At 36.5% G+C, this 119,966-nt stretch overlaps 2 protein-coding genes across 3 annotated transcripts; one reads left to right on the forward strand and one right to left on the reverse strand.

The window, feature by feature from the left end:
• Window positions 1-1,093: 1,093 nt before the first annotated feature.
• LOC148277491 (dipeptidyl peptidase 9) lies at window positions 1,094-31,919 on the reverse strand. Of its 2 annotated transcripts, XM_088232826.1 has the most exons (18): window positions 31,478-31,919; window positions 30,269-30,431; window positions 25,337-25,506; window positions 24,635-24,732; window positions 22,606-22,708; window positions 20,392-20,531; window positions 18,189-18,300; window positions 17,265-17,424; window positions 14,835-14,997; window positions 13,476-13,570; window positions 12,903-13,055; window positions 11,005-11,176; window positions 10,366-10,541; window positions 8,304-8,447; window positions 7,480-7,558; window positions 6,517-6,709; window positions 5,772-5,990; window positions 1,094-5,736 (listed from the first exon to the last, which is right to left on the reverse strand). In XM_088232826.1, exons 1-17 carry the CDS (start codon window positions 31,720-31,722, stop codon window positions 5,786-5,788), a joined length of 2,571 nt encoding a protein of 856 aa, XP_088088952.1. In that variant the 5' UTR covers window positions 31,723-31,919; the 3' UTR covers window positions 1,094-5,736; window positions 5,772-5,785. The 2 variants fall into 2 exon arrangements, with proteins under 2 accessions (XP_088088952.1, XP_088088950.1); XM_088232824.1 differs by having other exon boundaries at window positions 1,094-5,990.
• A 4,634-nt stretch (window positions 31,920-36,553) lies between these two features.
• uex (metal transporter uex) lies at window positions 36,554-118,558 on the forward strand. The gene is made up of 10 exons (XM_088232823.1): window positions 36,554-37,235; window positions 65,643-66,807; window positions 68,276-68,953; window positions 85,513-85,684; window positions 108,926-109,117; window positions 110,871-111,017; window positions 112,940-113,080; window positions 114,589-114,731; window positions 115,586-115,712; window positions 118,366-118,558. The coding sequence occupies exons 1-10, from the start codon at window positions 36,805-36,807 to the stop codon at window positions 118,503-118,505; spliced, it is 3,336 nt and encodes a 1,111-aa protein (XP_088088949.1). The 5' UTR covers window positions 36,554-36,804; the 3' UTR covers window positions 118,506-118,558.
• The last annotated feature ends 1,408 nt before the right edge of the window (window positions 118,559-119,966 follow it).

The raw sequence follows: 119,966 nt of genomic DNA on the forward strand, positions 1-119,966 counted from the left end.
CTCTTTTATGTGAATATGGCAGAATTTAGCCACATTTTTCGTGCATCTAGGCGTACGTTTTCATAACTGACAGTATGTCAGAGTCCAATTCGTGTTCAAAATTGAACGCAATTATTATTATATTTATTATGGATAACTTGTATAGCGCCATTTTCGTAATAAAATACCTCAAGGGCGCTTTACATAGTGATTCTAGTGTTAAATTAATTTAATTGAAGCTTTTAAATTTGTAATTTAGTTAAAACAATTTATTTTGTTGTTACGTGCTACGGATTTATTCAAATGATTTAGAGAACAAGTGGGTTTTATGTTTTTTCCGAAACATCACTTCACTTTCACAGCCTCGCACCTCTGCTGAGAGAGCATTCCATGCCATAGGGCCTGCGACCGCAAATGCGCGTCCACTAAATTTAGTGCGCTGTTTGCGTAGAGGTATAAAGGCTTTTAAGAACAAAGGTGCCAAGTTCGGAACGATAATTTTTTAAAGTAAATCGTAATTAAAGAAAAAATTTCTAGGTGGTACTAATTTTTTGTCACTTTTAACGCGTATCGAAAGGTACTGGACCCGTCGGTACAAACCGATGCACTTACATCAAAGCTTGATGGTGGGGGGATCGGTAGTGTATCTTCGCAATCGCTCGGGAGAATTCATCTTCAACTATGACGTCATAATGAAGCTGTTTTCGTACACTTCCGCTTGTTACATACTGATGTACCTACCCAAAACTTGACGGTGGGGGTCGGCAGTGTATCTTTGTAATCGCTCGAGAGAATTTGCCTTCAACTATACCGTCATGGTGAGGGTATGACGTCCTTGGCTCCCATCATAATCGCGGCCCTGGTCGGCGGATCGGAAGCTCAAGCTCATTGCCATATTAAATGCGAGTATGGCGTTCTATCCTCGCTGTTGACCTCGCCAAGACACCGGCGTGACGCCGAGACAGCGAACGAGTCTCGTCTATGTCCAAAACCCGGCATCCGCTTACCGGGCCGTGAGGAGATGGCCGGTTTTGAAAAAGATGGCTCGATCTGGTCTCAATCCGAGTCGAGTAGTAAATGTGATTGTTGCGAAATAGGAAAATATAACACAGAATATTCATATAATTTTATTATGAAATTTACACAAATTGATACATCTTTTAATTCATATTATATACAAAAAATAAAGCTTAGATTAATTTTTTTTTATAAATATTGCATTTCGCCTACGTGTCGACAGTAAAATTGCTAAGTGACATTTCGCAGGAAACAAAAATTAAAAAATATTGAAGCCGTAACTTTGTGGTTACTCGTTATAGTAAAATAAACATCAAACAGCTTTGTTTCTAACTGCGAAAAAAGTGGTAGATGTAACTCAAAATTGTAAGAAAAGTTGTATATGTAACTTTAAGTTGTGAAAAAAGTGGTATATGTAACTTTAAATTGTGAAAAAAGTGGTATATGTAACTTTAAATTGTAAAAAAAGTGGTATATGTAACTTTAAATTGTGAGAACAGTGGTATGTGTAACTCAAAACTGTGAGAAAAGTGGTATTTGTTATGTAACTCAAAATTGGGATACAGGAAAGTCTATTTAAAATATTTAAGGTTCATACAGTTGACACTTTTTTTTTTTTTTAAAGAAATATTTGCGTTCTTATGATTTACCCAAATATTTAATTTTGAGGGCCATTTTCAACGAGTTGTAAATAACTCAAATAACGAAAATGGAATCAAGTTGGGGTAAAGTGGGATTCGAACCACAGACCTTTGGTCCGTGAGTCCGAGACACTAGCCACAGGACCACAACCCAATCAATCACTCTTTATAAAATAAATTCTATTTTAAAAATAAAAGAATTTGAGATGAATAAGTCACTCAGATACCAACATAATATTAAAATTTCTAAATTCCACACAAGTCATGGTCAAAATAGCTGTGTCTTCAAAGGTGTAAAAAATTATAATAATCTTCCCAATGAACTAAAAACAACTAAAAATAATATATCAATAAATAAATTTAAATTAAATCTAAAGAAATTTTCTGCACACATGTAAAAACTACATTGAATTTTAATTAGTATGAATGCATTTTTCTTTATATGTCCTATGTTTTTATTTTTTTCTCGTGTACTCGTATTTAAAATGATATAAACTCTTTTAAATAAACAACTAAAACAGTGTAAGTCTCTTTCCGAGCACAAGAGTTAGTCTCTTTTTTGGAGAGTTACAGTGATAACATTTACTGGATGTGTAAAAGTAGATATGTATATATTTTTTTAAAACATGTACCTTTTATGAAATTTATTAATAAAAAAATAAAAAATATATTATGTAACTCAAAATTGGGCGAAAAGTGGTATATGTAACTTAAAATTGTAAGGAATCTTGTATACATGCTCAAAATTGTGAAGAAGTTGTGTATATTAAGGAACTCAAAACAAAGAAAAAGGTGGTATATGTAACTTTAAATTATTAGAAATGTGGTATACGTAACTTAAAACTGTGAGAAAAGTGGTATATGTGAATTGAAATTGTGAGAAATCTTGTATACGTAACTCAAATCTGTGAGAAAAGTGGTATTTATTATGTAACTCAAAACTAAGAAAAGGGTGTTATATGTGACTTTAAATTGTGAGAAAAGTGGTATACGTAACTCAAAACTAAGAAAAGGGTGTTATATGTGACTTTAAATTGTGAGAAAAGTGGTATACGTAACTCAAAACTGAGAGAAAGGTGGTATTTATTATTTAACTCAAAATTGGGATAAAAATAGTATATATAACGCAACTTAAAATTGTGCAAAAAGTGGTATATGTAACTCAAAATTGTGAGAATAGTTGTATATATTATGTAACTCGAAATTGGGCGAAAAGTGGTACATGTAACTCAGAATTGTGAGAAAGGTTGTATATATTATGTCGTTAAAAATTGGGCAAAAAGTGGTACAAGTAACTCAAAATTGGGCGAAAAGTGGTATTTGTAACTCAAAATTGTGAGAAAGGTTGTATACTTTATGTCGTTAAGAATTGGACAAAAAGTAGAACATGTTATGTAACTCAAAATTGGGCGAAAAGTGGTACATGTAACTCAAAATTGTGAGAAAGGTTGTATATATTATGTCGTTGAAAATTGGGCAAAAGGTAGAACATGTTATGTAACTCAAAATTGGGCGAAAAGTGGTATGTGTAACTCAAAATTGTGAGACAGGTTGTATATATTATGTCGTTGAAAATTGGGCAAAAAGTAGAACATGTTATGTAACTAAAAATTGGGCGAAAAGTGGTACATGTAACCCAAAATTGTGAGAAAGGTTGTACATATTATGTTGTTGAAACTTAGGCAAAAAGTAGAACATGTTATGTAACTCAAAATTGGGCGAAAAGTGGTACATGTAACTCAAAATTGTGAGAAAGGTTGTATATATTATGTCGTTGAAAATTGGACAAAAAGTAGAACATGTTATGTAACTCAAAATTGGGCGAAAAGTGGTACATGCAACCCAAAATTGTGAGAAAGGTTGTATATATTATGTCGTTGAAAATTGGGCAAAAAGTAGAACATGTTAAGTAACTCAAAATTGGGCGAAAAGTGGTACATGTAACTCAAAATTGGGCGAAAAGTGGTATGTGTAACTCAAAATTGTGAGACAGGTTGTATATATTATGTCGTTGAAATTTGGGCAAAAAGTGGTACATGTTATGTAACTCACAATTGGGCGAAAAGTGGTATATGTAACTCAAAATTGTGCAAAAAGTGGTATATGCAAATCTAAATTGTGAAACAATTTAGGTCACTCACTTAGCATTACTACTGTCGATATTATGTCTGTAGGTTCAAAAAGATTTCCTAATTTTATCCACTAGTCTTCATTAAAATTAATCATATTTGCGCAAATAAAAAGCTCTGTTATAAAAGTGTAACAAATGTCAACTCGGAGTAATTGATTAATTTATTAGATGCCTACAAACGAAATTGCCACTTCTACAAACTGGCCGATTTGAGCCGATTTGAACATTGGCGACGGAATCTCAAATTTAATATTTTTTATCTAAATTTGTCGCAACAGAGAAGGAAAACCTTTTCGAGAAGATGATATGGAAGTCTGAGCATTTACGGCGTTTTAACATGGGAAGAATGGTGAAAGTTACACGGCGTGACAAAAGGCAATTTAAACCGGTCGATGACAGGTCATAAGCCCTGCAAATGCCTAGACTAGACTGTTCATATTACCTTCTCAAAAATGTTTACCCTCTCTGTTGCGACAAATTTAGGTCTGAATAACTCCCTAGGGAGGAAATCCAGCCTGTCTGCAAACATTTGGACACACTCGAAAAATTGTTGTAAAATACGTTGATAATGGAAAAAAATCGGACCTGACCTGTAAAATTGTGGAACGTAAAAACCAGTTTTTACTGTGTTGACTCTGAAGGCTGCCGACAGCGAATGATGACAGTCAAACAGCGTAGTGGCCAGCGGTTAAATTTTACGCGATGATTGTCCCCGTTAAAGAAACAAACCATCACGCCTTTTCCCCGGAAACGGTTCGGAAAGACAGATGCTCGGTGTATGTCTAAGAGACGGAGTGCGAAATGAAGAAAAAAGGCGCCGAGCCGAGTCCTGGGTATCGCGGATCGTGCAGCGAAATTGAAATGGCCGTGGGCGGGACGTGCGGCGAGGCGTGGACAGCCAGAATATTAAAGCGGAGTCCATGGGCAAACGGAAGAAGTGTCGGAAGGCCGCAGAAAAGATGGGTCGACGACGTCGCCTCTATTGCCGATAAAATGTGGAAGATGGCAATAAGGGCTGAAGAAGAAGAAGAAGAAGATGAACAACTAAACGCATCGCTTAAGAGTGTATATAAAATAAAAGTACTATTTATACATACCCGAGGTCATCATACATAATATGGTCCTTCGAGCCGGATATTTCTCGAGCCGATTTTCGGTATGCCGAATCGATTTCTTTGATCTCTTCCTTACGGGGATAGCCATCGTGTGAAATTGGACCGCTGGGCACAACAAACAGCCGAGATGATCAGCGAGCAAACTGTACTAATGTACAGCGCTTGTAACTACGCTTAACATGAACAAGCGTCGCCTTTTCATTTAATTAATTAAAAGCTCATTTTTCATTTTCAACAAGCATACGGTGATTATGAACATATTACAACAGAGATGAAGAACATTTAAAAGAAGGTAATATAGAAGTCTAGGCATCTACAGGGCTAATGACCTGTCAATGGCTGGTTTTGGTGGCCACTTTACACAATGTGTAACATTCACCATTCTGCCCATATTTGAACATTAATATTCCTTAAATTCTTTCATCTGTTGATGTTTGTGAAGTTAAAGAGCTGAAACCTTTATTTATGCGGTTGAGATTCATCTAATTGAATCATTTCACCTACATACTAGGCATCGCCTGAAAATCTTAAATGTTCTTCATCTCTGTTGTAATATGTTAATATAAACAGCTCCCTGGGGAGTTCAATCCAGTCCCTAACTACGAAAATTTGGACAAACTCAAAATATTGTTGATACCATGATTAATTTTTTCGGAAAAAATCCAACTATCCGAATGGGGTCTGGTCCCAATTGATTCGGATAATCGGAGTTCTATTGTAGTTTGATTTTGGTGATGTTGTCGACAGCTGCTTTGTGTGACGCTCAAAGCTCTCACAGGTGGCTGCGCAGTAGCAAAAGCAGGCTGGTCTTGGGGTCTGGTAGTGGGGATGAAACTCAGTCGGCGAATACGGGAGCGGCCGGCGAGGGCGTCGACGGCCACTCCTTACAGCGGTCGAGCCTCTCACAGGTGGCTCTGCAGGAAGGAGAGCAGGCTGGTCTCGTAGTGGGTGATGGAGCTCAGCTGGCGCAGGGAGTGGCGCTCGTCGGGGTACAGGAGCAGCTGGTAGGGCTTGTTGGCCTTGGTGAGGGCGTCGATGAGCTGCTTCGTGTGGAGGAAGTGGACGTTCTCATCCTGCGTCCCGTGCACGATGAGCAGACGGTTCTCCCTGCAAAGCGGCACAAACGATTATTCGAAAAACGACACTACGCACTCGATAATCTCCAGTGAGGTCCAATCGCTGGTTTCCGGATTAAGAGAACTGTGACATGTATTCTGCTTGAAGATAGTATCCGTCGAGAATGCGAGAACCTAGAGCTGGAAGTTCTGAAAAGAGTGAAGGAAAATGCCATAAATCGGGCATGTGTGGTCATCAATTCTGGCGACGGCCCCTTGGCCAATATCATTTACTTGACTTAATGGAAAAAAAAGTTAAGATATCAAATAAACACAATCCAAAATTATTCATTCATAAATAAATTATAGTCATCAAATTGGGTGACAACATTTGCTCTAATTTTTTACATTTTAATATCAAATTTCCCATAGAACTGAACTTCCTCATAGGGAGTCTTCGAAGACGAAAGAATGCTAAAACAGATGTGCACGACGCGGAGAGAACGAACAATAATCCGGTGAACCAAAGCCTCGAGTCCGGTCGCGCGATAGATAGAACGCCGGGGACAGCAACTCACTGGTCCGGGAAGAGGCCCGCCTTGAGCAGCACGCTGCCGCGGTCGTAGGCGAGCGGGTCGAGCGCGGGCAGCCCCATGTAGCGCTCCGTGTACGCCGTGTCGTACAGCTCCCAGGCCGTGACGGGCGCGCACGCCACGCACAGCTTGAACACGTCCGGGTGCTGCGCGAGCGCCATCAGGGACAGGTAGCCGCCTGCGGACAGAGAGCAGAAATAGAACCTGATGCTTCCATTGAAAGCGTAACCCCATGGCCCGAAAAGGCCTTCGCTCTTTTCCGAGTAAAACAAAACCTGTTATTTTTTTCAACATAGTTGAATGATTAACTAATCAAAAATGTTTTGAGTATGTCCAAATGTTTGCAGACAGGCTGGATTTCCTCCCTGGCGAGTTTTTTAGAACTAAATTTGGTGCAACAGAGGTTTCAGCTCTTTTACTTCACAAAAGTCAACAGATGGAAGAGTTGAGGTAATGTGGATGTTTAAACATAGGCAGAACAGTGAACGTTACAGTGTGAAGAGTGGCCACTTAAACCAGCCAATGACGGGTCATAAGCCCTATAAATGCCTAGACTTCCATAATCCCTTCTCAAAAATGTTTTCCCTCTGATGTAACAAATTAAGATCTGAATCCAACCGGTCTCTCCAAACATTTGGACAAAATGAGAAATTCTATGTTGGAAAAATGTAATATTCACGTCTAATTGTTTAAATTATTTATAGTTGAAGGCAAAGGTAATAATATTAGCCATTAGCTCATGCTCGCAGCACGAGCGAAAGAACCTGAAAGAATTTGAGAGTCTTAGGTAGGACAATAAGAGCGGCGCATGGGTATTGGAAGGGCGTATTAGCCCTGACATGGTAGCGTAATCAATTTATCTCCGCTCCAACTTACCCCGTGTGTCAAGTAACCCCCGCAGCCCCTATCTACGTCATTTCTCAAGATAAAAAATAGGAATCGTCTTACCGTAAGACCAGCCGTGCACGGCTACCCTCGTGAGATCGATACACCCAGTTTCCTTCGCCAGCCACTTCAGGACTTCAATCTGCGGAGAAGGGTAACATGAAACAGACAAATACATAGGGTGAGATGGGGTTAAATGGACACAATATAATAGGGAAATATGACATGCTACGAATACCGATAAAAATATATAAAATGGATTCAGAACGATTTATTGTATTTTCAAAATGAATATGGATATTATGGAGAAATATTTTTATATTTAACTTTAAAAAGAAATTGTAACAAAAATATGTCCCTGGAAAAACGCGACTTTTTTGGCATCTATAAAAATTTTAACGGTTTTAAACAAAGTTCAAAATTAACATGAATCGTGACGTATTAGGGGCGTGGCCAATGTAATAAAAAAATTTTTAAAAAAAAAAGATTTTTTATGGTATTATTAAGTAGAAAGTTCAGTCGGCCTCGTGTTGTAAAGGTCAGCGCGTTTACCTGCCATGCGAGAGGTCTCGAGTTCGATTCCCGACATGGTTGATGTGAAATATTTATTTAAAAAAACAATGTTTAACAGTAGAATATTTCACAGTCCCTGAAGTATTTGAAGCGTACGACTGATCATCTTACCTTCATGTAAAAAAAAATATCGTGATACGCCGCGATTGTTGCACCATGCAGTTCCCTATGCACCATTAGGTGCGGAAAGGGAATGAAAAATAAATAAGTTGAAAAAATTGTGAAAAAAAAAATCGCTATATTTCCCTACTATCGGCGCGTCAAGTGCGAAAAAGTCATCGCAAAATTTTAACCGATTCCCGGGCGACCCTCACCTGGTCCTGCAGTTCAACGGTCCCCATCCGGCCCCTTATGTGCGCCTCGAAGGAGACCCCCCGATGCTTGGAGCCCCTGGAATCTATGCAGACAACGCAGTAGCCGCGCGCCGCCAGCATGTGCATCCTCAGCTCGCGAGTTCCCTGGAAGACGATAGAGATCATTTCCTAGATCAAGAAAGCTGTGTCGTCGTGTGGATTTGGTTCACTTAGGAACATCTTGGACATTGGCACTCTCAGAACTGTGTATTTTGCTCTTTTCCAATCAGCGGCAATCTCTGGTGTAGTGGGCTGGGGAGGTTGCGCTGCGTCTATAATGAACCCCTTAATAAATTTACAAAAATTCATTCATTCTTAGAGTGATGCTTCGATGTCCCCCTACTTTCCCCTCTGAGACATTTTTTCAATCTATGAAGGTACTGGACATTAGACAATAGCCACTGACAGATTTATGGCCATACGGTTACAAGAGGAGATCCCAGCAAAATGCTCGTACGAGGTTTTCCTGTAATTTGAATTATTTAATGCTTTCAAACAAACCAGAGGGGATAGGACGCCACATCGCTCGATTTTTGCACACAGATCTCGCTTCCTCTACATTCATACATCTTCTCATGCACGCGCGCCGATTATTCCGACATTTGACATGCCCATCTTCGAGTATTTGTAGGATTTGTCATACCATGTCTTTCTCAGTCTTCCTCTATTTCTGCATCCGTCAACATTCGCACTGTAAATGTTTTGAGCCGTTCTTTCGCTGTCCATTCGCTCCACATGTCTAAACAGACGCAGAGCTCCTTTCTTGATTTTGTCGATAATACTAACATTTGCGCATCTATCGTACATAGTTTTACCACACATTCGCCAGAGAGATCGCATTTCGACAGCATTCGCAGGCTACTTTCACCCTGTTTTTCCGAGTCCATACTTCGCTCCCATACATCAGAGTCGGGACCGGGACTCCATTGTGAACACCTGATTTTGACTTTTGCGATAAACATTAATTTAACAACAATATTTTGAGTTTGTCCAAATTTTTGTAGACAAGGACTGGATTCAACTCCCTGGGGAGCTGTTTATATTAACATGTTACAACAGACATGAAGAACATTTAAGAGAAGGTAATATAGAAGTCTAGGCATCTACAGGGCTTATGACCTGTCAATGGCTGGTTTAAGTGGCCACTTTACACACTGTGTAACATTCACCATTCTGCCTATATTTGAACATCTATATTCCTTCAATTCTTTCATCTGTTGATGTTTAAACATAAACCAGCCATTGACAGGTCATAAGCCCTGTAGATGCCTGGACTTCTATATTACCTTCTCTTAAATGTTCTTCATCTCTGTTGTAAAACGTTAAAACATTAATTTGATTGATTTTTAAACCCATGCATGCCGAGTACCTATTTGGGCTATCTACAGTAGCCTGAAGACCCCCGACTGAATCGTCGATTATAACCACATCATCGGCATACTCTAGATCGCAGAGTTTTCGAGAGGAGGAGATGGATACTCCTCGACCTAGTTGAATCGACTTCCTTAAGCCTGAGGATTATAAACAGGAACGGTGCAAGGACGCAACCTTGAGGAACTCCGGTGGCGACCTCGAACCAATCTGTGACAACATCGTTGATTCTGATTCGGCATTCGCTATTTGAGTGAAGGGCTTTGATAAGTTCCACTAGTTTTATAGCTACTACCTTAAATATATCTTCTCTTCAAGACCGTTGAAATAAATCCGGCCTTCTAGTCCTATTTAAAATTCTCAACTCGCTCTTTGATGCGCCTGAACTACTGAGCTCGATAAAATTAAATATTCCAACTGGAAACCTCAGACAAAACTGAATCTTTCATACCGATAACCACAGAACTAACTATGGTTTCCATTCCCCTGTGCCCAGAATTCTCCGGTCTGCCAACAAACATACCAGTCTTGATTGCTTCGATAACAAGTTGTCTTCTTTCAAACGATCACTGGATCAAATTCAATTATAAACACCTCTCTCCGCTTCCACGCCCACCGAGTCTACCATTGAGTCTTGTGTCTTCTACTGTACCTTGAAGGTGTTGGTGACGGTCTGCACCACGGGCCCGCCGTACACGTACAGCAGCGTGGGCCGCGGCCCGGGGACGTGCGGCCGGAACAGCATGGCGTGCAGCTCCTCGCCGGAGCCCTCCAGCCGCGTGCTGAGCAGCTGCTGCGAGTACTGCGCCCGGCCCTTGCACAGCGACCCTGCGGAGGGGAGACGTCGCGTGAGGACGGGAGAGCATTGTCCCGTCCCGGCATCGGGCCTATTGTCCCCGTCTTAATTCAGTTTGAATTCATTTCAACAGAGAGGGAAAACATTTTTGAGAAGGGATACGGAAGTCTAGGCATTTACAGGGCTTATGACCTGTCGTTGGCTGGCTTAAGTGGCCACTTTACACACTGTGTAACATTCACCATTCTGCCTAGTGGGTGATTTGGTTCAGCCGGATGAATCTCACCCACACACACGATTAAGGTTTCAGCTCTTTTACTTCACAAAAGTCAGATGGAAGAGTTGAAGGAATGCGGTTGTTTAAACGTGGGCAGAATGGTGAATGTTGCACGGTGTATGAAGTGGCCGCTCAAATCAGCCAACGACAGTTCATAAGGCCTATAAATGCCTAAGCTTCCGTGTCCCCTTTTCCCTCTCTGGCGCGAGTGGGGATACCTGGCAGCCGGTAGAGGGGGCAGTCCGGGGGCAGCAGGGGCGCGGGGCCCGCCTCCAGCAGGGAGCCGTGCAGCACCAGGCGGGGCCCGGCGGGGCCGTGCCGCAGCAGGTACACCCGGCACGCGGGCTGCGTGCGGATGTTGGAGTACGTGGCCACCACCACCTCGCATTTCTGCAAAGATCAAGATTAACACGGATCAGAAATCAATCAATTCTGGAGTACTAATACTATAGATGTTCCGAGGCTTATGACCTGTCATTGGCTGGTTTAAGCGGCCACGTTTTCCCGCTTTTTTTGCCGAAATGTTCAGGTCTCATTTTATCCATCCATTTTCATTCAAATATTTTCCCGATCAACATTTTTTACAACAATGTTTCGAGGGTGTCCAAATGTTTGCAGACATGCTGGACTTTCTCCCTAGGGAGTTATTCAGACCAAAATTTGTCGCAGCAGAGAGGGAAAACATTTTTGAGAAGGGGATATGGACGTCTAGGCATTTGCAGGGCTTATGACCTGTCATTTGGACATACTCTACTACAAAAATACTCAAAACATACTCAAAATACTTATAACATTGGATATTGTAAAGCGCCCTTGAGGTAATTTTCACAAAAATGGCGCTATATACAAGCAACAAATTTAGATCTAAATCTAAAAAAAAGTTACGTAAAAACGAAGTTACGTAAAAACGAAGTCACAAAAAACGAAGTTACGTAAAATCGAAGTTAAGTAAAAACGGAGTTACAATAAAACAAAGTTAGGTAAAAACGAAGTTAAGTAAAAACGAAGTTACAAAAAAACAAAGTTACGTAAAAACGAAATTAAGTAAAAACGAAGTTACAATAAAACAAAGTTACATAAAAACAAAGTTAAGTAAAAACGAAGTTAAGTAAAAACGGAGTTACAAAAAAACAAAGTTAGGTAAAAATGAAGTTACGTAAAAACGAAGTTAAGTAAAAACGAAGTTACAATACAACAAAGTTACGTAAAAACGAAGTTAAGTAAAAACGAAGTTAAGTAAAAACGAAGTTACAAAAAACAAAGTTAAGTAAAAACGAAGTTACAATAAAACAAAGTTACGTAAAAACGATGTTAAGTAAAAACGAAGTTACAAAAAACAAAGTTACGTAAAAACGAAGTTACGTAAAAACGAAGTTACGTAAAATCGAAGTTAAGTAAAAACGGAGTTACAATAAAACAAAGTTAGGTAAAAACGAAGTTAAGTAAAAACGAAGTTACAAAAAAACAAAGTTACGTAAAAACGAAATTAAGTAAAAACGAAGTTACAATAAAACAAAGTTACATAAAAACAAAGTTAAGTAAAAACGAAGTTAAGTAAAAACGAAGTTACAAAAAAACAAAGTTAGGTAAAAATGAAGTTACGTAAAAACGAAGTTAAGTAAAAACGAAGTTACAATACAACAAAGTTACGTAAAAACGAAGTTAAGTAAAAACGAAGTTAAGTAAAAACGAAGTTACAAAAAACAAAGTTAAGTAAAAACGAAGTTACAATAAAACAAAGTTACGTAAAAACGATGTTAAGTAAAAACGAAGTTACAAAAAACAAAGTTACGTAAAAACGAAGTTACGTAAAAACGAAGTTACGTAAAAACGAAGTTACAAAAAAACAAAGTTACGTAAATACGAAGTTAAGTAAAAACGAAGTTACAATACAACAAAGTTACGTAAAAACGAAGTTAAGTAAAAACGAAGTTACAAAAAACGAAGTTACGTAAAAACCAAGTTAAGTAAAACGAAGTTACAATAAAACAAAGTTACGTAAAAACGTAGTTACGTAAAAACGAAGTTACGTAAAAACGAAGTTACGTAAAAACAAAGTTACGTAAAAACAAAGTTACGTAAAAACGAAGTTGCAAAGATGCAAGCGTGAGGTTACCTCGTCCATGTCGATGGTGAAGGAGTAGCCGGGCTCCGTGAGCAGCGCGGGGCTGTCGGGCTCCGGGTCCCGGTAGGAGGAGCAGTACAGGTGGCGCTCCAGGGGGCCCTCCTTCAGGCCCACGAAGTACACCAGGCCCCGCAACTCGTCCACCTGCAGATATTAATTCATTTTTTTTACACTTCATATACTTATACAATTTATTTTTTTAAATAAAGGTTTCAGCTCTTTAACTTCACAAACATCAACAGATGAAAGAATTGAAGGAATATAGGTGTTCAAGTATGGGCAGAATGGTGAATGTTACACAGTGTGTAAAGTGGCCACTTAAACCAGCCATTGACAGGTCATAAGCCCTGTAGATGCCTAGACTTCTATATAACTTTCTCTAAAATGTTCTTCATCTCTGTTATCATCTTTAAATTAAATTATGGTTAATTAAAGCCATCCCCTGTAAATATTTCATTTTTAAATCTCTTAATTTTTTAATGCGTAGTGACTACACAGCACCGTAACGCGGGGGTCTTTTTGGGACAGTGAGGGAAAGGTCAATATGGAGAAAGGTTATATTACCCAGATATTTTTTCCAATGACCTCCCACTTTCCTTTGGTCAGCGCCAGGGAGGAGATAATTTTGGGCTCGATGTGAGAAGGGCTCGCAGCCAAATCTGGAACAAACCAAACTATTTAGGCACAGAGAATATTGCGTGCACAGATCTGCTTCCGCGGCAAGCATTGGTCGAAACGTTTGTAATACTAAGACATACACGGAGTCCCACAAGGAACAGGTTTTGGCCCTCTGCTGTTTCGTATAAAGTAAAAACCCCTTTTTACGTTGTTCAAGGGAGCAACAAAAAAAGGTGTAAAACTGAGGAAAACGCTAAAGTGAGGAAATGAATAAAAATAAAAAAAAATCATTAAAATATAATTATTGTACGAGACTATATTAAATATACTGCAGAAAAATTGTAAGAAATGTCATGATTGGGGATTATTCATATTTACCAATGATAGTTGGATTGGCATGGTCTAGCTCGAAGTCTTAGGTCTTTCGTTTTTATGAATATATTGTATACAATTATTGTTTTGCCCTTGTTTGTCTTTGCTAAATAGTTTTACGTTCTTTTTGTTCAGTTTCTTGCATCTATGTTTCTTCAAGTAACTGTTGTAATTGGCTCAGGCCGTATATATAATAAATAAATAAATAAATATAATTAAAAATATTTTGTATTTTTTCAAACAAAACTGCAATGTGTTATTTTTTATTGAATTAAAAAAATACACGCGTAAATAATTTTATGTAGGCACTCCACCTTAAAAACACGAAAATGAAAATTTGAATTTGCATAAAATGCATACAACGATTTTTTCCCGAAATATTGGGATTTTTTCAAAATATGGTATCCCTCTTTTTAGTATGGCAACACTGAATTTCAACTGTCATTTACATCGCGGCAAAACTGTTTCACACTTTTATAATAACTGTTTAAACTATCTACTTTTCACATTATGTGTGTATAACATCAAATAATATTTATATTGCCAATTTTTTAAACTTTCTGCAACTTAATTTATTGATGTAAAGACTTTATTCTTCCTAAACACGCGTCGACCGCACGTCACAATTTAGTAAAATGTCAAAATTAGCCACTTAAACAAAATGGTCAATTGCACTGCACCTGCTTTGAATTTGGTTTGAGACAATGATTTACACTTTTTTTATTTACCTCGTCTTTGACAGATCAAATGAGTTGTGAAAAAATTTCGACGTAAAACCGGGGTTATGAAAAACGTAAAAAACGTTAATTTGGGAGGAAATTGAATGAGAATGTGCGGAAAAAATGGGACCTAGTAGGGCCATCGTGGAAAAATCAGATCGCCGTTGGAACTACGGAATAATTCATATGGACTCGAGTCAAACGGGGGTGGGACCTTCTCTCTTGGCGACGCTGGCGGTGATGAGGTAGAGGTGCAGGTGCCCCGACTGCTCCGACGCCCAGATGAACTGGACGCTCGAGGGGTCCGGCGCGGGGAGGAAGTGCAGGATGTCGTGCACGTTCACCCAGGCGTCGGGGGCCCGCTCCGACACCAGGACCTGTGGACAAGCATCGTCATTTCAGAACCGGGGGGACGAAATAACACACTACACCAGAGATGAAGAACATTTTAGAGAAGGTGATATAGGCTTATGACCTGTCGTCGGCTGGCTTAAGTGGCCACTTTAAACACTGTAATATTCACCATTTTACCTTTGTTTGAACATCCGTATTTCTTAGATTCTTCCATCGATTTTGGCTGGTTTAAGTGGCCACTTTACGCACTGAAAATTCATTATTTTGCCTATGTATGAATATACATATTTTTTTCGATTCTTCCATTGATTTTGGCTAGTTTAAGCAGCCACTTTACGCGGTGTGCAACATTCACGATATGGCCAATGTTTGAACATCCATATTTCTTCAATTCTTCCATCGATTTTGGCTGGTTTAAGTGGCCACTTTACACACTGTAACATTCACAATATGGCCAATGTTTGAACATCCGTATTTCTTTAATTCTTCCATCGATTTTGGCTGGTTTAAGCGGCCACTTTACGCAGTTTGTAACATTCACGATATGGTCTATGTTCGAACATCCTTATTTCTTCAATTCTTCCATCGATTCAAGTGAAGTAAAAGAGCCGAAACTTTTATTGTTGCGAAGAGATTCATCTGATCTGATCTGTAAACCATCTCTAAAATGTTTTCCATCTCTGTTTTAATTTGTTAATCTCAATGAATCCCTAGGGCACCCGCCTACAAACATTGTTTAGCATTTAACAGTCGGCAATATCCAACCGCTGCCTGTTAGTTAAATTAATACTCAGACTCCCGATACAGACATCTACTAAAGAAATATTCCACAAATCACAATTTATGACACCAAAGCAATTATACGCTAAAACAACGCTCGCCCACAGATTAAAAAACTACTCTTACTCAAACGAAAGACATAACCCCACAACACATCACATACAAATAATATAATCACTAGATCCTCAACACAAAGACAACTTAAATAAATACAAATTAATACCACCTTTGGACAAAGGGATTTTGAATATTATTCAATTAAAATCTATAACCTACTTCCACTGTCTATTAAAACAATAAGTAACGAGAAAATGTTCAAAAAGGCTATAAAAAATGGATAGTGGAGCTGGGTAGAAGTAAAATGTATTGTCTCATTCGCCCAAACCAATATTGAATCAACTGCTCCACAAGTGTTTGTCAGACTCGACAAATTTTGAGTTTATCCAAATTTTTGTAGACAATGACTGGATTCAACTCCCTGGGGAGCTTATATTAACATATTACAACAGAGATGAAGACCATTTAAGAGAAGGTAATATAGAAGTCTGGGCATCTACAGGGCTTATGACCTGTCAATGGCTGGTTTAAGTGGCCACTTTACACACTGTAATATTCACCATTCTGCCCACATTTGAACATCAACATTCCTTTGATTCTTTCATCTGTTGATGTTTGTGAAGTTAAAGAGCTGAAACCTTTATTTATGCGGGTGAGATTTGTCAAATTGAATTATTTCACCTACATACTAGACTTGGCAACGCCTGAAAATGTTATTTATATATATTAACAGCTACCCAGCATGAGTCAACCCACGGAGGCCGCCATCGACAGGTCATAAGCCCTGTAGATGCCTAGACTTCTATATTACCTTCTTTTAAATGTTCTTCATCTCTGTTGTAATATGTTAATATTAACAGCTCCCCAGGGAGTTGAATCCAGTCCTTGTCGACAAAAATTTGGACAAACTCAAAATATTCTTAACATATTACAACAGATATGAAGAACATTTAAGAGAAGGTAATATAGAAGTCTAGGCATCTACAGGGCTTGTGACCTGTCAATGGCGGCCTCCGTGGTGTAGTGGTCAAGACGCTTGACTCATGCTCGGAAGGTTCCGGGTTCGATTCCCGGTGAGAACACAAAAATTTAAATGTGATTTTTCTCAAGCCTGGGTGTTCTGTGTTGTAATTCACAACTGCAATTGGGCCTCCTGGCCTGTTGTGGTGCAAAAATAAGATAAAATGAAATGAAAAAAAATTAAAAATGGCTGGTTTAAGTGGCCACTTTACTTTTAAATGTTCTTCATCTCTGTTATAATATGTTAATATAAACAGCTCCCCGGGGAGTTGAATCCAGTCCTTGTCTGCAAAAATTTGGACAAACTCAAAATATTGTTGATAAATCCACCTGGTCCATGAAGAAGTATAGACATTGAAAAAATAACTTTTTGAGATGTCGACACTTAAACAAAAAAGCTGCCTCGCGAGGGACGCAACATTTCAGTACAGACCTGCGCGGGGATCCAGGGCCGAGGAGTTTCGCTGTCCAGGGGCGCGGCGTGCGGCACGGGAGCCTCCGTGTCGTAGCGGAAGGGCTCCGCGAAGACCTTGACGCTGAGCAGCACCAGCTCGAGCCGCTGCTGGCGCCGATCCAGCAGTTGGCACCAGACGCTGGAAAAGATGGGTCACGGTCAGCCACTAAATTTTGAATTTTTTGAAATTTTGCAAATTGTCCAACAGTGTTTTGAGTATGTCCAAACGTTTGCAGACAGGCTGGGTCTCCTCCCCGGGGAGTTATTCAGATCTAAATTTGTCGCAACAGAGAGGGAAAACATTTTTGAGAAGGGAATATGGAAGTCTAGGCATTTACAGGGCTTTTGACCTATCATTGGCTGGTTTATGTGGGCACTTTACACACTGTAACATTCACCATTCTGCCCATGTTTAAGCATCCACATTTCCTCAACTCTTCCATCTGTTGACTTTTGTGAAGTAAAAGGGCTGAAACCTTTATCATGCGGGTGAGATTCACCCGGCTGAACCGATTCACCTACTAGGCAACGCCTGAAAACAATTCTCCAATTTTTATACTTCTAACAACAATGTATAGAGTATGTGCAAATGTTTGCAAGCAAATATAATTGTCTCAGGTATACTAGGGAGCGAGAAAAAAATTCATGTTAGTTAGTAGCTCCACGACTTTTGTTGGGGGCAGTTCTTTCGCTCGCGATGCGAGCACGAACAAATGTTTTTTAAATTTTTTTAGCAATTAGATTAAAAACATTACCACTTTTGCATTAGACTTTAAATAATTAATATTACATATGTCCAAGTTAAAATTTTTAATTTTTTGCATGTGTAATGGCTACACAGCACCGTAAAACGCTGGTGTTTTTGGGGCAGTAGGGGAATGGTCAAGATATGTGGATTCTCACTAGTTTCCACAAGGCGTCCAGCCTATGCGCGGGATGTACTCCGCCCAGGGGAACACCTCCTCGAGAGGGCGAATCAGGTCCAACCATCGGCAGTCGGTGACCACTTCACTATCTGCAAGGGAAACGGACACAAACATTATCAGGGCGTTCCAACATAAGCGGTTCCTCAGCATGTGCACGAGGGCAGTGCTTTGCCAAGTAAAAATATGCTATCTCCTTCACAATATTAAAAATGTAATTTTGAACTGGCTTTTAATATATTTAATATATTAATATATTTTGTTTGCACCACAACAGGCCAGGAGGCCCAATTACAGCGGTGAATTACATCACAGAACACCCAGGCTTGAGAAAAATCACATTTAATTTTTGTGTTCTCACCGGGAATCGAACCCGGAACCTTCCGTCTGTGAGTCAAGCGTCTTGACCACTACACCACGGAGGCCGCCGTTACTGTTATACGCATGATTTAAAACTTTTTGTAAAGGTGACTGATAACTGAAAGGCGGACTGTAATAGAAAAACGAATTTCATTCAGTTTTTTGATAGGTTGGGAGTATTTGAATAAAGGATGGGAACATGGAATGGACACCTACCTTTGATATGATGTGAATGTTCTTCAATTTAGGGCACTGGATGACTAAATGCACTATGAAATGACGAATTCAAGAACTTTTATGCAATTTATTTATTTATTTATTAACGGACATTGTCCATGTATACAATTTATAAGGTTTAGATATTACAATAAAAGAATAGTTTAAAACATTTTTTAAAAAAAGAAAGAAGCATTGACAAACATAAGGGACATCGAGACAAGATCTGGACTATTTATTTAGTGCTCGTTTAAATCCTCGTAAACTTAAACCAAAAAAGTCCAGACGATCTTGTCTCGAGTTGACAATACGACAAGAGAATTAAGGCCATAGATTGTTCTATGCTGATCGATGAACAGTACTTCATTGTTTCTCAATCTACGAGTCGGAATATTGAATTTGACTTGTCCCAGTAATGATGGAACATCGATTATACCATTTAGTATGCCGAACATATATATGGAGTCAATATTAGTTCTACGTTTTTGTAGACTAGAAATATTTAACATTGACTCTATTTCAGCGTAAGAATAATTACCTCTCTCTAGTCCGAGCATCCACGCTATTTTTCGATGCAATGCGATGTTATGTCAAAAATGTTGTTTCATTTTGTTCTAAATTCAAATCTTGTAGTTTTGATGTCAGGTAGGTACCATAAGGATGGGTAAAGGGAAGGATGGGAAAGAAAGGTAATTGGCCAGGAAAAACATCGATAAATGCTGTTATTTACATAACAGAGACAACTTCTGTCGATTTTTGACTTCTACGAGCCTATACGAGGTGTGTTCAGAAAATAACAGGAATTTTTAAATTTTGCTGGTTTGGAGAGTACAATTGTTATGTTATGTTGGTACACATGCCCCTGAAGTGTGCTAAAATTTTCAGCTGCATTCATTGATTACTTTGTCTGTGGCAGCCGCTAAGGTTAGATGTGTTTTTATGAGCTCGGCGATTTTTGTGTGTTAAAAAAATTAATCAAAGAATTTGTATAAAATTTTGTGTAAAAAATTAAATAAAGCGTGTGAAATGTCAACACAGGCCTATGGTGAGTCTGCCACGAGTAAAACAAGAGTTTACGAGTGGTATAAGCGTCTTCAAGATGGCCGAGAAGACGTCGAAGATGACGAACGGCCGGACGCCCCAGCGCATCGACAACCGATGAAAACGTGGAGAAAGTGAATGAAATGGCTACGATTGATCGCAGAATCACAATCGGAGAAGTCGCTGATGATGTCGGCACATTGATTGGCTCGTGCCATGATTTATTTCGAATGTTCGGGTATGAAACGCGTGGCAGCAAAATTTGTTCCGAAATTGTTGAATTTTTTAATGGAAGTCGCTCAGGTGTCACTAAATGAAGTCAACGACGATGCAGAATTACTGAGACGTGTTATAACAGGCGACGAAACATGGGTTCACGGATGTGACGTCGAAACTGAGGCTCAATCGTCCCAGTGTAGGCATTCTGGATCGCCAAGACGAAAATCGCCATCGAACACGTCTAAACAACTGAAAATTTTAGCATACTTCGGGGGCATGAATACCAACATAATAAACACACTCGTACATGTTTAAAAATACAATTAAAATGATGGTACGGTCCTTACCAGAGTCCCAGTGGTCAAATTGGCTGTCGGAGCCCTGCGAGGACCCCTCGGACTCAAAGGCGTTGTTTTTCTTATCCGTCAATGTAAACTCCACTAGCCGGAGTATGGACCGAGCGTTCTTCGTGCCGGCTCGCGGAAACCTGTAAACGTTTGGAAATAATTATTGAAAAATATTTTAAATGGACAGAACACATACAATATACAACACAAAAATTTGAAGTATCTTCAAGTCGATAGGTAACATCTTAAACATCTTATCGGCGGCCTCCGTGGTGTAGTGGTCAAGACGCTTGACTCACGCACGGAAGGTTCCGGGTTCGATTCCCGGTGAGAACGCAAAAATTAAAAATGTGATTTTTCTCGAGCCCGGTTGTTCTGTGATGTAATTCACCACTGTGATTGGGCCTCCTGGCCTGTTGTGGTGCAAAAAAAAAAATGAAAAAAAAAATACTAGCTTCGATATTTAAAAAAAAATAGATGTACATAGATACCTCGTTTTTAAAACTGTCTGAATATTTGTTAAATGTCTTCGTTTTTTAAGTCAGTCTTCTGTGTTTATTCCCAAATGTAATTTTAAAAAGTATATTGTTAAGTTTCCTCGGCACGGGGAACCCCCCAGTGAGGTCATATAATTTTAATTACTATTAGTATTCGGTTTTATCAATAGAGTGACGGCGGACTTCAAAAATATTAATTTAATCAAAACTCTTTATTGCTCACTAGCTCCACCCCATCTAGAGTACGCTCCTCCTATTTGGTCTCCATTCTACAGGACTCATATTGACCATATCGAGTCTGTCCAGCACCGTTTTCTAAGAAAACTGGCGTGGTCGCTCGCATTACAAAGGGGTAATTATTCCTGTTTTGAAATAGAGCAATCTCTTAATCTGTCTTCATCGGAGAGACGTAGAACTGAGATGGACCTTATATGCATTTTCAAAATACTTAATGCTTTAAGTGATGTCCCATCTCTGTTGCGATCAATTACTTTTCATTAACATATTACAGCAGAGATGAAGAACATTTAAGAGAAGGTAATATAGAAGTCTAGGCATCTACAGGGCTTGTGACCTGTCAATGGCTGGTTTAAGTGGCCACTTTACACACTGTTACATTCACCATTTTGCCCATATTCGAACATCTGTATTCCTTCAACTCTTTCATCTGTTGATGTTTGTGAAGTTAAAGAGCTGAAACCTTTATTTATGCGGGTGAGATTCGTCAAATTGAATTATTTCACCTACATACTAGACTAGGCAACGCCTGAAAATGTTATTTTTTCAATTTCTATACTTCTTCATGGACCAGGTAATTTATCAACAATATTTTGAGTTTGTCCAAATTTTTGTAGACGAAGACCGGATTCAACTCCCTGGGGAGCTTTCCATATTAACATATTACAACAGAGATGAATTACATTTAAGAGATGGTAATAATTCAATTAGATGAATCTCACCCGCATAAATAAAGGTTTCAGCTCTTTAACTTCACAAACATCAACAGATGAAAGAATTGAAGGAATATAGATGTTCAAATATAGGCAGAATGGTGAATGTTACACAGTGTGTAAAGTGGCCACTTAAACCAGCCATTGACAGGTCATAAGCCCTGTAGATGCCTAGACTTCTATATTACCTTCTCTTAAATATTCTTCATGTCTGTTGTAACATGTTAATATAAACAGCTCCCCAGGGAGTTGAATCCAGTTCTTGTCTACAAAAATTTGGACAAACTCAAAATATTGTCAATTTCTTTTCATGTTCCCAACCGTGTCACCAGAAGTCAAAATCTGCTATTTATAAAATCTTCTAAGAGCAACTTTGGTTTTTATGCCCCAATGTCCAGAATAATTCTTTGGGATAGATCTTCCGGCTTTTCGTAGATCTCTTCGCGACTAAACAGTGTGGGATGAAGTTGGATTGGCACGGCTTAGCTCGAAGTCTTGGTTTTTATGAATATATTGTATACAATTATTGTTTTGCCCTTGTTTGTCTTTGCTAAATAGTTTTACGTTCTTTTTGTTCAGTTTCTTGCATTTATGTTTCTTCGTGTAACTGTTGTAATTGGCTCAGGCCGTATATATAATAAATAAATAAATAAATAAAAATTATTAATTATAGTTTGTAAGCGAAAGATATGAATACATAAATAAATAGGCACATCGGCAAAAGCTACCCGCCCATAACACATGAAAATAATAAATGAAAAGCTCACCTAAATTCTTCTACGTCCCCTTTCATCGTGTCACAGGAGGGGAAGCTGTAAACTTTGACATCAGACTCGTCGACCTCCTCGTACAGTATCCTATACACATTGTCTGAAACACAAACGGAGCATTTCACGTTGCCGTCCGACAATGAGACGAGCGTCACTACTGCCCATTCTGGATTACGCCGATGTCGGCATATTCAATATTTGAGTTTGCCCAAATGTTCGTTGACTGAAGACTGGATTTTGCCCCCTCGGGAGTCATTGAGATTAACAAATTACAACGGGGATGGAGAATACCTTGAATACGGAAGTCTACGCATTTACAGGGCTTATGACAATCAACAGACAATCAGGCCGTTCTTCATCATTTTTCCAATTCCATACTTCGCTCCCATACATTAGAACTCCATTGTGAGATGCTAGCTTAGCCTCCTGCGATAAACATTTGTTTGCCAAAGTAGAATTCAGTGCGCCGTTCACCCTCCTTTCCATCCCCAGTGAACATACTTCCCAGATACACAAATTCTTCTACCCGATTCAGAAGATCTACGTTCACTCTGATCTCACATTTAGTTTTATTTTCGTCACTTTGAGTTTATCAACATTCATTAGCAAATGGCTTCTCTCGCATACATCGTAGACTTTTGTTACCAAGAATTGCGGGTCTCCTTTGCTGCTAGCAAGAAGCGCGGCATCATCAGCATACAGACTTCAGCCAGACGACAGAATTTGATCCAGGATAAGGCCCTATCCGATGTAAGGAGTACCGCTTTACCCACCGTTAAACTACTGGGAGTTTTACTCAATTCTGACCATCTCTTGACGCTCAAATTAGTAGAACGATAAGTTCATGCTTCTACCAGCTGAGACAAATTAAAGGTTGATGCCGCCCGTCAATTAATAAATGCGTTTGTAGTGTCTAGAGTCGATTATTGTAATGGTATCTACGCAGGTCTACCAATGAACAAAATGACTCGCCTACAATCTGTATTGAATGCTGCAGCGAGACTTATTTTCGGAATCTCTAAGTTCAGTCATATCACTCCACTACTTCGGGAACTACACTGGCTACGTTTTCCACAGAGGGTCGAATACAAACTCTGTCGGCTTATGTATAAGTCACTGCGCAACTCTGCTCCGGAATATCTAAGGGAACTCTGCATTCCGGATGAACTAGCTGACAGGCGTCTCGCGCTTAGATCAGCTACGTCTACGACGAGAGGAAAAGTTATTATACCTCTACGCAAACAGCGCACTAAATTTAGTGAACGCGCATTTGCGGTCGCAGGCCCTATGGCATGGAATGCTCTCCCAGCAGAGCAGAGGCGCGAGGCTGTGAGAGTGAAGTGATGTTTCGGAAAAAACTCAAAACCCACTTGTTCTCTAAATCATTTGAATAAATCCCTAGCATATGACAACAAAATAAATTGTTTTAATTAAATAACAAATTTAAAAGCTTCAATTAAATTTATTTAACAATAGAATCACTACGTAAAACGCCCTTGAGGTATTATATTACGAAAATGGCGCTTTATAAGTTATCCATAATAATAATAATAATAAAAGACAGTTAACAATTATGCCACTCATTTTTGCTCCCATCCTTAAATCTTTCAGTTCTTTCATACAGTTATCGATGTATACGTTGAACAACAATGGTGACATTACACATCCCTGTTTGACTCCTTTAGGAATGTTAAACCACGATATAAATAAATAACTTTAATTGTAATCCATCTTTCTCATTAAACCTCAAATCAACTCACCTTTAAAGGGTGACGCTGTTGTCTGAAACCTTTAATTTACTATATATATATTTTCTTTTTCGATAACCGCGTGGTAGGGCTGCGAAATGCCAAGATGAAATTAAACGAGTTCTTCCGATGCATGGCGTTTAATATCTCGTCCGAGCTGACGTTGCAGCGGACCACGCGTTCGGACCTGCGGCTGTTGGTGTTGGCACTTTTGGCGTGGATAGAATGCACGAATTTTGTGTTTGTTTTAAAATGAATCGCTGGGCTGGATGACTCACCGTTGCTCTGGGGCTGCCACCAGAATCCGGTGTAGCGAGAGAACTCCTCCTGCATCACGTAGGACGGCACTCCGGCCTGGCGAGGGTCATCCTCCAGTCTGGAAATTTCATATATAATTGAAATTGAATGAATTTTTTTAAATACAGTTATACTCAAACCATCTCAGAGATCATTTCCTAATCGTATCAATTATACTTGACTCAGATTTACACTCTCGCCTGATTTTGTCATTCGTAACCTGTCATACATTGATTTCCCGCACATTAGTCTAAGAGATTGCATTTCGACCACGTTCACTCGGCTTTCATCCTACCTCTGCCAATTCCATGTTGCACTTAAATTCATAAGTTTCGGGACTAAAACTCCGTTGTGCGCTGCCAGTTTAGCTTCGATTGACATATTTTTATTAGCAATTACTGTGCTCAGTGCGCCGTTCATTTTGCTGCCCGCATTCACTCTCCTTTTAACATCTTTTTCTGCTCTTCCATCTCTCGAAAACGCGCTTCCCAGATACAAATTCTTCTATTGTTGGAGACATTCGTAGCCTCGTCGTGCCCAAATCAAAATCGTGCAAAAACGAAAAGGGCAGTGACTACACAGCACTGTAACCCGCGGATGTTTTTAGGACAGTAAGGAAGGTTGAGAAAACAAGTTAAAACGCAGTTGTGCGGCATTTTTCGAGCTGGGTCCGCCGACCTCACCTGGGGGCGCCGCGGCAGGCGTACGTGAGGCGCGCGGGGCGGCGCGCGGCCCCCGCCAGCCAGAGGTCCCCGCGCGCGGCGTGCGCCACGAGCGCCGCGCGCGCCGGGCACATGGCCGGCGCGAGCGCCGCGCCGTCGCCGCTGCGCAGCGCCTGCGGCTCCATCTGCCCCTGGGACGGACAACGATACTCTAATTAATGGTATAATCTATATATATATATTTATAAAAAAAGTCAATGCTCGTATGTGTGTCCTCGATGGACCGATTTACGTGCGGTTTTCAGCGAAATGTAGGTCTTTGCCAGGAGCATATTTATAGCTATTAAAATCTTCAGTTTATTGAGAGACAAAATGTTTTTTTTATCCATCACCAGCGTTGCATTCGAAGAGAATGCATAAAGTGACCAACATATTTTTATCAAAAAGAGCAAATCCACTTCGGGAGATTGGGTTGGAATGGATATAATTTGATTGATTAATGTATTTTGTTATTGTATAATTTCTTTAAAATACATATAGAATATGCCTCCGTGGTCTGGTCTCCATTCTATGTCAATCGCATAAATCACATTGAATCAGTCCAACATCGCTCGCTTCGAAAAATAGCGTGGATGCTCGGACTAGAGAGAGATAATTATTCCGACGCTGAAATAGAGTCAATATTAAATATTTCTAGTCAACAAAAACGTAGAACTAATATTGACTCCATATATATGTTCGGCATACTAAATGGTATAATCGACGTGCCATCATTACTGGGACAAGTCAAATTCAATATTCCGACTCATAGATTGAGAAACCATGAAGTACTGTTCATCGATCAGCATAGAACAAGCTGTGGCCTTGATTCTCTTGTCGTATTGTCAACTCGAGACAAGATCATCTGAACCTCTTTGGTTTAAGTTTACGAGGATTTAAACGAGCACTAAATAAATAGTCCAGATCTTGTCTCGATGTCCCTTATGTTTGTCAACGCTTCTTTCTTTTTGTTAAATGTTTTAAACTATTCTTTTATTGTAATATTTAAACCTTATAAATTGTATACATGGACAATGTCCGTGAATAAATAAATAAATATATGTATTTCAAGTAATTTATAAAATGTACAGTACGAGTATTTATATTTCATACTCGATGTTTTTTTAAGCACTCTTTATACCACATATATGTAAATGGCAGTAATGCCGTAAATAAATAAATAAATATACAATATTTTGAGTTTGACCAAATTGTTGTAGACAAGGACTGGATTCGACTCCCTGGGGAGCTGTTTACATTAACATATTACAACAGAGATGAAGAACATTTAAGAGAAGGTAATATAGAAGTCCAGGCATATACAGGGCTTATGACCTGTCAATGGCTGGTATAAGTGGCCGCTTTACACACTGTGCAACATTCACCATTCTGCCCATATTTGAACATCTATATTCCTACAATTCTTTCATCTGTTGATGTTTGTTAAGTTAAAGAGCTGAAACCTTTATTTATGCGGGTGAGATTCGTCTAATTGAATTATTTCACCTACATACTAGACTAGGCAACGCCTGAAAATGTTATTTTTTCCATTTCTAAGCTTCTTCATGGACCAGGTGGAATTATCAACAATATTTTGAGTTTGTCCAAATTGTTGTAGACAAGGACTGGATTCGACTCCCTGGGGAGCTGTTTACATTAACACATTACAACAGAGATGAAGAACATTTAAGAGAAGGTAATATGGAAGTCTAGGCATCTACAGGGCTTATGACCTGTCAATGGCTGGTTTAAGTGGCCGCTTTACACACTGTGCAACATTCACCATTTTGCCCATATTCGAACATCTATATTCCTTAAATTCTTTCATCTGTTGATGTTTGTGAAGTTAAAGAGGTGAAACCTTTATTTATGCGGGTGAGATTCGTCTAATTGAATTATTTCACCTACATACTAGACTAGGCAACGCCTGAAAATGTTATTTTTTTAATATCTATACTTCTTCATGGACCAGGTAATTTATCAACAATATCTTGAGTTAGTCCAAATTTATGTAGACAAGGACTGGATTCGACTCCCTGGGGAGCTGTTTACATTAACATATTACAACAGAGATGAAGAACATTTAAGAGAAGGTAATATGGAAGTCTAGGCATCTACAGGGCTTATGACCTGTCAATGGCTGGTTTGAGTGGCCGCTTTACACACTGTGCAATATTCACCATTCTGCCCATATTTGAACATCTATATTCCTTCAATTCTTTCATCTGTTGATGTTTGTGAAGTTAAAGAGCTGAAACCTTTATTTATGCGGGTGAGATTCGTCTAATTGAATTATTTCACCTACATACTAGACTAGGCAACATATGAAAATGTTATTTTTTTAATTTCTATACTTCTTCATGGACCAGGTAATTTATCAACAATATTTTGAGTTTGTCCAAATTTTTGTAGACAAGAACTGTTGTATTTCATAAAATACACAGTTTTTTGTTCACTTTGCCCAGCTGTGTGAAACAGTACTTATGATTTTCTTGTTGTATTACTGTCGAGTGTTTTATTATTTAAAATTTCTCTTGAATGTGCTGTATAATTTTTAGGTTAATTTTATAAATATAAATCTTGTGTAATTTTTGGGTTAATTTGTTAATAAAATAAAATTTTCGAAAACAGAGTATCATGTTTGCATGAAAAAATTGATAAAATCAATTTGATCGATCAATTTGAATCCCATCACTATTGCCATGAGTTTGGCAGCTGTCATTTTTATCAAGCTGAATTTTAAGGACTATAGCAGGGGTTAAGGGTCATAAGGGCGAAACTACAAAAACACAGTTTTGACTAACTAACGAACTAACTAACCATCACGCCATTTCCCCAGAGGGGTAGGCAGAGAGGATAGAACGCCACACCACTCTGTCCTGGCACACTTCCTTTGCTTCCTTCACATTCATACATCTTCTCATGCACGCACGTCGATTATTCCGACTTTTCACATGACCACTTTCAAGAATTTGTTGTACTCGATCATGCCGTGTCTTTCTCGGCCTTCCTCGACTCCTACAACCGGACACATTCGCATCGTAAATCTTTTTAGCCGTTCTTTCATCATTCATTCGCTCCACATGACCGAACCATCGCAAAAGACCTTTCTTAATTTTGTCGATAATGCTTAACTCGGCCTTGCACTCTGCTCTAATTTCGACATTAGGGCACCTATCGTACATTGTTTTTCCGCACATTCGCCTGAGGGATCGCATTTCAACAGCATTCAGTCTACTTTCGTCCCTTTTTTTCCAACTCCATGCTTCGCTTCCATACATTAGGGTCGGTACCAGAACTCCATTATGAACTGCTAATTTAGCCTCTTGCGATAGACACTTATTTGCTACGACAGACTTTAAGGCACCATTAACTCTGTTACCGGCACTAACCCTCCTTTCAATATCCTCGTCCATATTTCCATCTCTAGTATAGTAACATACTACCCAGATATACAAATTCTTCGACCTGTTTCAAACTATCTCCATTTACTACAATCTTACATTCAGTCATAGTTACATTTTTACACAGTTTCATAGTTACACAGTTTTGAGATAAATGATAGAACAGTTTTCAAAAAATAATACTGTCTTTTAAGGGTAACAAATAAAGAAAATAAAAAATACAGTTAATAGAGCATAAAATTTTTTGGAGACAAAAATATGAAACTACGCTTTCGTCTATATGACCCTAACTTGCGCTTACATTAGTAAATTAACAAAATGATGTAAAGGGTGTTTTATTCTTCTGACTTTAAACAAAACGCTTCATTTGTAGTTTCACACAAATTTATCTAGGTAACTACTTATCGGATGAGTTTCATCTTTATTTATTTATTTATTAACGGACATTGTCCATGTATACAATTTATAAGGTTTAAATATTACAATAAAAGAGTAGTTTAAAACATTTAAAGAAAAAAGAAAGAAGCATTGACAAACATAAGGGACATCGAGACAAGATCTGGACTATTTATTTAGTGCTCGTTTAAATCCTTGTAAACTTAAACCAAAAAAGTCCAGATCCTGTCTCGAGTTAACAATACGACAAAGGCGGGTCATTGGAGAATTTAGGCCATAGTTTGTTCTATGCTGATCGATGAACAGTACTTCATTGTTTCTCAATCTACGAGTCGGAATATTGAATTTGACTTGTCCCAGTAATGATGGAACATCGATTATACCATTTAGTATGCCGAACATATATATGGAGTCAATATTAGTTCTACGTTTTTGTAGACTAGAAATATTTAACATCGACTCTATTTCAGCATAAGAATAATTATCTCTCTCTAGTCCGAGCATCCACGCTATTTTTCGAAGCGAGCGATGTTGGACTGATTCAATGTGATTTATGCGATTGACATAGAATGGAGACCGGCCCACTATTCTAGGAGGCATATTCAAGAGGAGGGCGAACAGTCGAGCAATAAAGAGTTTTGATTGTACGGACATTAGTAAAATCAGAGGATATTCTGTTAATGAAGCCAAGTAATTTCAGTGATTTATTTACTGTATTATCTATATGCTCGTTGTATGTCAGTTTATAGTCCAAAACAACTCCTAAATCTCTGATGGACTTGACTACATCAATTTTGGAGTTTTCTAATAGGTACTCGAAGGAAATTGGTTGTTTTGTTCTATGAAATGACATTATCTTTTTCTCACTAACAGGATATTTTGTTTGGATATCAGATTAGTACTTACACAAAACAGCATTTTTGTAGTTTCGCCCTTATGACCCTAAGCCCCCGATAGGTACCTACTTAAATTCAATATTTGAATATTAATTATTTTTAGATTCGGAATTCAATCATAAGTAGGCACCTTTTTATCCGAACAGTTTTAGCGACCGACTCAAACATGGCGAGTCGATAATTCCACTCGCAAAGAACCATCGCTGCGGACAAATTACCTGGCGCAGGGTGTACAGGGAGCCCTGCACGGAGAGGAGCAGGCGGGGCATGGCCGGGTGCAGCTGGTACGTGGACACGGCGCCCCACGGGGGCCCCCGGGGGCGCTCCGCGGGCCCGGGGAGGGCCCCCACGCCCGGGCGGCCGCACAGGCGGGTCACGCCGCTGGAACAGGAAAAAAGTTATCTTCCGCTGTCTATATTTTCGTAGGTCCGTGTCTTTCGGGGACTTTTGTCTCAAAAAATGTGTGATATAATCAACAAACTAACTAACTAACTAACCATCACGCCATTTCCCCAGAGGGGTAGGCAGAGAGGATAGAACGCCACACCACTCTGTCCTGGCACACTTCCTTCACATTCATACATCTTCTCATGCACGCACGTCGATTATTCCGACTTTTCACATGACCACTTTCAAGAATTCGTTGTACTCGATCGTGCCATGTCTTTCTCGGCCTTCCTCGACTCCTACAACCGGACACATTCGCATCGTAAATCTTTTTAGCCGTTCTTTCATCATTCATTCGCTCCACATGACCGAACCATCGCAAAAGACCTTTCTTAATTTTGTCGATAATGCTTAACTCAGCCTTGCATTCTGCTCTAATTTCGACATTAGGGCACCTATCATGCATTGTTTTTCCGCACATTCGCCTGAGGAATCGCATTTCAACAGCATTCAGTCAACAATGTACGTCCAAATGCTTGTAGACAGGCTGGATTTCCCCCTGGGGAGTTTTTTTTTATCTAAATTTGTTACAACAGAGAGGGGAAACATTTCGTGAAGGAAATATGGAAGTCTATACATTTATTTTTTATTTGTAAATCATATAACACAAAGTATTTTACAAGTATTAATATGTTGAATTATTCCCAGTCAGAAAAATCTTTTCTTCCTCGAATGCTTGCATGGACGCTATTCGAGTAATCATAAATATCGGCTAAATATGCCATTTTAGCACAAAAGATATAATTTTGAAGAAATTGTACAAAATCAGCGATACCTTCATTTTGGTCGACATTAAATTTTGGATTTCATAATGTCGCGGAGCACCGGTTACGAACCACCGCTCTGGGGGCTGAAACCCGGTATTTTGTCAACAAACATTTGGACAAACTCGAAATATTGCAATAATTGTTACTTTTACTAACCTAAGCTAACCGAGCGCTGTGCGTTTCAAACAAACTAAATCGACTCAAGGCCGTTACCTTCCTTCCGCCGGGCGCGCGTTGAGCGGCACGTCCACGTAGTGCAGCGGCGGGCCCCAGTCCAGCGCGCTCAGCAGGTAGTAGACCCGCGTGCAGTCCTCGCTCCAGTTGCCGAAGCTGACCTGCATGGGCACCAGGCCGGCCACGGCCGCCAGCTCGCGCCGCAGCTCGTCCGAGACCCGCCGCAGCTCCGCCCAGGAGCACTTCCCGCCGGCCGCGGCCGCGGGCTCGCCGGGCGCGTCCATGGCCGCCGCGCGCGTTACGCTGGCTGGGGCTGCGGGAGGCGGGCCGGGGGCGGGCTCATGCTGCGCTCGCGACTTTTTTCTCTGCGATTCTGGTTCCGGCAATTCTCATAGTTTGACAGATGAGCCGAACACTCGTCCCTCGCCGACTCGGATACCGAATTGCGCCCGCGGCTGACTTCACGTCGAGCGGCGCTCGCTTATGCGCGCAGTCGCCGGTTTGACGTTCGAGGCTGTTCGTATAATGTACACATTTTTTATTTCCTTTGTTAGGGCCTTCTAGGCTAAAAACAACTTACATGAATTTACAAATTATAAAGAACCAAACAGTCGATAATGATATGAAAACTTTTTTTTTAAAATACGGTTTAAAGACAGACCAGCGAAGTTTCCAAATAAAAATCACAAAAATTATTACATTGTGTTATAACAAAAGGATGTACTTATGTGTATTTGTATGAGTGTAAGTGTAGATGTGTGTTTATGTGTATTAGTGTGGGAGTAAGTGTTCAGGTGTGTGCATCATTAAATCGTAAGTGGGATCGTATCGCAGCCAGAAATAAGTCTCAATTTATTTTTAAACAAATTAAGGGGCATGTAAAATATATCAATAGATGAAAAAAAAAACATCACATGAAGGTAATATGCTCAGTCTTACGATACCAGTCTAGGGACTGTTAAATATTCTAGAGTGAAAACACCGTTTTAAATTAAATTAGCCACTCATGTAATTGTAGACGAAGAATTAAAACTTGAAAAAAATTGTAGTAAACATGAACACAATACGAGAATATCAGAAAAATATCATATACAATCTTTTAAAACGAGAAAAGGACAATCGAGACTTATAAACCATGGACTGAAATTATACAATAAACTACCAGACAAAACTAAACAAATGACTCAGGCAACCTTTACAAAAGATGTTAAAAATATTATTATTAACAGTAGAATGTGAATTTCAAAAGTGAAAACATTTTGTTAAATGTATGTAACCCGTAAGGGTTTATCAATAAAATTTAAATAAAAAAAAAATAAAAAAATATTTCTTATCAACCACGTCGGTAATCAAACCCGAGACCTCTTGCATGGTAGTCAAACGCACTGACCATTAAACCGCGAGGCTGACAATCACACATACAAAAAATAGAGATTTTAAATTTAAAAAATAGAATGGTCAAGTTATTTTTCATACTAACATTAAAAGTATTAACTTTGTAACAATTAAATATATAAGCAATAAATATGTAAAGTATTGACATTATACGATGTTCCATTGTAATGGTCACCCTAAACCAATTAAACTCACGCCCCTCCCTCGATCCCTCCCCTTTTTTCAACTATTTCTCAAACAGCAAGAAATATTTTCATAATCTAATCGGTGCATGTGGGTATTAAAATGCATGTCGTGATGGTTTTATATTTTTGTGCAACAACTACGATGAAGGTGTGCAGAGGGTTTTGCTTGTTGGTTTAATTGGTGTCCTGACGACGAGACGGGTAGGTATCAAAACCGGTAGGCACAAAAACAGAGCTTTATAAATTGTCCCAATATAAAAATAATTACAACAACAACAACAACAAACCATCACGCCGTTTCCCCGTAGGGGTAGGCAGAGAGGATAGAACGCCATAACACTCTATCTTGGCATACAGACCTCGCTTCCTCTACATTCATACATCTTCTTATGCACGCACGCCGATTATTCCTACTTTTGACATGTCCATCTTCAAGTATTTGATGGACTTGATCGTGCCATGTCTTTCTCGGTCTTCCTCGTTTTCTGCATCCATCAACATTTGCATCGTAGATCCTTTTAGTCGTTCTTTCGCTGTCCATTCGCTCTACATGTCCAAACCAACGCAGCACCCCTTTCTTAATTCTGTCAATAAAGCGTGTCTCAGCCTTACACACTTCACGGATCTCGACATTTGTGCACCTATCATACATCGTTTTACCACACATTCGCCTGAGGGATCGCATTTCGACAGCATTCAACCTACTTTCATCATTATTTTTCCAATTCCATACTTCGCTCCCATACATTAGAGTTGGAACTAGAACTCCGTTGTGAACTGCTAGTTTAGCCTCCTGCGATAAACATTTGTTTGCCAAAGTAGATTATGATTATAATTTTAAAAATCCACTTATCTTCCTCATTACAAAGAAAATTACAGATTATAAAAATAAATATAAAAAACAGCGAATTTAATTAACTTATAATTAAATATAATATGTATATGACATGTACATTTCCTTATATGTTTCTTTTAGTTTTTCTTATGTTATTCTTAAGCTAGGGTTTCCTAGGACAGCGGTGCCCGTATTTTAACGGCCGTAGTGAACGGTGATGTAATGGACAGCCCCCGTAAAGGTGACTAGAGTGTGGTTTTCTAGGAAAACGGTGTTATCAACGCCAATTAACACCGTTTTCCTAGGAAACCACTCTCTAATCACCTTTACGACGGCTGTCCACTGCATCACCGTTCACTACGGCCGTTAAAATATGGGCACCGCTGTCCTAGGAAACCCTAGCTTTACTTTAAACTTCATTTAAATATACTTATATTACACTGCTGTACTCAAAGGTATTTCTAACAAATGTAAAAGCCCATATGGCGTATAAATAAATTAAAATAAAGGATACATTTATCAGCGCATAAACTTTTAGTCTCTCACACCTATTTACAACATTCTTCACAACCCTCGCGCTCCAAAATATCTTGCTGAGAATTTCACTTACTTTTCTGATCGTTCATAGCACATCATTTTTCATCTATTCCTTTTCCGTCCAAGCCGTTAGATCTTGGAATGAGCTGCCCCTTCATATAAAAAATGCACCCTCTCTATCCACTTGCAAGAAACGCCTTAAACATTTATATATTTGCCCAGAATCCTTAACTCCTTGAGTTTTTACTACTTTTTATTTCCTTAGTTCCTCTTTCTCTCTCCTTCCAAACTCATCTGATTCCACATTTTTCTCATAATTTAATATGTAGCATTATGCACTTTTAATATTTTTTTTGTTTATATGTGCAAGCCTTATCTCCCAATTGAAAAACAGCTGTTATTTTAAATAAATAAGTTTTTTTGAATATTTTATTTTATATATATATTGTTATTGTTGATAAATTATTGAATTAAATTAAATTAAATTATAAATTACCTGGTCCATGAAGAAGTATAGAAATTGAAAAAATAATATTTTCAGGCGTTGCCTAGTCTGGTATGTAGGTGAAATAATTCAATTTGATGAATCTCACCTGCATAAATAAAGGTTTCAACTCTTTAACTTCACAAACATCAACAGACGAAAGGATTGAAGTAATATAGATGTTCAAATATAGGCAGAATGGTGAATGTTACACAGTGTGTAGAGTGGCCACTTAAACCAGCCATTGACAGGTCATAAGCCCTGTAGATGCCTAGACTTATATGTTACCTTTTCTTAAATGTTCTTCATCTCTGTTGTAATATGTTAATATAAACAGCTCCCCAGGGAGTTGAATCCAGTCCCTGTCTACAAATATTTGCTGCTTTACTGCGAGCGAGCCAATTTCTTTGTGCATTATTTCTACATTAGAATATATTTTTCTTTTGAGTATAATCTTCATCGCCTTATTCTGAAAACTTCGTAAATTTTTAATTTCTCCTTTAGTAAATAAAAAAAGAATAGAAGAACAGTAATTTATGTGTGGACATATGATTGTTTTATATGTGAAAACACCTTTTTTACATCGATTACATTTCGCGATCTTCCCATAAATGATTTTTTTTGTTTGTGATTTTTTTAGAAAAAAAAAATCACCAGTCTCTTCTTTTGACCTGCCTGTTTTTCGGTTGGTTGGAAGATATTGCTTTTAGCAGTAAGTCCGCCAAATTACTAATATTTTTTACTTGAAGTTTTTAAATAAATAAATAAATATAACATAATGTCAATCTATGTCAATCGCATAAATCACATTGAATCAGTCCAACATCGCTCGCTTCGAAAAATAGCGTGGATGCTCGGACTAGAGAGAGATAATTATTCTTATGCTGAAATAGAGTCAATGTTAAATATTTCTAGTCTACAAAAACGTAGAACTAATATTGACTCCATATATATGTTCGGCATACTAAATGGTATAATCGATGTTCCATCATTACTGGGACAAGTAAAATTCAATATTCCGACTCGTAGATTGAGAAACAATGAAGTACTGTTCATCGATCAGCATAGAACAAACTATGGCCTAAATGCCTTTGTCGTATTGTTAACTCGAGACAAGATCTGGACTTTTTTGGTTTAAGTTTACAAGGATTTAAACGAGCACTAAATAAATAGTCCAGATCTTGTCTCGATGTCCCTTATGTTTGTCAATGCTTCTTTATTTTTTTAAAAATGTTTTAAACTATTCTTTTATTGCAATATTTAAACCTTATAAATTGTAAACATGGACAATGTCCGTTAATAAATAAATAAATAATGTAATTTTATTCGAAAAGTTCAATGTGCACGCCATATCTCCAAATTAAAAAAAAAACTTTTTTTTTTTCATTAATTAGGTTATTTTTATTTTATGTTCTCTTTTGATATATATTTAAAGTATTTCAGTACAAAATTTCAACCAACTCTTCTTTTGACCAGTTTTTTTTTGGTTGACTGGAAGATATTCAAAGTACTTATTCTTTGTCCTTGAAGTTAAAAAAATAAATTAATAATACTCGTTTTGAAAAGGGTATTTTTATTGATTAACAAAATTTCAAATTTCAACCAGGCTTTAAGAATTACATCTATTTTATTTAAGTTTATTTTAATAAAAAATACGCAAAGTTTAATATGTAGGTTCTCAGTTTGCTTTGCTTAAGAATTTTTTAACAAACCAATAGAATCATAACCTAAAATTTTTTGACGTTTTCAAACGTCTAACAAACGGCCTACATCATTTCACGCCGAGGCCTCGAGTCCAGGTGGTGTCGGGCGCACGCCGCTCGGTTGGTAGACGTCAAACAGGGCGGCCACGCGCAGCGTACTCGCGATAATGCCGGGAAACACCGTGTTTTGACAACTCGTCTGCGGTGACGGGCCAGTCGCCTCGAAAATGGCAACAGTGAATGTGCTTTTGCGGACTTGTGGGTTACTGTTTACTGTGTGTCTGTTCGCGCGGGCCTGCGGGGCCAGGCGCGCGCCGCCGGCGGTGGGCTCCCTCGCGGGGGCCGGGTTGTATAATTATCAAGATGGCGGAGCGTCCGGCGCGCTGGTGCGGGTGCGCGGCGCGGGCCTGGGCGCGGGGCTGGCGTGGGGCGCCACGGCGGCCGCGGGCCGGCCCGGCGCGCGCTGCCGCGGCGCGGCCGGGGGCGCCGTGCGCGAGCTGGCCGCGGGCCCCGACGGCTGCGTGCTGGCGGTGCGGCTCCCGGCGACGGGGGCCGAGGACGGTGTTTATTTGTGTTTGTTCTTCGACGGGCGGTGGATCCACCAGGGGAAAATCCCGGGTCTCGACCCGCTCGAGATGCAAAAATCCTCGCAAAATCTGTGAGTTAAATCAAGGCAGAATCTTGTTAGAATCGAGACAGTATTTTGAGTTAGTACAAATTTATTTTGACACAGACCGGATTCAACCCCCGGGAAATATAAATATTAATTAAAAATCACTAATACAGATCAAATCTTGTATTACGGCAATAATTAATTATTTTTTTGTGCTAACTTTAATTTTCTTTCGATCTAAATTTTTTACAACAGAGTAATACATTTTTATTATTTTTTATATAAATCTTAAAGTAGGGCACACATATCACACATATTGTTATGTGTGTTCTAATAATAACATTGCAAATATATTTAATTTATAAATTGTTTATCACATATGTCTTGACCATTATTTTAAATTTTGATATGTTTTTTTCTTCATAAATATTTTTTCCATTTCGTAATACTTTTTAATTGCTTTTTTTGCCTTTTTCCTAAATGGAAGTCTAATTGTGTTCTTTTCTCTAGTATTGTGATCGTGTTCACGCTGGTTCCGATCAATTTGTTTCCAAAATTCTGTTTTTTTATTAGAGTTTATAATTTCATGAACAAATATCATTGTATAGTAAAATATTATTTGTTTATATGTTAATAATTTCATTTCATTTACCATCGACTTTACCCTCGTGTATCTGTTTTTTTTTTCAAAATGATTCTAAAGGCTTTATTTTGTAATACAGTTAGTTTATCTATGTTTTCTTTGTTTGATAAAAATAAAATGTGTGGTTCAATAATTGCTTTGTAAATAGTTTTGCAATCAATAAATCTTCTGGTCCTTCCCAAAAATTGATATTTTTTTTGCAATCGTATTTATTACCATCTTAGCGTTTTGGTGCAATGTAAGTTTTGAATCTGAAATATTTAATTTCAGTGACTTCATTAAGTTTTTCATTTTCTATTACAATTGATGGTGTAATTGCTATTCTTTTGTTTCCTATATTCATATATTTAGTTTTGTTAACATTTAATTTTAATTTATTAATTTTTAGCCACAGTGATACACTATTAAGATCATGATTTAGTCTGTCCATAATTGTTTTATAATTTTCTCCCGATGTATATATTAAGGCATCGTCCGCAAAGAGTCTTATTTTTGAATATTTTAATGTTTCGACAATATCATTTATGTATATGATAAACAAAACCGGTCCGAGAACCGATCCTTGTGGTACTCCAATGAAATTTTGAAGGGCTCGGAAATTTCATCATTCACCTTCGTTATTTTTGAGAAGCGAATATTTACGAATATTTACAATATTTACAGTACAAATTACTAGTACATAAACATAATTATTCTTTCCTACAAAACTAGAAATGTGCCTACTGCTGACTGCGACACGGTACAAATTACTAGTACATAAACACATACATTTCTTTATAAAACACACAGTTTTTTCTGAAGATGGCTCCTGCAATGGTAGCCGAAACGTCGGATCAAATCCAACATACACGGTATCACCCAAAAAAGATACATAATATTGATAACAGTGACCGTGAAAACCTTCGCACCTATTTAAGCGAATATTTATTTATTTCGACGGCTTACGCCTTTAACGACGACATTGGACTATTCTATAAAAATCAAACAGACGTATTAACAAACAATGACATAAACAAAGACCTAACTATGTTGACTAAATGGACAAACACAAACTTACTTACACTTAATGAAAAAAAATGCAATATTATCCATTTTGAAACTAGAAAAAAATGTCATAAAGTAGATGCTTACATAAATAATGAACGACTTACTGAAATTGAACATGTTAAATACTTAGGACTAACAATAGACAGACAATTAACATGGACAATTCATATCAACAATTTAATTAGCAAAGTGGCGACATTATCGAGTCTTTTTTTAAAAATCAAAAATTTTATTCCAAAAACGGAAAAAATTCTAATGTATGAAGCCTATGTAAAAACTAAAATATGTTATACGCAACTATTATGGGGAGCAGGATATCAAAATGACATAAACAGACTACAAAGACAACAAAATAAAATATTAAAGTTAGTGTATGACCTTCCCTATTTAACTGCAACTAGAGAACTTTTTAAACAAACTAAGCAATTAAATATAACTGAACTCTTTCAACTAGAATCATTAAAATTTATCCATAAATTAGCCACTAATGTAATTGTAGACGAAGAACTAAAACTAGTAAAAAATTGTAGTCAACATGGACATAATACGAGAATATCAGACAAATACCATATACAACTTTCTAAAACAAGACAAGGACAATCAAGACTAATGAACCAGGGACTGAAATTATATAATAAACTACCAGACAAAACTAAACAAAAGACTCAGACAAACTTTTCAAAAGACGTAAAAAATATTATCTTGAACAACAGAGTATAAATGAAAAATGTATATATTATTTTATGTAATATTATTGTAATAATCCGTAAGGGTTTATAAATAAATTTTCAAATGAAAAAAAAAAACAACGTGTAAAATAATATCGAAAAACAATTAAAATTAATTAAAATTTTTTAAACACAGTATAAAAGATATAGATACATGAAATAAAATCAGCAGAAAATAAGGAAAGATAAGTTAAATAATAAATTATAACATTGGTATGCAGCAAATTAGCAAATTAAACGAGGACTTAAACAGAATATCTGAGTGGCTCAAAATTAATAAACTTCAGCTTAATGTTGGAATAACAAAATACACGGAGTTAGGAAGGAAAAAGCCAAACCCAAGGATGAATGTACTTATTGATAATGAAACCATAGAAAAGGTTAATGAAATGAAATATTTGGGGATAATACTTGATTCAAAATTGACATTAAATGCAAACTTTGAACACGTTAATAAAAAAATATCAAAAAAAATATTTTTCCTTAGTAGATTGAGAAATAAATTAAATAAAGATACTGCAGAACTAATTTACAAAACAATCATTCTTCCACATATAGATACTGCTCAACAATATTTTATTTTTATTTTATCTTATTTTATTTATTGGGGATATCAACAGTAATACATGTAATACAAATATAACAAATAACATATACAGAGAATAAAACCAATGACAGATATCCACAGAAATACATTAAATACACGTACAATACATACTAGTGTGTTTGTGTGAGTGTAAGTGAGTGAGAGGGTGGGTGTGTGGGTGTTATATTGGAAAGAGGGTGTCAGGTATCGAAAATATAAATATATATAAAATATTAAGAAATAGATAAAATTTAATAAAATAAAATAAAACTTTATTATTGAAACTAAGTATAAGACAAAAAAGAATGTTTTAAGACGCGCATTTTAAATGTTATTTTTTTACAATCAAATGGATCAATAAGGGGAAAGTTCAAATTATATTCACTAGCAAAACGTATAAGTGGAGAGTTCTGGGCATAGTTCGTACGAACTGCTGGCACATGAAATAGAGAGCTCGACGTGTGACGGGTGCGGTAGCCGGGGACATTTAATGATAACTCTGACAAAAGAGCCGGACTATCAAGGCGTCCACTGAGTATGTCATGAAGCACCCCCATGTCCAACAGTAGACGGCGATCTTCTAAAGTAAGCAAAAATTATTTTTATTTTTATTATTTTTAGCAAACGAAGGAAATTTAAATAAACTAGAAATTTTACAAAATAAAGCGATGAGAATAGTTCTTAAGAAAAATAAATACAGCAATGTAAAAAAAATGAGAGATGAACTAAAATGGTTATCTGTAAGAAGGAGACTTAAATTTAATATGTTGATATTTATACATGAATTTTTTCACGATAAATTACCAAAATATTTTAAGGATAAAGTTGTCTTAAACAAAAACTGTCATGAATATGCTACTGGACAAAAGGATAAAATAAGACTACCATTATTGAAAAGAGCCGAGTCGCAAAATTGTTTGATGTATAAGGGTTTAAAAATGTATGATGAGATGCCTGAATGTATGAAGAATGAAAAGTGTCTGAAAGAATTTAAAAATAAATGTATAAGTTACTGTAAGGAAATGTAAATATATATAGATGATGTAAGTGTACATAATAGTTTAAATTAGTTTTAATATAAGCTAACTTTTTTTTATTTTTCACCACCATGGCTGTTCAACGTGTATATCGATAACTGCATGAAAGAACTGAAAGGCTTAAGAATGGGAGCAAAAATGGGTGATTTAAAAGTCAATTGTCTTTTGTATGCTGACGATGCTGTACTCCTTGCTAATAACAAAGAGGAACTGCAATTCTTGGTAACAAAGGTCTACGATGTATGCAAGAGAAGCGATTATCTGATGAATGTCGATAAATCGAATGTGATGGTTTTTGAAAGAAATGAAAGTATGACTAAATGTGAAATCACTGTGAATGGAGTTATACTAAAACAAGTAGAGGAATTTGTGCATCTGGGAAGTATGTTCACTAGGGATGGAATGGAGGGTGAGTGCCGGGAACAGAGTGAACGGTGCACTTAAATCGACCTTGGCAAATAAATGCTTGTCACAAGAGGCAAAATTGGCAGTTCACAGCGGAGTCCTGGTCCCATCCCTGATGTATGGGAGCTAAGTATGGACTTGGAAAAACAGGGATGAAAGTAGGCTGAATGCTGTCGAAATGCGATCTCTCAGGCGAATGTGTGGTAAAACTATGTACGATAGATGCACAAATGTTGAGATCCGTACATTATGTAAGGCTGAGACGAGCATTATCGACAAAATCAAGAAAGGAGCTCTGCGCTGGTTTGGACATGTAGAACGAATGGACAGCGAGAGAACGGCTAAGAATATTTACAATGCGAATGTTGACGGATGCAGAAATAGAGGAAGACCGAGAAAGACATGGCACGACCGAATCCAACAAATACTTAAAGATGGACATGTCAAAAGTCGGAATAATCGGCGCGCGTGCATGAGAAGATGTATGAATGTAGAGGAAGCGAGATCTGTATGCAAAGATAGAGTGTTGTGGCGTTCTATCCTCTCTGCCTACCCTTACGGGGAACAGTGTGATGGTTTGTTGTTGTTTATATTAATATTTAAAAAAAGAATGTTTTCACACTAGAATATTTCATAGTCCCTGGGCTGGTACCTGAAGCATAAGACTGATCATCTTACCTTCACGTAACAAAAATGATCAAAATACGCTGCGATCGGTGTAATAGAATATGGACATGTCAAAAGTCGGAATAATCGGCGCGCGTGCATGAGAAGATGTATGAATGTAGAGGAAGCGAGGTCTGTATGCCAAGATAGAGTGTTGTGGCGTTCTATCCTCTCTGCCTACCCTTACGGGGAAACGGGGGCGTGACGGTTTGTTTGTTTGTTTTGTTTAAGCTAACTTAAGAAATAAATAAAAAAAAAATTAAAAAATTAAAATGTATTGAAGTAACAGAGGCGATCTATCATAGAATAAACAATAAAACACTTTTTTAATTAAGAAAAGAAATGATTAAAAAGTAATGATTTTAATTGGTATAAAGATAAATTAAATAATAAAAATTAATTAAATTAATTCAAGTCTAGACATGTGCAAGGCGTATGACCTGTCATTGGCTGGTTTGCTCTGCGAAATACGACAGAAAAGTTTCTGGCCAAGCACCAGAAACTTTTCTGCGCACTTGTCGATCTGCAAAAGGCATTTGACAGCGTTGACAAAGAGAAATTGTGGAAATTATCGGAGTGTGGAGTAAATGGTAACCTGACAAGGGCTATTGCGTCACTGTATAAGGACAGCGCAGCATGCGTGAAGGTGAATGGGTCATTCACATGGTGGTTTAATATTCCGAAAGGAGTCTAACAGGGATGTGTAGTGTCATCGTGGTTGTTCAACGTATACATCGATAACTGTATGAAAGAACTGAAAGATTTAAGAATGGGAGCAAAAATGAGTGGTATAACTGTTGACTGTCTTCTGTATGCGGATGATGCCGCGCTTCTTGCTAGCAGCAAAGAAGACCTTCAATTCTTGGTAACAAAAGTCTACGCTGTATGCAAGAAAAGCGATTTGCTTATGAATGTTGATAAATCCAAAGTGCTGGTTTTTGAAAGGGATGAAAATATAACTAAATGTGAGATCAGCGTGAACGGAGATATTCTGAATTTGTGTACCTGGGAAGTATGTTTACTAGGGACGGAAAGGCCGAGAAAGATATTGAAAGGAGGGTGAGTGCCGGGAACAGGGTGAACGATGCACTGAAATCTACTTTGGCAAACAAATGTTTATCTCAGGAGGCTAAACTAGCAGTTCACAACGGAGTTCTAGTTCCAATTCTAATGTATGGGAGCGAAGTATGGAATTGGAAAAATAATGATGAAAGTAGGTTTAATGCTGTCGAAATGCGATCCCTCAGGCGAATGTGTGGTAAAACGATGCATGATAGGTGCGCAAATGTCGAGATCCGCGAAGTGTGTAAGGCCGAGACACGCATTATTGACAGAATCATGAAAGGGGTGCTGCGTCGGCTCGGACATGCGGAGCGAATGGACAGCGAAAGAACGGCAAAAAGGATCTACGATGCAAACGTTGATGGATGCAGAAAACGAGGAAGACCGAGAAAGACATGGCACGATCAAGTCTATCAAATACTTGAAGATGGACATGTCGAGAGTAGGAATAATCGGCGTGCGTGCATGCATGAGAAGATGTATGAATGTAGAGGAAGCGAGATATGTATGCAAAGATAGAGTGATGCGGCGATCTATCCTTTCTGCCTACCCTTACGATGAAACGGCGTAATGGTTTGTTGTTGTTGTGAAAAAAATATTTTAGGCATTTATATCCTGTACGAGGTGCGGTACAAATATGGTGAGTGAACAAGTCCAATAGCATGATCCATTGAGACAGTCAGTGTCGAGTTCAAACGAGTTTTAATTTGTCAGTCGGCCTCCAGCAGTGGCAAATGGTGTCTTTTTTATAGGTAAGCAATTTTTTTTTTCACAATTTCTACCTGCATGTCGTCATTCATCATTCCCTGGTTGGAGCATATGGTGCCCACGAAGATCCCCCAGGATCTCAGATCTCGGAGACTCTTCCTTTATTTTATCAATTATACCTGACTCATCATCATTCGTAACCGCTGTCATATATTGACTTTTCATACATTCGTCTAAGAGATCCCCTTTCGACCACGTTCAAGCAGACTTTCATCCTCTGCCAATTCCATGTTTGTGATGGTTTGTTGTTGGCTGGTTTTGATTGGCCACTTTACACGCTGTTACATTTATCATCTGTTGACTTTTGTGAAGTAAAAGAGCTGAAACCTTTTTTTTTTATTTGAATTTTTTTTTATAAACCAAACAAACAAACCGTCACGCCGTTTCCCCGCAGGGGTAGGCAGAGACATATCACTCTATCTTGGCATACAGACCTCGCTTCCTCTACATTCATACATCTTCTCACGCACGCACGCCGATTATTCCTACCCTTGACATGTCCATCTTCAAGTATTTGACGGACTCGATCGTGCCATGTCTTTCTCGGCCTTCCTCGTTTTTTGCATCCATCAACATTCGCATTGTAAATATTCTTAGCCGTTCTCTCGCTGTCCATTCGTTCTACATGTCCAAACCAGCGCAGAGCTCCTTTCTTGATTTTGTCGATAATGCTCGTCTCAGCCTTGCATAATGTACGGATCTCAACATTTGTGCATCTATCGTACATAGTTTTACCACACATTCGCCTGAGAGATCGCATTTCGACAGCATTCAGCCTACTTTCATCCCTGTTTTTCCAAGTCCATACTTCGCTCCCATACATCACAAACTTCATAGAAAACTTTCAAACAAACCAGAGGATAGAATGCCATAACTCTCCTTCTTGGCATACAGACCTCGCTTTCTCTACATGCATACATCTTCTCATGTATGCACGCACGCCGATTATTCCCACTTTTGACATGTCCATCTTCAAGTATTCGATGGACTCGATCGTGCCATGTCTTTCAATTCTTTTTTTCGTATATGCATTCTCGTCAAATGCCAACCTGGTAATGGATAAAAAAAAACATTTACGCTACTATCTTATTTAACATTTTAATTGCTATAAATATCCTCGTGGCAAAGTTCTACATTTCGCTGAAAACCGCACGTAAATCGGCCCAGCAGTTATTCAGCCCATCGAGGGCACACACACGAACATTGCCTTTTTTTATATATATACATTGGCGGACGTAAATACCTTCTTTATCCGGCCAGCGAAGTATTGAACGTCACTACGTCACGTCGCGCGACGTATTATTTGAGCAATATTTATTCAGCTGCTTACACCTACGTTATTTCATAAATGCTTTCAAGCAGTATAAAACAATTGAAGCCTGTCCTTTGGATGAAGAATACACGACTGTGCGTCAGGGGCGAACCGTGTTTAGAAGCGATTATGCGCAGCTTACTATTATATTTGACCAACCATTAATAATGTTTTACTGTAACTATTTACAGAAGAGCAAATTAATTATTACTAATTATTTTTTTCATATTTTTATCCTAATATAAATATTAATAAAGCGCGCCCAGCGCCTGCGGCGCGCCAAGAAACTAGCCGATTATTCCAGCTTATTTTTTCATACAAATAAGTGTACCATATTTTGAATGTATTAATTCCAGTGCGAGTTTTTTCTCCTAGATTAAACTTGCAGATTACACAAATTATTTGAAGATTCTTGATTTGAAAAACAGTATTTCAAACATTGTTTCTTAAGGGCTATTTATCTTTGAGATGGTACTTTTGACATAAGACCATAATTACTTTCATGCGTCATATTGCGGGACATATGGCGCTCGACGCGGCCGTTTTTAGCACTATTAATTACTAGAACAATTCGGCCAGTTGACATTTCAATTGAATACCTAATATTAATGTTTAAACTTTTAATTCGTAGTACTATTTTTTGTTTATTTTTTAATTATTTATTTTTTCAAAAATATTTACAAAAAATTCTTAAATTAAAGTCCTGCTGAGTTGCATACGTACAACTCGTCAGCAGGTTCTTATAAATTACATTAATTATTTACACTTAGCCTACATTAACAATAATTTTACTTGAAAAACAATTACAGATTACATTTTGAAAAATTAAAAACTATCACTAATACAAAAAACTTTTTTCTAATAACCATAATTTGAGCAAACGTCGAACTCCTGTATTTAACTCAGTATTTTTAATATTGTTTGGTAACATATTAAATATTTTAGGTATACTGTATTGCAGTGTCCTTTTGCCATATTTATTGCAGTATCTAGGAACAGCTAGCCCTTCCATACTAGTAAACCTGGTGTTGTAATCATGTACCAACTTGAGTTTATACTCGGAGTGCGACGCATGCTGACAAATTAATTTGTACCAAAGTAGAGCCCTAACAGATAATTTATTTACAGATTTATACATTAATGATATTGAAATATTGTGTCTCTGGCGGTATACATCTTTATGTAGTAGCAATTTGATCATAGAATTTTGCAAGGTTTGAATAAAATTAATATTAGTTTCACTTGATAACCCCCAGGAAGTTATGGCGTATCGTATAATTGATTCAGAGAGAGATAAATAAATAATTCGTAAAGTATTAACAGGGACATAATATTTTAATATGTACATTCTATTACTTATTGCTCTTAATCGCTTACACAATTTTCTAATATGTACATCCCATTTAAAATTACAATCTATAGTTAAACCTAAATAAACATACTGCTCAATATTTTCAATATTTTCACACATGCACGGTTGCATAATATCACTATGGATACACGTAGAGTTATGTGATAAAATTGACGGTGTTGTGTGAGTTTTATAGTTCTAGTTAATGAATTATGTATTAAAATAATGGGTAGTATATCCAAATAATAAAATATATCACGAAGTTACGTCGTTTGAGTTGATTTCATGGATGAGAGTTGTTGCATCAAACAGAACTAAATTTAAAGTAAATATTACTTACATCACGGGTGGCCAACCTTCATGGAAGGCAATATAGAAGTCTAGGCATCTACAGGGCTTATGACCTGTCAATGGCTGGTTTAAGTGGCCACTTTACACACTGTGTAACATTCACCATTCTGCCCATATTTGAACCTCTATATTCCTTCAATTCTTTAATCTGTTGATGTTTGTGAAGTTAAAGAGCTGAAACCTTTATTTATGCGGGTGAGATTCATCTAATTGAATTATTTCACATACATACTAGACTAGGCAACGCCTGAAAATGTTATTTTTTCATTTTCTATACTTCTTCATGGACCAGGTAATTTATCAACAATATTTTGAGTTTGTCCAAATTTTTGTAGACAAGAACTGGATTCAACTCCCTGGGGAGCTGTTAATATTAACATATTACAACAGAGATGAAGAACATTTACAAACATCAACAGATGAAAGAATTGAAGGAATGTAGAGGTTCAAATATGGGCAGTTACTTTCATCCTTCTTTTTTCAACACCACGCTTCACTACCATACATAAGGGTTGGTACCAGAACTCCGTTATGTACTGCCAATTTTGCTTCTTTGATAAGTTCTTATTTGCTACTATCGATTTTAAGGCACCATTAACTATGTTTCCGGCACTAACCCTTCTCTCAATGTACTTATCCACATTTCTGTCTCTTGTAAACATACTTCCCAAATATACAGATTCTTCAACCGGCTTTAATCTGTCTCCATTTGCTGTAATCTTACATACCTACGGTATATAAAATTTATTATATTTTCAACAATATTTTGAGTTTGTCCAAATTTTTGTAGACAAGAACTGGATTCAACTCCCCGGGGAGCTGTTTATATTAACATATTACAACAGAGATGAAGAACATTTAAGAGAAGGTAATATAGAAGTCTAGGCATCTACAGGGCCCATGACCTGTCAATGGCTGGTTTAAGTGGCCACTTTACACACTGTGTAACATTCACCATTCTGCCCATATTCGAACATCTATATTCCTTCAATTCTTTCATCTGTCGATGTTTGTGAAGTTAAAGAGCTGAAACCTTTATTTATGCGGGTGAGATTCGTCTAATTGAATTATTTCACCTACATACTAGACTAGGCAACGCCTGAAAATGTTATTTTTTCAATTTCTATACTTCTTCATGGACCAGGTAATTTATCAACAATATTTTGAGTTTGTCCAAATTTTTGTAGACAAGGACTGGATTCAACTCCCTGGGGAGCTGTTTATATTAACATATTACAACAGAGATGAAGAACATTTATGAGAAGGTAATATAGAAGTCTAGGCATCTACAGGGCTTATGACCTGTCAATGGCTGGTTTAAATGGCCACTTTACACACTGTGTAACATTCACCATTCTGCCCATATTTGAACATCTGTATTCCTTCAATTCTTTCATCTGTTCATGTTTGTGAAGTTAAAGAGCTGAAACCTTTATTTATGCGGGTGAGATTCATCTAATTGAAGAAAACAGTCTTTTAAAGTTTGAATTAATTTGATAATATTTTGTCGTCCGCGAATGTTTGCAGACCGGCTGAATATTATTGGTAAATCGAAACAAAACAATTACAAATCTAAATTGGTCGTTTTAATATTTTTAAATAAAGTAAACGTGCCATTTGTATCGGAATAAAATCGACCCAACCGGCTTTCGGGCACTATAACAAAACTTCAAATAGAAAAACCATATCGTGAACTAGTTAAACGAATTAGAAAATGTATATACATATTTATTAGAGTAAGGAATAATTTAAAAATCAATCATTTAAAAATAGCTCATTACTCAATTGTACAATCTTTCTCCTACAATATGGTATTGTAGGATGGGGTGGTGCATATGCCAATATATTAACCATGGAGTTGAAACAGTGTTTGATTTACTTAGTTTTTTTATTGCTTACTTCTTGGCACGAACACTTGACCAATTTACTATTATACTCTATTTTTTATACATTTATTGATAATGTTTTAACTTTGCTGGAATTCCTCTCGTCCATGCGCTTTGTAGCTGCACGATGATTATGTCATCTAGCTTTCATATATCACCTTTAAAATACCTCAATTTTGTAAATGGGGTCTAGAATTCCAATCGTCTATGCGCTTAGTAGCTGCAAGACGTGTTGTAATCTTACTCCTTTTTATTATTCATATTATTATTTTTTTTTAATACACTAAATTTATTTGTCAATATTTAAAATGTGTAAATGGGGGCTAAATTTTAACTGTCTATGCGCTCTGTAGCTGCAAGACGTCCTGTAATCTAGCTCCTATCTATCATATTTTTTGATTGATCTTAATTGAAAACGAGGAACTAGAATCCCAACCGTCCACGCGCTCTGTAGCTGCAAGACGCACTGAGGTGATTTTCACGAAAATGGCACTATATAAATTATCCAACTATATATATAAATAAACCCTCTTAAAATAGTACAAAGATTAATTATTAAAGTGATTTTAAAGAAACCCTTAACATTCAATACGGAAAGTCTATTTAAAATATTTAAAGTTCATACAGTAGACACTCTTTATAAAATAAATTCTATTATACAAATATATAAAAAATAAAAAATAAAAGAATTTGAAATGAATAAGTCACTCAGATACCAACATAATATCAAAATTCCTAAATTCCACACAGGACACGGTCAAAATAGCTTTTTCTTCAAAAGTGTAAAAAATTATAATAATCTTCCCAATGAACTAAAAACCATTAAAAATAATATATCAATTGTGAAAAAAGTAGGATTTTTTTAATGAGGAACTTCAGCCCTACGGGAAATTGGATACAAAAAATGTTTTCTTACGCGGGGTAAAAATTAGAGCATTAAATTGTACTACCAAGTTTCTTGAAAATGTACAGAAAAAATAATAAAAAATATTTTGATAAAAACGCACTACTTTAAATGACGTCACTGGTTTATGTGAATCGACCTATGAACTGAGAGCTATGGAAGATTTCCGGTCTGCTTGTCGCTTCTGGACCAATGGGAAGAACTGAATGAGAACAAGCGGAAATGAACGAGTCAATTCATACACGACTTGGAATTCTTTGGGATAGATCTTCCGGCTTTTCGTAGATCTCTTCGCGACTAAACAGTGTGGGATGAGGTTGGATTGGCACGGTTTAGCTCGAAGTCTTAGTTTTTATGAATATATTGTATACAATTATTGTTTTGCCCTTGTTTGTCTTTGCTAAATAGTTTCATGTTCTTTTTGTTCACCCTCGATAATGGTATCTAGCATACTTGTGTCACAAAAATGTTGTGTTTTGATGAACAGTTTATTATGGCAACTAAAACAACGAGCATATAGATAATAATGTAAATAAATCACTAAAATTACTTGATTTTATTAACAGAATATCCTCTGATTTTATTAATGTCCGTACAATCAAAACTTTTTATTGCTCGACTGTTCGCCCTCTTCTAGAATATGCCTCCTAGAATAGTGGGCTGGTCTCCATTCTATGTGAATCGCATAAATCACATTGAATCAGTCCAACATCGCTTGCTTCGAAAAGTAGCGTGGATGCTCGGACTAGAGAGAGGTTATTATTCTTATGCTGATATAGAGCCAATGTAGCATATTTCTAGTCTACAAAAACGTAGAACTAATATTGACTCCATATTTATGTTCGGCATACTATATGGTATAATCAATGTTCCATCATTACTGGGACAAGTCAAATTCAATATTCCGACTCGTAGATTGAGAAACCATGAAGTACTGTTCATCGATCAGCATAGAAAAAGCTATGGCCTTAATTCTCTTGTCGTATTGTCAACTCGAGACAAGATCGTCTGGACTTTTTTGGTTTAAGTTTACGATTTAAACGAACGCTTAATTAATAGTCCAGATCTTGTCTCGATGTCCCTTATGTTTGTCAATACTTCTTTTCTTTTTTAAAACGTTTTAAACTATCCTTTTATTAGAATATTTAAGCCCTATTAATTGTATACATGGACAATGTCCGTTAATAAATAAAACCTTCCAAAGGAAAATGGGACAACGAAACGTCGATTTTGTCTATTTTAGTTAGGCATAGAAGGTTTGAAATGCCATGGTCCTTTTCCATAGCATCGGAGAGGCATCTTCAAGGCAATGACAGGAAAACAATGTTCTATTCAACAACAATATTTTGAGTTTGTCCAAATTTTTGTAGACAAAGACTGGATTCAACTCCCTGGGGAGCTGTTTATATTAAAAATTAGATGAATCTCACCCGCATAAATAAAGGTTTCAGCTCTTTAACTTCACAACCATCAACAGATGAAAGAATTAAAGGAATATAGATGTTCAAATATGGGCAGAATGGTGAATGTTACAAAGTGTGTAAAGTGCCAATGACGTGTCATAAGCCTTGTAAATGCCTAGACTCCCATACTCGCCTCTCAAAAATGTTGCGGCAAATTTGACTATCGTAGTCTTTCATTTCTTGAGTTTTTGGAGATACTCATTATTGCATACAGATATTATGTATATCTGGGTAGTATGTTTACTAGAGATGGAAATATGGACGAGGATATTGAAAGGAGGGTTAGTGCCGGTAACAGAGTTAATGGTGCCTTAAAGTCTGTCGTAGCAAATAAGTGTCTATCGCAAGAGGCTAAATTAGCAGTTCATAATGGAGTTCTGGTACCAGCCCTAATGTATGGAAGCGAAGTATGGAGTTGGAAAAAAAGGGACGAAAGTAGACTGAATGCTGTTGAAATGCGATCCCTCAGGCGAATGTGCGGAAAAACAATGTACGATAGGTGCCCTAATGTCGAAATTAGAGCAGAATGCAAGGCTGAGTTAAGCATTATCGACGAAATTAAGAAAGGTCTTTTGCGATGGTTCGGTCATGTGGAGCGAATGAATGATGAAAGAACGGCTAAATAAGCAGTTCATAATGCAGTTCTGGTACCGACCCTAATGTATGGAAGCGAAGCATGGAGTTGGAAAAAAAGGGACGAAAGTAGACTGAATGCTGTTGAAATGCGATCCCTCGGGCGAATGTGCGGAAAAACAATGCATGATAGGTGCCCTAATGTCGAAATTAGAGCAGAATGCAAGGCTGAGTTAAGCATTATCGACAAAATTAATTAATTGATGGTCCGGTCATGTGGAGCGAATGAATGATGAAAGAACGGCTAAAAAGATTTACGATGCGAATGTGTCCGGTTGTAGGAGTCGAGGAAGGCCGAGAAAGACGTGGCATGATCGAGTACAGCAAATTCTTGAAAGCGGTCATGTGAAAAGTCGGAATAATCGACGTGCGTGCATGAGAAGATGTATGAATGTGAAGGAAGTGTGCCAGGACAGAGTGGTGTGGCGTTCTATCCTCTCTGCCTCCCCTACCCCTCTATTATATAGATATTATGTGGTAGGCACGCTGGCTATATGGCACAGCGCGTGTCATGTACAAGTGTGCTGTAGCTTAGCAATTCATACAGCACATAAAGTCTGCTCTATTTTTAGAACCCATAAAAGAATGAATTCATTATCTCTACGGACGCTAAGCGGTTTTTAAATGATTATTTTCAACAATCTTAATTGACGGACAATATTATTGCGAGATGTATTAACTCTTGTGTGGCTGGATGACACACTGGGCTACATACAATACATTAAAAAAAATATATTAATCAATATCTATATCATGTAATTAAAAATAGTCCAGAAACCGCCTACGCACAGCAAACAGAAGGCGACTAAACTACTCATAAATGAGTAGGCTTACGTTTTGACCCATTAGTTTATTTGTAGACGTCGTTCAGTACGCAATTCCTGATTTGACTTCAACTATGCCGTGTTTTTTTTTTATATAAACAAACGGCAAATCTGCCTTTTACAAACATGTATAATACTAACAAATTTGGATTAATATATATATATATATATTTTAAACATGTATTTCCTTATACCCAAGATTTATAAAAAAAAAGCTAAACCAAAAATTATACAAGATTTATATTTAAAAAATTAACCTAAAAATTATACAGCATATTTAGTAGAATGTTTAAATAATAAAACATTATACAGCATACAACAAGAAAATCGTTAGTACTGTTTCACACAGCTAGGCAAAGTGAACAAAAAACTGTACATATATAAATATATATATTATGAAATGCATGAATAAATAAATATAATTACCATTCACCATCTTTAATACAATACCCTACACTAAACATATCCGATACGTGGGAATAACTATTGCCTAGTTCTTGAAGTCTGTTTAATACGGCATTACAAGTATACACTGTCCGTGAATTGTCGCTACAAAACGGTGGCACCTGTCTAGTCATTCTTCCAGGCGCCCTGAAGTTGATGAGAGATAACAGTTCAGGGCAATACCATATTGAATTTACAATTTTGAATAAATTTAAAAGGTCTATAATTTTTCTTCTATCGTTAAGTTTTAACAAATTCAATGTTTTTAGTCAAAAATCGTAATTCAAAAATTCATGACTGATTCTAAGTTTAAAATTTATATACCGTAGAATTTTTTTTGGACTCTTTCAAGAGAATGTTGTGTCCTTTTAAAGTGTAGAAATACTGCTAGGATCGTAAAGAAACAGGATGCAATCACATTTCACGTGTAATTAGCAAATGAATGTGTATGTAACAAATGCATCACTTAAAAATTCAATTATTTTCTATCTCTCAGATTGTCGAAGAAACAAAACGAACATTTCGTTAGTGTTGCCAGGGTAGTAATTTTGTTTACGCTACTTTGCTCATCTAATGAGAGACCTAATGAAAATTGGATCTCGGATTAAACAACTCTATCGTGGGCATTTGACCGACATTATCTTTAAAACATCAAATATTATTTAAAATGATATAAAAGTTTTATGTAAAATAATACTCACATATTTGGCTTAATATATATATATATATTTAAACATGTATTTCCTTATACCCAAGATTAAAAAAAAAAAAAGGTAAACCAAAAATTATACAAGATTTATATTTTAAAAAATAACCTAAAAATTATACAGCATATTCAGTGGAAAGTTAAAATAATAAAACATTATACAGTAAAACAACAAGAAAATCATAAGTCTTTTTTAAAAAAACTGTACATAAATATATTATGAAATGCATGAATAAATAAATATAATTACCATTCACCATCTTTAAAAAAGTTCAAAAGGTTTGTTCTATAGGAACAATACCCCACACTAAATATATCCGATACGTGGGAATAACTACCGTCGAGTTCGTGAAGTCTATTTAATACGGCATTACAAGTATACACTGTCCGTGAATTGTCGCTACAAAACGGTGGCACCTGTCTAGTCATTCTTCCAGGCGCCCTGAAGTTGATGAGAGATAACAGTTCAGGGCAATCCCATATTGAATTTACAATTTTGTGTGTATATGTGTGTATTGTGTTATATATGTCTTTTATCGATTTTCCAGGATTGCATTCGTCTAAATGCATATTTTGAAAAATTCGGAGGATGTTTTTTGTACAGGGTGTTCATTAAACCCTGTCACATCCGAAACCACAATGATCAGTATGGGCAAGAAGACATATTAGCATATATATAAAAAATATTTAGAACAAAGAAAATTTAAAAAAACAAATGGTTTTGGTGCTTACTTCTGCAGGGAGGGGAGAAGTAAGGGGATGGCGGTGCAGTATCAGATTCCCCCCCCGTCCTTTTGCCCCGGCAGAAGTAAGCAACAATTTTTTTTTTTAAATTTTATTCGTTCTAAAAAAATATTTTAATGTGCCAATATGTCCTCTTGCTCATACTGATCATCGTGGTGTTCGGATGTGACAGGGTTTAATGAACACCCTGTATATTAAAAAAGTTTGTATTTTAACGTCTACAAACAATTATTTTTAATGGATACTAAATTTGATAATTTCCTTACAATTTCTTAATTTCTACATATTAAGTTATTTTTTATGGATTTTTAGTAATGTCTTAATAACATATTACAACAGAGATGAAGAACATTTAAGAGAAGGTAATATAGAAGTCTAGGCATCTACAGGGCTTATGACCTGTCAATTGCTTGTTTAAAGTGGCCACTTTACACACTGTGTAACATTCACTATTCTGCCTATATTTGAACATCTATATTACTTCAATTCTTTCATCTGTTTATGTTTGTGAAGTTAAAGAGCTGAAACCTTTATTTATGCGGGTGAGATTCATCTAATTGAATTATTTCACCTACATACTAGGCAACTCTATATGACCTTCTCTTAAATGTTCTTCATCTCTGTTGATTACATGTTAATATAAACAGCTCCCCAGGGAGTTGAATCCAGTCCTTGTCTACTAAAATTTGGACAAACTCAAAAAATTGTTGATAAATTACCTGGTCCATGAAGAAGTATAGAAATTGAAAAAATAACATTTTCAGGCGTTGCCTAGTCTAGTATGTAGGTGAAATAATTCAATTACACGAATCTCACCCGCATAAATAAAGGTTTCAGCTCTTTAACTTCACAAACATCAACAGATGAAAGAATTGAAGGAATATAGATGTTCAAATATGGACAGAATGGTGAATGTTGCACAGTGTGTAAAGCGGCCACTTAAACCAGCCATTGACAGGTCATAAGCCCTGTAGATGCCTAGACTTCCATATTACCTTCTCTTAAATGTTCTTCATCTCGAAAAGTAGCGTGGATGCTCGGACTAGAGAGAGATAATTATTCTTACGCTGAAATAGAGTCAATGTTAAATATTTCTAGTCTACAAAAACGTAGAACTAATATTGACTCCATATATATGTTCGGCATACTAAATGGTATAATCGATGTTCCATCATTACTGGGACAAGTCAAATTCAATATTCCGACTCGTAGATTGAGAAACAATGAAGTACTGTTCATCGATCAGCATAGAACAAGCTATGGCCTTAATTCTCTTGTCGTATTGTCAACTCGAGACAAGATCGTCTGTACTTTTTTTGTTTAAGTTTACGAGGATTTAAAAGAGCACTAAATAAATAGTCCAGATCTTGTCTCGATGTCCCTTATGTTTGTCAACGCTTCTTTCTTTTTGTTAAATGTTTTAAACTATTCTTTTATTGTAATATTTAAACCTTATAAATTGTATACATGGACAATGTCCGTTAATAAATAAATAAATATCGGATGTTATTGATAATTTCGCCGTTAATTCCTATTCCCTTTCTGACATCAGAGAGAGCATTCTTAAATATATTGTCCGAGTATGAGTTAAAAAGTAAGGGCGATAATATGCAGCCTTGTCTCATTCCACGCTCAATTGCAATATCTCTCGTTACAGTGTGACCTAATCTTATCACAGCTGTCTGCTGCCAGTAAAGGTTCTTTATGAAATCTGCATCCTTGTCATCCAGCTGGCACTCTGTAATTCTGAATGCTTTACTCTTCACCGGAGAGTGCTGAAAATCCCGTGGACAGATCTAGCGACCAGCGTGGAGGTGTTGAGACGAGCCAGTGCCGAAAAAGAACTGCTGTCCTCAATAATACAGAGAAAACTCGCATATCGAATTCGAATTCGCTTCATTAGTATGGTCCCCCAATATAATGTATATATTAATCAAATTGAAAACATTCAAAAGAAATTTATAAGGAGCCTGGAATATCGTTTTGGTAACATTGAAAATGATTACGGCGCATCTTTGATCAATTTTAATATAGAATCACTACAAAAAAGGCGCCTTAGATATGATTTAATTTTTCTTTTCAAAATTCTCAATAACATAGTTGATTCGCCGTATCTTTTACAAAATATTGGTTTCCGTTGTCCTCTTCGCTATACTAGATTAAATTCCCTTTTTTATGTACCAACTTGTAAAAACAATTATACCTCGAATTCATTCATTAGACGTACCTGTAGAAATTATAACGGACTCAGTATTGATGTAGACATTTTTAACTGCACGTTGCATTTGTACAGAAAATTTCTTCATGGGGTCGATTATTTGGGATAGTTGCTGAATGTACATCTCGAGTGGTTTATGCTATGTATATGTGCCGCATGTAATGTATATGTTTGTGTATGTTTTATATGTGCGTTCATGTGTGTGCGTGGATGGCTCGGAGTGTGCATTCGGTATTTTTATTTATTTTAATTTATTACCTCCATGGAAAACGCAAATGTCAACAATTATCCTTTTCTCACTTAAAATTCTTATTTATTTTTTATTTTTTGTCACATTTAATGTTTATATCTTTTTAATTTATGAAAACTTAATTGGTCTTTTTATGTTAAAAAATTTTTGTTTTTAATACTGATTTTGTATGACTGTATGTTTTCTAAATAAAATAAAATAAAAATAAATCTGGGCCATGTCATGCGCGGAAGCAAATATACGCTTCTACAGCTTGTTATGATGGGAGAGATCGAGGGAAAGCGTGGGGTTGGAAGGGGACAGATGTCCTGGCTGAGAAACATCCCCGACTGGACAGTGGACGGGAGTGCGCGGGGTCGAGGTGCTGCTCCAGCTGGCGCAGGACCGGAATGCCTACTCTGGAGTGATCGCCAACGTCGGGGAGACCTGATATGGCACAGAAAGAAGAAGACGTATTTTTATTGTTATTTGCCTTGATCAGTTCATTAGTATTTAAACTAGTGTAATTTTGAATGATTTCATAAATAAATAAAGAAAGAGACAGATGTAACGATTTTGTCCCATTCCCACCCGAATATCGCGTCTTTTTAAATGCAGAAATATGGATAATGTGACTTTTTATGATCTGAACTCATTTAAGGCTTTTTTTAGTTAAGCCGCTTTCGTCCTAAAGGTGCGATTTTATCAGAATTTCCGCAGCTTACCAATCTAAAAACTCGCCGCTCGTCACTGCTGCGAACTGTTGCTTATCTCTCATGGCCAATGTAAAGTGTACGTGTAATTTTGAATGATTTCATGAATAAATAAATAAAGAAAGAGACCGATGTAACGATTTTGTCCCATTCTCACCCGAATATTGCGTCTTTTTAAATGCAGAAATATGGATAATGTTAATTTTTATGATCTTAACTCGTTTTAAGCTTTTTTTTAGTTAAGCCGCTTTCGTCCTAAAGGTGCGATTTTATCAGAATTTCCGCAGCTTACCAATCTAAAAACTCGCCGCTCGTCACTGCCGCGAACTGTTACTTATCTCTCATGGCCAATGTAAAGTGTACGTGTAATTTTGAATGATTTCATGAATAAATAAATAAAGAAAGAGACCGATGTAACGATTTTGTCCCATTCTCACCCGAATATTGCGTCTTTTTAAATGCAGAAATATGGATAATGTTAATTTTTATGATCTTAACTCGTTTTAAGCTTTTTTTTAGTTAAGCCGCTTTCGTCCTAAAGGTGCGATTTTATCAGAATTTCCGCAGCTTACCAATCTAAAAACTCGCCGCTCGTCACTGCCGCGAACTGTTACTTATCTCTCATGGCCAATGTAAAGTGTACGTGTAATTTTGAATGATTTCATGAATAAATAAATAAAGAAAGAGACCGATGTAACGGCTTTGTCCCATTCCCACCCGAATATCGCGTCTTTTTAAATGCAGAAATATGGATAATGTGACTTTTTATGATCTCAACTCATTTTAAGCTTTTTTTTAGTTAAGCCGCTTTCGTCCTAAAGGTGCGATTTTATCAGAATTTCCGCAGCTTACCAATCTAAAAACTCGCCGCTCGTCACTGCCGCGAACTGTTACTTATCTCTCATGGCCAGTGTACGTGTAATTTTGAATGATTTCATAAATAAATTAAGAAAGAGACAGATGTAACGGCTTTGTCCCATTCCCACCCGAATATTGCGTTTTTTTGAATGCAGAAATATGGATAAAGTGACTTTTTATGATCTTAACTCATTTCAAGCTTTTTTTTAGTTAAGCCGCTTTCGTCCTAAAGGTGCGATTTTATCAGAATTTCCGCAGCTTACCAATCTAAAAACTCGCCGCTCGTCACTGCCGCGAACTGTTACTTATCTCTCATGGCCAATGTAAAGTGTACGTGTAATTTTGAATGATTTCATAAATAAATAAAGAAAGAGACAGATGTAACGGCTTTGTCCCATTCCCACCCGAATATCGCGTCTTTTTAAATGCAGAAATATGGATAATGTGACTTTTTATGATCTCAACTCATTTAAGGCTTTTTTTAGTTAAGCCGCTTTCGTCCTAAAGGTGCGATTTTATCAGAATTTCCGCAGCTTACCAATCTAAAAACTCGCCGCTCGTCACTGCCGCGAACTGTAACTTATCTCTCATGGCCAATGTAAATAGATTAAAATTAATTGATAAATTTGATTTAAAAATGGTATCAATCACGTCTATGATGAAAAAAAATGATTAGAAGCATATTTTAAACTGGAAAAAGATTAATTTAACAGTGCTACTAAAAGTGAACTTATTGACAAACTTTAAAAAAAAAATTGTAATAAAACAAACAATACAAAAATTACATATTATACTCCCAGGAGTTATTAGAAACTCATTTGGGACCGTACATAAGAAAAAAAAAATTTTTTGACATTACATAATATTAACATATTACGACAGAGATGAAGAACATTCAAGAAAAGGTAATATAGAAGTCTAGGCATCTACAGTGCTTATGACCTGTCAATGGCTGGTTTAAGTGGCCCCTTTACACACTGTGTAACATTCACCATTCTGCCTATATCTGAACATCTATAGTCCTTCAATTCTTTCATCTGTTGATGTTTGTGAAGTTAAAAAGCTGAATCCTTTATTTATGCGGGTGAGATTCATCTAATTGAATTATTTTACCTACATAATAGACTAGGCAACGCCTGAAAATGTTATTTTTTCAATTTCTATACTTCTTCATAAAGCAGGTGGATTTATCAACAATATTTTGAGTTTATCCAAATTTTGTAGATGCTTAGACTTAAATATTTCCTTCTCTTGAATGTTCTTCATATCTGTTGTAAAATGTTAAAATAAACAGCTCCCCAGGGAGTTGAATCCAGTCCTTGTCTACAAAAATTTGTACAAACTCAAAATATTGTTGATAAATTACCTGGTCCATGAAGAAGTATAGAAATTGAAAAAATAATATTTTCAGGCGTTGCCTAGTCTAGTATGTAGGTGAAATCATTCAATTATTTGAATCTCACCCGCATAAATAAAGGTTTCAGCTCTTTGACTTCACAAACATCAACAGATGAAAGAATTGAAGGAATATAGATGTTCAAATATAGGCAGAATGGTAAATGTTTCACGGTGTGTAAAGTGGCCACTTAAACCAGCCATTGACAGGTCATAGATGCCCTGTAGATGCCTAGACTTCTATATTGCCTTCTCTTGAATGTTCTTCATCTCTGTTGTAAAATGTTAATATAAACAGCTCCCCAGGGAGTTGAATCCAGTCCTTGTCTACAAAAATTTGGACAAACTCAAAATTTTGTTGATAAATTACCTGGTCCATGAAGAAGTATAGAAATTGAAAAGACAATATTTTCAGGCGTTGCCTAGTCTAGTATGTAGGTGAAATAATTCAATTGGATGAATCTCACCCGCATAAATAAAGGTTTCAGCTCTTTGACTTCACAAACATCAACAGATGAAAGAATTGAAGGAATATAGATATTCAAATATAGGCAGAATGGTGAATGTTACACGGTGTGTAAAGCGGCCACTTAAACCAGCCATTGACAGGTCATAGATGCTCTGTAGATGCCTAGACTTCTATATTACCTTCTCTTGAATGTTTTTCATCTCTGTTGTAAAATGTTAATATAAACAGCTCCCCAGGGAGTTGAATCCAGTCCTTGTCTACAAAAATTTGGACAAACTCAAAATATTGTTAATACATAATATCATACAAATTAATACCTCCGAAATAAAAATAAAACAACTCTATACAAGAACCATAAAACACCATCCTATATAAACTACATTAATAATTATCAATATCAAAAAGATTTAAAAAATATATTTCAATTGCGACACTTCTGGATTTTTTATTCAGTTTTTCGTGTCTTAGCTCATCGGGCAGTTTATTATATTCTGAATGGCCAGTATTTATATGACCACATTTCTGATTATCGTAGGCAACTGAAATGGCTCAAAATCAGACAGCGGAGAGACTATCACTCTCTCTCACTTCTGTTCAATGTACTTCATAGTCCTGACGCTCCTATATACCTGCGTCAACGCTTATCAGTTCATGGTTTACCTCTTCGTTCTAATTCTCGAGGCACTCTCTTAATACCCATACACAATTCCTCTTTCTTCTCTAACTCATGTAGTGTCCATGCGGCTCGACTGTGGAATCATCTCCCATCCACCATCAGAGATCTTACTACATTATCTCTGTTTAAATCACGTCTGAAGAAACATCTCCTTTCTCTTCCTTTGTCTCTCCTCCTTCCTCTTTCCTCTTTTTTCCTTTTTCCTATTGAGTAATAGTTTTGATTTAAGGTAATTTATTAACAAATACGTTTATTTGTATTTTTATATATCTTTAGATTTTTAATCTTTTTTTTTCTATTGTATTATAAAAATAAAACTTTTATTTTATTGGTTGGTTGGAAGAAATTGCCATTTGGCAATAAGCCCGCCAATGTACAAATAACATTATGTACAAAAAGTTAAATAAATAATATTTTCCAAGGACCTACTGCCTAACTTTGTTGAGCAAAACTTAGACACATGAAGATTCCTTGAATAACGCGTATTGTAATTATGAATATTATGACCAAATGCGTATTTTAAATTTGAGTGAGCAGAAAAGTTGATGATATTAAAATAGTATTGGTTATGTCATGCAGTGGCATCATCTTGTAAGGAAGTATCTTTGTTTGTCGGTAGATATTCTTGACACGGGAATCCCGTTTCAGTCCAAGAATGTTTCTTAGAGCTCTGTTCTGAAGAACTTGTATTTCCGAGATCTGATTTTTGCTGGCATAACCCCATATGCATGATAAATAAGATAGGTGGGAATGAATCAAAGCGTAGTAGACGGCCAACAAAACGGAATGAGAAAGCAAGCCTCGACGTCTATGCAATCAAGTCTAAGTCATTTGAATTTTAACAAAAAGGTTTCTAACTTTTTACTAAGCTCTTTATTGTACCATTTACCATTTACTATTACATACTTACGCACCCACACACACGCACCCTCTCCCTCATTCATTCCCACACGCACATGTATCCTCTCCCTCATACATTCACGCATACACACATTCACATACACATGAATACAAACGTCACACAAATACAATTACCAAACTTCTTTTCTTATATATTATGTGTCATTATATTTACAGTGGATTTTTTTAATTGGCTTTAGTATTGTTAAGATTTTTCTAATTATTTTGTTTATGTAATAGCTGTAGAAATCCCAAATAAAATAAAATACGCCAGTTACGGGTGCTATTTTTTGATTTTACATGCTCAAATTGGTAGCTCCATGAAAGTTTGGAGTCAATAAATAGTCCCAAGCATCTAGTTACATTGGCCTTTTCAATATAGCCAGTTCAGAGAGAAAAATTGATATTTAAGTCCCGTTTGTTCCCAAAAATCATATTCTTTCCAATATACTCGTACGTACAAAATGATACGTCAATCCTCAAACCACCCGCAATAACTCAATCCGTTTTGGAATATGGGATAATTGGATGGGGATGTGCAAATGACACACTGATCAAGCAAATAATAATTGCACAAAAAGCTTTAGTGAAAATTATCTTAAGAGTCCCAGTCATAATTATTCCTATTTTGAGATAGAGCAATCTCTTAATCTGTTCTCTTAATCTGTCTTCATCGGAGAGACGTAGAACTGAGATGGACCTCTATGCATTTCAAAATACTTAATGCTTTAAGTGATGTCCCATCTCTGTTGCGATCGATTTCTTTTCGTGTTCCCAACCGCGTCACCAGAAGTCAAAATCTGCTATTTATAAAATCTTCTAAGAGCAACTTTGGTTTTATGCCCAGTGTCCAGAATGTGTAGATTAGTCAATTCGTCACACGATTTGGAATTCTTTGGGATAGATCTTCCGGCTTTTCGTAGATCTCTTCGCGACTAAACAGTGTGGGGTGAAGTTGGATTGGCACGGTTTAGCTCGAAGTCTTAGGTCTTTAGTTTTTATGAATATATTGTATATAATTATCATTTTGCCCTGTTTGTCTTTGCCAAATAGTTTTATGTTCTTTTTGTGCAGTTTCTTGCAATTATGTTTCTTCATGTAACTGTTGTAATTGACTTGGGCCGTATTTATAATAAATAAATAAATAACTAGCTCCTCGGTATATTTGAAAATCTTAATGTCAAATCTATAAAACAACTTTATGTAAAAGATCTGTTACTATACGCACACAAACACGAATCTCTGCCTTCCGTTACAAATAGGGGAAGGGTGTACAAAATGACATAGATTTTTTTGTAAAATGAAAAAATAATAATTGGTAACATATTTAGTAAAAAATCTCTTTGGTTCAAAATGTACACTATTTTTTAACATCTTAGCATTGTTGTTTTGGAAAAAATAAAAATCTATCAAATAAAAATATACTGCAAAAAACCGTTTTGCCCACCGGGTGTACAAAATGACATACGATATACTTAGATGGGATGATTATTCAAACTTTTTAAAAACAGAAGTTTTTTTATGAATATTAAGAATTAAAATATTAAATGCACACTTCACAAACAAAAATCTTGTTTTTTTTTTAAATTTCAACCAGCACATTCTGCATCAGCCCAGTTTCCACACTTCATTTATTTATTTATTTATAGTTGGATAATTTATATAGCGCCATTTTCGTGAAAATCACCTCAAGGGCGCTGTACAATTAATAAATATCCCAGTACGTCTTGCAGCTACAATGCGCATGGACGGTTGGGATTCTAGTTCCTCGTTTTCAATTAAGATCAATCAAAAACTATAACAGATAGGAGCTAGATTACAGGACGTCTTGCAGCTGCAGAGCGCATAGACAGTTAGAAATTTAGCCCCCATTTACACATTTTAAAAATTGACAAATAAATTTATTGTATTAATGATACTAAAAAAAAAAAAAAAATATGAATAGTAAAAAGGAGTAAGATTACAACACGTCTTGCAGCTACTAGGCGCATAGACGATTGGAATTCTAGACCCCATTTACAAAATTGAGGTATTTTAAAGTTGATATATGAAAGCTAGATAACCAATCACCGTGCGTACAAAGCGCATGGACGAGTGGAATTCTATCGAAGTTAGAATGATATCAATAAATTTACAAAAAATAGAGCATAGTAGTAAGTTTGTCAAGTGTTCATGCCAAGAAGTAAGCAATAAAAAACTAAATAAATAAAGCACTGTTTCAACTCCACGGTTAACAAAGGGAGATAGATGTCCGAAGAGAATCTTTTGTAGACAGTAGGTAGATATCGTCACCATGTGGCCCACTGGCTGCTGGAGAATTTCTGGAAACGCACGTGTGTAGACTGGGGGATTATGCCTATTGTTCCAACGACTCGGTGTCCATTTCGGTCCGTATTATTTCATTTTATGAGACGCAACATTCCTGTTCAATTCACATTTTTAAATGAATATTTTTTTGTACAAGTTAGTTATAGAAGTTTGATTTATCATTTTGTATGTTATTAGAAGGCAGATATTTGAAATTTTATGTATTTATCATATTACAACAGAGATGAAGAACATTTAATAGAAGGTTATATAGAAGTCCAGGCATCTACAGGACTTATGACCAGTCAATGGCCGTTTAAAACCGTTTATGCATCAGCTTTTGACGCGAAAGTACCCAAATTTTGCTACTTAGAACACTGCACCCATAATTAATAAACTACAACAGTGCTACTAAAAGTGAACTGACATTTATTGATTGACTAAATAAATAAAGCACTGTTTCAACTCCACGGTTGACAAAGGGAGATAGATGTCCGAAGAGAATCTTTTGTAGACAGTAGGTAGATACCGTCACCATGTGGGCCATTGGATGCTGGAGAATGCATTTCAACCATGTTTCACCTGGCTTTGATCTCGTATATAACTCATTACAATAAATGCATGAGCAGTCATCTTCATCGTCTGTAAGTAAAAGGTCTTCAGTGTCTGAATCAATAATACTTTTTTTTACATATCCCTTGTTTACACTTTTCCAGGATATGTTTGTTGGAACCTTCAGCTTTAGCCTCTGATATATTTGGAGTTGTATTCAAATGTCATGTTTTACGCACATAATTGCGAAGCATTATTATTCTTCTAAAGAAAAAAAAAGTTCAAACAACAACAAACCGTCACGCCCCCGTTTCCCCGTAAGGGTAGGCAGAGATGATAGAACGCCACAACACTCTATCTTTGCATACAGATCTCGCTTCCCCTACATTCATACATCTGCCCACGCACGCGCGCCGATTATTCCGACTTTTGACATGTCCATCTTTAAGTATTTGTTGGATTTAGTCATGCAATGCCTTTCTTGGTCTTCCTCTATTTCTGCATCCATCAACATTTTCATTGTAAATATTCTGCATAACTAAGTAACTATCAAATTGACGAGTTCTCTCTTTCAGGTTAGCAGGTCTGCGGGAGAATGTCCTCGCGGAGCCGCTGGAGGGTGCGAGTTCCCCGGAAGGAAGTGGCGCCGAAGAGGCGACGACGGCAGACGTACTTAAGTTACAAAGCCAAGTATTACTTAATGATACGCGTATACAAGAATTACTTCAAATAGAATCCGAATCTCTCCCTGTACTTAATGCCGGAGACGACGCCGTACCTGGGCAAGCGGAGCGACTCCAAAACTTAAAGCGAGAGCCGTTTGTCGTAGATGTAAGCAACGATATAGATGATACTAGTAAATTGTACTTAGAAGATAAGCAAAGGGAGTACTTAAGCCAAATTCCTGATCAGTTCGACGGGAATCTGGACGATTTAGACGCTAAGACATTGCCACGCGATAAATGGATCGATCTCACGCACGACATCGACGTTAACTACGACGAACTCGGCGCATACAGACCGAACAACGCTCCCGCCGATCGGCTCAAGTACTTAACGCAGCTCGGCGGGGTCGGCGAAGACGTGGAAATCGTCAGCGTCGAAAAGAAAGCCGAGGCGCAAAGCCCGAGCGAAGATCAAAACACCTGGAACTACTTCAAAGACGTCTCCTCCGACAGGACCGTCCCCGGGCACTGGATCGACCTGTCGCACGACATCGACGTCAACTACCCCGGCGGCGGCGTCGTGCTGGACGTCGAGGGCCTCGACGTGGACAAGAACGTCTTCGTCGAAGATTTCGAAGACATCGCGATCGAGCCGACGACGCGCGAAGGGGAAACAGACGCGATCGAACCGCTGGATAAAAGATTCGATTCAGAATCCAAATTTCAGAACACCAGGCGGAAAAGAGACGTTTCGACGGACGCTTCTGCTCCGAGTGGCGATCCGAAGGCCAGCACGCTGCCGGAGCCGCGTCTCGCCACCGACCCGGACGTGCCCGCCGAGCGCGCCCCCGTGGACAACTCCGGCGAGCGGCTGAGGATCGAGGCCCTCCGGGTGGAGCACGCCGACCGGGACCCGTCCTTCAGCGAGGAGGGCGTCCCGGAGCTCCTGGCCGGGACGGAAGCCAGCCTCAGGATCTTCGGCAAGGGGATCACGGAGGACACCATCATCACGTTCACGCACCAGATCAACGAGTACGAAGGCTCGTGTCTGTTCCCTGTCACGGGAAGTTTTAAGGTCAGTACAATTTGATTGCTATTTGATTTTCTTTAATAAACCCTTATTTTCAGTGGTGGGGGTCAGTGCTATGCAAGCTCCTGACGTCACTGCGATCTGTGAAGATCTATTGTGACGGGCCTCAATTATGAACGCTATCTTCATCTGTACATATCGAGACCGTATACTTAACTTCTGTACTATCTGTATCTTCCTCGGTTTGATCGAAACAAACCAATGAATGACCGCAACAATTTAGTCAGCGTTCTTTACGTCATTAACATTTAAAATGGTAGTTTTAAATTGGCGTCTGTTATAAAATGTGCCCACTTCAAAACGATTATAAACTCCAATAAATCCCAATTCAAGCGAAAAAAGATTTTTGGAAATCACCCAGGCGGTACGCTTAACGATCGTCTGTATGTATCTACCGATCTGTACCGATCGAATACAAAGCCGGCTCCTATAACGCCTCGATACATACACTCGGCAAGATAGTAAAACAGATGGAAAAAATATAATAACTAAATTTATTTTTTACAGTAGCCTAGATACTTTTATATGTTAATAGGGCAGAACCTAGCGGCATTATTTTTTGCATCTAGACGTTCGTTTTACCAAACAGTTTTGTCGGAATTTAATTCGACTTAAAAATTTACTTACTTCTCTCTCATAATTTCAATAGGCTTTTAAAAAAAAGCGCCAACCTCAAATCGATTAAATATTTAAAGGAATCGTAATTAAAGGAAAAATTCCTCGGTGGAGCAAAATTTTTGTCACTTTTAATGCGTAGATAAACGTATAGAAGAGTTCTAGACCTGTCAGTACAAACCGAATATTTCATAGTACCTGGACTGGTATCTGAAGCGTTAGACTGATCATCTTACCTTCATGTAGCAACTAAAGAACTTTTTGAACAAACTAAACAATTAAACGTAACTGAACTTTTTAAACTAGAATCTTTAAAATTTATTCATAAATTAGCCACTGATGTAATTGTAGACGAAGAATTAAAACTTGAAAAAAACTGTAGTAAACATGAACACAATACGAGAATTTCAGAGAAATATCATATACAATCTTTTAAAACGAGAAAAGGACAATCGAGACTTATAAACCATGGACTGAAATTATACAATAAACTACCAGACAAAACTAAACAAAAGACTCAGACAACCTTTACAAAAGATGTTAAAAATATTATCATTAACAGTAGAATGTAAATTTCAAAAGTGAAAACATTTTGTTAAATGTATGTAACCCGTAAGGGTTTATCAATAAAATTTAAATAAAAAAAAAAAAAAAAAAAAAAAAAAACGCTAATCAAGATACGCCGCGAGTGGTGTACCAATGCAGTGCCCTATGCACCGTTAGGTGCGGAAAGAGGTAACCTCAGTGAGGTCGCATTATTTTATCATCGATCATTGTTGATAAATAAATAAATGATTATGTGCACCCTACTCGAGTATGATCCGTGTTTTGTCCCCAGATAGTGGCCGGCAGCGTCACCGCGAACAGCGCCAAGGTCACCGTCAACCTGCCGAAGAGCACCGGCGAGAGCTTCTTCATGTGCGCCAAGCGGCCGGAGTCCGCGCAGGGCGCCGACGCCCAGCGCTTCCTGCACCAGGGCCGCGAGCCCTGGCTGCAGCTGCGCTCGTACGCCAAGCTGCTGCCGCTCTGGGCCACGCTGGGCATCATCGCCACCTGCCTGCTGTTCTCCGCGCTGTTCTCCGGCCTGAACCTGGGCCTGCTGTCGCTCGACCGCACCGAGCTGAAGATCCTCTGCAACACCGGCACGGACAGGGAGAAGGAGTACGCGCGCATCATCCAGCCGGTGCGCGACCACGGCAACTACCTGCTCTGCAGCATCCTGCTGGGCAACGTGGCCGTGAACTCCACGTTCACGATCCTGCTGGACGACCTGACGTCCGGCGTGTTCGCCGTGATCTTCTCCACCGTCACCATCGTGCTGCTGGGCGAGATCACCCCGCAGGCCATCTGCTCGCGCCACGGGCTGGCCGTGGGCGCGCGCACCATCCACGTCACGAAGGCGGTGATGGCCATCACGTTCCCGCTGTCGTACCCCGTGAGCCGCCTGCTGGACTTCCTGCTGGGCGAGGAGATCGGGAACGTCTACAACAGGGAGCGCCTCAAGGAACTCGTCAAGGTAAGAACCGCCTTTTTACCTCAAAATTCACACATTTACTTAATACCAACGGGCGTTGTCCTGCCCGAACTTTGGCTTGCCTGCTATTAGCTTAGAAAAATACTTTTCATTGATAAGTAGGTACCTAGGTACTTGTTTGCGATTAAATTCCAAAACTATTTTTTTTTTAAATTCAAATATTGAATTTAAGTAGGTACATGTAGTCCTTAAAATATAGCTTGATTAAAATGACAGCTGTCAAACTAATGTCACTAGTGATGGGAAATTAATGAATTTAAACCGTCCATGCGCTCAGTAGCTGCAAGACTTGTTTTTTTCTAACTTCCAACTTTATAAATTTGATTTTTATTCCGTTTTTAAAATATCACTTAAACTCTAAACTTCATTGTCCAATAAAAAATTTAAAAATAAAAATGTAAATAGGGGCTAGATTTCTTATTGTCCATGCGCTCTGTAGCTGCAAGACGTGTTGGGATATTCATTTATTGTACAGCGCTCTTGAGGTGATTTTTACAAAAATGGCGCTTTATAAATTATGCATACATTACATCACTGATCAAATCGATTTTATCAGTTTTTTCATGCAAACATGAAACTCTTTTTCCGAAAATTGATGTAAAAACGCATAAACAAGCCTATTATAGTGTATTTAAGACCATTATTCAATAAAAAATAAGACATTTTTACTTTTTTCATGAACAACGTCAAATGAATTATTTTTTTATTCGATCAATTTACATTGATCAATTTGTCCCATCTCTAACGTTTTTGCGAAATGACGTATCTTGTAAAAACGTCGTTAATAATTAGGTTTATTTTATTTATTTATATTTTTTAGTCTTATAGCTGATTTTATATTATTTATGTTAATTTATATGTCAAGCATTGTATTGAAAAAAAAAATTAATATGCCAGATACGAATGTTTTTTCGTGTGTCAATTTAAATCACTCCTTAGACGTCACAACAAACTTATGTCGTCACTTTTGCTGACAACTGTCATTCTAATCAAGCTATATTTTAAGGACTATAGGTACTTGTTTATGGTTGAATTCCAAAACATGAAATAAATATTTTTTGGCATTCCGATTGCTAACGTCAAACTCCGGTCTTCTCACCAACAGAGGGGTGTACTTATGTAGGAATACGATTCTTAAAAATGTATTGAATTTAATATTATTTTAATGTTACCAAAAATCCAGTAAAAATAAATAAATGGGTAGAAATTATTAATATTATTTTTTTTTATTATTTATTTTATTTTACAATACGCCCAAGGGGCATTTACAAAAAATATACAGGTAAGTACAAACATAGTGCGTAAAAATTTAAAAGATAAACAATGCTTTTTTGTATACATTTAGAAACAATAAGAAGCATACTGCCATGCAAAATAAAAAGTGAAACTTTACATAGTAAAAAAGAAAAAAAAAATATATGGATATAATAAAAGTAATTGAATTAATAAGCAAATTGCAAATAACTTGTAAAGAATTCAAACAAAAAAATAAATACATTTTCATATACTTATAAGTATAAAAAAAATGGTATCAACAAATTATTGTTAAAAACAAATAATGAAAATTAGTTAACAGTAAGTATATATGTGAAAATAATATAATATACGGTACACAAAAATATTTGATAAATTAATATCAGAAAGAGATAAGATAATAATAATACACATCAAAAACAGAGAAAGAATTGTATGAAAAAGAAAGTTTTGTTACGACATTAATAATTTGTTTCAAACAGTGCATTTAAGAACGTTTTAAAATTGATAATTGTCGTATTAAAAATGTCTATTTCACAAGTAAATTTGTTGGCTAAGGAATGTAAACGCGGAATCGGAGATTATAAGGAATTTAAGGAAAGAATCTGATTGAGGTCCACAAAAAGGCCGAAGGGCCGATTGCATGAGACCCGAAGGGCCGATTGCGTGAGTCCCGAAGGGCCGAATTCTCTAATATTAGAGAATTCGGATGCCTACTGGCCAGTGACATCTTGCGATTAATTTAGATTTTTCTAGAATATTATGTTCGCCTATTAATATCCTTTTCCAGGGCCGTATAGTCCGCTTCGCGTCCAGTTAATTCCGGTTTCTGTCCAGACGAAATTTCCCCCATCTCTGAAGTTTTGTTCGCGTCCGGCGGGTGAAGAATACAGTTGCATAGCGTCAAACCTGGACGAGTGCTTTCCAGCCGACGCGACGGCTGCTCTCGAATTAAAGTCCCGGAAAAAAAATCGTGCGGAGGTAATTCGTCGACGCGTTCGCCCACTATGCTAGAGGTTCCCGATTCGATTCCTGACAAGGTCGACGTAAAAATTTAACTCAAAACGAACTAATATCAGATTGTGGTCCCGTGGCTAGTGTCTCAGATTCACGGCTCAATGGCCCGTGGTTCGAATTCCACTTTGAGTTGTTCAAAATGGCCCTCAAATGTAAATATTTGGGTAATCATTTTAGTAAAATTCTGGGTAAATATTTAGGTAAAATTTTGGGTAAAATTTTAGGTAAATATTTCGGTAAAATTTTGGGTAAATATTTGGGTAAAATTTTGGGTAAACATTTGGGTAAATATTTGGGTAAACATTAGGGTAAATATTTGGGTAAATCGCGTAAGATTGCGTAATATATTTTTACAAGTTCTTTTAGGCTAATTATATTTCTTTTTAAAAAAATATATTTTCTTTTTCAATTTATTTTTAATATGATCAATTTGATTAGTCCTAAGTATTATGATTTATAAATAAATAAATAAAAAAAACTCTAAATATTGTGTCCAATTTCCCTAAGGGCTGAATTTCGTCATTTTCTTGGGGGTAGTATTTTTTGGGTGGCCTTAAAATCTGACATTTACTTCATAAGCTGTGGATAGGTCAGTCGCCGGAAGGCGTTGGAATAATCAATACATCAGCTTTTCCACTCCATGTACCTACACGAGTCTTGAACTGTGCAAATGTAACAAAAGTAATCTCCGTATGTCGACCGTCGGGTCGGCCGACTGTCGACGAACTGAACTACGCATTGAAATTCATTGCAACAGAAAATAAGCTAGTCCATAGCAGGGGCGAATCGTGTAAAGAAGCGATTATGCGCAGCTTACCATTATATTTGACTAACCTATTGTAATTCTATTTACATAAAAACAAATAAATAATTACCATTCATTTTAAATCATTTTCACAGTTTCTATTTTTATCCTAATATAAATATAAATTTAAATAAAGCGCGCCCAGCGCCTGCGGCGAGCCAAGAAACTAGCCGATTATTCCAGCTTATTTTTTCATACGAATAAGTATACTATATTTTTATGTATTAACCCCAGTGAGGATTTTTCCTCCTAGATTAAACTTGCAGATCGCACAAATTATTTGAAGATTCTCTAGTTGGAAAACAGTATTTCAAACATTGTTTCTTAAGGACTATTTTTCTTTGAGATGGTACTTTTGACATAAGACCATAATTACTTTCATGCGTCATATTGCGGGACATATGGCGCTCGACGCGGCCGTTTTTAGCACTATTAATTACTAGAACAAATAGGCCAGTTGACATTTCAATTGAATACCTAATATTAATGTTTAAACTTTTAATTCATAGTACTTTTTAAATAATTTTATTTGAAGATTCTTGATTTGGAAAAGAGTATTTCAAACATTTTTTCTTAAGGACTATTTTTCTTTGAGATGCTACTTTTGACATAAGACCATAATTACTTTCATGCGTCATATTGCGGGACATATAGCACTCCACGCGGCCGTTTTTAGCACTAGTAATTACTAGAACAGAGCGGCCAGTTGACATTTCAATTGAATACCTAATATCGACTGAATTCATAGTAGTATTTTTTATTTATTTTTTCATAAATTATATATTAAAGTAATGGATAATATATCTATATAATATATCACGAAGTTACATCGTTTGAGTTGATTTCATGGATGAGAGTTGTTGTATCACACAGAACCACTAAAAAATATCAATTCATAGTACATATTACTTACATTATATTATGTACCTCCGATGTAGGTACAAATATATGAATTTTTTTATAGCTTACCTGTAAATAAAATCACCATTCGCCACTGGTCTACGGTCCTTAAAATACAGCATGATTAGACTGACAGTTGTCGGCAAAAGTGACGACATAACTTTGTAGTGACGTCTAAGGCGTGATTTATATTATATATACACACAAAAAGTATTCGTATCTGGCGTGTTAATGTATTTTTTTAATAAAATGCTTGACATATAAATGAACATTATTTTTTTTATTTATAAATCATATAACACAAAGTATTTCACAAGTATAATACGTTGAATTACATTCCTAGGAGTTACAACAACTCAATTCGGGAAAAAAATAATATTAACATTAAAAAAATAACACATATTGAGAACAACAAAGAAACAAAGCAAATTTTAGCACCTTTATAACTAAATAAAGCACAACAATACATACGCCAAAAACCTTTTCTTACACACGCAGAATAAATATGTAAAAAATAACGCTTTTAAGAATAAAAAAGTTGTGAATCTACTAAGGGAGATAAGGTCATTTACTTCACGCGCCACGCAGATGATGCAGCCATAGTGATGATATGCCACTTTACACACTGTATTGTACACACTATACACACTGTACACACTATACTTCTTCTTTTACCAGGTAGTAATTCAACAATGTTTGATTATGTCCAAATGCTTGCAGACTGGCTGGATTTCCTCCCTAGGGAGTTGTTCGTATTTAAATTTATTTCAACAGAGAGGGAAAAAGTTTTCGAGAAGGGAATATGGAAGTCTAGGCATTTACGGGGCTTATGACCTGTCTTTGGCTGGTTTGAGTGGCCACTTTACACACTGTGTAACATTCACCATTCTGCCCATGTTTGAACATCCAATTTCATCAACCCTCCCATCTGTTGACTCTTGTGAAGTAAAGGAGCTGAAACCTTTATCACGCGGGTGAGATTCACCCGGCTGAACCAAATCACCTACCGGGCAACGCCTGAAAACAATTTTCCAATTTTTATACCTCTTCTTTTACCAGGTAGTTGATTCAACAATGGTTGAGTCTGTTAAAATGTGTAATGTGGCCACTTAAACCAGCCGATGACAGGTCATAAGCCCTGTGAACGCCTAGAATTTCATATTCCCTTCTCAATAATGTTTTCCGACTCTGTTGCAATAAATTTCAACAACAAACCATCACGCCGTTTCCCCGTAGGGGTAGGCAGAGAGGATAGAACGCCATAACACTCTATCTTGGCATACAGACCTCGCTTCCTCTACATTCATACATCTTCTTATGCACGCACGCCGATTATTCCTACTTTTGACATGTCCATCTTCAAGTATTTGATGGACTTGATCGTGCCATGTCTTTCTCAGTCTTCCTCGTTTTCTGCATCCATCAAAATTTGCATCGTAGATCCTTTTAGTCGTTCTTTCGCTGTCCATTCGCTCTACATGTCCGAACCAACGCAGCACCCCTTTCTTGATTCTGTCAATAATGCATGTCTCAGCCTTACACACTTCACGGATCTCGACATTTGTGCACCTATCATACATCGTTTTACCACACATTCGCCTGAGGAATCGCATTTCGACAGCATTCAACCTACTTTCATCATTATTTTTCCAATTCCATACTTCGCTCCCATACATTAGAGTTGGAACTAGAACTCCGTTGTGAACTATAAATGTAATTATAATAATTTAAATATGAATAACTTTCTCGGGAGGAAATCCAGCCAGTCTGCCAGCATTTGGACATACTCAAACATTGTAAAAATTAACCTAATATTTAACGACGTTCTTACAAGGTTATAACCATTTTGCAAAAACGTTAGAGATGGACAAATTGATCAAATAAAAAAATAATTAATTTGATGTTGTTCATGAAAAAAATATAAATGTCTTATTTTTTGGTGAATAATGGTCTCAGACACACTATAATAGGCTTGTTTTTGCGTTTTTATATCAATTTTCGGAAACAGGGTTTCATGTTTGCATGGAAAAACTGATAAAATCATTTTTTTTATTTATTTACTTTATTTATTTAATGCACAAAATACACAATTTTACATAGCCACAATTATATGTTTTTTTATGTCCCGACTTGTTAGAAAATTCCGTGTTAAGTCGGGACTCTTCGATATATAAATCAAAAATCAAAAATAGTTATTTACATATTAAAACAATATACAGGTAATCAAAAAAAATATGTAAAATAATCAAAACAATATACAAAATATACAAAATAATAATAGAAAATTTGATCGGTACATGATCAGTAATCAGTAATTTCCTATCACTAGTGACATTAGTTTGGCAGCTGTCATTTTAATCAAGCTATATTTTAAGCGTCGGCCTCGTGCTGTAATGTTCAGCGCGTTAGCCTGCCGTGCAAAAGGTCTCGGGTTCGATTCCCGACATGTTTGATATGAAATATTTATTTAAAAGGGTGTTTTCACACTAGAATATTTCACAGTCCCTGGACTGGTAACTGAAGCGTAAGACTGATCACCGTACCTTCATGTAACGAAAATGATCAAGAAACGCTGCATTGAATCGAATGAATATTTTTGAAGTCCGTCGTCCTTCCATTGATAAAGCCAGAAATAAAAACGTCATTATCAACAATGTTTGAGCCTGTCCAAATGCTTGCAGACTGGCTGGATTTCTTCCCTAGGGAGACAAACATCAACAGATGAAAGAATTGAAGAAATATAGATGTTCAAATATGGGCAGAATGGTGAATGTTACACAGTGTGTAAAGTGGCCACTTAAACCAGCTGTTGACAGGTCATAAGCCTTGTAGATGCTTAGACTTCTATATTACCTTCTCTTAAATGTTCTAAATCTCTGTTGTAATATGTTAATGTAAACAGCTCCCCGGGGAGTCGAATCCAGTCCTTGTCTACAACAATTTGGACAAACTCAAAATATTGTTGATAAATCCACCTGGAAGAAGCATAGAAATTGAAAAAAATAAAATTTTTAGGCGTGTAGGTGAAATAATTCAATTAGATGAATCTCACCCGCATAAATAAAGGTTTCAGCTTTTTAACTTCACAAACATCAACAGATGAAAGAATTGAAGAAATATAGATGTTCAAATATGGGCAGAATGGCGAATGTTACACAGTGTGTAAAGTGGTCACTTAAACCAGCCGTTGACAGGTCATAAGCCTTGTAGATGCCTAGACTTCTATATTACCTTATATTAAATGTTCTAAATCTCTGTTGTAATATATTAATGTAAACAGCTCTCCAGGGAGTCGAATCCAGTCCTTGTCTACAACAATTTGGACAAACTCAAAATATTGTTGACTAACAAAGAAATTTAAAACAATTCTTAACAAAAGTAACAAATCAACAATATTTTGAGTTTGTCCAAATTTTTGTAGACAAGGACTGGATTCAACTCCCCGGGGAGCTGTTTATATTAACATACTACAACAGAGATGAAGAACATTTAAGAGAAGGTAATATAGAAGTCCAGGCATCTACAGGGCTTATGACCTGTCAATGGCTGGTTTAAGTGGCCACTTTACACACTGTGTAACATTCACCATTCTGCCCATATTTGAACATCTATATTCCTTAAATAAAGGTTAAAGCTCTTTAACTTCACAAACATCGACAGATGAAAGAATTGAAGAAATATAGATGTTCAAATATGGGCAGAATGGGGAATGTTACACAGTGTGTAAAGTGGCCACTTAAACCAGCCATTGACAGGTCATAAGCCCTGTAGATGCCTGGCCTTCTATATTACCTTCTCTTAAATGTTCTTCATCTCTGTTGTAGTATGTTAAAGTAACAAATAGTTGCCTAGAACTACTACCAATGAATTAAAGAAGAAGAGCCGTTCTTTATGTACTAAATTTTATGTGAAACGAGTCACCGACGTCCCGGTACTCATTGCCTAGAGATTATTAAATTAAAAAATTAAATTAAATTAAAATCATTTCATTGGTGCATTGGGAACGAAAGACTCGGACGTTTCTTGTAGCGTATCGGTTCATTGTGCGTGGGAGGGCGTCGCAGTGCGACGCGGATTTTTGACTTGGCCGATTTCCAATCATTGAGAGATTTAAGATATTAGACAAAAAGTTTCACGCGAAACTGGGTCACATATCACCAGGGCTGCATAGGACGCCGCGTCGGTAACTCTGCCACCTGCGGCTCGATCACACATAACCATCGACGTGCTCAAAAACACGCCATGCCTGCTCAAAAGCAGACCTCGCTTCCCCTACATCTTCTCGTGCACGCACGCCGATCATTCCTACTCTTGACGTGTCCATCTTCAAGTATTTGATGGACTTGTTTATTTGACACTTTACATACAGAGGCCGGCATATTGCCTTGAGGCAATGTCTTCCTACCCTCCCAAACCGTTCAGTTTGAGAAAATTATAAATACGTCGACACGTTGAATCTTACAATTTTATACAAAAATTTAAAGCCAAGATTAACAAAAATAAATATATATATAAGAAGAAGGATAAAGGAACAATTTAAATGCTTAGATAGTGACATTTCAATCTTGACTTAAATGTAAATGAAGAAGGGGTCTCTAACATCAGTGGGTAGATTATTCCACAATCGAGCGGCTACTACTGCGAAAGAGGAGACAAGAAAATTAGAGCGATGACAGGGTATTAAAAGGGTTCCCTCGACACTAGAACGAAGAGATAGTCCGTGTTGTGAAAGAGGTTGGATGAGCTCTCTCAGATAAACAGGCGAATTTGGATTATTTAAAATATTGCGAAGAAGTGATAGAATGATGTTTCTTCTATGCCTGATGCTGAGCCGGTGTAGTTGCGTGCGCTACTCGGTTATTTGGTCAAATTTGCGAAGATCAAAGATGTAACGAAGACAAATATTTCGCAATCGTTCGAACTTGTCGAGCAATTCAGAGTTAGCATCGGGATAACATACATCCGCGTAGTCAAGGAGTGGAAGAAGTAAGCTCTGGACTAATGTTTGCTTAACATTAATCGGCAAGAAATTCTGTAATCTTTTCAGTGAGTGCAAACTGCTATAAAGTTTACGACTAACTTCGTTAACCTGATCGTGCCACCCTAAATGCTTCAGAATATCTCCGTTCACACTGATCTTACATTTAGTTATATTTTCATCCTTTTCGATTTATCAACATTCATAAGCAAATGGCTTTTCTTGCATACATCGTAGACTTTTGTTACCAAGAATTGCGGGTCTCCTTTGCTGCTAGCAAGAAGCACGGCATCATCAGCATACATAAGACAGTTAACTGTTATACCACTCATTTTTGCTTCCATTCTTAAATCTTTTTCTTTCATACAGTTATCGATGTACACGTTGAACAACCACGATGACATTACACATCCCTGTTTGACTCCTAAAATAAATAAAAATACTTTGATATATTATAAAAAAATAAAAGAGACTCATGTCAAAGTAGTAGGAGAATCCTGCTCCGGAAAATCCCTTCGGATAGCAGAGATTACGGGTCCAACAATGTTTTGAGTAGGTCCAAATGCTTGCAGACTGGCTGACAACAAAAAAAAATACATTTTTGAGAAGGGAATATGGGAGTCTAGGCATTTACAGGGCTTTCAATTGCAATTCAATTAATTTTTTTGAAAAAATACATACATTGCAAACTAAAATTTGATGCGTACGTATTATAAAAAGACAAAAAATACTTGTCTAAATAGTAGGAGAATCTTGTTCCGGAAAACCCCTTCAGATACATGGAACAGATCAGCATCTAGAGCTATGTTGTTCAGCATAGCGGTAGCCCTTCCAACGGCAGGGTGCTCCTGGTTATCGGAATATGAAACAATCTACGCCGACGCTGTCTTAGGTTCAACAGATGAAAAAAATACATTATAGTTAGATCAAGAACGATAGAGGAAAGAGTGTTGTGCATAGTTAGTGAAGTAAGCAGCCATTTGCTTTTTTGATATTTTATTTTAAAAAATTTTATTCGTACTAAAAATTTATTTTAATATGCCAATATGTCTTCTTGCTCATACTGATCATCGTGGTTTCGGATGTGACAGGGTTTAATGAACACCCTGTATAAGTTAGTAAAAATATAATCTCCACCAACAAGCTACAGAAAGTGGCTTGGTGGGATTTTACTTTTCGTAAAAATATATCAATTGAAATTTAAAAAAATTGTAAAAATGTATAATGAGGAATTCCAGCCCAACCCGGAATTAAATTATTTAAATGTTTTCGTGTACACGTGAATATTTAAAAAAATTGTAGCAAGATGAAATATCTCAAAAACGCACGCAAAAATAAATAAAAAATGTTAAAAATAGTATTCATTTTAAAATCGTAAATAATGACGTCACTCCTTATATCTACGTGTAGTGTTTCCGGTTTCCGCTTTAAAGCCCCCGCACCTTGTAAGGAACTTTTTGACCATAGAAAAAAATTAGTATAATTTGTATAATTTGACATTTCAACCAGAGATTATGTCAACTTTCTAGGTTTTTCTGAATCAAAACGTTCGTAAAAAACAACCATAACATAGAAATGAGCCAATTACGATCAACTAAATGAAGTAATCAAAGCAATATTCCATAGATTCTTGTCAGTTTTGTTATTGGCTGGAGAAATACAACTTACCGCGGTCAGTGATAGTAAGAACGCCATCCGTTTCATGACGTCACTACTGAAAAGTGACACACTGATTACAGTCATTTGGCGCGGTATTTGATAAATGTAACTTTAAAAAATCATATCTTTGTAAATAACGTACAAAAAAAATAATGTTTTTGCTTAGTTAAATAGTACGCTAATAGAAAAAATATATATTAGAAAACAGTGGAATTCCTCATTATATTATTTAAATATAATTCCTTCTGGGGAACTGGCAACAAGACAGACATAACAAGAATACAAAGACAACAAAATAAAATTCTTAAACTAACATACAACCTACCCTACCTGACCTCTACGACTGAACTGTACAAAAAAACACACCAGTTTGACATAAACTACTTGACTAAAATTGTGCACAAAATAACACTGGGAAACATACAAGACGACGACATAATATTAGTCAAAAATGCCGACATGCACAAATATAACACCAGACAACAACACTATCATATTGAAAAAGCAAAGACAAACACGGGACTAAATCATCTAAATCATTTGAATAAATCCGTAGCACGTGGCAACAAAATAATTTATTTTAATTAAATTACAAATTTAAAAGCTTCAATTAAATTAACTTAACAATAGAATCACCATGTAAAGCGCCCTTGAGGTATTTTATTACGAAAATGGCGCTATATAAGTTATCCATAATTGTTATTATAGTCAAAAATACTACATAATGGACTTAAACACTACAACGACCTACCTTACTACTTGAAAACTTTTACTGGAGACAAATTTAAAATCAATCTGAAAAAGCACATGATGACTGAACTAACTAGACTAGACGAGACATAAAATGACTAGACAATATTAAATTTCTAATGTAACCCTAACGGGTTTTTTAAAATTGTAAATAAATAAAAAAAAAAATTAAAAAAGTAGTACACGTATGCAGAAAACGGTCACCATAACCGCATTGTTGACTCGCCGCTCAGATAAAAGACACTAATTTATTATAATTTGCATGGAATTGTAAGCGTTCGCTCGAAATTCTTAGGCACTTAAAGTTTTCTTTAAAAAGAATAATTATTGCATCACTCAATGCCAAACGAAATGCCTTCATATGGACGAGAATTGTCTGCGGTTGCAACTACGTGCATCAATGCAAAAAATATCAAAAAAATATGCGATACTAATTTTGGCCGTCAACCAGAGCTTGGAGTTCTCGGAAAAGTCGCTAAGGAATGGTGAATGTTACACAGTGTGTAAAGTGGCCACTTGCTTTTTTTCGTAGGACTTTTTCAATGCACAATACAAAATTTAAAAATATAGATTATACAAACATCACTCTGTCAGATTTAAAATTTACACTAAAAATGTATTATGTAACTCAGTAGACATTACAATAATAAATATGTACATCTCCCCCCCCCCTCCTTATCCTCTCTTCAAGCATTTTTGTCCTTATCCCGCCCAATTTACAGTAACTTAATGTTCTTAAAATTAATATTTAAAAAATCTTTGATTATTGAGTACATGAAAATAACATTTTTAAATGTATAAATTGTATGTATTTATTTGATATGTAATATATTTTCTTTACTAACTTTGTATAGTATGTGGAAATCTGTTATTAGTTCTGAGTTTATACACTATATCTGTTTGTTTACTAAAAATATGTATGTAGAACTGTTGATTTCCCTAATAAAATAAAATAAACCAGCCATTGACAGGTCATAAGCCCTGTAGATGCCTAGACTTCCATACTACCTTCTCTCAAATGTTCTTCATCTCTGTTGTAATATGTTAATATACAATTGTCTTATATCTAAGATCTCGAATTCCTCAAATAACTCGAAATGGGTGGCATCGTTTTAATGAGTCATTGTTTTCGTTAATATTAGCCAGGCGCTCGACGGAGTCAGTTCCGCGGAGTGTAAACTTTTTGCGTTTCGGTAGTTTTAATACAAGTTCGAATTTTTATTGTGATTAAGTTATAAGAAATTAAATATAACTGAACTCTTTCAACTAGAATCATTAAATGTATCCATAAATTAGCCACTTATGTAATTGTAGACGAAGAACTAAAACTTATTATGTGTGCCGATGCCATAGGACTGTTCTATAAAAATCAAACAGACGTATTAACAAACAATGACATAAACAAAGACCTAACTATGTTGACTAAATGGACAAACACAAACTTACTTACACTTAATGAAAAAAAATGCAATATTATCCATTTTGAATCTAGAAAAAAATGTCATAAAGTAGATGCTTACATAAATAATGAACGACTTACAGAAATTGAACATTTTAAATACTTAGGACTAACAATAGACAGACAATTGACATGGACAATTCATATCAACAATTTAATTAGCAAAGTGGCGACATTATCGAGTCTTTTTTTAAAATCAAAAACTTTGTTCCAAAAACGGAAAAAATTCTAATGTATGAAGCCTATGTCAAAACTAAAATATGTTATACGCAACTACTATGGGGAGCAGGATATCAAAATGACATAAACAGACTACAAAGACAACAAAATAAAATATTAAAATTAGTAAATGACCTTCCCCATCTAACTGCAACTAGAGAACTTTTTAAACAAACTAAGCAATTAAATATAACTAAACTCTTTCAACTAGAATCATTTAAATTTATACATAAATTAGCCACTAATGTAATTGTAGACGAAGAACTAAAACTTGTAAAAAATTGTAGTCAACGTGGACATAATACGAGAATATCAGATAAATACCATATTCAACTTTCTAAAACAAGACAAGGACAATCGAGACTAATGAACCAGGGACTGAAATTATACAATAAACTACCAGACAAAACTAAACAAAAGACTCGGACAAACTTTTCAAAAGATGTAAAAAATATTATTTTGAACAACAGAGTATGAATGAAAAATGTTTATATTATTTTATGTAAAATGAATGTAATAATCCGTAAGGGGTTATAAATAAATTTTCAAATAAAAAAATATATAAAAAATATCTTTACTAACCAAAAAACTATTTGAATGTTACACAGTGTGTAAAGTGGCCACTTAAACCAGCCATTGACAGGTCATAAGCCCTGTAGATGCCTTGACTTCTATATTACCTTCTTTAAAATGTTCTTCATCTCTGTTGTAATATGTTAATGTTAACAGCTCCCCAGGGAGTTGAATCCAGTCCTTGTCTACAAAAATTTGGACAAACTCAAAATATTGTTGATATTAAACTTTGTAACTGTACTGTATGTTTCCTAAATAAAAGAAAATAAAATAAATAAATAAAAAAATAAATAGCAATCCTAGTGTTGTGTAGATTTGATTATTCACTCTTTACGCGAAAGTGCCATTATCTCAGTTTCACGTTTCTGTGGCTGGCTGCTTTCCGCATAACTACATTCAATTGCTCCGACGCGCCTTGATTCTTGTTTTGGGAGTTTGAAACATTCACCCGCGGGATAGTGATGCTTACGTTTGGTAAGTTCGCGTATGTAGAAAATATATCTACACAGTGACGTAATCAGGGTGTCGAATAATGACGTCAAACCGGCCACTCCTAACTGTGGTTTTTTTGCATATTTTATATTTAGTATTTTCAATCTTGATACTAAGCTCATAAATCTGGGCCGCGATTATGAACGCTATCTTTTTTTTCTTTTTTTTTATTTGAAAATTTATTTATAATCCCTTACGGATTATTACATTCATTTTACAATAAAATAATATAAAATTTTTTCATTCATACTCTGTTGTTCAAAATAATATTTTTTACATCTTTTGAAAAGTTTGTCTGAGTCTTTTGTTTAGTTTTGTCTGGTAGTTTATTGTATAATTTCAGTCCCTGGTTCATTTGTCTCGATTGTCCTTGTCTTGTTTTGGAAAGTTGAATATGGTATTTGTCTGATATTCTCGTATTATGTCCGTGTTGACTACAATTTTTTTACAAGTTTTAGTTCTTCGTCTACAATTACATTTGTGGCTAATTTATGTATAAATTTAAATGATTCTAGTTGAAAGAGTTCAGTTATATTTAATTGCTTGGTTAGTTTAAAAAGTTCTCTAGTCGCAGTTAGATGGGGAAGGTCATATACTAATTTTAATATTTTATTTTGTTGTCTTTGTAGTCTGTTATTGTCATTTTGATATCCTGCTCCCCATAGTAGTTGCGTATAACATATTTTAGTTTTGACATAGGCTTCATACATTAGAATTTTTTCCGTTTTTGTAACAAAGTTTTTGATTTTTAAAAAAAGACTCGATAATGTCGCCACTTTGCTAATTAAATTGTTGATATGAATTGTCCATGTCAATTGTCTGTCTATTGTTAGTCCTAAGTATTTAAAATGTTCAATTTCTGTAAGTCGTTCATTATTTATGTAAGCATCTACTTTATGATATTTTTTTCTAGATTAAAAATGGATAATATTGCTTTTTTTTTCATTAAGTGTAAGTAAGTTTGTGTTTGTCCATTTAGTCAACATAGTTAGGTCTTTGTTTGTTAATACGTCTGTTTGATTTTTATAGAACAGTCCAATGTCATCGGCATACATAATATTTTTTCCCTTGAAATGATTCATATGTACATATTGAGACGGTGCACTTAACTTCTGTACTATCAGTATGTTCTACCGACTTCATACGATCGAATGCAACCAATGAATGACCCCGAAAATTTAGTCCGCGTTCCTTACTTGATTAATATTAAAAAATACTTCTCATTTATATTTTAAATAGGTGTTTGTGATAAACAGTGCCCACTTCAAAGCGATTATAACTCTAATAAATTCCAATTAAAGCATAAAATGCATACGTGATTTTTTGTGATATTTGACAATTACCAGAACGGTATGCTTAACGATAATTGAAATTTTACAAAGCCGGCTTCTTTAGCGTCTCGATACGTACACTCGGGAAGATGGTAGAACATGAAAAAAGTATAATAAATAAATTGGATGGTATAATTGGAAAAGTATAATAAATAAATAAGTGATCGGGTTGTGGTCCTGTGGCTAGTGTCTCGGACTCACGGACCGAAGGTCTGTGCTTCGAATCCCATCCTACCCCAACTCGATTCTCATTTCCTAATGGTGAGTTGTTTACAACTCGTTGAAAATGGCCCTCAAAATTAAATATTTGGGTATATCATAATAACGCAAATATTTCTTTTTAAAAAAAAAAAATATTTGTTATCATCTTCATATTTTCTTTTCCGCACCTAATCGTGCATAGGGCACTGCATTGGTAAACCAATCGATGCGTATCTTAATAATTTTTGTCACGCGAGGTTAAGATGATCAGTCTTACGCTTCAGTTACCAGTCCAGGGACTATGAAATATTCTAGTGTGAAAACACCCTTTTAAATAAATATTTCAAATCAACCATGCCGAGAACACGAGACCTCTTGCATGGTAGGCAAACCCGCTGACCATTACATTGCGAGGCCGATATTTTTTAATAGTGGCAACATTTTCACGCCTAGATGCTTTTTTTCATGTTAATAGGGCAGAATCTAGCCACATTATTTGTGCATCTAAGCGTTTGTTTTCAAAACTCACAGTTATATCAGAATCCAATTCGAATTCAAGATATGATTATTTCTCTCGCATATTTGAATTTGTGTCCCCCTCAGAACTATGAGAAATTGATACGATTCGTAATTAAATGAAAAACTGCCCGGCGGGATAATTTTTTTGACACTTTTAATGCGAAGATATGCGTATCGAGGGGTTCTTGACCCGTCGGTGTAATCTGATGTACTTGCATCAAAATTTTAAGATGGGGGGTCGGTAGCGTATCTTCGTAATCGCTCAGGAGAATTTATCTACAACTATGACTGCCCAAAACGCCCATTTTAAATTAGTGTCATTATGGCATTCTCTCGCGACGAAATGAGTTTGAAGACGAGCTAAAACTGGCGCCGCTGTTTCAGGTGACGAACGACATCAACGACCTGGACAAGGACGAGGTGAACATCATCAGCGGGGCGCTGGAGATGCGGAAGAAGACGGTCCTGGAGATCATGACCAAGATAGAGGACGTCTTCATGCTGGACTACGAGGCGGTGCTGGACTTCGAGACAGTATCGGAGATCATGAAGTCGGGTGAGTGGCTGTTCATTTCCAATGATAGAAATATGTCGTCTCACTTTTTATATTACGGATATATTTGGGAGCGAAAGAGACAGTTTTACGCGTCGCACATGCAAACAGCAAAGTTCCACGTACTTCTTAGTAGCTATCCAAATTTCGTTAGGGGTGGTTCTTTCGTTCGCGTTGCGAGCATGAGCTAATGGTTTTTTCGTGTTTTTTAGCAATTAGATTTGAAATGTTATTACTTTTAACTTTGTAGAATAATTTGATGAGCGTGGTGATCCCGTCCCAGTTGGTGATGGACAGAGGAGACGTAGTTGCGGTTTGAATGCTGATTTGTTGCATGGCGAATAGGATACAGCACGTGCTTGTGAGCGCGAGCGCAGCGGCGATGATGGGTTGAAGAGACTGCACTTGAACTACATGCTGGAAATGAGTGACGTCGTCAGGCTGACTAACTGAACGAGCTGACTGACGTTGGCTGCGTCCAGTGGTCTCTTTACAGACCACGTTCCTTTGTAGTTCATCTCTTCATGGTAGGGACGATGTGAATGTACTGCAGAACAATGCTCCCGGTTTAACGTGCAATACTAAAAGAGTTACATTATACGAACGTATTGGATTCGATAGAAAATGATGACATTGCATCGTCGGTCATTAGTCTACTTTAAGTGTACTAATTTAACACGTGTGTGTCATCGACTATAGATTACGAATACCGATAAAAATATATGAAATGGATTTAGAAAAATTAATTGTGTTTTCAAAATCATTATGGATATTGTGGAGAAATATTTTCATTTATAACTTTTAAAATAAAATTTTAAAAAATACGTCTCTAAAAAAACGCGGCATGTTTGGCCTTGATAATTATTGTGTCGTCGAGACAAGTGACTACTACCACTTCAACGTTGGCTTGCCTGCCATTGGCTGGTTGAATAAACGTTTTTTTGTAAATAAGGACACACGTTTTTTATTTTGTACTTTTATGAGGTATTTGTGTATTCGTAATAAGGGTTAGTTTTTCGTTTTATCTCCTCATGTGATTGGCTAAGAGTCCGTGCTCAAATCTAAATCGTTTTAAAATCACTGCACTAGGGAGAAAATATGGGAATACGTACAAAAGTCAGACCAAATTTTATTCTGAACCCTCTAAAATTATTGCACTCAACTTATGTCCAACGCGAATTTAGTAATTCTTTAATCGCCAGCCGTGTTTTGACGTGAACTTGACATTTAATTCGAAACCAAAATAATTAAACGTGAAATGCCTGATTGTGTGAACAACTGTGGGTGGGTGGCTTCAGCCAGACGACAGAATTTGATCCAGGATACGGCTCTACCTAATGTAGGGAGTACCGCTTTACCCACCGTTAAACTACTGGGAGTTTTACTCAATTCTGACCTTTCTCTTGACGCTCAAATTAGTAGAACGATAAGTTCATGCTTCTACCAGCTGAGACAAATTAAATGCTGATGCCGCCCGTCAATTAATAAATGCGTTTGTAGTGTCTAGAGTCGATTATTGTAATGGTATCTACGCAGGTCTACCAATGAACAAAATGACTCGCCTACAATCTGTATTGAATGCCGCAGCGAGACTTATTTTCGGAATCTCTAAGTTCAGTCATATCACTCCACCACTTCGGGAACTACACTGGCTACGTTTTCCACAGAGGGTCGAATACAAACTCTGTTGGCTTATGTATAAGTCACTGCACAACTCGGCTCCGGAATATCTAAGGGAACTATGCATTCCAGATGAACTAGCTGACAGGCGTCTCACGCTTAGATCAGCTACGTCTACGGCGAGAGGAAAAGTTATTATACCTCTACGCAAACAGCGCACTAAATTTGGTGAGCGCGCATTTGCGGTCGCAGGCCCTATGGCATGGAATGCTCTCCCAGCAGAGGTGCGAGGCTGTGAAAGTGAAGTGATGTTTCGGAAAAAACTTAAAACCCACTTGTTCTCTAAATCATTTGAATAAATCCGTAGCACGTGACAACAAAATAAATTATTTTAATTAAATTACAAATTTAAAAGCTTCAATTAAATTAACTTAACAATAGAATCACCATGTAAAGCGCCCTTGAGGTATTTTATTACGAAAATGGCGCTGTATAAGTTATCCATAATTAATTAATATGTGTCGTGAAAGCGTGCAAAAACTGTTCGGATAAAATGAAAAAGACTGCTCATTGATAAGTATGTATAATCAGTATACGTACATGTCTAATTTGGACTGGATACAATAATTGATATCAAACTTTCGATTGTGTTCATTTAATCTATTTAGCAAGAACTCAAATCTAGCAATAGCAAAGCATTGCCGGATTCAGCTCGTTAGATATAAAATCTTCCCTGTACACTGCGGAAATGCTTACTTACTCGCATATCAGGAGATAATTATGATAAACTGAAGTATTTATTTATTCAAAATTACACTATATATATATAGTTGGATAATTTATATAGCGCCATTTTTGTGAAAATCACCTCAAGGGCGCTGTACAATTATTAAAAATCCCAGTACGTCTTGCAGCTACAGAGCGCATGGACGATTGGGATTCTAGTTCCTCGTTTTCAATTAAGATCAATAAAAAATTATAACAGATAGGAGCCAGATTACAGGACGTCTCGCAGCTACAGAGCGCATAGACAGTTAAAAATCTAGCCCCCATTTACACATTTTAAAAATTGACAAATAAATTTAGTGTATTAAAAAATAATAATAATATGAATAATAAAAAGGAGTAAGATTACAACACGTCTTGCGCTAATAAGCGCATAGACGATTGGAATTCTAGACCCCATTTACAAAATTTAGGTATTTTAAAGTTGATATATGAAAGCTAGATAACCAATCACCGTGCAGCTACAAAGCGCATGGACGAGAGGAATTCCAGCAAAGTTAAAACAATATCAATAATTTTATAAAAAAAAGAGTATAATAGTAAATTGGTCAAGTGTTCGTGCCAAGAAGTAAGCAATAAAAAACTAAATAAATCAAACACTGTTTCAACTCCACGGTTAACAAAGGGAGATGGATGTCCGAAGAGAAGCGTTTGTAGACAGTAGGTAGATACCGTCGCCATGTGGCCCGCTGGCTGCTAGATAATTTCTGGAAACGCGCGTGTGTAGTACTATTATGCCTTTTGTTCCAACGACTCGGTGTCCATTTCGGTCCGTATTATTTCGTTTTACGAGACGCAATATTCCTGTTCAATTCACCTTTTTACATGAATATTACACAAACGCGTGTATGAGCGGTTTGATTTATCATTTTGTATATTATTATAAGGCAGATATTTGAAATATGATGTATTTATCAATAAATATCAGTCCACTTTTCGTTATTTATTAATTATGGGTGTAGTGTACTAAGTAGCAAAATTTAGGTACTTTCGCGTCAAAAGCTGATGAATAAACGGTTTTAAACGGCCATTGACAGGTCATAAGCCCTGTAGATGCCTGGACTTCTATATTACCTTCTCTTAAATGTTCTTCATCTCTGTTGTAATATGTTAATTAACCAAAATTAGTGGTTGGCGCACTTTAACTTTTCTCAAACAAATCTAGTCCATTTTTTAACCCACTGAGACCAGCTCTTGTGGCAGCTTATTCCAACCGTCGACAGCCCTGTCACTCGAGAAATGCTTCCGTGGATTTAGATCAAATCTCGTTTTCTCCAGCCTGCGTCTGTGGCCTCGGAGACGAGCGTCTCGTTCAAGCTCAAAAATGGGATCCAAATTTGGGCAACTATAGTGACTGTCGAGCATCTCGTGTGTCTTCATCGGGTCACCTCTTTCTCGCCGTTCTCGAGTTGAATCCAGTCCTTGTCTACAAAAATTGGACAAACTCAAAATATTGTTGTATAGCTTATGTTAGGTCTTTGTTATTTTCATTGTGTGTTTTGTAATATAAATAATATAGATGTACATAAATACCTTGTTTTTAAAACTGTCTGAATATTCGTTAATTATCTTTGTTTTTTTAGGTTAGTCTTCTTTGTTTATTCTCAAATGTAATTTCAAAAAAATAAATTGTTAAGTGTCCTCGGCACGGGGAACCCCCCCAGTGGCAGTGAGGTCACATTATTTTTATTATTAATTATAGTTTGTAAGCGAAAAATATGAATAAATAAAAAAAATCAAATGCCAAAAGATAGTACGTACTAAATTAATTAATACATTATGAAAAAACATAAAAATATCAAGATATAAAAAGCAGATAAAAGTAAAAGTATGAAAGCCGATTTGTAAATTTTTGCCAAATGCTAATCTCGAACTTTAAAAAAATTGACAACCACGTCCCTAACGATTAAAATATTTCGTTATCTAATAATTATTGTCTCCTTGGAAACAGAAAAAGTATTTTATCAAAAATCGGAGATAATTCACATAGTAGATAAGGCGTACAGACTTCTGGGGTTTATCTTGCGAATCTCCGAGCCATTCTCGTCACCAAATGCATTCAAACTTCTTTACTATATTATGTGCGAGGTCAACTCGAATGCGCTTCATAAGTATGGTCCCCTCAGTACTACTACTACTACTACTACTACTACCATCACGCCATTTCCCCGTAGGGGTAGGCAGAGAGAATGGACCGCCACACACGTCTATCCTGGCATACAATCCTAGCCTCTTCCACATTCATACATCTTGTCACACGTGCCCTTCGGTTCTGTCTGCTTTTGACATGACCAGACTTAAGATTTTGGTTTATCTGATCGTGCCACGTCTTCCTCGGTCGTCCTCGTCTAACGTTGCCGTTCATTTTTGCCATATATACTTGTTTTACCATTCTCTCGTCGTCCATTCGTTCTACGTGACCGAACCATCTCGGAGACCCTTTCTTAATCTTATCAATTATACTTGTCTCAGATTTACACTCTCGCCTGATTTCATCATTCGTAACCCTGTCATACGTTGATTTCCCACACATTCGTCTAAGAGATCGCATTTCAACCGCGTTCACTCGGCTTTCATCCTTCCTCTGCCAGTTCCATGTTTCACTTCCATACATAAGTGTTGGGACTAAAACTCCGTTGTGCACTGCCAGTTTAGCTTCGATTGACATATTTTTATTATAAATTACTGTGCTTAGTGCTCCGTTCATTTTGTTGCCCGCATTCACTCTTCTTTCAACATCTTTTTCTACTCTTCAATCTCTTGAAAACATGCTTCCCAGATACACAAATTCTTCTACTTGCTCGAGACATTCGTTGTTTACATTTATTATGCAGTCAGTAACCTCACTGCCCCTTTCAAATACCATCGCTTTTGACTTACTTTCGTTCATCGCCAATTCGCTCTCCAGGCATACATCATACATTCTAGAGACTATTTGCTGCAAATCAGCCTTGCTGCTTGCTAACAGAACTGCATCGTCAGCATACAACAAGCCGCTTACTGAAAAATTATCCATTTTTGCTCCAATACCCATACATTCTATCTCTTTCATACAGTTGTCCATGTATAGATTAAACTACCATGGTGACATTACACATCCCTGTTTCACGCCTTATAATGTATATATTAATCAAATTGAAAACATTCAAAAGATTTTTTTAAGGAGCCTGGAATATCGTTTTGGCAACATTGAAAATGATTACGGCGCATCTTTGATCAATTTTAATATAGAATCACCACAAAAAAGGCGCCTTACATATGATCTAATTTTTCTTTTCAAAATTCTCAATAATATAGTCGATTCGCCGTATCTTTTACAAAATATTGGTTTAATACTAGATTAAATTCCCTTTTTTATGTACCAACTTGTAAAAACAATTATACCTCGAATTCATTCGTCAGACGTGCCTGTAGAAATTATAACGGACTCAGCATTGATGTAGACATTTTTAACTGCACGTTGCATTTGTACAGAAAATTTCTTCATGGGGTCGATTATTTGGGATAGTTGCTGAATGTGCATCTCGAGTGGTTTATGCTATGTATGTGTGCCGCATGTAATGTATATGTTTGTGCGTGTTTTATATGTGCGTTCATGTGTGTGCGCGGATGGCTCGGAGTGTACATTCGGTATTTTTATTTATTTTAATTTATTACCTCCATGGAAAACGCAAATGTCAACAATTATTCTTTTCTCACTTAAAATTCTTATTTATTTTTTTGTCACATTTAATGTTTATATCTTTTTAATTTATGATAACTTAATTGGTCTTTTTATGTTAAAAAATTGTTGTTTTTAATACTTATTTTGTATGACTGTATGTTTTTGAATAAAATAAAATAAAATAGAAAGTTCACCAATGTCTAGCATGTTGCGGAGTCCGCAGTAAAATATTAATCTTTATATATAATTCTTCTGTACGTGTGATGTCACTGAGCTCCCGAACGGCTTGACATTTACGTGCGGTTTTCAGCGAAACGTAGATCTTTGCGCTGCGCGTGTTCGTAGATAAAACCTTCAATCTAATCCGGGGTTGAATTCGAGGAAAACGCATTGATTTGCAAAAAATGGAAGGATGTTATTTTTGTGTGTAAAAAAAGTTTGTTTTTGAATATTAACAAACAGTATTCGCTTTTAATGGATCCCGATCAGATTCTTTCCCAACTCTCCTTTTAACTCCTACACATTATTTTTAATAGATTTTCAGTCATGATAAAATAATATTAACTGACATTTGATACATTTTTGAAAATCGCAATTCTACCTAAAGCACACCCCTTATGGTAGAAAAGCGGAGTTTGACATTTGCACAAAGAATTCTATATTTGAAAATGAATTATTTTATGTTTTGGAATTCAATCATTAACACGTACCTAAAGGTACCTACTTAAATTCAATACTTTTTTTTTTTTTTTTTAAAAGGAAATATTTGCGTTCTTATAATTTACACAAATATTTAATTTTGAGGGCCATTTTCAACGAGTTGTAAATAACTCACTATTAGAAAATGGGAATCAAGTTGGGGTAAATTGGGATTTTAACCACGGACCTTCGATCCGTGAGTCCGAGACACTAGCCACAGGACCACAACCCAATTCTAATACTATTAATAATTTTTAGTTTATTCTACTTAAATATTAATAATTTTTAGTTTTAAAATTCAATCATAAACAAGTATCTAGGTACCTACTTATTAATGAAAAGTCTTTTTCCTTTAATCCAGACTGTTTTTGTACGCTTTCACGACACAATCAGTCATAATTTTTTTATACTTACGCACCCACACACACGCACCCTCTCCCTCATTCATTCACGCATACACACATTCACATACACATGAATACAAACGTCACACACATACAATTAGGTAAACTCTTTTCTTATATATTATGTGTCATTAGATTTACAGTGTATTTTTTTAATTGGCTTAAGTATTGTTCATATTTTTCGTAAAAATCCCAAATAAAATAAAATAAATAAATTATTATTTTCATTTCTTTTGGTTTCGAATTAAAAGACAAGCTCGCGTCAAACCCGGCTGGCGGTTAAAGAATGACTAAATTCGCGTTGGACATGAGTTAAGTGTCACAATTTTAGAGGGCTCAGAGTTAAACGTGGTCTGACTTTTCTTCACTAACACGTATTCTTGCATTTTCTCCCTTGATTATGGCACCAAAGCAGTGATTTTTGCACGATTTTGATTTGAGCACGACGAGGACGCTTAGCCAATCACACAAGGAGATAAAACTCAAAACTAACCCTTATTACGAGTATGTAGATAGCTAAAAAAAGGCAAAAATAAATGACGTGTGTTCTTATTTCTTTACTAATCTGGTTATATATATAATTCTTCTGTTCGCGTGTATGTCACTGAACTCCCCCTAAACTGCCGGACCGATTTTGATGAAATTTATTGTGTGTGTTTGAGCGGGTTCCTGGATGGTTTAGATTCACAATTGGACCCGGTAGGTGGCGCTGCGATCTCAGTGTCAAATGTCACTTAGTATATAGTTTATCGAAAATTAATTTTTTTAGAGATTTTGCGTTTGCTGAACCAGCTAATAGCAGGCGAGCCAACTTTCGGGCAGGAAAACGTCAATCAAGTCCGCCAGTGTGTATATAAAGTGTTAAATAAATAAATAAAATAAAATGTAACCAAATAATTGGCGATGAAAGAATTGATTATTTTCACGTACAGAGTTTGATATTCTTGTTGGGAAAACAAAATATACTCGTACACGATAACGCACCTTCATAAAAATACTGGGTCACCCAGTCCGTGTATAGGGTGAACCAAAAGTGAGCCAATATTCTTCCTAAGACATAACATCATCGATTTGTACCGTTTCGTCGGCTGGTGCATTGCAGATGAATATTCCCGAGCGATTACGAAGATGCACAACCGATCTCCCCCCCACTTCAAGTTTTGATGTACGAGCAGGTACATCGGTTTGCGCCGACGGGTCTAGTACCCCTCGATACGCATTAAAACTGAAAAAAAAATATTCCACCGAGCGATTTTTCTTGAAGTAAAACTTAAAAGTCTTTTAAAATATGAGAGAGAAATAAGTATATATTGAATTCGAATTGAATTCTGACATAACTGTCAGTTTTGAAAACGGACGCCTGGATGCACAGATAATGTGGCTAGATTCTGACCTATTAATATTTTGAATCGGGTTGTGGTCTTGTGGCTAGTGTTTCGGACTCATGGACCAAAGGTCCGTTGTTTGAATCCCACTCTACCCCAATTCGATAGGTCCCCCGGCTCTTTTCGCCAACAGGGGTGTACTTTATAAATGAATGCGATTCTCAAAAATGTATTGAATGCCAGTTAATATTATTTTAGTATTACCAAAAATCGTGTAAAAATATAAAAAAAAGAATCTGATTGGGATCCATAAAAAGCTAATGTTGTTAGTTAATATTTAAAAACAATACAACCCTGGTAGGTAGACGAAAAAGAGATTTATGCTTCTAACTTTCTTTTTAATGATTAGATTGAAGATTTTAATTTCTACGAACACGCGCAGCGCAAAGATCTACATTTCGCTGAAAACCGCACGTAAATCGGTTAAGCCAGTCAGTGACATAACACGTACAGAAGAATTATATATATAAGGATGATGTACATATATACATATAATTAAGAATAGTCCAGAAGGAGCGTAGAATCAATTTTTAATACATCGGACTGTGTCCAATAATTCCCCCACTATGCCTCACTTTCGCCGCGCGCATTCGTGATGTCGCCGCGCAATGTTGCACAATGGGAAAAAATATAATCTTAACACAAATGTAAGGTTAAAAAAAAAAAAGCAATGTGTTAATTTCTCCAACATTTTATTGTGCACGCGGAAATATTGATTGACACAACAGAGTAGATAAGTAAAGGTTCATTTAATAATAATAATTGAATTAATGAACTTTAAACTTAAAATGTAAAAAAAAAAATATTTGACATAAAACAGATATTTTTATATCATGTTAAATGATATTTGATGTTTTAAGGATAATGTCGGTCAAACGTCCACCACGAAGTTGTTTAATTCGAGATCCAATTTCCATTAGTTCTCTTATTAGATGAGCAAAGTAGGGTAAAAAAAAATACTACCCTGGCAACACTAACGAAATGTTCATTTTGTTTCTTCGACAATCTGACAGATGGAAAAATAATTAAATTTTTAAGTAATGCATTTGTTACATACATGTGTATGTACACATTAATTTGCTAATTACGCATTAAATGTGATTGCACCCTGTTTCTTTAAGATCCTAGCAGTATTTGTACACTTTAAAAGGACACAACACGGCATAGTTGAATTCAAATCGAGAGTTGCGTACTGAGCGACGTCTACAAAGAAACTAATGGGACGAAACGTAAACCTACTCATTTATGAGTAGTTGAGTCGCCTTCTGTTTGATGTGCGTATGCGGTTTCTGGACTATTCTTAATGAGGAATTCCACTGTTTTCTAATTATTTTTTTTCTATTAGCGTACTATCTAACTAAGCATTTTTTTTTTTTTGTGCGTTATTAACAAAGATATGATTTTTGAAAGTTACATTTATCAAATACTGCGCCAAATGACTGTAATCAGTGTGTCACTTTTCAGTAGTGACGTCATGAAACGGTTGGCTTTCTTACTTTCACTGACCGCGGTAAGTTGTATTTCTCCAGCCAATAACAAAACTGACAAGAATCTATGGAATATTGCTTTGATTACTTCATTTACTTGATCGTAATTTGCTCATTTCTATGTTATGGTTGTTTTTACGAACGTTTCGATTTAGAAAAACCTAAAAAGTTGACATAATCTCCGGTTGAAATGTCGAATTATACTCTTTTTTTTTCTATGGTCAAAACGTTTCTTACAAGGTGCGGGGGCTTTAAAGCGGAAACCGGAAACACTACACGTAGATATAATGAGTGACGTCATTATTTGCGATTTTAAAATGAATACTATTTTCAACATTTTTTATTTATTTTTGCGTGCGTTTTGAGATATTTCATCCTACTCCAATTTTTTTTAATATTCACGTGTACACGAAAATATTTTTAAAATTTAATTCCGGGTTGGGCCGGAATTCCTCATTCTATGCGTAGATCATTTTTTTTTCTGTACTTTTTTGCCGCGGCCTGCTTTTTGTGCGATTCATTTTCTGTTCGCCCTGTGCGCGGGGGTGTGTTGCGGGGGTACGGGATGACCCAGTTCCGCCCCGAAACTCCCTGTGGAGAAATCTGAATTTCCACTACGGAGATTAAAGGCAGTTGGCCTCACGCACGCCACAGTACGTCATCCTCAAGTAGCTTTTACACGAGGACATCTTTTTCATAAAAAAAAAAAATAATTAAAAAAATTTCAACAATGTTTGAGTATGTCCAAATGCTTGCCGACTGGCTGGATTTTTATTTATTTAACTGTTTGTACATAACGTTATTTGTACATTGGCGGGCTTATTGCCAAATGGCAATTTCTTCCAACCAACCAACCAATAAAATGAAAGTTTTATTTTTATAATTCAAGTTACAAAACATATTGTGTATGTACATGTGTATATATGTGTATATTTATATATACATGTGTGTATATATGTGTGTGTCTGTATGTATATGAATCAAAATGTGTATCCGAATAAGTTTATATTTTGTTTGTCTGTGCTCTATATTAATTTGTTAACTACTATAATATATAAAAATGTAATTGCCTAGTTCGGAACGGGGTGTGTACCCTTGTTAGCTGGGCAAAGTGAATATGGAATTGTATTTTGATAAAGAGTGTGAAAAAATAAATAAATAAATATTCAATAGAAAAAAAAATATTAAAAAGCTAAAGAAATATAAAAATAAATGTATTTATTATTACGAAAATAAAACTCTGTATCAGTGTTACAAAATTTTATTATTTTACAAGAACACAACTATAGTTTCGGGAGAGCACTCCTCTTATCGACGGGTGATATAAAACTAATATAATAAACACAGTTTTATATCATCCGTCGATGGGAGGAGTGCTCTCCCGAAACTATAGTTATGTTCTTGTAAAAGAATAAAATTGTGTAACAAAAACTGATAACTGATAACAAAGTTTTATTTTCATAATAATTTATAATGAAGTGTTACGAAGTGAATGCCGATTCAATTATAAATATTATAAATGTATTTGTTAAATTAAAGATTTAAGGTAAAATATAAATTACCTTAAATCAAAACTATTTCTCAATGGGAAAAAGGACACAGTGTGTAAAGTGGCCACTTAAACCAGCCATTGACAGGTCATAAGCCATGTAGATGCCTAGACTTCTATATTACCTTCTCTTGAATGTTCTCCATCTCTGTTGTAAAATGTTAATATTTAGACAGTTTAAAAAACAAGATATGTAATATGTTTATGTACATCTATATTATTTATATTACAAAACACACAATGAAAATAACAAAAACCTAACATAAGTCATACACTTGTGGAGCAGTTGATTCAATATTGGTATGGGCGAATGAGACAACCCATTTTACTTCAACCCAGCTCCACTATCCATTTTTTTATAGCCTTTTTAAACATTTTCTCGTTACTAATTGTTTTCATAGATAGTGGAAGTAGGTTATAGATTTTAATCGTATAATACTCAAAATCCCTTTGTCCGAATGTGGTATTTGTTTAAGTTGTCTTTGTGTTGAGGATCTAGTGATTATATTATTTGTATGTGATGTATTGTGGGGGTTATGTCTTTCATTTGAGTTCGAGTAGTTTTTGAATCTGTGGGCGAGCGTTGTTTTAGCGTATAATTTCTTCGGTGTCATAAGTTGTGATTTGTGGAATATTTCTTCAGTAGATCTGTATCGGGACTGAGTATTATTTTAATTGTGGATTTTTGTGCAACAAATACACTATTTAAAACTGTGTCACTCGCATTGATGTGTTTTCTCGGTAAATGCAAAGTTGCTAGACTATTTTTCTCTACTCCCCTGATAATGAATATCAGACGAAGCCTCGGCGAAGCGAGGTCGGGCTCAGCTACATTTTTTTTCGACGCCGCGTGGATATTACAATTTTAATATATTTATTCCTTGGTTGGTCGGAATTTCCTGTGACGTCACCCGTCGCCAAATCAAATGTATAACCATTGTACATACATCATGAATGAAGCCATCTGTTTGTATATTTATATTGACACCCCGAGGCCCGGCATCATCGTGCTTTTAAATTATTTTTTTTATTTAACTTTTTGTACATAATGTTATTTGTACATTGGCGGGCTTATTGCCAAATGGCAATTTCTTCCAACCAACCAATAAAATAAAATAATTATTTTTATAATTCAAGTTATAGAACATATTCAATAGAAAAAAAACATTAAAAAGCTAAAGATATACAAAAATAGGAATAAACGTATTTCAACAATGTTTGAGTATGTCCGAATGCTTGCAGACTGGCTGGATTTCCTCCCTAGGGAGTTATTCATATTTAAATTTATTTCAACATAGAGGAAAAACATTTTTTAAAAGGGAATATGGAAGTCTAGGCATTTAAAAGGCTTGCAACAGATGGAAGGGTTGACGAAATGTGGATGTTCAAACATGGGCAGAATGGTGAATGTTACACAGTGTGCAAAGTGGTCACTTAAACGAGCCAATGACAAGGCATAAGCCCTGTAAATGCCCAGACTTCCATATTCCCTTCCCAAAAATGTTTTCCCTCTCTGTTGAAATAAATTTTGATATGAATAACTCCCTAGGGAGAAAACCCATTAATACTAAATGCACCCTTGTACAAGCATTACTACTGCACATTCTAGATTACGCTGATGTTTCCACGACTGATTTAAGCTGTGAGCGACTCGATAAACTTGAACGACTTCAAAATACATGCGTAAGATACATTTTTGGTCTTGGGAAATATGACCACATTTCTGACTATCGTAGGCAGCTGAAATGGCTCAAAATCAGACAGCGGAGAGACTATCACTCCCTCTCACTTCTGTTCAATGTACTTCATAGTCTTGACGCTCCTATATACCTGCGTCGACGCTTATCAGTTCATAGTTTACCTCTTCGTTCTAATTCTCAACACGCTCTCTTAATACCCATCCACAATTCCTCTTTCTTCTCTAACTCATATAGTGTCCATGCGGCTCGGCATAACCGTACAGATGTACATACGTATAGATATACATACGTATACGTATAGGCTGGTTTAAGTGGCCACTTTACACACTGTGTAACATTGACCATTCTGCCTATATTTGAGCATCTATATTCCTTCAATTCTTTCATCTGTTGATGTTTGTGAAGTTAAAGAGCTGAAACCTTTATTTATGCGGTTGAGATTCATCTAATTGAATTATTTCACCTACATACTAGACTAGGCAACGCCTGAAAATATTATTTTTTCAATTTCTATACTTCTTCATGGACCAGGTAATTTATCAACAATATTTTGAGTTTGTCCAAATTTTTGTAGACAAGGACTGGATTCAACTCCCTGGGGAGCTGTTTATATTAACATATTACAACAGAGATGAAGAACATTTAAGAGAAGGTAATTTAGAAGTCTAGGCATCTACAGGGCTTATGACTGTCATTGGCTGGTGTAAGTGGCCACTTTACACACCGTGTAACATTCACCATTATGCCCATATTTTAACATCTATATTCCTTCAATTCTTTCATCTGTTGATGTATGTGAAGTTAAAGAGCTGAAACCTTTATTTAGGCGGGTGAGATTCATCTGATTGAATTATTTCACCTACATACTAGACTAGGCAACGCCTGAAAATATTATTTTTTCAATTTCTATACTTGTTCGTGGACCACAGTGTGTAAAGTGGCCACTTAAACCAGCCATTGGCATTGGTCATAAGCCCTGTAGATGCCTAGACTTCTATATTACCTTCTCTTGAATGTTCTTCATCTCTGTTGTAAAATGTTGATATAAACAGCTCCCCAGGGAGTTGAATCCAGTCCTTGTCTACAAAAATTTGGACAAACTCAAAATATTGTAGAGTAATACATGTAACAAAAATATAACAAATAAAATATGCGGAGAATAAAACCAATGACAGAAATACACGTACAATACACACTTGTGTGTTTGTGTGAGTGTTAGTGAGTGAGTGAGAGGGTGGGTGAGTGGGTGTTATATTGGAATGAGGGTGGACATCTGTGTAAATATTGCACAAGTGTCAAGTGTCGAAAATATTAAGAATTAGAGATAAAATAAAATAAAATAAGACTTTATTATTGAAACTAAGTTTAAGACAAAAAAGTATGTTTTAAGACGCGCATTTTAAATGTTATTTTTTTACAATCAAATGGATCAATGAGGGGAAAGTTCAAATTATATTCACGAGCAAAACGTATAAGTGGAGAGTTCTGGGCATAGTTCGTACGAACTGCCGGCACATGAAATAGAGAGCTCGACGTGTGACGGGTGCGGTAGCCGGGGACATTGAATGATAACTCCGACATGAGAGCCGGACTGTCGAGGCGTCCACTGAGTATGTCACGAAGCACCCCCGTTAGAGTCGGCCGATGACGTATGAGGTTTTTTATTTTTTTAGACATCAAAGTGAAAGGGGTCTAAAAAGTTGCGTTTTGGATCACATTGAATGTAAAAATTATTTTAAAAAATATTCCATACTACTTTTGGACCTTAACCGAGGTTTGAAGTTTATCACTGTCTGAACATTTTGTTATATATTGTTAAAATTATTTTGCGTTAGTAAAGAAATAACTTAATCACATTACTAATTCGAACGCGCTTTAAAACTACCGAAATGGAAAAAGTTTACACTCCGCGGAACTAATTCCGTCGAGCGCCTGGCTAAAATTGACGAAAACTATGGCGTATTAAAACAATGCTACCCATTGATTACAAAACAAAGTGCAACTCACGCCCTTAGATGCTTATTTAATAAGATTAATGCACATTATAACATTTAATCAGACTGATTTTCTTGCTTAAATACGAAATGACAGCCGGTTTACTAAAAAAATCGTCTTTTTCTAAAACTTCAAGCTCTGGTTGAGGGTCAAAAGAAGTATCGAATATTTTTTTGGATATTTTTTGCATTCTGAGTAATCCAAAGGGCAACTTTTTCGCCCCCTTTCATTTCAAAATTCGGAAAAAAAATGATCGGCCTACCCTAACCCCCGCGTCTGATAGTAGACGGCGATCTTCTAAAGTAGGCGAGTGGTGCTTTTTGCAGGAAGACATATAATCGAGATCGGTATTCCTGTATTATCAAGCGAAAGTTCTATCACGACAAAAAACAGCTTTATATTTCAGCCGGGACTCGAGGGGTTATTGTGTCGGTAAACTTTATGTGCGTGTGTGTGTGGACCACGCCGCGCGTGCTAAAAATAACATACGCGCGTGTGCGTTCGAATATTATTATTTTATTTTTTTATACGCCTCCACTCGTTTGCGAGTGATTTTGGCTCTTAGAAACAAGAAAAAGAAATTTAAAGAATATACGCTTCAGTGAACGACAAAAAAAAAACCATACCCACGAAAAAATATAATATAATGTGAGGTAGTTAAAATCAGTATGAAAGAGTTGTGACAATAAAATATTATTACTGTATAAAGTAAACGTAAACATAAAATGAAATTTCGGGCCAAAAGTAAAGAGGGACATTCAATTAGACTTATTAATTAAATTATGCAAATAATATTTAACAAATTCAAATATTTTTATTATTTGTCCTTAGGAATTTAGTCAGAAGTAAATAAGTATCCAAATCATTCTGGGCTAGTAAAAATTTTACGTTAAGAGGGAACGTATTATATTCTTCACATATATTTTGAAGGAATTCACTTCTTTCGAAGAGGGGACAGTCAAAAAACAGATGATCTAATGTCTCATCGTCATTTTCACAAAGACACATTGCCGAAGTAAAGACACCTATTCTCGATAAGTGCGAGGCAACGAGACAATGTCCTATTCTCATTCTTGATATTAAAGAGATGTTCAATTTTGATTGCTTTTCGATTTCAAACCATGGTGTAACGGGGATGGAGCATTGAATACTCTTATAAAACAACCCAGTCGAGGAATTCTGCCAGAAAATTGTCCACTCAGATCTGATTTTATTAATTATAGTTGGTAAACAATCGTCAGTAGGACGACTAAAGGAGTGCGGGATGCTTCCATGAAGGCATGCTTCCTTTGCTAGGTGATCAACTCTTTCATTTCCAGAAATTCCGATATGCGAAGGAATCCAACATAAGGTCACCTTGAAATTTCTCTCGAACGCAAAAAATATAAGATATTTCATTTCACAAATTAGTCCATCATTACTACCATAAATTCCAGATTTCAACTTTTTGATCAGACTTAGGGAATCAGTAAATATTATTGACATAGGAATCTCAAGGTGTATAACTTCCATTAAAGCCTCTTTAAGTGCAATGCACTCGGCAGTAAAAACTGAGGAATCGGAAGGCAGTATGAAAAGTCTACTTAATTGAAAAGTTGGAATATAAAATGCCGCACCACAACCTTGGGCTGTTTTAGATCCATCAGTAAATATAAATGTGGAACCAGGCCATTTTTCTTCTATATTCGCCAAGAATGTTTGGTTATTACCTTGGTGATTCAATCGAGCAAATGATTTATCAATACTTATATGTTCTTCTATTTGAGAGGAAAATATTAGTGCTTTAAATGGAGTAGAAAATATTGGCAAGTTGTCCCTGGGGTAAATTGTAAATACTGACTGAATATACTGCATGGACGAACACAATAAAAGAATAGATCTGCGAGCGTTTGTTTCATTTGTCATCTTTTGAGTTAGAATTGACAAGGATTTTATCAAAGGATGATCCTCAAATTCAATTCGTTTCAAAACAAATTTTATTGCAAGATATTTCCTGCGCAGCAACAATGGCATTTCACCAGTTTCTACCTGTAGAGATACAATGGGTGAGGACCTCATCGCTCCTAAAATTAAACGTAAACTCTTTGACTGAATTTGGTCTAATTTTTTCAATTGATATTTTGGCAAAGGGTCAAAAAAATAACTGCCATAATCGAGATGACTACGAATCAATGCTTTATACAAAATTTTTAAGGTTGACGGGTGAGCCCCCCACCACACTCGAGACACGGCTCGAAGAATGTTAAGGTTCCTCTCGCACTTTGCGACAACCTCTTCTATGTGTATATTCCATGATAATTTCCTATGGATAGTCATACCCAAGAATTTCACTGACTGCTTAATTGGGATCGGTATTTCCTGAAGTTTGATGCATATATCCGGTATTTTATGTTTATTGGAAAATATTACTAATTGACTTTTTGAGGGAGCAACTTCTAAATAATTACTGCTCAGCCACAACTCTAGATAATGCATTATTGTCTCCATTTCGATCGCACCCTGCGTTATGTTTTTATGGTGGAGATAAATAACAAAATCGTCAGCATATTGTAAAATTTTACTCATACTTGGGAGGGAACTATGTAGGTCTATAGTATATATGTTAAACAGCAAAGGGCTAAGAACTGAGCCTTGTGGTAGGCCCTTATAAACAGTACGCATAATCTTACCAGTAGGGGTTTCAACTACTAGCTCTCTCTGGGAAAGCATATTGAATATTATACGTGATAATTTTTTTGGAATACCTGACGTACAAAGCTTTCTTTCCAGAAAAGGGAGGTCAACGTTGTCATATGCACTTGCTATGTCTACAAAACACGCAATAGTGCACATTTGTGATGTCTTTGCAGATTGTATATCCACGTATAGTAAAGCAATGTTATCTAGACAAGACTTTGCTTTCCTGAAGCCGAACTGAGTGTAGGGAAGGAGGCGTTCAGTTTCAACATGCCATTCTACTCGAGCCTTTATCATGTATTCTAGAATTTTCAGCATACAACAAGATAACGCAATAGGGCGATATGAAGAGCCTTTTGATGAACACTTACCAGGTTTCAAAATTGGAATAATAAGTTGTTGTCTCCATTTTATTGGGACCACAGAAGAATCGAGAATATTATTATATAATTTGAGAAGTTCAACGCGAAAGGAATGTGGGAAGTGTCTTATCATTTGATAAGAAATAAGATCTGTACCAGGAGTAGAGTCTCGCGCATGACTGATAGCTAAAGACATTTCTTCCAGAGTAAATCTCTGAGAAAGCCAACTTGGTGACACAACTTTTTGTGCTTCCGAAAATACTTCACATTCTTGAGGAACGTACGGGGGAGCTAGTTTATTTACAAAATCTTCAATCCAATCAGTAGAAGAGCTAGACAATGATGATAAGCACCCTTTGAATCGACGTACAGCACTCCAAATTTGAGAAACAGGTGTTTCTGGTGAGAGTGAGGAACAAAACTCACGCCAACCTTGACGTTTTTTGCGCTGAAGAGTTCTTTTAGCTAATGCTTGAAGTCTCTTCAGTTCTAAAAAATTACCCAAAGACATGTTATACCTATACTCACGCATCGCTTTTTTCCTATCAGAAACTATTGAAGTACACTCATCATCCCACCATGGGGGACACTTAACTTGCTTACGTTTTGCCGTTTTCTTGGGGATAAGTTTATCTGCAACTGAGTACACTTCATTAGTTATAAATGATAGCATTGAGTTTGTATCTTCGAGTTCAAAAAAAGGAAAGCTAGCCGCTTCCAAGGCAGTTTCAAAATCTTTCCAATCAACCTGTCTCAGATCGTAACCTCTTGGCTGTCGGTTCAGATAAATTGAGTGTAAGGTTCGTTCGAAAGCAAGAATAATTGGAAAATGGTCACTTGAGTGTGAGTCGTCTAAAACCGACCATTTAATTAATCCCGCTAAGTCCGACGTGCAAATAGATAGGTCGACTGCGTTTTGATTCTGTGTGGGGGGGGCAAGACGGGTAGGTGACCCATCGTTAATTATGCATAAGTTAAGGCTATTCGTAAAGTCTAAGATAGCTCTACCACTAGAATCTGAAGAATTACATCCCCATGAAATTGAATGGGCGTTAAAATCCCCCAAAAGAATAAACGAAGATGAGAGCTTTGTAGTAATAGAATCGAAGTACGAACTATCAAAATGCATTTTTGGAGGGATATATATAGAAACAAAAGAGATTCCCGATATATCTATTGCAACAACTTGGTAATTTATGTGTGTTGGTATGGTGATGTGAGTGAACGGAATTTCTGATTTGATCAATAATGCTGTTCCCCCTCTACCATCAAGACGATCGTGTCGAACCGTCTTATAGCCAGGGATATTAAAAGTGAAATTTGGTGGAAGCCATGTTTCTGAAATTGCAGCTATGTCAACATTATGTTCTTGAAGTAATGATATAATTTCGGATTTGTTTGAAACAGCACTTCTGCTGTTCCATTGTAAAATAGTAAATTGTTTTGAGTTAAGTATCCACTTCACCGCCATTTTTAATATTATGAATTAGAGAGTTAATTATAGGAATAAATGAAGCAGCGTTGGACGGTTGATATGAATTAGGATTTGATAACAAAGTAAGTAGAAGTTTAGCAATAGAATCAATTAGACTAGAAATATTTGATGGAACAAGTTCTGATGATGTTGAATTCGATGAATTGTTTTGGGAATAAGCATTATTTTGAAGAGCACAGCCATCCGCAGGATTGGACGCCTGTCCATTCCGATAAGAGAGAAGTGATTCATGTTCCTTTGAATTCCATGCCTGAACATGTCTTGAATTTACAGCAGTAGACTTTATAGGAGGCGAAACCATTGTGATGGGAGTTGAAACGCGTTTAATATTTTTGGAAGTTTTTTCCGCATAGCTAATGGTAGATGTGGGATGTAAATTGGAAGCTTCCTTGTACGTCACATTACCAGGGCCATTGTATGCTTTATATTCTTTTGTCGAGTCAGTTCTGGGCATGAAAAACTAGAGGCACTGTGCGAGCCATTGCAATTTACGCATTTAATGTTTTCAGTCTGGCATACTTCTCCGAGGTGAGATTCCCCACATTTGTAACACCTGGGGATCGATCGGCATTGTGTTTTCGTGTGGCCAAAGCGGCAACATTGAAAACATAAAATAGTTGGAAAAATATATTGCTCCACTTTTAAAGAATTATGAAACAAATAAACGTTATTGGGTAATGTTTGCCCCTCGAAAGTCAAAACAATCGACTGAGATGGTTTCCATGTCACAGTTTCACAAGATTTATCTTTATAATTAAGACGTCGAGCCTTAATTACCTTACCACATCCATAAGGGACCTCGATTGACTCAATAATTTCTTCAATTGTAAGATCTGTGGACACACTTTTTACAATTCCTAATTTGGTTACTTTAAATGACGGTACATAGGCTTTCAGGGAGTTAGTAACGACAAAGTTTGATGTTAAAAAGTTGTTTGCTGCAACGGCAGTCTTAAATGTCAAGGAAATTTTAAATTTGTTTTCCACTCTCACACCTCCTAATATAATGTTACTAATTTTGTTGGTATATAAAAGTTTACCAAAAGTGATAGGATGAAGGGGTTTTGAAGATTCTTGGTATTGAACGAACACCAAGAATGGGCCAGAAGCATTATCCGAATAGGTAAATGATGGAGAGGAAAGGTCGGGAGCAGGGAAAGGAAGTTTGCATGGTTGCAAATCAGGGGAACTGGGTGCCCTGGGTCTTTTTCTATGCTCAAGATCAGGAGGATCCCCAGGATCCTCCATACTTAAGCCTAAAACAACGAAATGCGAAAAAGAACGCAGTCACAGAAATGAAATAAAAATAAATAATAATCAAAAATCGAAAACTTGTCAAACGCTCCTCCCTCGATGTCGAGTTATAACTTGACTAATCCAGTACAATGCACCGAAGAAATATTGTTATTCACACAAAATTGTACGCGCTGATAACAAAACACACAACCGTCCACTGTCGATGCTACGAGACAACTCGTGCGTTCGAATAAGTGGCATTAATTAATATTATTAATACGAGGCCTGTGGAGACTTCAATATTCCCTTTTCTAAAGTGTTCTTCGTCTCTGTTGTATTATGTTTGTACTGACGGCTCTCTAGGGGGTTGAATCCAGTCCTTGTCTACGAAAATTTGGACAAACTCAAAATATTATTCTACAAATCACAATTTATGACACCAAAGCAATAATACGCTATAAAAATGCCGTAAAAGCATACAACTTTAAAAAGTTTTGAACTTCAACTGACTACTACTACTACCATCACGCCATTTCCCCGTAGGGGTAAGCAGAGAGAATGGACCGCCACACACGTCTATCCTGGCATACACTCCTAGCCTCTTCCACATTCATACATCTTGTCATACATGCCCTTCGGTTCTGTCTGCTTTTGACGTGACCAGACTTAAGATTTTGGTTTATCTGATCATGCCACGTCTTCCTTGGTCGTCCTCGTCTAACGTTGCCGTTCATTTTTGCCATATATACTTGTTTTACCATTCTCTCGTCGTCCATTCGTTCTACGTGACCAAACCATCTCACTGACTATCTTTTTATATATTTAATATATAAAATAAGGAAAAGTCCAGAAAGAGCGTAGAATCAAATTTGAATACATCGGACTGTGTCCAACAATTCCCCCACTATGCCTCACGTTATGTTGCACGATGGGAAAAAATATAATCATAACACATATGTAATATGTTAATTTCTCTATAATTTTATTGCGCACGCGGAAATATCGATTGCCACAACAGAGTAAATAAGTCAAGGGTCATTTAATAAGAGTAATTTAATTAATGAACATTAAAATCATTTTAAACAATTATTTTTTTATACTTACGCACCCACACACCCGCACTCCCTTATTCATTCACGCATACACACATTCACATACACATGAATACAAGCGTCACACAAATACAATAACGCAAACTCTTTTCTTATATATTATGTGTCATTAGATTTACAGTGGATTTTTTTAATTGGCTTAAGTATTGTTAATATTTTTCTACTCATTTTGTTTATGTATAGGCTGTAAAAATCCCAAATAAAATATAATAAACTCAAAATTTAAAACAAATTTTATCTGACATAAAACGGATATTTTTATATCATGTTAAATAATATTTGATGTTTTAAAGATAATGTCGGTCAAATGTCCACGACAGAGTTGTTTAATCCGAGGTCCAATTTTCACTAGTTCTCTCATTAGATGAGCAAATTAGGGTTAAAAAAATTACTACCCTGGCAACACTAACGAAATGTTCATTTCGTTCCTTCGACAATCTGACAGATGGAAAAATAATTCAATTTTTAAGTAATGCATTTTTTACATACACATTCATTTGCTAATTACTATTTATTTATTATTATTTTGCACCACAACAGGCCAGGAGGCCTAATTACAGTGGTGATTTACATCACGGAACACACAGGCTTCAGAAAAATCACATTTTATTTTTGTGTTCCCACCGGGAATCGAACCCGGAACCTTCCGTGTGTGAGTCAAGCGTCTTGACCACTACACCACGGAGGCCGCCATGAAATGTGATTGCATCCTGTTTCTTTAAGATCCTAGCAGTAATGCTACACTTTAAAAGGACACAACACGGCAAAGTTGAATTCAAATCAGGAGTTGCGTACTGAGCGACGTCTACAAAGAAACTAATGGGACGAAACGTAAACCTACTCATTTATGAGTAGTTGAGTCGCCTTCTGTTTGATGTGCGTATGCGGTTTCTGGACTATTCTTAATGAGGAATTGCACTGTTTTACTGCTTTGACGAATACAGAACGATGAATGTTACGCAGTGTGTAAAAAGACAGGTCATAAGGCGTGTGGATGCCTAGACTTCCACATTCCCTTCTCTGGAACGTTCCTCGTCTCCGTTGTAATGCGGCGATGTCCATTTTGCTTCGCAGGATTCTCTCGCATCCCCGTGTTCGAGAACAAGCGGACCAGCATCATGGCGATGCTGTACGTGAAGGACCTGGCCTTCGTGGACCCGGACGACAACACGCCCCTGAAGACGCTCTGCCAGTTCTACCAGAACCCCTGCAACTTCGTCTTCGAGGACGTCACCCTCGACGTCATCTTCCGCCAGTTCAAGGAAGGTACGTAATGCGCGCGCATCTGGAAACTTAGTTCCGTGCGATTTATGAGTCGGCTGACTGTTGCGTGCGCTTCGCGGTGCTTGTTTGAAATGCCAAATTTAATTTAAAATCGCCCCGCTTGTGGAATAAGGTTTGTAGTAACCTTCCTACAAAATTTCTACTTCTGTTTAAATTTCGAAGTGTAATGATCATCGTGCGAGAGGTCTTGGTTCAGTTCCCGACATGTTCGATGTGAAATATTTATTTACTACTACTATCACGCCATTTCCCCGTGGGGGTAGGCAAAGAGAATAGACCGCAACACACGTCTATCCTTGCATACATTCCTAGCGTCTTCCAAATCCCATGTCATAAATGCCCTTCGCTTCTGTCTGCTTTTGAAACGACCAGACTTTAGATTTTATATACTTGTTTTACCATTCTTTCGTCGTCCATTCGTTCTACATGACCAAACTATCTCAGAGATCTCTTAGATTTAAAGGGGTGTTTTTTTTTACTTATACGTAACAGTTCTTCGCATCCTGACCTATTGAGAAGGAGCTGACGCCATTATGAGCCAGCTGACTGTTTCGTGCGCTTCGCGGTGCTTGTTTGAGATGCCAAATTAAATTAAAAATGCCCCGCTTGTGGAATAAGGTCTGCGGTGACTGATCGAAACCGATTTTCTACCTGAAATAAGTCGTCATCTATATATACTTAATATATATATATATATATATATACGGTTTTTTAGCGCCAGACCGCGAAACTTCAGAGGAACATTCGTTATGGTAAGCTTAAAAAAAATCCTAATAAAGTTTTTCCAAAAAGTCATTTAATTTTTTTTTATTTTTATTATTATTATATCAAAATAGTGTTTACCTTTCATTTCTCGAACAAGCATCTCTTCCGCAAACCCCTACCCCTCCCCGACAAAAAAAAATTGCGATAAAAACGTATTTGACCAACGAAGCGATACGCACCAGACGCGGACAAGTAAAGCGGCTGGGTGGAAGAGGGGTAGGGGCTTGTGGAGGGACTGCTTGTCCAAGAAATGATGGATTTATTACATTTTGAGATTACATTTTTAATTATTTTTTTTTTAAAAAACATTTTATGGAAAAATTTTATTAAGATTTTTTTAACGCTCACCACGGGGAATGTTCCTCTGAAGTTTCGCGGTTTGGCCCTGAAAAACCGTGTATATATATATATATATAGATGGCCGAAATTTGGTTTTGGTCGATCACCACAGACCGTATCTCGCAAGCGGGGAGATTCCCAATTTAATTTGGCATTTCAAACAAGCACCGCGAAGCGCACGCAACAGTCAGCTATCGGTACACCGATCGCAGCGTATCTTGACATTTTTTGTCACGAGAAGGTAATATGACCAGTCTTACGCTTCAGCTACCAGTCCAGGGACATGAAATATTCCAGTGTGAAAACACCGTTTCAAATAAATATTTCATATTAACCACGTCGGGAATCAACCCGAGATCTCTTGCTTGGTGGGCAAACGCGCTGACCATCACGCCACAGGGCTGACTAATGATTACCCAAATTTTATGATTTACCCAAATATTTATCCAAATATTTATCCAAGTATTTACCCAAATAATTACCCAAATGTTTACCCAAAAATTTACCCAAATATTTTGAGGGCCATTTCCAACTCCCCGCAATGCAAATTTCTTCTTAATCCGTATCACGTATTTTATCCCCATATTTCCGTATTGTCGCGGGGCTGATATAGCTGATGTTGCGTTCGCAGGACACAAGGGCCACCTGGCGTTCGTGCAGAGGGTCAACAGCGAGGGCGAAGGGGACCCCTTCTACGAGACGATCGGCCTCGTCACCCTGGAGGACGTCATCGAAGAGCTCATTCAAGCGGAGATCATGGACGAGACTGACGTCTTCAGTAAGTAATCCATCTCTTTTTTTTTCACTTTTTATATATGAGTTTCTTTATTATTTACCTTGCTTATAATATACAAGGTTTATATTTAAAAAAGTGGAATTTTTGCAGCAGTCAACAGGCCTGCCGTTCCACTAGAGGAGTGTTCGGCATTTTGTTACCTACTTTGGTTTATTTTACCAATGAGGAACTTCAGCCCTACGGGAAATTGGATACAAAAAATGTTTTCTAACGCGGGGTAAAAATTAGAGCATTAAATTGTATGACAAAGTTTCTTGAAAATGTACAGAAAAAATAATAAAAAATACTTTGATAAAAACGCACTACTTTAAATGACGTCACTGGTTCATGTGAATCGACCTATGATCTGAGAGCTATGGAAGATTTCCGGTCTGCTTGTCGCTTCTGGACCAATGGGAAGAACTGAATGAGAATAAGCGGAAATGAACCTCTGACGTTACACGCGGAGTTATTTCAGAAATACAAAACTTTGAAAAATCGTAGCGCCGATAATACGATATATAAAAATTTTTAAAATTTTTTTTTGACTTAGTTTAACAGTCTATTAACAAATAATTTTTTTTTTAAAAAACACTGAACTTCCTCATTGCCTGCACTATATTGACCATGTGTGATACTACCTCTCGTGTGAGTTCTTTATTACCCATCACCGATGGGATAGCGCGTAGATCTTCACCCAGGCCTCTGCATCACGCCTCCAGCTGTTGTCTTTAAAAGCTGGAAAAGGGGCAATGCATCAACAGGCGAGGGACATCTTGAGGAGTTTCATCGTCACATGGACAGCTGTCGATCTCAGAGAGCTCGAAGCGATGGAGTAATCCATCTACCACCAACTAATTCTTGCTGCTTGTCCCTTTCAAACTCACTATCTGGGCTTCACCTTGACGGCATAGTTGAAGATAAATTCTCCCTAGTGATTACGAAGATATCTAAAACTATCCTGGACGAACATCCAAGCTGGCGAGCTCATACTAATGAATGAAGCCGCAAAATATTTTTCAGTCTACACTCACTTAGAAGGTTGCAAAAATTCTTACCCATTAATACTAAATGCACTCTGGTAAAAGCATTACTACTGCTCATTCTAGATTACGCCGATGTTTCCATGACTGATCTAATTGACGACCGATGTAAATGCCTAGACTTCCATATTCTCTTCTCAAAAATGTTTTCCCTCTCTGTTGAAATAAATTTAAATATGAATAACTCCCTAGGGAGGAAATCCAGCCAGTCTGCAAGCATTTAGAGATACTCAAACATTGTTGAATTTTTCCTTAAATTATGATTTATTTAAATTTTTAATCGTTTTGAGGTTGGCACTTTTTTTCTTAAAAACCTATTAAAAATATGAGAGAGAAATAAGTCAATTTTGAAGTCAAATTAAATTCCAACATAACTGTCAGTTTTGAATATTAGCGGCTAGGTGCAAAAAATAATGTCGCTAGATTATGTCCTATTAACATATAAGAGTATCTAGGCGTTAGAAAGTTACCACTGTAAAAAATAAATTGTCTTATTATATTTTTTCCATCTGTTTTACTATCTTTCTGAGAGAACGCATGGAGAGTCGGTCTTGCAATCAATCGCTCAGTACTACCTCAGTAGATAAATGCGGACGATCGTTAAGCATATCGTTTTGGCAATGGTTAAAAGTCATATGAAAATCATATTCAAGCGAGCTTTTTTGCTTAAATTGGGATTCTCGTTCCAACTCAACACGGGACTTTCAGTCCCATGGAGTTGGGACTTATGTCTCGAATAATGTGCAATTAACTACCTGTAAGTAAATAAATAAATGACAGGTCATAAGCCCTGCAAATGCCTTGACTTCCATATCCCCTTCTCAAAATGTTTTTTTTCTCTGTCGCAACAAATTTATATGCAAATAATTGTCTTATTTTTAGCGGATAACAAGTCGAAGAGGCGTCGAAACCGGCCCCCGAACAAGCTCCAAGACTTCGCCGTTTTCGCCGAGCGGAGGGAGAACCAGCGCATTCGCATCTCGCCGCAGCTGACCCTGGCCACCTTCCAGTACCTCAGCACGCGTGAGTCCACCACCCTTAACTCTAGATATTTATGTTCCGTGACGTATGTAATTGGCAGCGGCGAGCGGTGAGTTTTCAGATCGGTAAGCTGCGAAAATTCTGATAAAATAAAGGCAGATAGATAGCGACTAAACTTCTCTTAAACGAGTAGTTTTACGTTTTGACCCATCAGCTTCTTTGTGGACGTCGCTCGGTACGCAACTCCCGATTTGAATTCAACTTTGTTGTGTTGTGTCGTTTTTAAGTGTAGAAATTCTGCTGGGATCAACAAGAAACAGGATGGGATCACATTTCTTGTGCAAGTACAGCTACAAAAGCACCCGATGGAACCGTTATGTTTATGTTGTCAAATAAAACAAAATGGCCACCAATTGGTTGCTTACCAACAAACCAACATCGCTTGCGTTTTATGAAACAGTGATAGGGCTTTTCTATAGGTTCACGCATTATTTCTCTGAGATTATATTACATTTTTTCATTACGTGTAAGTAAGTTGGTGTTTGTCCATTTAGTCGATCTATGTCAATGTACTGCCTGCATTTTGGGACGGCAGTAATTGTTTTTTTAATATATTTTTTAATTTATTTATTTTTGTTTTTTTACAATAAACATAATAATAAAACAGAGTGTAAAAAAATAAAGCATAATTACATAGCAATGAAATACATATTAATAGAAAAATAGTCAACTAAAAATCCCACAAAGGCATAGCCCGTTCGTGGGTATACAAGAAAATGTTAATGAATTTTTGCTCCTATAATAAATAATGGACAGTTATAATATTTTTGTATAATACAAGAAAATGTTAATGAATTTTTGCTCCTATAATAAATAATGGACAGTTATAATATTTTTTTATAACACGAGAAAGAAAAAATAAAATATTCTGTAAAAGATAATATGGTATTTTTTTTTATAGTAATTAAAAAATATTTTTAAAAAACACAAAAATATTCCTAATTATTAAAGGGCAACTAAATATATCATAGAAAAAAAGAGTTCATATCTTTAGTTTGAATCCAGGATAGTGCGTGTTTTTTAAAAGAAGGAAAATTTTGAAAGTTTGGAATCAATGAAATATTATCAGTAAAAAAATAATTAAAAATTTTTGGGCCTATAAAATATGCATGTCTCTGTGCTGGCCTCGTCTCGTTTTACAATGTGCTATTTCTAACACGCGATTCCTTATTTGACTCGATCTATTTGGATTACTTGTAAATAAAATTTTGGTTCTTAAATATATATTTTAAACATTGAAAACAATATATTTGTCTTAGATCTAAAAGTTTAGCTTCTTGGAACAATTGGAAAGAGGGAAAAGTGCGATTTTTGTAAAGCATTATTTTTAATATAAATTTTTGAACAGTTTCTAATGGTTTAATATGGTTGTTGTAAGCTCCCCCCCATCCAATTATTCCATAGGAAAGCGATGACCGTACAAGTGCATAATATACCATTTTAATCGTATTTAGCTGGGCGTAATACTTTAGTCTTTTCATCCTCCCCAGTGGACGCCTTCAAGCCGGACACGGTGTCGGAGACCATACTCCGCAGAATGCTGAAGCAGGACATCATCCACCACATCAAGTTTCGGAACAAGGAGCGCCTCAAGTCGGACCCCACCACGCTCATCTACGAACAGGGCAAGGCCGTAAGTTGACGTCTCTCTAGTGCGTTCATTTACTTTCATTTATACACACTCATACATCTTCTCGTGCGCCATGTCTTTCTCCGCCACTACTACCATCACGCCATTTCCCCGCAGGGGTAGGCAGAGAGAATGGACCGCCACACACGTCTATCCTGGCATACGTGCCCTTCCTTCGGTTCTGTCTGCTTTTGACATGACCAGACTTAAGATTTTGGTTTGTCTGATCATGCCACGTCTTCCTCGGTCGTCCTCGTCTCACGTTGCCGTTCATTTTCGCCATATACGCTTTTTTTACTAGTCTTTCGTCGTCCATTCGTTCTACGGGACCAAACCATTTCAGAGACCCTTTCTTAATCTTATCAATTATACTTGTCTCAGATTTACACTCTCGCCTGATTTCATCATTCGTAACCCTGTCATACATAGATTTCCCACACATTCGTCTAAGAGATCGCATTTTCTCAGTCTCCTCTATTTCTGCATCCGTCGCAAGATCTGTACGCAAAGACAGGGTAATATGGCGTTCTATCTTCCCTGCCTACCCTTACGGGGAAACGGCGTGACGGTTTTGTTTGAGTGAGAGATTATTCTTTATTACATTAAGATTTCTCCGAACAGCAATGGAAAAAATGAGGCCCGAAGAGACGATACTTCTAGGTTATCGAGAGCATATTCAACCGAGGCGCGAAGGGCCGAAAATTGAGGCCCGTAGGGCCCATGAAACGAGGCCTGGGGGGCCGTTCACATGAGGCCCGAAGGGCCGAATTCTTTTGATATTGGATTGAAGAACGACACATCATTCTTGAAAGACTGGTTTTTGTGTGACTAAAACAAATGACGATGGCATTTTTCAGGTGGATTATTTCGTCCTCATCCTGGAAGGTCGCGTGGAGGTCACGGTCGGCCGGGAGAGCTTGACCTTCGAGAGCGGACCCTTCACCTACTTCGGGTCCCAGGCGCTCATGCAGAACGTGTGCATCGGTAAGGCCGACATTACTCTGTTCGCTTGTGGGTGCGGCGAGCTCCTACGCCAGTCGGAGGCGACGGTGTGAAACGCCGCGTGGCGTCTCTGGATCTCTTCCCTTTCTTCTCGACGAGTTCTCAGTTGACCTGCCGTAAACCCGAAATCTATCACAACTCTCTTATCGTTGATTCATTATCATTAACAAATAGCAAATTATTATCAGTTTGGAGTTATGAATTATAAATATATAAACCATTTAGAGTTACATATTTTTGAATCGAATAAAAATTAATTTCAAGGTCTCAGCCAATCGAACACGGCGACATTGGATCAACCGGACGAAAAGAGAGTATTCCTCACACCGAGCGGTTGGTTATAAATGTGTACACTAGATAAGGCCGATAATGTATGAAGTTTTTTTATTTTTTTAGTCATCAAAGTGAAAGGGGTCTAAAAAGTTGCATTTTGGATCACATTCAACGTAAAAATTATTTAAAAAAATATTCCATACTACTTTTGGCCCTCAACCGAGGTTTGACGTTTATTACTGTCTGAACATTTTGTTAATTATCAATATTGACAAAAAAAAAATTGTTAGAGAAGATATGACTTAATCGCATTACAAATTTTAACACGTTTTAAAACTACCGAAACGCAAAAAGTTTACACTCCCCGGAACTGATTCCGTCGAGCGCCTGGCTAATATTGACGAAAACAATGGCCCATTAAAACAATGCTACCCTATTATTACAAAATAAAGTGCAGCTCACGCCCTTAGATGCTTATTTAATAAGGTTTAATGCACGTTATAAAATTTTAATTGGACTGGTTTTCTTATTTAAATACGAAATGACAGCCGGTTTAGGGCAAAAAAAAATATTTTTCGATAACTTCAAGCTGTGGTTGAGGGTCAAAAGTAGTATCGAATTTTTTAAAAATATTTTTTGAATTCTGAGTAATTTCAAAGGTAACTTTTTAGACCTTTTTTATTTCAAAATTCAAAAAAAAAAATTATTGGCCCACCCTAATGTACACCACAAAATCCAGCACAATTAGTTTTAATTCAACGATAATAGAGCTTTCATAGTGCACATGCGAAAGACGCGAATCTGCCATTTTCCGCACATGCGTGTCATATGAAAAATGTAAAACATTTCAGTTAGACCATTTTTTTTGCCATCACGTGCTAAGGACTTATTTAAATGTCTTAGAAAATAAATCGGTTTAAAGTTTTTTTTTCCCAAATTGGAAAATCACTTTTTGCAGCATTGTAAAATCACTATTTGCAAACTCGTAAAAACACTTTTTGCAACATTGAAAAATTACCACATGAGACATTGTATAATCACTATTTGCAATATTTTAAAATCAACAAACGCAAAATTGTAAAATCACTTCTCACAAAATAGTTAAATCTTTTCGCAAATATTAATTATCACTTTTAGCATCATTGTAAATCACTATACGCAACATTGTATAATCACTATTTGCAAACTCGTAAAAACACTTTTTGCAACATTGAAAAATTACCACATGAGACATTGTATAATCACTATTTGCAATATTTTGAAAATCACTTCTCGCAAAATAGTAAATTCTTTACGCAAATCTTATTTATCACTTTTTGCATCATTGTAAATCAGTATACGCAACATTGTATAATCACTATTTGCAAACTCGTTAAAACACTTTTCGTAACTTTGTAAAATTACCTCATGACATTGTATAATCACTATTTGCAATATTTTAAAATCACTAAATGCAAAATTGTAAAATCACTTCTCGCAAAATGGTAAATTCTTTACGCAAATCTTAATTATCACTTTGTGCATCATTGTAAATCAGTACACGCAACATCGTATAATCACTATTTGCAAACTCGTTAAAACACTTTTCGTAACTTTGTAAAATTACCACATGACATTGTATAATCACTATTTGCAATATTTTAAAATCACTAAATGCAAAATTGTAAAATCAATTCTCGCAAAATGGTAAATTCTTTACGCAAATCTTAATTATCACTTTGTGCATCATTGTAAATCAGTACACGCAACGTCGTATAATCACTATTTGCAAACTCGTTAAAAAACACTTTTTGCAACATTGTAAAATTACAACATGAGACATTGTATAATCACTATTTGCAATATTTAAAAATCACTAAACGCAAAATTGTAAAATCACTTTTCGCAAAATAGTAAATTCTTTACGCAAATAAATAAATTATCACTTTTTGCAAACTCGTAAAAACACTTTTTGTAACATTGTAAGATTACCATATGAAATATTGTATAATCACTATTTGTAATATTGTAAAATCATTAAATGCAAAATTGTAGGATCACTTCTCGCAAAATAGTAAAATCTTTCCCAAATCAGAAAAATTATTTTTGCAAATCTTAATTATCACTTTTTGCATCATTGTAAAATCAGTATACGCATTGTATAATCAATATTTGCAAACTCAATTAAACACTTTATGCGACATTGTAAAATTGCCATATGAAACATTGTATAATCACTATTCGCAATATTTTACAATCACTAAATGCAAAATTGTAAAATCTTTTCCAAATTCGAAAGTCATAAATAAATCGATCATGTCTCACGCCACTGCTCTGCGAGATCATTAGCGGTGTGTGATCTGTTGTCGATCCGAATTTTCAGCCGAGTCGCCCGCGGTCCCCCCCACGGCGCTGGGGTCTCTGCAGTCCATCAACATGGACTCCATGCTGCGGTACACCTTCATCCCCGACTACTCCGTGCGGGCCGTCACCGAGGTCTTCTACGTCAGCGTCAAAAGGTAACTTTGAAGATTCTCGATTTGGAAAACGGCGTTTCAAACGCTATTCCTCAAGGACTATTTTTCTTTGAGATGATACTTTCGACGTGTGACTCGCAACCCATGTGGCGCTCGACGCGGCCGTTTTAGGCATTATTCATTTTTAGAACAAATCGGCCCGTCGACATTTCAACCGTAATAAGAATATCCAATACTGACTGAATTCATTGTGATATTTTTTATAAGTTATGTGTTAAATTGATGGATAAAAAAGCTACACAATTTGATTTCAAGTTGTTATCACTCAGAACCACAGAAAAAATAGCAATTTACAGTACAGTAAAACCTCGTTTTTACGTTACTCGATTTTACTCATTTTTTCCATACATTCTCATTCAAATATTCCCCCAATTGGCGTTTTTACGTTTTTCATAACTCCGGTTTTACGTTGAAATTTTTTCAAAACTCATTCGTTTTGTCGAAAGACAAAAAGCCGCACGCCGCCGCGTGAACGGAGAATAAAATCGAAGTAAATAAAAAAGTGTGTAAATCATTGTCTCGAACAAAATTCGAAGTAGGTGCAGTGTAATTGGCCATTTTGTTGAAGTGTCTATTTTGATATTTCACTAAATTGTGACATGCGGTCGACGCGTGTTTGGGAAGAATAAAGTCTTTACATCAATAAATTACGACGCAGAAAGTTTAAAAATTTGGCAATAGAAATATTATTTGACGTTATAAACATAATGTGAAAAGAAGATAGTTTAAACTGTTATTATAAAAGTGTGAAACAGTTTTGCCGCGATGTAAATGACAGTTGAAATTCAATGGTGCCATACTGAAAAATGTGATACCATATAAATAAATTTAAACAGAGGTTTTACTGTATATATCACTTGCATTATATAATATTATGAACCTACTATAGAGATACAAATAAATGATAAATAAAAAAATATAAAAAATATAAAAATTTACATATTAATATATATATATATATTTTTTAAAACCAACTTAATTAATAAACACAGTTCTATATTTTATTACTTAATATTGTATTTTTTAAAATTTATGTTGTTTACTCATCTTCTTTTTTTATACCAACTTTACTTGTAACCAATGTTCCATCTTTTGTTGCTTTATATTGTATTTTTTAAATTTAATGTTGTTTATATACTCATATTTTATACAACTTTCATGTTTGTAAAAGCCTTATGGGCGTGAAAAATTAATTTAAAAAAAATAATTAAAAAAATGAAATAAAAATTTGCAGCTTACCTGTAAATTAAATCACCGTTTGCCACTGGTGGATGGGCTTTTAACAAGAAAAATTGTGTCTCCTTTCCTTGCTTGACTAGCTCCTGAAATGATAGTCCTCCGCGGTGCCCATTGTGTGCAGAGCCCCACCAGAATAAACTCCTACAAAGCAACGCCTTTTATTATTCAGTCCGCTGCTATGAGAGCGCGTTAGCGAGGAGCCTGTCCA

The sequence above is a fragment of the Micrasema longulum genome, unplaced genomic scaffold (assembly GCF_059751315.1).
Source record: "Micrasema longulum isolate JH-2025_06_02 unplaced genomic scaffold, ASM5975131v1 h1tg001024l, whole genome shotgun sequence".
In the NCBI taxonomy this organism is placed as follows: Eukaryota; Metazoa; Arthropoda; class Insecta; order Trichoptera; family Brachycentridae; genus Micrasema; species Micrasema longulum.

Bases quoted from the DNA above. Each gene is read 5' to 3' on its own strand.
- LOC148277491 (XM_088232826.1), bottom strand. From the start codon at position 31,722: ATGGACGCGCCCGGCGAGCCCGCGGCCGCGGCCGGCGGGAAGTGCTCC. The intron at 18,301-20,391 runs GTAAGGACCGTA...TTTCCCTTGCAG, and splicing joins ATTTGACCACTGGGACTCTG to ATAGTGAAGTGGTCACCGAC. The intron at 6,710-7,479 runs GTAAGACGATTC...CTCTGTCCGCAG, and splicing joins CGTGCACGGCTGGTCTTACG to GCGGCTACCTGTCCCTGATG.
- uex (XM_088232823.1), top strand. From the start codon at position 36,805: ATGGCAACAGTGAATGTGCTTTTGCGGACTTGTGGGTTACTGTTTACT. The intron at 113,081-114,588 runs GTGAGTCCACCA...CATCCTCCCCAG, and splicing joins CTTCCAGTACCTCAGCACGC to TGGACGCCTTCAAGCCGGAC. The intron at 115,713-118,365 runs GTAAGGCCGACA...CCGAATTTTCAG, and splicing joins CATGCAGAACGTGTGCATCG to CCGAGTCGCCCGCGGTCCCC.